Raw genomic sequence first — 144179 nt, 5'->3', positions numbered from 1 at the left:
TTTGGTGTTTTGTTGACAACGGAGATAATCTCCTCCTCCTTGTGTACACTAGAGTCAGTGTGTGCTGCTGGTTCCAGCCAGGGAGGCAGTAAGTAGTCTGGCATAGCCAGGCCTTCTAACAGCTCTGCCCACTCCGCTTGAGAGAGAGTTCGTCAGGCAAGAGAGTAGGCAGAGCTGTGGAGCGACTGGCTATGCGAGACGAGGGAGGGAGGCGAGTTGCGGGTTGTGTTTTTTGGGGGGCTTGCTTTAAAAGCCCCCAATCTTTAAAAATTCGGTGGCTTGTTTTGAAAATCTAACAAGCCAACATTTCTTTGATGTATATACTATAATTATACTATAAATACCCATAGGTTTGGGGGAGTGTGAATCACATTGTATGTTGAGTCACAGAATTGGTCTGGTGTCTCAAGTTTATTAAGCCCTGGCTATTGGTATGTGTGCAATAGTATAATAAATGACAAACATTCATTATTATAGACACACATAGTATTTATCCTTTTTTTAAGGAAATATGGCCATTCCCATATTATTGTTTTGGCTTGTTTTTCGAGAGATTTGGCTTATTTCTCTCAAGAGTCTGCTCGTTTTTGGCTTATTTCTCTCACGAGAGTTGGCAACCCTGGTGGCTCAGGACACAAAGCGACCATCTGGGAATCGGTAGGTCCCGGGGTTGATCCCAGGCTCCATGTCAAGGTGTCCCTGAGCCAAACACCGAACCCCAAATAGTTCCATCCCTGTGCGTTTAACCCATGCCTTTTTGTGATGGTGTTGGTTAAATCCCGAGAAGTAATTCCCCATGTTGTCGTCAGCTGAGCTAGTGAAGATGATCCACACAGGCACACACTATCGCCAAAGGGACAGATCTGTATCTGCTAGTAGTCAGTGGCTCCGTCGTCCACTTGAGTTCTACAACGGATTACGGTCGAGTGCACCCATAAAAGCCTGGAGGGACGTAACGTACCCCTCGGAGTGCAAGATAAAGATGGCCAGGTGTGTTTAACTGCTCCTATGCCGTCTATCTCCTCCAACCATCCATCAGGGATCTGCCAGCTCCCTAATGTAGGCGTGTCAACGCTCCACGCACGGGGTGGGGTGGGGGGGTGTTATTTAGAGCTTAAAATAATGGCAGTGCCCGCCTCCGGCCTTTGTGTTTCCTCGCTGATCATTGAGGACAATGAACCCCTCACAGTGCATGGACTAATGAATAAGCCCTCTCAGTCACACAGGAAGGAGGCCCTTGATGAAAGGAAGTGAAGGAAGAGCTGTGCTGATGGCAGGGCTTTAGCACACAGACAGCCCCCCCCCACCACATTTAGGAGGGGATGTTTGGCTCAATGTTCTATTGGGGTGCCGTTGAGGTGTCTCTGTAGAGCGACGGCGCTTGACTCCGATTGAGCTTGTGTTCCTTTTCGGAGGGATCGTGTCATCGACCTGTCCCCCTTTCCCTCGCCGCCATACTTTGTCCTGTGGTCCGTCCAGAAACGGATGATAACTGCATTATAGAGGGCAGGCCGACCTCGGGTTTGATATCACTGCTTCCAAAGTCTGCAAGACTCGAGTCGATAACCAGAGCCTGCATGCACTCGCCAGCACCACGATGATGCAATTCGTCGTCGGCGTGAGCAATGGAGAAAATATTTCTCTCTCTCTCTGTCTCTATCTCTCTGTGTCTGAGCTGAGTTTCGCCTCACTCAACCCCATCGGTAGCTAAATTCCTGACGCTCTCCTGAGCGCTGGGCACCCGGTTAAACAGTTAATCATTGGCCCAGGTGACATAAGCCGAGTCAGGCAGGCCAGCGCATGTGGCACAGTGCCCTGCTTTCCCACTGTGTCATTACATAAGGGGAGACTGAGGGAAGGAGGAGGACAGCGAGGTCATCTCGACTCTTTGGCTCACCTCGGCATAGCGCACGCTCTCTCTCTCTCTCCCCCACACACACACGTCCCACACCCAGCCGACTGGCGGAGAGCGGTGACTCATGCCTTGCCTTCCCCCCTCCAGCAAATAGCCACACACGTCCTGGCCAAGTTTTCAGCTCCGGGAGCTAAACATAATACCCCAGTCAGCACTGTACAGTTACAGTACAGTGTTGTTGTTGTTTGTCATCTTCACGCTCATGTGGTCAAACTGCAAAAGTGGCTAGTTTGCTTTTTTGTTTGTTCAAAAAGAAATCTGTTGTATCTGTGACATTGTCCGTTTTTGAATGAGAGCTGCGATGCATGCAACTGGGCCTGTTGATGTTAAAAACAATGTTTTTCTGTCTTGCCATTAGCTGTCACAATTCTATGGCTTAAGTTATTACACGGTAGACCTTATTGCTATGCTCTAGCCCGCTTTTTAAGAACGCTAGTAGCCAACGATGTCAATGTTTGGTACTATCCAATAATAGCTTCTATCTTTGTGTAGTAAAATGAGGACTGAGCTACTACTGTTAAGTATCCACATCCTGTTCGTACATTGACGCTAAAGGGGGGCAACAGTCAGTCACAGGAGTTCACAGCTTCCTGATGACTTAATGGTTATCGGCTTTGTTTCCTTTTACAGTTTCCTGCAATTCCGAGTCTCGGATCAAAGAAAGATTGTCAGTGTTTCGTCTCTCTCTCAGAAAACGGGCTGTACTTGCTATACACACAGACGGACCTGTATTTCGTGTACACCCCATGCCACTGGCTAGCTAGCTCACTGACTCTAACCTCTGCAGATGGTGGGAAATAAATGATATTCTCATTAATATATTTCCCATCCCAAAGGTGTTTTTAGGGTGGTGTTTCAGATGGTTTCAGAGTAGGGGTCCTTGCCATGTTGGCTTGTGGTGGACATTTCTGTCAACATATTTATTTTGCCACGGACAATCGGACATACAAAATAAGATATAAATAATATTACCAGAAACATAACTGGATATCCCTGAATAACAGGTCTGTAACTCTGAGAGTGTTGACCCCTACGGGTCCGTTTGGTTCCATTTGAACACTCAGAGTTAACCCCTTTTGGTGTTTAAAGCATTATGTAATGCTTTAGCTATTGAAAAATAGCAGATCTACAAGCTCATAGCGCGCCACCGAGTGGCGCGCTATGAGCTTGTAGGTCTGCTATTTTAGAAAAATCGTGAAAACTGGAGGATTTAGAAGATTTTATTTATTTATTTTGAGGTCAGGCCTAAATGGGTTAAGGGGGTCTTTGCAAATAAAACATTTGAGAACCACTACTACTAGTTGGACTCCTAATATGCCATAGTGTCATAATGAATAAATTGCCATACATATTCTGAAGAAAACCTGGAGATTTGTCCGTGTACGGACATGTTGGTGACCGACCCCTGTAATGTTTCAGAGTACTGGGAATGCCGTGACACAGATTAGCTAGAGCACACTCGAACGATTGTCTCTTGGTGGCAAATTTAACTTTTCCTTATCTAGCCTAAGAGTTGGATAATCTAATTGGACACATGGCCATGTGAGAAGTCAGAAGGCTAGAATTGTTAACCTCTGAATTGGTCAGAACCTGAATTTCTGAAGTCACCTGATTGGATTATGACTATGAGGATACTGTTCATGAAATGTGACATCATTAATTGTCATACAAATTATTGTGATTAATGATTCAATTTTTTTTTTGGCATTTCACATTGGATCGTGTGTGTGTGTGTGTGGTACCTAACCTCAGTCTTAACGGGCCACGTAGGTCGGACTTATGGGCAGTCAGTGACAAATAATAACCTTTGGCCAAAACAGGCCATATCCTTTCAAAATGTTTCAAAATTAGCAAACATTGCTCACACCGTGTCCCGATCTGCCATTTCCACTATGATGAACAATTTGATTAGGGTTTTTTTTGTCCTAAATGCCCCAAATCACGATGCCGCTGCCAGGTTGAAAGTGGTTAAAAGAGCACGCATTGAAAATGATGTGGCAATAATGACGGAAATCATCCACTCGTTTTGTATACAGAAATTAACAGAATGGATATGATTATGAAAAATATTTGGGGTTTATGTCAAATAATTGTGACATGCCAAATATCACATGTATAATAATTGTGACATATGCCTAGTTTCTGCGTGATTTATACGAGTTGATCACCAGTACTAGTAGCACCGACATGTGCAAAACTGGATCAGATCAAGCCTCGCATTATGATGGCAATTTTTGCAAAGGAAATGTGCGCGTGATGTAAAGAAGAGATGCGATTATTGAGAGGGGGGAGGGTTGACCCAGATTTTGATGAATTCATTCTCAGGAGATGAGTATTTTTAGGGTCCCATACAGAGATGCCTGGTGAGTGCTGGTGGTGAATGGTGATAGGGCTGCATCCATTTGTCATGTCAGCATGCAAACTGAAACAAAAACAACCGCTGTATCCTTTTGTTGCAGAAGCACCTGTCATTGCTTATCTAAAACTAGGACCTAGCTAGAACCCAAGTCTCGGCTAAACACACACACACACACATGCATCCTATAATGTAGTTCTGCCTCCAAAACATCTATTGGTAGGGTCTCTCTCAGGCAGAATGGCAACACAAATTCTCAGCCCATGCTGCTTTGGAATGGGGTTCTGGTATGTGCAGCGGAATGTGTGTGACTGTGTGTGTGTGTGTGTGTGTTTCGCTGCCTGTGGTTTGGCTGTTGCAAGGCAGTTGGGGGTAGTGGTGGTTTTGAGTGACGCTGGCGCTGACACTGTCGCAGATCCGTGGGAGTAAAACGTCACACTGAGAGACAATGATGCCCACTGTAGTGTAAATACCAAGCTGTCGGTGCCCGTCCCAGTTTTTCCCACAGCAAGATGAAAAACCTTGCCAATATAATTGTATTGTCATTGGTCAAAGGGTATCATGGTATGCATGGCATGACGTCACAACAAAGTATTGATGTAGCTCCTTGACCCCTCTGTTCCCCCCCCCCCGTAATTGTCAAAGATCGTGAGACTTTAACATTTATTGAAAATATCGGGTCAAAGGCCTGATAAGGCCATGAAAGGTCATCTACCACTCATGCCCTGTTCGAGGAGTGTTTGTTAGTCCGACCTACGTGGCCGGTTAAGACTGAGGTTAGGGTCAGCGGCCTATGTGGCTGGTTAAGACTGAGGTTAGGGTTGGCGACCTATGTGGCCGGTTAAGACTGAGGTTAGGGTTGGCGACCTATGTGGCCGGTTAAGACTGAGGTTAGGGTTAGCGACCTACGTGGCCGGTTAAGACTGAGGTTCGGGTTAGTGACCTACGTGGCCGGTTAAGATGGAGGTTTAGGTTATTGAGAGGTCGGAATAATGACATGGCACCCTGTGTTCTGTGTAAAAGTATTGGAAATACTCCAGTAAAGTAAAAGTACATCAAAATGTTACACGAGTACAGTACTTGAGTAAATGTACTTATGTACTTTAAACCACTGGCCTTCACACCCACAGAGTTTGTCATAGTACGTTTTGTTTTTATCTTGCGTCCCGTCATCTTTCTGGGCTTCAACAGGCATGGCAGTAAGTAACCTAGCAAACAGAACTTGAAGGTGGCCTCCACTTTGTTTTAAGGCGGTTATAAATCCTGTAACAATACCTTTTTACTGACATTTCCTCTGAAACACTCACAAATGATGGCATTGTACTGTATGCTTAACTTAGAATGAAGGCACAGGTGCTACTACCTCCAGTAGCGACCGTATAGTGGACACTTTTCATGATTGGCTGCCTCGTCTCTCTCTAGGCTGCTTCTAAGCCAATGGGAAATGTACCCATAAAACCCATAGTCTGAGCGGCATAAAAGCCATACTCTGAACGGCACAACGTGAAGCCGTGAGCCGAGACCGAGGCTGTGGCACACACACACTGATTATACTGTTAGGTGTTCATAAACGAGAGCTTTCTGCACCTGGCAGTTTTGACTGAGTCATTCTTGTTTTTTTCTTTTCTTTTGCAAGGCTATCTTATGAATTACCAGCCAACGCCACTTGCACAACATGCAGGGGTATGTTTAGTCTTTGTGAAATGTGCTGCAGCTTGGGATACATACGCAGATTAGACACACCAATGGACCGACATGCGGAAACGACTGTCTAACATGTTGCTCCGTGCTTGCGGTTAGGTCAGGGTTTTAGGCAGGTTGTCAGGTCTAATCGATCGATTTCAAAATTCTCTTAACATATTTAAGGCATCACACGGGCTGGCTCCACTTTACACGTCCGAACTATACTGTATGCAAAGCCAAACATGAGATCTCTCAGGTCCTCTGATAAAGGCCTTCTGACTATTCCGGCAACTAAACTTAAAACTAAAGGGGACCGTGCATTATTTTGCAGTCGTTGCTCCCACTTTGTGGAACGACCTGCCCTTTGAGCTAAAAAAATGCAGAGTCTGTCGACGGTTAGAACTTATTTCGTAAGCACTTTATTTTATGATGTATTTTTACTTGTATGTTTTGCTTTCTATTGTTGTTTTTTGCCCTTGTTTTAATATGATTGTTTTGCCTTGTTGACCACTGACTGTACAGCACTTTGTAACATTGTTTCGAAAGGTCCTTTATAAATACGATTTGCTTACTACTAATGACAGTCGGACCAATAGTATGTCTAAACTAAAGCCCGTACACCTGCAGCTTCCTAAACCTCGCTTGTGTTTGTGGTTGAATTAATTTCTAAGAACCCCCACATTCAGAGTACTAGTAGAAATACATAAAGAATTGGACATGCATCATGTTTGTGTGTTTTCAAGGCTAGCCTAATTTCTCAAAAGCTAAACACACAAGCGTGCCGTGTATCGATGTCGCAACTTAAGAGCACTTGGCTTCTGATTGTTAGCCTAGGATTGTGCAAACCCTGAGCTGCCCTTGTTGGAACATGTCAGACATTAGGGATGTGTGTGGGATTGCTATCCAGTGGTGGAAAGTAAACAAGTACATTAACGTTTACTTATTAAGTCTTCTGTTATTTTCTAGTGATGCACCGAATATTCGGCCGAAATATTTGGCTGAAAATGGCTAGTAAAAATGCATTTTCGGCTTCGGTTTATAGGCCGAAAGAATATCTCTGAATAGTCAACTCAAAACGCAATGTTACCTACGTAACCAAATGTTTTGTTGTGATGACGTGATCAAAATGCGGCTACAAGCACACATGCCTGGCTGGCAAAACACGTATCAACATTTCAACCACGTTGTAGGTTGATTACCGGCACCGCCAACATGTCAGTCTTCTGCGGACTGCGGCTTGGAAATATTTCCAAATATCAGAGATATTGTTACAATGTTTCAGCAGTCAGTCTGGAATGAATCTATGCAATGGTACACAAACTGTTAAAAAAAACCCAGATATAATATTAATCATATTTGGCTATTCGGTTTTCGACCAACTGTTAATTCTATATCGGCCAACAATTTCCCTTTCGGTGCATGCCTATTATTTTCCAGAAACGATTACTTCACAAAAGGTCTGTCGTTCAGAAGAAATAGTGTTTGTTCATGAGCGGTTTACTGAGCTCTCCAGTGCATTCCACCAAACTTCCGGGTCTAGCTTGGCTCCCATGGTGCGACAAATCTGCCGTCTGGAATTGCATGAGGTAACCTTTGCATATACCTTGGTTTTCGGCCCGACAAACTTCCTTATTTTCACTGAATCTACGCTGCCTCCGCACAGAATGATCATAACGCCAATGTTCTGTCCTAATTTCTGACTTCGTCATGCATCTCGGTTAGAATATTAAACGCTTCTAAAAGAGAGTTCTACACTGGCAATGTAGTAATGGAAGACTTCAAAGGTTTTTGAGGTTTTGAAAACGATTTAGATTATTATTATTATACAAAACACACTAACCGGCTAACAGAAAAGATATTTAATAATACACTTCTTTAAAAAAAACTTTTGGTACTTTCTTTTAAGTATATTTTTATACCAATACTTTAGTTTAACCTTTCATCACGTCTCTGTGTCCTCTCCAGCTGTGTCCAGGTGGAGGAGCACCATGCCGTTGACATTGACGTCTACCACTGTCCCAACTGTGACGTGGCACACGGACCCTCCCTGAGTGAGTACCACGTCTCTCTCTCTCTCTTTAATTACTTCTTAAGTCTAAATTAGTAGCTTAATGAGTAGTATTAAAATGTTATTGTCTTTTTTTTATGTTCAATTTATTTAGTTTATAAAGTTAACATGACTACAATTAAATGCCGTTGAAATTAAATAAAAATGTTCCTTTAAGGTTTCCAATTGAAAAATAGCAACAGGATTTCAATTCAAATAATAGCATAAATTGTGACGTCATATATTGGCATTATCGGCTTTGTTGTTGCATGTGGAAAATGGTCCCACAATTGGGCTTATATCAGGAACACTCACTCACTCATACACAGTATACACATACAAGCGCAATGAGTTGAGTGGTGAATTTATTAATATTATGAAGACTGGTGGTGATACGCATCATTTACTGATTTCCATGGGGGGGAAACTGCAATGTTGACATCATGGAAAGCTAATATATGCTATCTGGTACAGTGAAAAGGAAACTTTAATATTGTTGTCAGTGGCTGAATGCTAATATATGCTATCTGGTACAGTGAAAAGGCGCAACAACTGGCACAGGCACGACTACACGGAGCCGGACGATGGAACCAAGCCAGTGCAGGCTGGCACTCAAGTATTCATCAAGCAGCTTCAGAGCAGGACGTTTGCCAGGTGCGTGTCAAGTGTGTCACACACGCACCCACACTAACTCGCATGCACACCTGCCATGTTGTTAACTAACCCAACCCAAAGGCTGTTGCCTCTTTGAGGACCTTCCAGGTATGCCCAGGTGGAGATATCTCGTCTTGAGTCACAAACTATTCTTCTTCTTACTTCTTACACACGCAAGGCGACACGTTGTGCACTTGGAAGATCTGCAATTTTCACTAGTTTGCGTCCCGGGGCCTTCATATGACCTGTAGCTGTGCTGTGTGTTTTGTTTTTCTTATTCCAGCGCGGAGGAGATCCTGGCGCGCATGCAGGGCCAGCTGGTGACCCCCAGGTACCTGGAGAGACATGGCTTCAACCACCCCATCGCGGTCACCCAGATGGAAGGACTGGGGCTCAAGATACCGCCTCCGACGTTCTCCGTCAAGGATGTGGAGCAGTATGTGGGTAAGGACAACATGCTAATGCAAGTACATATTTTATATATATATATATATATATATATATATATATAGCCCAATTTCCACTGCCATGGCCTAACAACCAGTCCACTCCCACACCACCTCATCTACATTACAGTGTATGGTTAGGCAAGAAACAATGGCCTCCACCTATGTCAGTGCATTACAAAGGGAGAGTTGATTCCCTCCAGGAGGGGAGGGGGGTGGGGGGGGTACTGCGAGGGGGTACTTTATTTGAATGGAAACGGATATTTTGACGCGGTGTGGTGTGGTGTGGTGCTAAAGCTGCAGTCGAAATCCAACTTCTAGGAAGTAAGCGTGTACTTCGCCTGCCTGCAGTCCCAGCTTTTGCCAGTAGGTTGGGGTGGCTTCAACGTTTCCGAGCCGCTCTGGGGGCTATAACATACATACATACATACAATCATACATACACTATTGAAGGTTGGCCAACCCTTCTGTCTCTGGAATCATACGGCGGATGCAATGATTTCTGCCCAGAGAAACGGAGCGATCAGCAGCTAAATGAAACCACCCAGCAGTAAGTGTCCATGGCTGAGCAGGCTGCCATCTGTGTGTCAATATGAACAGGTTGCCAGGTTCATGGGGTTTTAACCCACTTATCAGGCATCAGACGACGGCTGAGTGAGCCCTAAAGGAGACGCGGTCTAAGCTTTCACTGCTCTCACCGTGACCACCGGGCTTCCTTAATGAAAGGCACTGGCGCTTCCAGGTCTCCTGTTACAAGTCCATTACCATGCCCTTCTGGCATTCCCCCCCCCCCTTTATCATTAAGTTCAGATTACCGACTCATTCTCTCTCTCACTCTGGCTTCCTCTCCCATGCCCTATTGAGCAGTAAGCCGCTCTACTTTGACAAGGCACAGGTGTTTTGACCGGGCGCCGTATAGGGTTACGCCTCTTACAGTGGGAAGACAATGGGACAACGGGGGCGGATGGCACGGTCTCCTGGGTCTTTGAGGCTTCTTCTCTAAGCCCAAGCCCACCTTAAGCCACCCGGTGGTGACCTTAAATTGCCCCCTGGATCATGACCGACTGACCGATGTCAGAAGTTGGACGGCGTCATTATTGAATCTATAGATATATACAGGAATGCTTGCGGTGGGGTAGAAATTAGAATATTGTATCTGCCTCCATTGCCAACAAAGGCCTCCAATGCTGTGAAGAGCTGACGTGTTGCGTCAGTACTGCACATTTTGAGTTAATCACTCCCAACACCGAGTTGCTTTCTTCACGACACAGTTTTACAGAATTAACATAACAACGGTAGCTTCCATTGTAAAAAAATCTATCTATTGTTTACAAATGTGACCCAAATGGACCATTTGTGTCTGCTGTTACTGCTTTGGCTACGTATGGTTTGAAACGGTAGGATGTGAATCCCTGCTCATCCCTGATAAGCACATCGTCAAAACCGTAATGGTGACGATAAACTTTAGTGCTGCTCCTTGTCTCAGTGGATTTCCCCGCAACCGTGCTCTATAAACATCATTCATTTATTAGTGGCAGTTGATTTAAAATGTTATGGTAAGTTTAATTGATCATATCTATAGAAAATGTAATGGTGTCTCTTTAGCAGGCGATTCGACCAGATATGGTGGCCATTGTCTTGGATCATGCGTCCAATGTTATAAGGACATTCCTATCTCTGAGTCTATAATTAGCAAATGTGGCGTTCATGCATGGCAACAAGGAATCTGTAACAATATGGCACCTACTTTTGAAGTTACTATTCTGTTTAAGCGTCTGATTTAGAAAACCTGTGCTATGTCAGTATTACCAGCTGGGTGGAAATCTGTGTTTTCCTCAGGTTTGCCCCCCAGCTAAGACACGCTGACGCCGCGACACATATCTATTGTTGTACTTGGGCTGTACTGTGGCACAGAGCCTTTTGCCTGAAGAGAAAAAAAGCCTAATATCTCTGCTCAAGCGGGATTCACCTTTTAGGCTTGTGATTAAGAGGTTTGGCTTTAGTGTCTCTTCCCGCGCGGGAGACCCAGGCTTTTAAATTTCCAAACTAAAGATCCTGGCACATCCACAGTGCTTAGTATCTAATCTTTTATGATAGTACAGTATGAACTAAGGACAATCTAAAAGCCTTCTGTTTGGGTTGCATTGGCTAGTCAGTTTGTGGTTTGCAGGAGGCTTTGTCTTCTCTGTGTGACTGACTGCCTGCTTTTACTCCAGCTGTTCTGTGTCATCAGATGCTGGCCAGCTGGGCCCTCAGAGCTGTGTTTGTGTAGGGGAGGTGATATATAAAAAAAGAAAGGTGTGTGTGTGTGTGTGTGTGTGTGTGTGTGTGGGAGGGGGCTTAGAAAACGCAAGCTAGCCAGCTGTCTTTCTACACACACTGTACTGCACCCTTAGCCCTGCATCCGGTCCTTAGCTGTTGGTTCGGTCCTGCCACAGTATGATTTGTAGCCTCCCAACTGTACGCCGGTCGAGTTGCAGGCCGTCTTTGACTGCTTCTTTCCCATTCTTATGTCCGTCTTTTCACATAGACGCAACACCCACGGCCTCTTTATCCCACGTCCATGTGCATATTTATTTATTTCCCTCGCTTGCATCATTTCTCTATCCGTCGCTTTCTCTCTCGCGCATGAGGCAGAAGCACACACTAGGCATTAAAGCGCTGACCCTCTCTCACCTCCGCCCACTACTCCTCTGGGATTGTTGGGTCTGTCTGTACGGACTGGCAGATTGCCTACCTCGCGTATGTCCCGTCCACCTTCCCTAAGCGCACTGCCACAGAGTCGAGAGTTTCCCCCGAGGCCCAGTTGTTTAAGACGCATGGAAATGCCAGCAGGCTTACGACTCAGTGATTCCCCCCCCCCCCCCTCGCCCACTCCCCCCCCCCCCACTCGCCTATTCACATTGTATAATTGCTACACTAGTTAGTTGTCGTTACTTTCCACGGAGTGAGCGATAAAACGAGCCTATATTTCATTTTCACTGAGACCTGCGTCTTTTGCTCGGAGCAGTTGCGGTGCGACAACGCAAGCATATTTACGTGAGCGCGGCCCCGTGAATTTGTTGCGCGCGTGCTCGTAACTCACCAGACCTGGATTCTGTTTAGCTTTTCTTTTTTTTTTACGTTTGCGTTGTTGCACCCCTCTTCAACAGACCTGGAGGAGACCTGTGTTGATCCAGGCAACAACGCCTGCGTTCCTCACTTCACGTTTGCAAGGCCCTTTAAGTGCTGGTGGTTGGTTGTCTTATTATCCCGTGTTTGTGCCTCACACAGGTGGTGAGAAAATCATCGATGTCATAGACGTGGCGCGGCAGGCGGACAGCAAAATGAAGCTCAGCGAGTTCATCAAGTATTACTGTAAGCCCCATCGGCCTAAAGTCCTCAACCTCATCAGCCTGGAGTTCTCCGACACCAAGTAAGTGACTTTGATTCACCTTGACACACTTGACTCATTGCCCACCACCGAAACCTCCGGCGCTGTTGCCATACCGCCACCATATACAGCGATCTGTTTTACTTGGAAAACCTCTTCCGTTTCCCATCCCCAAAAATCTGTTAGTGAAAAATCGACTATAGAGAGTATGCACTTGCATGGTTTTCCCATCAGGACACGCCCCCCTCATCTAGACTGAGTGGCAAAACATTGAGCAGCATGGAGTGTTGGATTTTGGAAGCGCTCGTTGGAAATCACTCAACCGTCCTGCGTACCACCTGTTTCTAAATGTCACATATAATGCAGGAAAATGTTGTGTTATTGAAAACAAGCAATTCCAAACTCTGACACTAACCCTAACCCTAAAAATAATCAAATACAGGGCATTTCTTGACAGAAAGTAGCTCATAACGTTTCTATGGTGGATTTTTTTAAACACAAACTTTGCATATAGAGGATAATTCAAGCTTTTCGGACAGCTGCAATATTGGTGAGTTTAACATTGCTTAATCCAATCAGACAGGACTTTTCTGTTTGGATGAAGTCAAGGCTAGAAAGTAGTTTTTTGCCACTCAGTGGGCGTTCCCGCATAACTTCCAGGTACGATGATGTCACGTGCATACCCTCTATAGCTAATGTGAGTCTTCAGAAGCATTCATATTTTAACCGCGCGGCAGCAACGATTTAGTATTGAGACCCTAACATCGTCAATCCACCTCAATCTGAGCCTCATCCCGAGAGAAACGTCTGTAAAGATCGGCGCTCCCATAGCATTGTACGGGTACAGGCAAAACGCAGCGAACTGAGCGTTGCCTAGCGACCGGGAGCCCTGCTTTACTATAAATACAGGTATTAGTGAGACTATTAGGAATTCATAAAAAGCCCCGTGGGCCTTCAAAATAAGGATTTTCACTGAAAAACACTGGCAGTGACAGAATAATTTATTAAAGGACCACTTCACCACTTTTCAACCTATCTTCATATACTAGGTCCTCACTAATAATCATGAAAAAATGGCGCAATTATTTTCTACTCAGTCTGTCTCATAGGAGGGCTGTGGGCAGTTCAGAAACCGTCTTCCAGTGACATCATCGGATGGGGAATACAAGCTAATAGAAACTGCAGGCTGAAAAGTTGCAATATGAAAATGGAAGCCATCTATCTCATGTTATTGAAAATCTAAACATTTTTGTAAAAAGATCTTGTTTAAAAAAAAAAAAAATCTGCCTAATGATGATGTCACTGGAAGACTGCCAACAGCCCTCCCGTCCTATGAGACATAGACTGAGTAGAAAAGAATTGTGCCATTTTATCATGATTATTAGTGAGGACCTATTATATGAAGATAGGTTGTGAAGTGGTCCTTAAATAGCTGTGTTAACCTCCATTCTTTTTAATTCGCTTATTGTTTTTATTCCTTTATTCGGTTGTTACTTATTCCTTCTGTTTAGCACTATGACGTACATTTGTGGGAAGAAAGTGCTATTTAAGTGGGAATTCCACTGCAAAACAATATAGACACATATAGAAATAGACACATTTGCCGGATTTAGAGATCCGCTAAACTTTCCCAACTTGAATGGCCAAAGCCGTTTCTGCACAGAAATTTGAGGAAGTGGTCGAGGTAAACAACATAGTGACGCATTATGTCTATGACTAAATTCTCAACCATAAGTTGGTTGGTTGTATTAGAAGAACATTGTTTTATTTAATCATTATTTATAATGATCTTCATCTGATTATAAGTACATTATAGACACGTGATATCTTTGTCTTCTCTCCTCACCCCCTGCAGAATGTCGGAGTTGGTCGTAGTGCCTGACGTGGCCCAGAAGATGTCCTGGGTGGAGAACTACTGGCCGGACGATTCCTTCTTCCCCAAACCCTTTGTCCAGAAGTATTGTCTGATGGGAGTCAAGGACTGCTACACAGACTTTCACATAGACTTTGGAGGCACCTCCGTCTGGTATCACGTCCTCTGGGTAAGTGTGTGTGTGTGTGTGTGAAACCTCCCTGTGTGTGGGCACTTGTAAATCTGTGTCCCTGTAATGGACACAAGACCCATGATACGTTGGTGCAGTCAGTAGCGTTGTCGCCTCACAGATGGAAGGTCCTGGGTTCGATTCCTGCTGTGGGCGCTGGGGACGTGTTCTCTCCTCCGTGTCACCAGTGCCCATACCCTAGGTGGGGTTGGCGAAAAGGGCCTTTCTGTGTGGAGTTCTCCCCGTGTCTCCCTGGCGCCACCTGACCCAGCCTGGTGCCTGATGGAGGGGAAAGGAACTGGTTGGAATAACGTGTTCCTTCCACGCGCTACGTCCAACCAGGGAACCCCCCCCCCCGTCAGTTGAAAAGAAGCAGCTTGGACTCCTCATGCATAGAAGGAAGTATGGGGTCAGTCCGTTGCTCTCGCCAGGTTGGCAGAGGAAGTGTAGTGCCCAGGATTACATTAGATAATTGACACTGGGTGAAAAAATGGGTTGCAAAATTGTGGGATAAAAATTATATATATAAAAAAATACATTGTCTCAAATGTTGTTTACATTTTTTTTGCTAGCCCCTCTTGTTTTTAGTTCAATGTTTTTTTTTAAACGCCATTGACAATGAAGGGAAAATTTACGTCATCTTGTCCGTAACACAAACATTAAATCCCATTAACAGTTTGACTCCATAAAACGCGTTACCCACTATTTAATCAAATATTCGACGCTGCCGATATTGTTTTATTACCTTTTAGAGCATACACTGAAGTATTTGCAGCTTTCAACGACAAAAATCCTCCAAACAAACCCCCCGTCCACTTACATTGAGCTCAATTTCCCAGAAGCCCTAGCAGCCCAGATGATGACTTGATTTCTGGTTTTGTCATCATAACGTGACGGCCTCGTCATCAGGTCCCGGATAAATCCGCCGTATTTATATTAACGGCGAATTAAACGCATTAAACAAATGTCGGGTATAGCGTTTTACCTTAAACAAACATTATTTTGTGTCGGACTCGGGCTTATTATGCTTTAGCAGGACCGGGCTGGACTCAGATTTCGATAATAATAATAATAAGAAGAAGAAGAATAGCAATAATAATCTCAACCTGCCATCCAGTTGTGGATCTTTATATAACATAATCCTCTTTCTACTTGACCATGCAGGGTGAAAAGGTGTTCTACTTGATCAAGCCCACTCCGGAAAACCTTGCACTATACGAGGCGTGGAGTTCCTCACCCAATCAGAGCGAGGTGTTCTTCGGGGACAAGGTGGACAAGTGTTACAAGTGCGTCGTGCCCCAAGGAACCACCCTGCTCCTCCCCACAGGTAAGGAACCACCCTGCTCCTCCCCACAGGTACGAACCCAAGGAACCACCCTGCTCCTCCCCACAGGTAAGGAACCACCCTGCTCCTCCCCACAGGTACGAAGGGAGTCTTTTTGCCCTGCTTTGCAGCGGTGCACGGCAGGGTTTCTGTCTGTCTGTCTGTCTGTCTGAACAAAGCTAATCAAAAGCCTTGGCTAGATGTTCATGAAACTTGGTGGGAAATGGCTGCCCGAAGAGATGGTTAAACTTTGGGGTCAAGGACAATCAAGGCAAAAGTAATTAATTTAGAAGAAATATCTGAATACTGTGATTGTCAGGCAGAAACCTCTGTATCTCTGTATTTCAATTTAATTTAATATATATATATATTCTTGTAAATGAATGGCCTACTTTGTCGTTTGACATTGTTGTTCAAGAGTAGTGAAAACATGCTGCAATGCGACACAGGATTGAGATTGTAGATCTGCTATTTCGACCCTTTTGGTAATGTCAGATTTGGCTCAAACAGCTCTGTGTGCGAATGTGACACGGTGATAGTCAAGTGAATTTACCAAATTATGTCAGCTAACCAGCAAACCAGTTAAAACTAACCACGGTCTGTGCCTGTTTTGAGTCTGTGACACTGTTACCGCTTATAGCCCGGGTCCCTAAAGGAACTCCATCCACCACAGCTTTCTCACAGCCCTGGACAGTTGTCCCCAAGCACGTTGAATTATCACAGACCTGTGTGTGTGTGTGTGTGTGTCACCACCACAGACATTATATCATCACAGAGTCGAGGCCAGGCTGACTTTTTAAGACCGAACCCCACGCATGAGAAGAGTCGGAATCATCTTTATTGTCACATCACGGTTTTACAAGTTACAAAAAAAAGTCTGTGAAATTTGTTTTTTTGCATAGTTCCCATCGTGTTGTTTTTCCAAGATAAGGGAAGAAGAGATTGGTTGGGTAAGGAGATCAAGGCAGGAAAGGAAATTTAGGAGCTTGTTCCACAAACGGCACACTCGTAGGGTCTCTCTTAGCTTATTTACAAACGGTGTGTGTGTGTGTGTGTGTGTGTGTGTGTGTCTGTGTGTGTGTGGTATATGTATATGTACTGTATATGTATGGTGCATGAGCATGGCACGCTGTGTACTGTGCTTTATATATATATACACACACACACACACACACACACAGGTGGAGGTCGTTATACACATACACATACACACACACACACACACACACACACACACACACACACACATGAGGGAAGGAGTACAAATAAAACTTCCCATGGTTCCTGCCAGGAAAATGGCAGGCTTCTTCTTGGAGGACCTGCTCTCATTGCCAGGAGGGAAATGCATAGAGCGTGATGATGTCTTGCCAAGCAACACGCTCAACACAACAGCGCTAAATGGCTATAATTACTATGGAAAGGTTTTCAGAGAGAGAGAGAGAGAGGGGTCTTAATTTGTACGATGAGACGTTAGCAGAGCTTATGGCTTCAGTGTCTGCCAGACCTGCTGTCTCTGCATGCGATAGTGCCTGGGTCGAGCTGCATTCCAATGCAGGGATGTGATTAGGTAGTTTAGACTAGACTAGAGGAGTGGTGTGTGCTTGCAATCACAGTGGCCGACTGTCAACAAAACGGATATACCCCCAACATAAAATATGTAAAATGTAAATGAAAAGATGTGTGTTAGTGTATAGAGAGATTTCTTGACTTTTGGGGGATTTAGCTTATTTTCTCTTATTCCCGACTTCAACCCTAGTTATCATATCTCTATTCTCAACTGAACATTTATTAAAATGTACAGTTTTATAGGAGGAAGAAGGGGTGAAGCGATGGGCTGCCCGTTGGACTATATCCGATGTGTGAAATAGTTAGGGGACTCTCCGTCCATACATCAATTTCCCAGTGGAATTATCAAGCATGAGGAATTCCACTGAGCTCCCAGACAGACGAAGGCCAGTTCAGGTTGTCCTCCTTTTCCAGAGGCTTGGAGCTTGGTTGTCAAAGAAAGGCTCTCAGTGTGGAGAGGTATGATTTAAAGAGGTGTCAGAGAGGCACAGCAGTGGTAACCTCGCCCACCAGGCTTTCCGACACCTCGGAGGAAAGCCTGGTCTACTCTGTTTCATTTCGGTATATGATCCGCTCGGGAGCGGATGATATACCGTTACGTCATGTTGTAGTATTATTTTGTAGTCGACGGGCAGGAACGACAAACACGAACTTCCTCTTTCCTCAAACCGGAAGAATAACGATAAAAGCTCTCGTAGCCTGCAGCGTTTATTGAGAAAAATCGGTTTGAGGGAAAAGGAAGATCGGGTTTGTTGTTCCTGCCTGTCGACTACAACATGACGTAACGATATCATCCGCTCCCGCCCGGATCATAAACCGAAATGAAATGGTGCCCACTGCCCAGGCTACAGCAGTTGTGGAAAGTAACTAGTACATTTACTTGTGTACTAAAATGTTGAGGTATTTGTACTGTACTTGGGTGATTCTAATTTCCAATACTTTTACTTCTACTCCACTACATCTCAGAGGCAAATATAGATTTATTTCTTTATTTTTTTTACTCCTCTACAATTATTTGGAAACTTTAGTTACTAGTTACTTTGTAGATTTGGATTATTATTTCAAAACATACATTAACCACTTCAGCTATTGAAAATAGCTGATCTACAGACCTTGTAGATTTGCTGTTTTCAAAAGATTATTATAATACATTTGAAAACTTTAAATGGGACGTTCTGCACAATGAGTACCTCTACTTTTGGTACTTTTAAGTCCATTTTGAAACCAATACTTTTGTACCTTTTTTACTCAAGTACATTTTTGAATGACAGACTTTTACTTGTAAGAGTATTTCTGTATTGCTGCATTGATACTTTTACTTAAAGATCTTTTCTTATTTTTTGCTATTTTATCATGAACATTAGTGAAAGTCACACACAGGTCCTGGTTCCTCAGGCACTGTTGTAGAGGAGGTTGTACTTACTGTTAAAAAAGTATCATATTGACGATCTGCTTCTTTGCTCTATAGAGCAGTGGTTCCCAAAGTGGGGTCCGAGGGAGTTCCAGGGGGTCCCCAGCTAAATGATAGTTGGGAACCAAATGGGTCTGTAACTCTGAGAGTGTACACACATGGAACCAAATGAACGGTTCCATTTCTACACTCTCAGAGTGAAATTAAATGGGGGGGTCCGTAGACTAATGCACGTCAAACCTGGGGGTCCTTGAAATTAAACGGGTTGAGAATCACTGCTAGAGCCGTACAAATCTTCTCTTATGGGGGTCCCTGGCATGTCTTTTTCAAATGGGGGTCCGCGGGGCTAATTAGTGTCAATGTGGCAGTCCTTGACATGAGAACGTTTGGGAACCACTGTTATAGAGGGTATATGCGCGTGACATCATTATCATCATACCTGGAAGTTATGCAGGATTGCCTACTCCTACTGGAGTGGGGAAAAAACTACTTTCTAGCATTGACAGCCCATACATCCAAACAGAAATGTCCTATTTGATGGCATTAAATTGCTTTAAACAACATTACATTCACTTTGTCACTCACTTTGCCACTCAATTTGCTATACTCGAGCTGCCATTCACTTTATGCATGTGCACAACCCTCTATTTCCAAACAGTTTAGAACGCGCTCCGCTTCAGGATTGCACTGGCATTTTATATTTCACGTCATAGTGAGGTCACATGACATGGTTCAAATGAGGTGAAATGTGACGTAAAGATATTCTACAGTGGATGTGAGGTCTTCTGATCCTTCTGTACAGTACAGTACAGTACAGGCTCTTAGCCCATTTAGACCTCGGAGCAGATTCTATAGAATGTCTAATAAATCATGACCGTTTTCTGAAAACCCTATGTTTCGATATCGGTGGTTGTCAAACTATTATCATGTCAAGGACCCTAAAATGTATTATGTAATATAGTCATTTCTAATATTTCCCATTTCCAACATTTTTACTCCACTACAATTATTTGAAAACTTTAGTTACTAGTTACTTTGATTATTATTACAAATTAAAACCTACATTAACCACTTCAGCCCTATATACATTTTGTCCATTTGAAAATAGCAGTGTGTGTGACTTGTGTCATGTGGCGCCCCCTGCAGGTTGGATCCATGCCGTTCTCACCTCTCAGGATTGCATGGCGTTCGGAGGGAACTTCCTTCACAACCTCAACATTGGCATGCAGCTCAGGTAAGGCCTCACAGGAAAGCAACACCCCATGTCTTCACTGCGATACGACAATGCAGACGCTCTTAACCCATTTAGACCCCAGTTAAAAACATTCACTTTGAAAGAATATATTGAATATAACTGAATAATCTAGATTACCAAACCATGACCCCCCCCCCCTCTCTCTCTCTCTCTTTATTCTTCATTCCTGAACTGTTATTGTAACCCAGCGTTTGTTTCTTTTCCAAGGTGTTATGAAATGGAGCGTCGTCTGAAAACCCCAGACCTCTTCAAGTTCCCGTACTTTGAGGCCATCTGTTGGTACGTGGCCAAGAACCTCCTGGAGACCCTAAAAGGTGAGTCTCAGTCTCATATGGCCTCTCGCGTTGCCAGACTGTTGCCTCTCGCGTTGCCAGACTGTTGCCTCTCGCGTTGCCAGACTGTTGCCTCTCGCGTTGCCAGACTGTGGCCTCTCGCGTTGCCAGACTGTTGCCTCTCGAAATTTCCAAATGCTTCCGTCATACAGCCTGGAGAAACGGAGGCTCTGATCATGAGTAAAATATAAAGCGGAAGTGAAGCCTCCTCCCCACTTCCGTTTAGTTTTTACAGTCGCACAAATGTATCCTAATATAAATTATCTGTTTTACAAGTAAAGCCACATATTACACATACATTCTGAAGTTTATTACATCCACAGAGAAATGTATATACAGTAAGAACAGTGGCTCTATGACGTCCCTAGCAGATTATGGAAACAAAGATAAGAACAGAATGAACAGGAACAAGCGTGCATCTCATAACATTTCGCACATACAGCCAGTCCCTCTGATAGTAGTCACAGTAGTGGACAGTCAACATATCACGGTTATCAATATACTTATGCAGATAAGTGTTTCGCCACTGAGTCGTGCAGATAAGTAAGTTCATAATATCATGACACGGAGTATGAGCAAAATGGCCACCATGTGCGCCAGACAATGTAACTTTCTTTTAAACCTATTGCACTCCACTATATACGGCTCACTTGTAGTGCCGTTATAGCAGTGCAAAAATGAAAAAGAACTTCAGGTGGCATATAATGATGCTTTCCGAATTTTGCTGAAACTCAAGATGGACCAGTGCAAGTGAAATGTCTGTGGCTAATAATGTACACCAGCTTTCATGCTGCATCGATTAATTCTATGTTTAGATTCATGTGTAGACTGAATGAGTCAAAGAATGTATTAATCATGGCCTTAATGGGGGATCACACGGAGTGAGACAATCTTTTCCTCTAGCTTCTGAAAACACCAGAAGGCAATGTTTGTGTTTTTAATTGATATAGTATCTTATGGAGTGAAAATAGTCTGTTACATACGGTAGGCTATCTCTGTGTTCTTATTGTCCGTCTTGTTTCTTTGTTTTGTATATGGACTCACTGTGTCTGAAATAAAGTTTCTCTCTCTCTCTCTCTCTCTCTCACTCACACACACACACACACACACACACACACACAGAGCTGCGAGAGGACAACTGTCAACCCCCTGACTACCTGGTGGAGGGAGTCAAGGCTATCATCAGTGCACTGAAGACCTGGCTGAAACGAGAGGTGAGTGTCCAGTTCACCCTCTGCATGCCTTCACATTAGACTATGGTCCTCCTTGAATGGCCTCTGATGAATATCTAGTCTTGAGTGGTTATCTCCATAGCCAAGTTCCTGTTGGGTGGGGTGGGGGTGGGGGTTTATGACCGTTTCGCCCGTATTCTCTGGCTGTGGGCCAACTACTGACAACAGGAGTAGTTGTTCGTTCTTCCACTCAGTGTCTTGTTGTCTCTCTGTGTCCAGGTGACTGAACCCACCAGCGAGGTACCGGATCATATCAGGCCCAACCATCTCATCAAAGAGCTGACCAAGGAAATACGCTATCTGGAGGTAAGGTTAAGAATATGGTAGAGTAATAATAAAAAAAAGTTGTTAAAGGGGGGAAAAAAGGGTTATATGGACTGGCCACAAAGACGAACGTAACCTCACACTAATCTAACACTGTGGTCGGACTGTTGAGACATTGGACTTGTTTTATTTTATTTTTTTATTTAACCTTTTATAAAACCAGTAAAATTCCACATTGAGACTGAAGTCTCTTTTACAAGTATGAACTGGCCAAGACGAGAGGCAAAATAAGTGTCACAGCTCTGCCAGTAACAAAAAAATACACAACGAAAAACAGGACAGACATACAATAACATGACCAATAAGGACTAATAAATAAAAACTAAGCAACAGACTAATGTAGTAGCTCCTAAACCTAAGCACTACAAGCAAAACCGCCACATTTGTTCCAGAGAAAACCAAAGGCTTTGACAGGACAGAAAACTGTGGTTAACTAATTTATTGCCATCTAGTGGCTGGAAAAGGGACTCACAGATTGCCACCTGATCACTTCAACAGACTGTGCATTAAGGGTTGGGAGAGGGTTAAGGTTAGGTTTAGGTGTGCTGCCCCGTGGGAGGTGAGGGTTTGAGATGGGTTGTAGGACTAATGACTGGTCATTCTGGACCAGAAGGCGTCAAAATGCGATCTCTGCAGTAAATGAGCTAAAACTACAACAGAGGCAAATGAAAGATTTCTGATTTTTATTGAAGGGACAGCCCCTTGAGATGCAGCATCTCATTTACAAGAGGGTCCCATAAACAAACAAAATACAGAAAAGCATACTGTACACAAATACACAACACATGCAGTACAAGAGAACCGCATGTGAATGCATTTAGTTTATTAATGGTTCTGGCAACAGAACCAGTGTGTGGACACACTGCTGTTGCTTCTGTTGATATTTATTGATAAGATACGTCTACAAATCGGCAAGATTTAAGTTTTGTAATAAATATTCATATTCAAGGCCAACAATGTATACTTCTATTTTAAGATGTTCTTTATTTCCCCCAGAAATTGCACTATAAATACAGTGTAGTGTGGAGTCGCCAAAGAATTTCCCCCATAAAATGGGGTTGTGGTATAAAAATGTTGGGAAGCCCCTGCTTTGGTTTTACGAGGAACAGTGGAAATAGGCGATCCTGCTACTTTTGTTGAAATCCTTTTAGAATAAACATGTTCGTCTATAATGAGCTGAATAGGGACGCCAGACCATTTACGACTGCTCTGATGTGGTCGTTTGTGACGTTTGCATGGATTAGAGTTCAAAGTCGCCACACACGGCCGCGACTGATTTCAGCCATTTGGATTCCATCGAAGCCAGCGCTGCTTCTGTGAAAGCGTGCTGCGTGTCGGAAATAGCCGATCTATACAAGCGCACAACACGTCTCGCTTGGCGTGTTGTGAGCTTTTATGTTATTTTTGAAACATCGTGAAAATGCGGCACAAATCTTTGGATATATATATTCTTTCGGGAGACTTTATTTTATTTTATTTCGACGTCGGGCCTAAATGGGTTAAAAACAAATGTAGGAAACCCAAAACAAATCAAGGGACCCGTGAAAATGTATCCGCGGCCCCACAAATGGGTCCCGACCCAGTGTTTGGGGTAAACGGTGTCAATCATCATCATCACATAATCCACGAGATTGTATTTTTTGCTTCATTCCAACGCGTCTTTTCATCCGCAGGAGGAGTCGACGGGCAGCGGCGGTGTCGTCAAACCAGTGAAATCTCAGGGAATCGTAGCTGGTACCGCGGCGGAGCAGCCGGCGCCACCCACGGCGGCGGCGGGGGGGTGCCTGGTCACGCGCTCCTCCTCGCTGGACAAGCTGTGCCAGGCACGGCGGGCGCGGCGGGCGGCGCGGCGGCTGAGGGAGCAGGAGGAGGAGCAGCAACAGACGGGCCCCTCCAACCTGGACATACTGGAGCAGCACACCAGAGAGGTGCTGAAGAGGCTGGAGGTGGGCCCTCTGGATGAGGTGAGCATTTTTATTCTTTTTCTTTTCGTTTTTTTTTTTTACCCATTTAGGTTTGAGTTAAAAAAAAACGTTCGCTCTGAAAGAATATATATCTAAACATTTGCGCCACATTTTCACGATTAAAAAAAAAAATAGCAGACCTACAAGCTCGTAGCGCCACTCAGTGGCGCGCTATGAGCTTGTAGATCTGCTATTTCTCAATAGCTAAATTATAACATAATGTTTAAAACACCAGCGTCGGAAGCTGTCTGGGTTGTTACCCAGCCTGACGGCGTGTTGTGGGTTCGAGTCCCGATCCTGACGACCTTTACCAAGTGACACCCCTCCACTGTACAAAATAATGTACTACTAATTAGGGCTTTCACTTCTAGTGAGTTTTACTAGTTTACTAGTTGCCTATTTTTACTAGTCGACTAGTTGTTTAACTACCTATAATGTAAAAATCACACCCGTGTGAACTGAGTGGTGCAACTCCCCCCTCCCCCCCTCCCTCTCTCTCTCTCATTAGCAGGCAACGGTACAGCACTATCTCTCTCTCTCTGTTTCTGGCACAACAGCGCCCCTACTGGTACTAATAGTCATACTTGTGCTCATTAACGTCACATACATAGGCGGACACATAGGTGAACAACACGGACATTGCTGTTCCTTGGAGTGGTTGCGCCACTCAAAAAAAAGAACTTTTATTTGTACATGTAAAAACTGTGTACATTGGTGACTATAATCTAGCATTCTAGCTGATCTTGAGGCCTACAAAAACGGGGGGACGACGACGCCATTTATTTTCTTTTTTCTTATCAACTAGTCAACTAGTACCAACACGGTCGACTAGTGGATTTACTAGTCGAATAGTCGACTAGTTGCTTAAAGCCCTACTACTAATATAACACAAACTAATCACTCACAGCCACCTTCTGCCCTTCCCTCCGTCCCACTCAGGACCCAGCGTTCTGTGCCAAGGTCCACGGGAAGCTCAACAAGGTGTCCACAGCGTCTGCCGCTGCCGCAGAGAGCCAGGACGACAATCACCTGCGCTTACTGCTGGTCAACGGCAGAATCATCCGGTGAGAGTGACACACACACACACACACACACACACACACACACATATACACACACTAGAGTTCTGCAAAGCACCTGGAAATTATAGGTCCGGCCCTACTGGGCAGGCCAGAGGCTCGGTCCAAACAATTACCATACCTTTTAGGCCCAAAAAGGTCTTCATGCGCTTAACCCATTTAGACCTGTGAAAAGATTCTACAAATGTCTTCTTCCCGCCCAGAATGGGTTAAGGTCCGGCCCTAACTGGGCCCTACTGGGCAGGCCAGAGGCTCGGTCCAAACAATTACCATACCTTTTAGGCCCCAAAAAGTCTTTATGTCCTCAAAGTCATGTATCCAAACAAGCTAGCTTTGAACTGGGCTGATTGGACCTAAAGTTCCAGAGATGATGACCAAATGATGATTAAAAGAAATCATTGAACCCGACCTGACCCGAAAACGTCCGGTCAACTAGGGGTAGGTTTGGGCTGAATTTGAGAACTCTTAACCCATTTTGGGCTTTTAAGCATTATGTTATACTTTAGCTGTTGAAAAATGGCAGATCTACAAGCTCATAGCGCAGCACCGAAATGTGGCACATTTTAAACTCAAATCTTTGCTTCTGGGAGGTCCCTGGAACTACATATTTTCAGATGGGGGGGGTCGGCGGCCAAATACATATATTTTTGGGGGTCCTTGACATGAAAATTTACAAGACATTTGTAGAATCGTCTCGGGTCTAAATGGGTCAACACACACACTCTTACAGTATAATAATAACCTGTGTGTATGTGTGCAGAGATGTTCGTCAGCCCAGCACGGGCAGCAGTCCGGTGAAGACGGAGGGTGAAAGGCCATCGGAAGGTCATAGGCTAGCGACGAGTGGCGAGGAGATGAAGACGGAGGGGTCCCAGCCCTGCCGGGAGCAGCGCAACACGGGAGGGGAGAAGCCCACACACCTCAGTGAGTCAACACTGGCCTACAGTATATGGCCGTATATAGAGAGTATGGCCCTCATTTATCAATCGAGTGTAAAATCTGCCACAGATTCGAGTGCAGGTTTCGTAGTACACCCACGTCGCCACGGCATTTATAAAGTGATCGCAAACAGCTGATCCTTCCTTAATTTCGTCCTGACGTTAATAAATGTGACGGCTGAAATCTATCTGGCACGCCCTATGAAATCAAGCCTCGCCCTCGTTTTTGCGACTGAACACATGTTTACGACCTGTGGGAACCATGGAAACCATGGAAAAAAGGTTTCTCCCGTGCCTTGCCCGCCTCACGCACCTCTCTCTCACACACACACACACACACACACACACACACACACACACACACACGCAGAAGCACACGCAACTTGCAAGCCCACTGGTGTCTTGTTAAATAAAGAACGAACACCTGCATGAATTAAATAAAGTTGTAGGCCTACCCTGTCTGTTTTCCTCTCACCTCGCTTGCTTTGCTGTCATGTCCACGCATGCACGCATATACATGACACATCGACATCGCATCGCCATGAATGGAATTAGTTTGTAGGCTGGCCTATATTAATTTTACCCATTCGTGCGCAGTGCACGGCGAAGGCGTGATACTGCGCACTGCTGTGATATTAAAGTCCTGTGGGTGACATGCCTGCATGAGAGATAGGCTATCATGTCGTCAAGGCAGCTCACAATCAACGTTTATGTAGTGATTTGATCATTGATGAACGAATCATAAACATATGGATGAAGGCTTGCCGCTTGCGCTGGTATGTGTTGGCGACGCACGCCGCGGTCCCGTCCTCCCGACCCCCGAAAATGATCTCGCTTTTATCTGAACTGTCAAAACTGTCTAAGCACTTATAAATGGTGAATGATTAAGCCCCTTACGCCTATAGCCTGCTAGTACTTACTACAAATAGGCAAGCTGTATTGTATGCTTGTCATTGTCACTTGGAAATAAAGGCGTGCAGTCCATTCATGCCTTTAAAAAAATAATAATATCATAATCGCATATGCCGCATCACCGCGTCCACATGCGCTCCAAAATCATCTCACAAGTGCGCTCGCATAACAAGTGTTTGATTAAGCACAAACTAATACATTGTAAACATGTTATATTGTTTTTAATTGCTCGATTTTAATTACTTGTAAAGTTGGAAATCTCTCTTTTGTTTTTTACATACACATACCGTTTTATATTAACATTTTAGGAGTGAAAACATATGTTTTGATGCCTGTGACAGTGTCAGCAGTTCAGACAATGCTGCTCCGCTTGTGTAAGACAGAAAAAAAATGCGTACGCCAGCTGAGGAGCTACCGTGGATTTTCAACGTTGTCACGTTCAATTTCAAGCGTTGGCGGAAATGGTAAATGTCAAAAATGTCGGCAATTTCGGCGTGCACCCATATTTTGGCGTACGCACGGTTGATAAATGAGGGCCTATATGCACATGCATGCTTTTCCAATCAGGACACGCCCCCCTCACCTAGACTGAGTGGCAAAACATTGAGCAGCATGTGAGTGTTGGCGTTTGGAAGCGCTCGTTGGAAATCACTCAACCGTCCTGCGTCCCACCTGTTTCTAAATGTCACAGTGACATAATGCAGGAGGCAGCGACATGTTGTTATTGAAAACAAGCACTTCCAAACTCTGACATACCCTGCAATTATCAATTGCAGGGCATTTCTTAATAGAAAGTAGCTCATAACATTTCTATGGTGGATTTTCATGAAACGAAAACTTTGCAGATAGAGAGGATAATTCAAGCTTTTCGTACAGCCTGCAATGTTGGTGAGTTTAACATTGTTTAATGCAATCAGACAGGACTTTTGGATGAATGGGCTGGCAAGGCCAGAAAGTAGTTTTTTGCCACTCAGTGGGCGTTCCCGCATAACTTCCAGGTACGATGATGTCACGCGCATACATACCCTCTATTCTGGAAAAGAATCTGAGAAACAACGTTGTGTTTATTTATTTGTCATAGACATCACAATCACATTGCACAATTTGTAGATGCATTGCTTGCAGTGTATTAGCACGAGTGCTTTCAGTGTGCGAGTGTTTTCAAAACAAGAGGAGGCATAATCATTCAGGTAACCAGTCAGAAACTATACATACAGTACATGTGAGCACAGTTGATTTGATTTCAACCATATTTTGAGACCTCTATAGAACACATTACCATCCGTCTCGTGGAACCGTAGGCAAAGAGTTCCAGAGGTTTCCCCCCCACATATGAGGGCATTTACAGACTTTCTATTACAGCTGTTCATCTGCAATAGACAAAGTAGTCAGAGTTGCAACATAAATCAAGTTAGCTTCCCCAATAAGGCATGCAGGCCTAGGCTAGAATAGACATTATGCATTCAACAGTGAGCATCATTAGGGTTGTCACACTTATTACATAATCGTCTAATCGTCGTCTAACAAAACCTAAAAGGCAAAAGGAAATGTAATTTCTATTCATATTAAATGTTGTTATTTCCATCGCCAAAAACACAATTAAATCGTTAATTGCAATTATGTGTGTGACAATTACTTCACCTTGAATGTGTAATCGTGACAGCCCTGAGCGTCATATCTAGAGTGTGTGGCTCACGGTGTCCCGTGTGTCTTTTCTCAGGGGGTCTGGTGGACAGAGTGAAGATTGAACTCAGGGAAGAAGTCTCTGGACACTCCAGTGTGTCCGACGGGGAGTCTTCAGACAGTGATTCTCACGTAGAGGTAACCGTCCGCTGTTCTCGTATGACGTATGGGATTGTTAAAGGCTCATACATAGTCTGGATTTTCGGTGGTTAGGTGACCACCGAACTACAACATGACGTCACGAGCCGCGGTGAAGAGCAAACCACCGCCACCGCTCCAGCCCTTCTCTCTGTTTTTACTCGCCACCGCTCAACGTTATTTCAGCTCCGGTGGTCAGCTCACCACCGAAGCGGTGGTCACCTCACCACCGAAGATCCAGACTATGAATAGGCCTTTAGGCAGTGAACACTGATGAACACATCACCTACTGTGCTGTAACACCATCACAAATAATAGTTCCCAGATGTATTTTCTCCTGTGAAGCCGTATTAAAAAATTTTCAGAACATTTTTATTTAGTCTTTTGAATAACACACAATTTAGTCTTAGTCCTATTTAGTCTTCTGAAAAACCTTAAGTCTTTGTCTTAGTCAACAAACGTAACACTGCGTAACATTGCACCAATCTCTTTGTATCATCATCATCACCCTCTCCTTTCCCCTTTCCACTCTCATGATCCGTCTTCAACTCTTTTCCCCCCCAACATTACTCCTTTCAACCTTTGCCAACATAGCGGAAAGCATCGTCTTTGTCGTCGTCGTCTTCGTCGTCGTCGTCGTCATCATCATCTTCCTCTTCGGAGGAGGATTCGGGGAGCTCCCAGGAAGAGGAGGAGAAGTCCCCAAAGAGAGGCTCGAGCCACACCATAGAGCTGGACCCGTCTGGCCAGAACCTCAGGCACACCAACAAACCACTCAAACGGTAAAAATGCAGAACATCATACAGTTATAGACAAAAGGTATCCTTCCTCCAAGTTGCACTGCTTGTCAAAGTGTGAATTGCAGACTTGAAAAGAAAATAATCCAAGGCACTCCGTCTTTGGTGAAAAATTAAATAGTTTATTTGAAGATGAGCAAGGCAAATAAATAACAGGACCTACACGTTTCGACCAAAAGGTCTTCGTCAGGGTCTATCTGCCAGCTTGGCTGATTAGTCACCCTTAAGTACAACCAGGTGGTGCGTGTGATCCAATCATGTCATTACATCGTTATTATTTCATTGGCATATAAATTATTTCATTTTAGTTACATTATTTCGTTGTATAGATATCATGTTGATTACACATCAACATGCCCAGAAGCAAAGATTTTAGTTAAAAGAAATATATATACCGGTATTCCAAATTTGTGCCACATTTTCACGGGTTTTTCAAAAATGGCAGACCTACGTACAAGCTCGTAACGCGCCACTCGGTGGCGCACTATGAGCTTGTAGATATGCTATTTTTCAAACCCCTTTTCCAAAAGGGGTTCCCGCCCCAAAATGGTTTAAAGAATATTATTATTTTGGGAAAAAAAGCCTGAATTTGAAAAAAGCAATGCTTCTTTATTGCAAAACTAGGGATGCACCGTTATTGAAATGTTGGCTCATATCCCAACATAAACAGCTTGAATATAGTATTTATTTTTTTAAATGTTCCAACTATTGACTCTTTGCAGCCTTCATCATCGCACAAGGCTGGAACCCCCAATTATAAAATTAAATATCTGCTGAATCCAATATATTATTTTACCGATACGGATGAATTGGTTTAAGGCCAATATCGGCCGATACCGATGTGTTTGCAGATTAATCTCCCATCACTAATACCGATTATTGAATTACAAGTGAAGCATCACTCTTAGCTTATTTAAAAAAAAAAATGTGTTAAGTCCAGAAATTGCAATGCTGTTAAGGCAACTGCACAGCAGGAAGTGAGCATGTTTCCCCCTTCCGTGCTCCTCCGCAGAGAACGTCCTACCTCACCCACCACAGAAGAGGCCATTCAGGGGATGCTGTCTATGGCCGGCCTGCTGTGCCCCTCCAAGCCTGAAGAGGGCGCCGCCACGCAGGAGCCCTGGTGGTCCAGCAGCCCGGGCCAGCGCTTGGAGCCGTCGGAGGAGGAGGAGAGGCCGCAGGCGCAGCAGCAGCAGCAGCACCCGAACCCGCGGCGGCTCCAGGGGGACAAGAGCCCCATGGACAGCCAAGGGAACAGCAGCAGCGAGGCCTGGGACAATCAGGGACTCTGCCTCGGGGCCCCCAGCCCGCTGAGCCAATGCCACGACGCCAGCCCAGAGACCGTGGACTACCAGTACTGTGACCCATCCATATCTCCTCCACTGCACCCCTCGAAGAGGCATTCCCCCAACCCCCCTCCCATCAGCAATCAGGCCACGAAAGGTTTGAAACACCCGCATTTTTCTTGTTTCCTCTCATCAAATGTTTGCTCCGTTTCTTTTTAGTCTTTCTAATAATGAATTGCATTTTATGTCGCTTTTCTATGCACTACGTGCCTACTCAAAGCGCTTACAATGGTTCGTTCATTCATTCATACATTGGGAGGTGAAGCGGCGAACAGTCGACGCCAGCGTCCTCACTTCCCACCCCCAATCCAACCCTTGATGCTGAGTGTCAAGCAGGGAGGCACTGGGTCCCATTATTTAGAGTCTTTGGTATGACCCGGCCGGGGCTCGAATCCCGACCTCCCAGTCTCAGGGCGGACACTCTAACCACAAGGCCACTGAGCTGGTTTCTATAGTCTCCTTAGCAGTAACCTGTTGATGTCACAGCCGTTGATATTATTTCTTTGTTTGTTTCAGGCAAGCGGCCCAAAAAAGGGATGGCCACGGCAAAGCAGAGACTGGGGAAGATCCTGAAACTCAACAGACACAGTCGGGTCTTTGTGTAGCACAGGTCAGATGTGGGGATCCAACAAATATGGATAAACATCTGTACAATTTGTTTCTAGACACTTTTTTTGTGCTGTAGAAAGGAAAAAACTAAGAAAATAAAATACTGCCTGGTGATGTCCCCCAAATGACAAACTCGGGACACGCGGAAAAAGAAGACTCACTGTGGATACAGGGTATTGGATTCACATTAAGCAAAGTGCACGGCTTCACTACAAGCACACTAAAAATAAAGACACGAAACAAAAAAGGGAACTCGATGAAACAACAGACGAAAGAATTCTGCTGCAGGGAAATGCAGAGTAAAGCATAATCGATGCTTTGTTGTACGCAGCGCGTCGCATGTCAAAAATTAACTTATTTCAAAGTGATGAATGCAACAAGTTTGCTTTCAACGTGTGACACCATCATGTGACAAAGCATGGATTAGGCTCACAGCTCCGCCGGGCATTCTAATGGGTTAAGGAAATGTAGCAGGAAGTGCGAGATGGTAACATTGCTCGCTCGCTTCCACTGGCAAAACCGCAAAAGACCACCTGCCGCTTTTTGATGCCAAAAAAAACCGCATCAGTTTTCGTCAACTCATTTAAAGCTTTTTTTTTTCTCCTTCCCAACCGACTCCTCCCTCCGTGACCGTCTGTGGCAAAACCGAATTACGCTGGATCAGCAAGTCAAACGAGGTAGGCTTCCAATAGGTTGAGACACTGTCAATGAAACAACTGGCTCTTTTTGGGGCTGGTGTCTGTTTCTCTCTAGCGGGGTCCTCCTCTGGGCCCTTGGAGGGGGAAGAGGTAAAAAAAAACCTGTAAGGTGCTAAGGAAGTGGAAATGAACTGAGATTTCATAATGGTGCTTACTGTTTGTATGTTCACCACTCATACCCGGTCCTCTCTCTCTCCTCCCCCTTTGTTTATCTCAATCACACCAGCAATAATGGCTTTGAGAAGAAAAAGCGGGAGGCAGCACTTTAGTGCTTTTTCCCCCCCTTAATTTTTATTATATTTAATCAGTTAAAGGCCCCAATCCATGTTGTTTTGAACATTATAAATTAGGGTTATAGTTATAGTAACATAACAATCCTAGGGTTTCATTTATCGATGGAAAGTATGCTATTTGGAACTTTACTATGCCATAATAAATTAAACTCTAGGTTTGTTTACAAACCATACCAATGTGAACAAATCTATTACGGGCCAAAAGTATAGAAAATGTATCTGTCCATAGTGTCAATTCTACTGAGTGAATCAACTAGACTCGAGATAAAAACGTTTTTCTTTTTTGGGGGGGGGGGGGGGGGGGGCACTATCCATTTGTACACTTTGTTTGGATCGCTGGAGAGTTGTATTCAAAAGTATTATGCATTTCTTCAGTCGACTTCATAAAAATAATTTACCTTTAAACATTTACACAAGTTAAATGTCAGTAACAGTATATGATATCGGAGAGGGGTCTATCTGGCTAAAGGGAATCCAACACTGAAAGTGCTGCCTCTCAGTAAAATGTTTATAATAAGAAAATGAGTCTTACATAATATGGTCTAAAAACTGATGTTGAGGAACGACTCATAACCTGCTTAATTTATTTCTTATTTTATCTTGTGACTTTTTCCTAAATGTTATTTTTTATTCTGAATGATGTATTTATTAATTGAAAGAGAATGATTTTATTATATTTTGACCCTAGAACTCAGCTATTCTGGGTATTTTCCTTCATAGGGGCTTGTTTGTGTTCTTTTTAATCTCTATTCTCATAATTATTGTACATGTGGATATGTTTTAGATATCATGTGACCATGATGTATCGTGCAGCAATTTGCCTACAAATATTTTCCTTCTGTTCTGTCACGACTCTTTTCTCCCCCACCCCACAGTCGAGTAGATTCTGTGTTTACTTCTCCTCTTTTCTGGGTTTCCTCCTTTCTTGGTAGCCAGAGGTTTGGGGCTATTTTCTGACAGGGAATAGATTTTGTTGTGCTTTTTTTTTAATTCAGAGAAATGTCAACATACATATCTATGCCTGAGCTCTTTCAGCTAGTGCCACTTTTTCATTTAGCAAACAAACAAAAGAAAACAGAGGGTGCTTTGAGCCACTGTGGTCTATCCAAAGTAGTCGTCGTATTCTGAGGGGAGAAATTTAAATTGAGACGTTTCAGTGGGATGATTGAGTATTTTTTTAATGATTCCAATGATGTGGTGCTGATGTGAGATGTGTGTGTGTGTGTGTGTGTGTATAGCTTGGGATGTGCAGTTCTTCACTCTCAGGGAATGATGCCATGGACATGACCTTTTTGATTAACTACCAGCCGCATCATGGACACGGGCAGCATGTTCTTCCAACTTAACATTCATATCACATTTTATAGTCTCTTATTAGCTCCTTTCCAATCAGTCAAGAAGGTATTTTAGTAATTGTGGTCTTTAAGCTGATCAAGTTTGTAGGATAAGCTGTAATTACCAAGTTAATTTATCAATTTGTAAATGTCACTGTTTACACAATTTGGCATACCCCACACAGAATAACACTTCCAAATTCTTCAGCTCTGTGTCACACGCTCACTTCTACAAGACAATTCACCCAAGTGAGTGACACCTGCTGTTGCCAAGTAGCTTTATATCACCGTTTGAACAGTGTCTGACTTCCAAAGCTTTGCTCATGTCATGTGGTGCACATGACCTGAGTTAGGCCTGTCACGATTACAAATTGCCATTCGGTTTTTTGCATTGAACATTGGAACGTTACAATTTGTATTTGTTTGCCTTCAGGCTATGTAATCACAAATTGCACTGGGCAAATGACTTAAGTATAAAGAAATCATTGACACGTTTTAATATTTGAAATTGTATGGACATTTTCCAACATGGAAACAATTGGCAATTGCTAAAGTATTGACAGGCCTAACCTGTGATCCCTAATAAGGCATTTCACTTAATCCTGACTCAAAGAACCCACTATTAGTATTAATGCACCATTCCACACTTGCACACCTTCCAATTCTTTGCATGTCCAGTCATTGAAAACACAGGAGCTAGCCTGCAGGCAGGGTTTACGTTGTAGTGTTCATTGTACAGGATCTGGTCCCTGACTGTTGCTTTTATATGGAGATCTCTTGGCATTTTGTGTTGTGTGCCGATTCTTGGAATGGTTTGTTTTCAGATTTAGAAAGCTTATGATTTAAGTATACAAACACTGGCTAACTGTGACACTGTTACTTAATGCATTGCATATTGTTTCTGCATTTAAAAAAAATGCCTGTAAATAAAATGTATGAACTATTTATTAGTAGACTTTATTTATGGTTAAATAAGTAAGTACCGGTAACCTTGCTGCTTGCCTGGCTCGTCACATTTTAGAATTATGATTGTGCAATTTTTGTACAGTGGTGATTACACATGGAGACAGATTAGAATAAACACAATTTTATTGGTCTATGTATGTACAACAACGCCTTTCAGTGGCTTCTGATGAATTCCAGAAAGGCTGATCCTCAGCACCCTGGAACCCAGACTGATCTGTAAATAACAAACTGATTAGATTTAATGCATCATCATAAGAGTAAAATATCTATTGTGCAAGACTAGTGCAGTGCATGCTCGATCAACTACAAATGATTTAATTAAAACCCTTGTTAAAATTAATACAGAAATAGATTATTCTGGTAGCTTGAATTTAACCCATCAACACTAAACCCCACCCCAAAAGTAACTGTCCAATGCCAATCCAAATAGTTTAGCAATAGCAACCGTTGCTAAGGATGGCAAGCTTTCGTCACTTCACAGCTGCCCGTCAGTGTTATTTTGCATGTGGCTGTGTTGTTGAACACACGTCGGGCAAGTTATAAGACAGCCACCCACGTGATGGCAATAACACTAGTCTTACCGTGCATTATATTGGATGGTGGTTAAAGTTGATTGAGTTGGATACTTTCTCCCTCTAACATTTCCTTGCATTTCTAATTAATTGAAATAATGCACTGCAGGCATGGTTGACTAGATTTAGTAGATATTTTGAAGTTCTTGGTACTGAAATAACCGTTGCTAACGTGCCTATTGGACAAGGATGGGTTGGGGTCTTAGCGAAGGGCTAATTCCTTTGTATAATCTAACTGTGTATTAACGAAAATACATGTTAAGAAACTTTAGATGTCTAAAGGGAGGAACGGCCGGGTCACCTTCTGGAATTTTACTCGTCTTCCTCATCATCTGGTGGGATCCCTAGTTCTTCATCTGTCCATTTGGAGGCATTGGGCCATGGAAAGTGACCCTGGGAAGGAAATGACAGTGGGTAAGTATGTGTGAGCTTCATTTACAAACATAGGGAAGGAAAGTCTGTCAATGCAGACTTACAACTCTGTAAGTCACAAGATCTGTAACTTAATACAGGCATTACATGTTAGAAAACGTTTAAGTTCTGTAAAACGAGCGATCCCCAGAGGCTACTAGGCCTAAACAACACAGGTAATGCTGGTGTACTGTAAAACACAGCAAAAGAAGGACTTAAAATAATTGTGGCATCACATTCAAATTTGACAATGTCAAATTTGAATGTTTTTAGACAGCTGGTGGATGGAAAAGCAGCTCCACCTCCGCGCCCGACTGACACGGAGGAGAGCGTGTCCGGGAAGCTGTACGTCGCGTCAGTCGGGCACGGAGGTGGAACTTCTTTTCCATCCACCAGCTGTCTAAAAACTGCGCAGCCGAAAACGTGTGCGACAGTCTGCCTCCGCTGACACACACACCCGATAGTGTGGGAGGGAGCTTTCACATCGCATGCGATGTGCAGGCCTATTCACAGCTGCCTACTAAAAATCATACTGGTCATGATTGTGTGCGCCCCCCCAACACAATGCATATAGCCAGGTAAACAACACTGGCACAATATATATCTAGAGTCTAGACGTAACAGTGCACTCACCAGCACAGCGTCGGGATCATGAAAGCAGTGCCAGAGGATCCAGAACCACATGGCACCACTAAGGATTTCTGACTGGATCTGCTGGTGCTTGGTCAATTGCGGATATTGCCTGTACTGGGCCTCTATGTGTGGTCCACCACCAGCCCTGGCATAAAACAGAACATATTTTACAATACGAAATGTGACTGTAGTGGAGTGGGTTACAACAACCAGTGGTCCTTGGGGGGGGTTCCAGGTGGTCCCCAGCTAAATGATTGAGAGTTGGTAACCAAATGGACCCTTATTAGATCTTCAAATCTAAATCTAAAAAAAGAGTAACATGAAACCCATTTGGTTTCATGTCACACGCAAGGGAACATTGTTGTTAAACATCTGTTAATCTACAAGATGTCTACACAATGAGAATGTAGAAGAATTGTTATTTTGAAGTGATCAACGTTCTCTCCTATGGTACCAACATCATTGAATTATTATTATGTATTAACAGATTGGATAATTACAGTACATTTCAAGCACAACTCAATACAAAACTGTTAAACACCATAAAGCATTACACTTGTTTGCAATAGGGTCCACCATGTTCAATTCATCATAACATTTAGATACGTACAAATATACACCCCTATAGCCAAAAGCAATAAGTAATGGACCAGACCTTATATGGGTTAACAGGGTTGAAAGCCACAGTGCTGTAGTACATTTGCTCCATAAGAATAATGATCATTTGTTAACTACCGGTATGTATTTTATGTACGAGTCTTAATCTTAGCAGCCTTGTTTGACTGATGTAATAAATTAAGTTATATTATTGCTGTGAGCTGTAAGATCACAGCATGCTAGCATGCTAAATTAAGCTAGATAGCTTTAATGGAAACACTTACCTTCTAGTTACTATTTTTTGTGGCCCACGTCGGAAGAGTTGCGTCCCAGCTCGAAGGACTCCCATGGCCCTTCCTAAAGACGCCATGGTGGTGGTGTTTTTTTAGGGAACGATATTCTTCTTACAAACGTTATTGTAAAAACGAGAAGAGAACCGTCCTAATGTCACCTTCCCCTTGTCAATAAATGCCCCCCGATGCAACCAGAACTATGATTGGTCAAATAACAAGGACTGGCCAGTGTCTTCTGTTCCGATTGGCCGTGGTTGTGACGTCCAGGAGCTATTTAGAGACGTAAAAAAAAAGAAATCGGTAAGTTGAACTACGCCCTCGTGTGGTCAGTTTAGAGATTTATTTTTTGTTCCCCCCCCCCCCCAGCCAATGATCATATAATATTACAAAGCAATCCACAAATAGCATCGGTTTGACTAGGCTAGACTCCAAACATTTTAATAATAACGTTTGGCTCATAGATGGGAATAGGTGCCTTTCCATTTGGTTGCACTCTGCAATAATAATAGTAAAAGCTGTGGAATGTGCGAATATATACTTGCCATACTAATTGCCATGGTTTGAGTTGCCACGCGTGGCAACTCAAACCTATGAATACATTGCGTTGTTATAGATATGAAATACTGTCATTAAATATTGTTTATTAGTTATATAACTAATTAAATTGTTCTCCCCACTTCGTCCTCTAGAGGGGGTCAAAGGCCAAGTTGTAAATTCTTATGAACGGGGATTTTAAGGGGCCATTTGATTGGTTGTGTTCTTGACTTTAGTTTAGTTTAGTTTATAACATGCTTTTAATGTTATTACGCCCTTTTAGGGGAAACACTGACATTCCAATGGAACTGTGGCAGTGAGAATTCAAGTGCTTATGCTACTATAGTAGAATGGGAATCACTGAATTGACAAGTGAAACAAAACGACAGAGTGTTGTTTTAATAACTTAAGAACATCTTCAGAATGTGTGTGTGTACAGTACACTGTACACATTATAGAAATTCCCAGTGAAAGGATAGCTTAAGATAAGCATTGATCAGCACCAAGTTTAAAAAAGACAAAAAAAAAAAAGAAGGAAAGTCTTCATTTGTCTGTTTAACTGCTTGAAAAAATGTACACACAAAAAATAAGCGATACTTTTCAGTCAATCGAGCCAGGAAAGGAAACGCGCTGCTAGAGATAAGACTGTGTCGGTGGCGCGCCGACGGCGCTGCCCACGGACGCGCGCTTGCCTTGGTGTGTCCGTTGTTGCCATGTCTGCGTATTATAAGCAACTTTGGACTTGTTTTTCTGTAAAGTTGCTTGTACATATTGGTAGTTGCTGTTTTTATATTGTGTTTGTTGTGTGTCAACCTTTTTTCCACGATTTACTGTTGTTAAAAATATCATCTAAGCTTGTAGAAGTCGGTTGTTTTGGGCTTAATTGTTTTCATAGACCTGGCCGCTTATTTCAATTCAATTCAAAGGAGTTTTGTTGGCATGATTAAACGTACATTTGTCATTTACATTGCCAAAGCAGAAGTGGAACAAGACAATTAAAACAACACAATGTATTTACAAATAAATATTGGGATATAAATAGGAATTAAATAAAGGTGTAAACAGTGTTACATTAACACTTTGGGTAATACTATCTTGTGAAACTATAAAAAGATTGTTCATTTTTGTCAGAGATATATGATGCATCCATATAGGAGACGTTAGATTTATTTCTCTCACACAATCTGGCAACACTGGGTGGCGTACCACTGTTGATTTCGACGCCATCTTCTACCCGACTGCTACACTGTTAAATTTCATTAAAAAAAAACGCAATGATGTTGCTTTTTATGAGGTTGAAAGGGGGAGGGGGAGCAGGGAAATAATCTCACATAATAAAGAGAACAATCGTCGTGTTGGTATAGCCTGACAAATTGAAAGTATGGTTTACCTTTTTCACCATGAAATGTGCGCAAATGTTAATGTAACTACACTGTTCTAATGGCGTCTCTCTCTCTGAGCTGAGCTGCGTGCGTTGCTCCACAGACAGTCAGATCTCCGGTTGCGCCCCTCTCCCCTCGCAGCTCAGAACCCGCCCACAAATTCTATCCAAATGATGTCATCAGAAGTCAACCATTTCTAAAAAAGAAAACGTAGGCTATGACTATGTAATGTACATAGCCTACGGCAGAACGACTACACATACATTGATATATTCACCCACCATTGCATCCCATTATAATAAACCGAGACCAGAATAAAGTCGGCTGATGATCACCAACAAGTTAACAACAAAAAAGAAAGAAAGACTTGGTTGTAATATCACCACCACGCACGCACCATGGTCATATCCTCTGGACCTGTGAATGAAAAATGATGCCTTTCCGTGGTCTTTATATGATCATTGTTGCCGTTGTTGCTAATCTTGCTATGTGCGAACGAACTGAACTGAAGGATAAGGTGGCCTGTGTTCTGAGCCTCTGACTCTGTCCATCTAATCTCCGTCCAAAAAACCTTTAAAACCTGACGGCAAAAACCAACACACAGCGGTGTAGGGTAGAGGTTGAAGGTGCGCATGCGCGAGGGGATGCGGTTTAGAGACAGGATCAGCGTCTGTGGGTGCGAGCGCGTGTCTGTGTGTGTGGGGGGGGGGAGGCGTGTGGGGGAGGGTCAGCCCAAACGGAACAAGTGATGTGAATAGAGCGCCTCTCTCACACGCGCGCGCGCACACACACACACACACACACACACACACACACACACGCACACTTCAGCAGATGATGTCAAAAGGGATTTCGCTTATATGCAGCGGGCGGCAGTCGGCGCTCGGCGGTGCGCACTCGGCAGATGATTTATTTTAAACTAAGTAAAACAAACCTGCAGCTTTGTTTGAAGTAATTGTTTCAATGTCAAATATTTTGAAATAGTTTCAGCCATCACCACCCACCCAGGCTTGTTTGGTTTAATTGTTGGTTTAATTATGTTGTGTACATATGGATTTGTACTTTGTACAGTTCAAGCATGCATGCATGACCACACCAGTGATGTGGTGCAGATTTCTGCCTAGCCTACCGGTATCTTCAGTTCTGCTCGTCCGTATTTTATCCCATGATTTCTCTTGTTAGGCGGTGTTTTATAGACTGACTGCCCCCTTCAAAACAGTCCGTTCAATAACACTGCCTCTCTTGTGTAAGGGGTTACATAAGAGCTTACTACCTAGTAGTACCGAATAGGCTATTGTTTACTTTAGGTAGGCTACCCGGTACTCATTTTCATCCCTGGCAACCCTGAGGTGGATTCAAAATGTATGTTGTCCAAAAATACACAACATATTCATTTTGATAATCAAAAACACTATACACTACAAAATGCCCTGCGTGCAGGTGTGGGGGACAGTCCATGCAGTCACTACAGAGAATTTTCACAAAACAGAACTGCACAAACTAAAAAAGTTAGTTTTGCTGACTACCCGATTTTTTCTTGTTGTAAGCCACTTCACAAGGACACTGGTTTATTTTAACTTAATTGTTGCACACAAAGGTGTGGTTTTACAATTCCCCCAAAACAACAAAACTGTAGCCTACTGAAATTAAGACACTTGTGTCTTGTGTATCGGCATGATAATTATGACATCACAAAACTTAGATAGCACCCACCCTTTCTTACTCTTTCTTACTATTTCTGGTGTTATTTATTATATGTTGATGAATTGGATATAGGACCAAATGGAAACAAGGACTTTTTTGGTGTTCCTTTTAGACTATTTAATGTTTGACTTTGACTTGTACTGTTTAGCATTTCTGTCTAATAAAATATTAAATCAATCAATCAATCATTTGTAAATAGACAACAGGGACTGCCTGGTATAATTTGCTGTGCGACGGTAGTGCCGAAAATAGCCGATCTACATACAAGCGCAGTTCTGAGCTTACAGGTTTCATTGATTGAACATTTTATTCACAGTAGTCTATGTAGAATGGGTATATTTCAACGAAAATACAGGTCAATACAAAAACAACCAGAAAAAAGCACTAAAGGCTACATTTAATGATGTATGCTTACTATGCTATATACACTTCTAAAAAATAAATAAATCATCATATATATAGTCCATACAGTAGGCTATGTATGGAAAAAAGTGAGCGGGAGTGGGGGACTACGGGCAGCCGCCTGTAAGTGGCTACTCTTTGAGAGTGGTTTTGAAGGAGTCTAGGGATTAACATTTCTTAACGACTGTTGGTAGGGCCTTCCACATTTTAGTGGCATAGTTCGGCTATGTTCGGCTATTTTCGGCTCGACGCCGTCCTACGACCGAGCATAAAACCCAGAAGTCGGGCATCATGACATGAACGTGAACACGCATCATCCATCCATCCATCCCTTAGAGTATATATACTCTAAGATCCATCCCCTTTAACATGGACGAACCACGGCCGGCGCCCCTGTAAAAGTCGGCCCGGTAACCCCGTAGCATGTGGAGGCGGGGACTGCGATCGGTGGCCGGGGAGGGAGGAGGGGGGCTCGTGCAGGAGGCGGAGTTCGGCAGTCCTGCCAGGGCCGCCATTTTTGCAAAGGGGAAAAGAGACTGGGTTAGAGAGAGGGGATCTAATTTCCAACAGTCGGCGTAGCTAAGGTAGGGCACAATTTTAAACGGTTCGGAATTGACTCGCAAAAAAGTCCCAGCTGGAAACCCCGTCAACGCCGGAGAATTGATTTTGACAGGAGAGGTATCTTTGACGGGACAAGAACTAAGCCCCCCCCCCCGAACGTTTTAAAACGTTGTTGGTGATCCGCAGTGTGTGGACAGAAGTATTGTTTTGGTTGTGGAGGCTGTGGAAAAGCGACGGGGGTCTCACCCAGCTCCCCCTAATTCTTCATTAAACTTTTCAACAGTGGACATAAACGGTGAGTAGCCCTCCAGTTGGACGTTAATTACATCTAAATGCAAGCTACTTTGGCTTAGTTGTTACTTGGTCAAGCAGATCATGTTGATGCTGCTGGCTAGTCTCAGGACACACAACATTAGCCGGTCTGATAAGAGAGCTGCTGGGAGTTTAATACCACCAACCAGAATCGACTATAAATGATAAATGAACATGTAATAACAAACCCACTGCTAGTGGTTGTTGTTTGGGGTATGGTTGGCTCTAACGTGATGCGACCAGAACAGTGCTGGCTGGCTAGCTAGCGCATGCTACTAGCTAGCTGCCATTAGCCTGACATAAAGTGAATAAGGGCTGAGTGTGTTGCATTACATTAGACGTCACACGTTAGCAATCATCAGAGATGGCTTAAGAGAGAAGTATTTGGGCTCTGCAATAGTTCATATAAAACAAAACTCGCCTGCGAGCATAGCTAAACAATACATCCGGCTGTTAATTTAACTCCCTAGTTTCAAGGAATGGACCCCCATGTCCATTTTACACTCCGTGTTAAAGCAGCAATCTGTATTTTTTGTGAGTGTAAAGCAAATGTTATGTGAATGAACAAATGTGCTCAATTTGGGTTCAGTTATCTGGCTGCTATGTAATGAAAGGGGCAGTTTCATTCCTCTGCCATGATCAACACAGTGAGTGGACTTAACAGTAGATGTGCCCTAAGACGTTATGTTCCCCTTGTTTGGATGCTGTTTCAAATACCACAGGGTGCATTTCAGGTTTAAATTATCCAGTATGTTTGACGTGGTGGCATTCATGGCCATTATAGCGCTCGAATTTCAAATGTTTTGTTGTAGTCGTTGTGTTGAAAACATCTCGCTTGTCAGCTAAACTAACTAGCTTTATTTTCCAGCCAATTAATCGGCGTAAGTTCTTTTTGTGTGTATACATAGCCTACACCCAGCCCCGTGCAAACCACAGCTGCTAAACACTCAAAACAAGCATGTTTATGATAATGGTACACCAGCACCTTGGCGTGAAAACATGACATCTCGGTTAGATATGATCATATGCCCCAGTCAGACCCCCCCTTGTTCTGCTCACCACGAACATAGTGCATTATTTCCGTTCAGAGTAGACACATTTATTTTCAGACAATGCCACTGACTGTACGTTACAACGCAGGAGGACAACGAGCTGTGTAATAGCCTTAATGTAAACAAAATGGTTGTTTAAATCTGCTCCGAGTTAGATGACCAGCACTGTGTCTTCTTAACCATTTGTCTACACTGTACTAGGGAGAACATTGTAGTCTTAAATGCTTTGCATGAAATCGCCATAATGTCCACAAATATGTACAGGTTAGACCTGCTGCCACGTATTAACACATTTAACAGCTCGCCGTGAAACTCGACCGTACCCGTTTTGTTTTGTTATAAACAAGACTGACGTTTCGCGATTACTTAATTTAGATTCAGGCTGTATGTGTGCGGTTCAAATGCTGCAAACGTGGGGGAGGGGATCTCCTCAATTTGGGCACAGGCAGCTATCTCACCCCTCTGTCTCCCCTGCCCAATCCATGCCGACTCGTCGTAACTTCAACTTTAGTGAATGAAATATACAGCCCCGTCGGCTTAACGGCGAGACAACGCGTTATTTAAATCCGCAAAGACGGTGTTTTGATACATTGAAGAAGAAGGCTTTGGGTTGTTGTTGTTGCGCGCATTGACCTCACTGCACCGAACGACGTTGTTGTGTGACGAACCAACTAAACGTACTGAACTGAAGTAGTGGCCGCTCGTAGCTTCTTTAGCTAACGTTAAAGCTTGGTTTTATATTTTTTGTCGTACGGCGGTGTCGAAGGCAGCCGATCTACAAGCTCACAACGCGTCGCGCCCGCGACGCGTTGTGAGCTTGTAGATCGGCTTTTATTTCCCAGCAGCGACACCGCCCCACGACGGAGCACAACTTCAGCTAATAGCCCTACCATACCACGCATTATGGCGTTAGCTCCCACTGTGGCTACCTGTTAGCTTCATACTTCTTCTACCAGTGGCAGGCCCAAAGAAAGATAGTCCCATCCGAATCATACGTCTACTAACGGACGTCGGCTAAAATTACAATACTTTTGTATATTCATCTGATCTTCGCGTTCGGCTTCTTATATATCCGACTATGACCCGAATGAATGGCGTATTTTTGTTTAGCATGCGCTGCGTCTTCATGAGAGAGAGGCCATCCCCGACCATAATTATTGCTAGCAACGTTAGCTTAACTGGTCTTTTCCGTTCGACGACGGAGTGGCACATCAAATTATAACGGCAACAACACATAAGACGGTACCGGCAGAATGATACCTATAGGGAAGAATGTGTGAAAGAGGCCATTGATAGCTTTTCTCGGGGGGTATTTTCTTCCCGTGGCGATTGGCGAGGCTCCCCTGGCTAGTACACGATTTGGGTTCGTTGTCCTTAGAAAAAGCGCTATGAAAATGGCGACGGACCAGAGTGTTGTGGTAACATAATAGCAACGTTCTGCTGCCCTCCACACCCCTACTGGTAGAGAGCTGACTGCAGCGCCGACACACTCACTGGAAAGCAACTACACAACAACACACAAATTTATGTCAGTCCTGATCAAATACAATCATTAACCACCACAAACGCAGACAATAAATCATTTATTGTTTTAAATAGCACTGAGTCTATGCTCATAGTTATTTCAGACCGAGAGGATTATTGCCGACAGTCCCTTTTATCAGAATGTGTTGGATAGCCTACTGTAGTAGTAGCCCTCCATAACTTGCGTCACGACATAAGCCATTGCTACTTGACTTCTATATCGGCTGATGATGTCATATTATTGTTAACGCAGTTTACTAACAAACGGAAAATAATACCTGTTTTGTTTGGTTGTTAACATACAATTTACCACCACCAGTAGAAGAAAGCCTTTGAGTTACATAAAGGAATGCAAATATAGAAAAATGTTAAGAGTGCTGCTCATTGATCTGCTTAAGTTGGCCATGACTGCTATGGACACTGTCCTCTCATATACATGGTTTATACATGTAAAGGCCATATGATGGTTTTAAGAACAAACTGTGTGTAAAAGTCAGGAAGAGAGCATTATTGACTACAGTACGTTTTCTTATACTCAAATGTAAGCTGTAACCTTAACTCTGGGTGACTGATTTGCCCCGCGGGATAATAAAGTGGATGAGAATCATGCTCACAAACAACTAAACATGAACCACTTCGATCTTTCCTTTCATGCTTCTTAATGACTATTAACTCGCAACCTGCCGCCCTAAGCATAAGAAACTTCCCCAGGGTGTTTTTGTGGGAAACTAAACCTTTATTTTGTGAATCAGCACAGAGTTGTCATAAAATGTTGCACCATGATCAGTGCATGATCGTGGTACTGTACCTGTAGCCATCCTACTTTGGGGTTGGGGCCTTCAGGGTCAATTTGTTGAAACAACAGCTGTGACTGTCCACCGACATTGACAAAGACCCCCTACTCTCTGTGAGCCCCTCCCCCTTGATCTTTGCCACAAGCCAAACACAAATGCCTGTCTTTAAAACGGGGACTTTTGTCTGCTTGTATCCAAAAATCAGGGCAGGGGTCACACCACAGCCGTGTGTTTTAATAATAACTGAAATGAGAATAATGTGTTGCGCTTATACTTTGAACAAACGTGTACTGCTCTCCTTTTTCCTTGTGCTGTTGTCAGTCTCTTTGATGCCAGGAAATGCCAGTGCAGCACAGTAGTCGCAGCATGAGAAGAACATGAAAACAAAACACATAGGAAATCAAATTGAGGCCAGGTCTCAGCCGAGCATAGCCAAGTCCTCTGGGCTTTCACTGCTCTCTGATGGTGTGAAACAGTCCTGTCCTCTGCTCCTAGTCGGTCCGTGAGACGAGCTGGAGAGAGAGAGAGAGCCATGGTGCAAACATTGGCACTCTCTGCTGCTCAAATGCCTGTTATGAGACTGTTGCCAAGTATGCCTTTTTTCCTGTCCCTCTCGAGTCCTCCCTGTATTGTACTCGAGTGGAGGGAAAATACATTTTGGTTAATTGTTAACGGTGATGTCAGAATTCTGGCTAACCTTTCAACACCAGAGCTGATTTTCATAAAACGTAAGCAGTGCAGCTGTTCCGTGAAGTTGTTTCACTATCTATCACCACACCGCTGACTGACATTCTGAGACTGTGATCATGCTCTCGTTTACTTAAAGTTCTGATCGAAAAAGAAATGCCTAGAATGCTAAATTGTGCTTAGCATGGGATTCGCCTCTTTCCTGTTGTGGATCCAATGCAAGAGTCACCTAGACCCAGTGACGTTTGTGATATTAATGATATAGCCCCAAACTCTGAACATCCTTAGTCCAACACACTGTATTGTGGGGGCCTTTGAGGCTGCAGATTCTCTCAGGAAGTGGTTTAGAATCGGTATAGAATTGGTCCATTGTCAGAGCAAGTGTTGACAGGAACTGTGTGATAAGAAAGGCTGCCTGTTTATTATGGCCGCCCGTGGCTTATGTAGTAACGGCAGAATGGCTCTCCTGCCTGTATATGGCAAAGGGTCTCCATCTTGTGCGGACGGGTTATGAATACTAGATGAGTGAGGGCCCTACTGTGCCTAATCAGAAGCTGCTATATAATACACAAAATCCCCTGCCACCTCGTTCGTCCTCTTAAAGAGACAGAGGCCTGATGGTGCTTTTATTTTGGTTGCATATTATAACATTCATAATATGAATCTTGAATTGTATGCGTCCTGTCCATATCCACATTATGTCATTTCTCTCATCCCATCTCACTTTGCATCTCACTTACCTATTCTCTATCTGCTGGACAATTACAGCTCAGAGTTGTAAATACCTGATGGGCTTCGTGTGTACATGGTTGTATTGAGCTTCAAAGAGAATGTTTGCAGAGTTGCTGTATTGACAGAGACAGACTGTGAAGAGAAGAGACCCCCTCCTCTCGGGAACAGAGCAGTGCACACAGCAGGTGTCTGGGAGACACAGCATGGTCTCAGGTGACATACCTTTCCTTTAACCTTGACCTCGAGTCAGACACATGCACACCTATGTGGAAACCTCATTCGACTCGTGCAAGATTATGGTATAATGGTAATGGTATTTTATGGTATATAAACAGTAGCAATCTGCTATTGCTGATGTAACACTGCAGAGACGGACAAAGCACACTGAGGTCGTCGTAAGCCTAATTTACACTTTATTTACAACCATGTATAGCTCAGGCTTTTAAGCCTGGCTGTCACTATTTACCTCGGTCTCCTCGTGCTTTGAATGGCACCCTGTGTTTTCACATTCTTCCTGCCCCAGACCTGAAACGCTAACATCTTTGTGAGGATACCCTGTACACGTCTACGGCGTGTGGCTGCTGTACCTGGTGTGTACCTGCTACCTGGTAACCGTTGGCCTGTCTGATGAGGCCCATGGGCGCAGCGGCCCTGGCCCCGAGGCCCTAGCACAGTCACGTGAGGTCCCAACCGGGAGGAGAGAGAAGCCCGGGCTCAGGTGACCTGTTTTTGTGCTGCTAGCTGGGCCGTAACGGATCCCTCTTTAATGGGCCTTTTTTTACCTAGCGAGCTGCCTCCCTGACAGGTGGCCTAGGGGCTGAGGCTGCTGCAGCCCTGGTGCTGCTGCTACCCCTTCACCTGCTTGTTGTTGCTGCTATGCTACGGAAGGGCTTACTGGTTGTGATGCGTGGCAGACTGGGAGTTCACACGGGCAAGGGATAAAAAAGGATCCTTGCGTTGGTGATGCCGGTGATGATGATGACGACGTAACACTGTTGTGAACCAGGCGTGAAATTGATCATGAAATGGTGCCATGATCATGTGGGCCTGAGTGGCTCTTACTGTTATTTAGCCCTGTTGAGGATAATGACCATTCCCTCCCTATTTTCTATACACACAGTCACACACACAGCTCACATTTTACTTTGCTTGCACACAATGCATTCCCCAAATGCTGTAATTAGCGTCCAGCTACATTTGCGTCCGCCTGTCACACTCCAGTGATCATCAGGGTAGCTCTCCACTCCAGATCCAAGGCATCATTATATGAGCCCTCACAGGGCTCAGTAACACAGAGACGAAAACAGACCGACAAGGAGTTCGATGTTAGTTTGTTTGCCGTCAGTCAGCCCCATCTAATTTAAAAAAAAAGTTGTGTGTTGCTGTCCCCACACACGGGCATACTGTGATACACGGAGAGAAGGAGGAGACGGAGAGAGATGCTCTCCCCCCAGGGATTCTCCTCAACAGGCATTACTCATACTACAGGAGGGCTACCCCAGCCCTGCTGTCAGACCCTTCCTTGTCTCACAGAATCTGTGGCTACATGAAGCACAAAAGCGCTTGCTTGGGCTTCTAGTTCTCCTCCCGGGTTTGTTTCTTTTCATGCGTTCACATCATGGGTCCCATGCTTTTCATTTTAGTGATCTAATTATGCAGACAGACTACAGGCACATAAGCTGCATACACATCCAAGTGTTTTTCTTTTTATCTTGATAGAAGTGTGGCACGGTGCGATTTAAAAGTTTGGCGTGAGTAATAGGTTTTTGAGAATAGAGTATTTTGAGAGACAGCTCTGCTCCATGTCACGTGTGTGTGTGTGTGTGTTTTGGGCAACATGGCGTAGCCTTGAGGCCTGCATGGCTCTCCTCTCCTGTCAGCTGGCTGTGCTGCTGGCCATCGGCCATTATTGTCTACTGGCTTCTGCTGAGGGACTTCTGCAGAATGGGAACATGGATGCATGAATTAATTGGATCTACATATGGACCTTAACCATTAAGCTATTTGTTAGAGACTGACATTCCACTTCCTCTTTCTTCCTCCTTTCTCTGCTTTAACAACCCACAGGTGTTGCTCACATGATGCACATGTTCACTGATATTGGTGCTCCGATCAGGGTTTTTTTCCACCGATTGTCGTCCTCACGACCGGCCGATAACGATCTTGTGCGTAAGGGGAAAAGTGTGTGTGTGTGTGTGTGTGGTGTGGAAGGGGAGAATGTTTAGGCCTGTCACAACAAAGGTGCAAAACTATATTATACTCCAGATCAGGTGAATTGCCGATCACTGTTCGACTCATTTGGAGTGAAAATCGGCAGCAGATCGATCGGAGCACCTCTAATTCATATCCCATGTTTTATTGCGGTATAATGACTTCACCTTCAGCGTTGGAGCACAGAGGGAGAGCTGGCAGGGCATGCCTGGGCAGGGCACAGTGATTTCTAAAGGACGGGGCAGATGCAGTGTGTCCCCACAGTGGGCATTGTGAAAAAGAGGGCCAGGCCTACATTCCATCTGGGTCGCTCTTCCTGTGTATACGCGAATGATCGTGTTTTATGTGTATTCATGGGCTGAGTCATCGCAGCCAGTGGCGAGGATGGTGCGACGTCACATCCGCCAACCCTTGCCATCTTTCCGTCGTTCTTCCAGAGTCCTGGAACCAAAACGTCTGAAAGCTGTCTGGCTGTGAAGACAAAAATGAGAACTTTTAAGCAGCAGTTAGACTTGGGTACACGGTACGGTGTGCAACCAAGTGTAACTCAGGCATTTGGAGGTGTGTGTGTGTGTGTGTGTGTGTCAGTATGGATTTTCCCTTACCGAATTCTGTGTGGTTCTGTCTTAAAAGGAGAGAGTTATTCCTCGACACAATGATGTGACTGTGTCCCCTTGCTCCTGAGGGGAGGGATGGAGGAAGGGAGTAAAACGCCGGGGAGGCTGGGTTAAGCTGCGTGCTCCACTCTGCCACCCTGAGTCCCTCCCTGGTCCACACAGGCTGCGTAGCGTCACCGGCAGACAGACCCTGCATAGTACACACCTCCCCCCACCCTTCAGCCTTCTGAATTGAGGGGGAGTTGGGATGATTTCTAAAGCGCCCTACAGTGCAAGAAAATCTTTTCCGATACAGATGAAAAGACGGAGCGTAGATGGATAAAGAGAGCTGGAGAGGAAGAACAGGAGGGCTACAGTAAACCTCCACCTCCTCCCCGTGGCTTGCATTTGATCCGTTTCGGCTGCTCATTGTGTCTCTCTCTGTATCTCTGCCCCATTTCCCTTTACATATTCCTCCATCCACCCCCCCCCCCCCCCCCCATCTCACTCGTTTCCATAACAGCAGTGGATGTGGCCAAAGGTGGCTTTAAATGGCCTCTCCCAGCCTCCTTGTAATTAGGAGCCATGCCTACGACACTGCCCTTCCCCTCTGCTCTGCCTCGCGCTGCTCCCAGGTTTATTTAGGAAGTGTACAGAGGAGGGAGAGAAATCCGGCTGGGCGGGGTGACTGGGCACAGGGGAGGGAGGGAGGGAGGGGGGTGGGGGGGGTCTTTTCTCTCTCTTTGCTTTTCTTTTTCTCTTTCTGGCAGCGTTTCTCTGGCATGATGGACATCGGTGCTAAAGGAAGTGGGAGGAGCCGGCAGCGGCAGTCACAGAGCAGCTCAGATTTAGTCAGGAATGCTGCTGTACTGTACTTGTTTTTCTTTTTTTCCCCCCCAACAACCTCCCCCCCCCCCCCCCCCCCTTTGTCAGCCTTCACTGTGTCTGGCTGCGGTGCAGTGTGTTTGCAGTGTTATTTGCACGACGCTGTCGATCTCTCTGTGAGAGCCTTCTTGTAAAAGAATGTTTGTAAGGATGGGGCAGAGGGGCTTTATCTGTTTGGTGTCTATCTGTGGTTGGGGGCTATGTGTGAATATGAGCTTGTGTGTGTGTACATTCCTTAGCAGTGACAAGCAGGATTCCCTGGCGAGTGCAGAGATCGACCTATTGGACGTGGCAACATTTTCTGAAGGAAGCGCACCGCACTAGTACAACATGCTAACCTTTTCAGATAATACAAAAGGGTGGATCTGTCATGTTGGTGTTGTTGGCCCACTGCCACCCCCTCCTTCTTTAAGGAAAGAGTCGGATTCCTTTGTCAAGTGGTTTGGCTTGTGATAAAACCCCGCTGTTTAAAGAGGGTATACAAATGTTCCTGCTTAAAGTGGTAGTAGGCCTTGTAAAATTCCACTTGATTATTGCTCAAAGATTTGCTCAAAGATTTTAGGCAAGAGTTGTGGCTCTAATGAGGCCACATTCACACACTTGGAGATGTGGGGCAGGGAGACCCAGTCAGGGTGGGGTTTCCCACCCCTGTGACTCTGTGAGTGTTCATTCTTTCAGAATATTTTGATTTTGTCTTTTGAATAACACAGCATTTAGTCTTAGTCCTATTTAGTCTTCTGAAAAACCTTAGTCTTAAGATGGTTAGAGCGGGCGATTACATAACAAAGTTAATGCAAAGACGAGAAGTTGGCGAACGGGCACTGTGTGACCTGGCACGGCACAAACGGGGCGAACCGAGCTAATATATATCTCCAGGTCTGAACGCAGCTTTAGTCAACAAATTGAACACTGCTCTGAGCATAACATGAGAGCGAAATGGCCTCCCCAACCCGTGTGAATATGGCCAATTGTCCGGACGGTCAACCTTGATGACAACATTGAAACACAAACACACTGTGGTCTTCTCCCTCCCATTAATTAGGCCTGGAGCTGACAGCTGTTCCCTGTCCCTCCCTGGACAGGACCCAACTGTGGTGGTTCATTCCTCACATCACTTGGTTTGCTCTGACTGGTGCCCAACAAGTAATAACTCAGAGAAACCACCCCATTGTTTTCCCAATGCGAGTTCGTCGTTATTAATTTGCCAGTCCTGTATCAGACTAGAGCTCAGGTGTACTGCAGTGAGTTTTGGCTGAATAATAGCCGTTTTATCATTCAAAAGAGGTGATATTTATGGAAGCTACAAAGAGTTCCGTTACAAGCAGTGTGACCAGTTTGTCCTGCGATTGCACCTTTCCTAGACTACAGAGACTAGAGAACACTTCAGAAGACATGGACATGCCATAAAACAGTCATACCTCATAGGCAGATCTCGTGTTATTATGCGTTACTGCTTCCTCTGGGAGTATAAATTATGGCACCGTCTTTACATAAAATTAATCCCTGAACTCAACTGTTAGCCTTATTAGTCTTCCATCGATCTGAGTCTTTTGTTTTGTCCCAGTGTGCACACGGGAACTACGGGAAGGCGGAGGTGTGACAGACCTCCAGCCTATTTTGTCTCAGCATCTGTCCCTCCCACTAATCCCGCTTATCAACAGAGCTCTCTGTATATCAGGGGCTAGCAGCCACACACACACTGGCACATATGCTGCTGTCTGGACCCACACACACAGTGGACACAAATAATACATGGCTTAATATACACACTTGTGTGGGTGTGTGGTAGGCCCATACCTGTATTGTTTACCTGCCTATTGCTAGTCAATGGCTTGCTGCTCATGCCTAATACAGCTACAGTGTTGGTACCTCCTGGGCAGTAAGCCCGAGTGGAAACTATAGTACATCCATTGCCTGATATTCATGTAAAGTATTTAATTATTGAAGACTCCCACTCTTTCTGTGCATCTCATCCATCTACATTGCTAGAGAGAGACGAAGACGGTTGTCGATATGGATATATGAGTCACTTTTGAAATGACAAATTGTGCGGGTCTCTAATTTTGTGTGTGTGTGTGTGTGTGTGTGTGTGTGTGTGTGTGTGTTCTGAATAGAACAGCCCTCTTTGGTGGACAGTCAGGGGGGGGGGTATGGCTTCTGTGTGTCTCTTTGCAATGCTCTCTCTCTCCTCTCATGGCGGCAGGCTGCTCTGTGTTCTCTTGCTCCCCCCTGTGGGGACACTCGGGCACCGCAGCTCTCTGCATCGCCAGACGGGATTCTCAGAGGTCACGTTTGCACAGTTCGGAGCCAACCGGCAGCCCTGTTCTCAGTGGCTTCACCTTACAACGTCTTCCTCTCTCATCAGTCAATATCTCAGCCGGCTGAAGGCCGACTTAGCTGTGCCACGCTAGGGAATTTCCTGTCAGAGATACTTGGGTTTAAATTCACTGGTGTGAAAGTGAATTGTGTAATTAAGACCTGTCAGGCATTGACACACAAGGGTGGCCCACCTGCCCCTGGCAGGTAAATAACACTTTCGTGCAGGTGAAGTTTGCTTACAGTTTGCCCGACCGGGCAACCTGAAGGCAAAGCAAGTGCTCAGTTTTGAGAGGGGACGCAACTGTCTATAAACGCAACACGAGATATCTGTCTAAAGACCTGAAGTCAGAGCGCTCTGTCTTCTGGTCTGTGGAATGTAACATGTACCTAATGATGTGATTTTTGCAGTGCACTGTTGCTACACTTAAAAATATAAAATGAGTTTGAACGCATAGTCTGACTCCTATTCAAGTGCCTCTGAGACCTTAGTGTCAACCCCTGCCTGTGGAAATGCCTACTGTCTGCTAACTGCGTTAATTGTAATGACTCACTCTTGAATGCAGGCACATATTTGTCACACATCGTAAAGGGCTTTGTTCGCGGCATGAAACAATGAGTGACACATTATCAAACGTGTCGTCTTATCCATTTGTTGCACAATGTTAACAACAAACTCACTTTCTCTCTCATACCTTTTCCTCTTCTCTTCTGTCCTCACTATCTCCGTCTGTGTTTTCAGGCCTTGTGGATGCACTTAGATGTCTGCAATGAGTGCTGCGGCTGGCATGCCTCAGTGTTTTGGACTCCTATGCTCTGGACTCAGTAGGACGAGAACTGATCAGAGAACGTCATGAGCATAGGCATCCCAGTAGGGGTGGACAGAGCAGACACCTCATACCTGGACATGGCTGCAGGCTCAGAGTGAGTACACACACACACACACACACACACACACACAGAGTTAGCGTCAAAGTGTCCTTGAGCAAGATTCTGAACCCCAATGTGCAGGTTTAGTGCCTTGCATGGTTTCCTCTGCCATTGGTGTATGAACGTGTGTGAATGGGTCAATGTGTGCATGTAATGGATGTAATTGGATAATGGCGCTATACAAATGCACCATTTTACCACACACACACACACACACACACACACACACACACCTTATCACCTCCACTTATTTCATTTCCACCATGGATTAAAGTTCTGTCACCACGACTGATTTCAGTCATTTGGATTCCATAGAAGCCAAGCATGTCTTCTGTGAAAGCATGCTGCGCACTGAAAATTACCGATCTACAAGCTCGCAACACGTCACGCTGTGACATGTTGTGAGCTTGGAGTTCGGCAATTTTCGTACTGGCAATAGAACTTTTTTGGGGGTTTGTTTTTCAGCTTTTATGTAGAACAGCAGCAACACTAGGTTTAGAAACATCATTTCATGTTCAGTCTTGAGATTTTATTTTGCTTTATTCCATGACTTTCTCTCTCTCTCTCTCTCTCTCTCTCTCTCTCTCTTTCACTCACACACACACACACACACACACACACACACACACACACACACCCCCAACGTTCATTCTCACTTTCAGTCATTCTTCTCTCTCAATAGTTCCATTCCTCCCTGGTCTCGCAACTTTCCAATTTTATTTTTGTCGACAAACTCAATCTCACCCGCACACTTTAATTCATTGTAATTTAATTCTTTGCCCCAACATGCCCTCTGTTCTCCGCGAGGCGGCCCTCCCATCCCTCTCCCGGGTGACTCCCCCCCATCTCTCTTTCTGCGTAGCGCTGTGCTACATTGATCTCCTCCTCCTTCTCCCACTTATAGATGATAACTGTTAATGGGCAGGGAGTTTGTGGTCGATCATGGAGGCAGGGCCTTCGCAACACACTGGCTCCATAGCACTGGGTGTCTGCTCTAATGGACAGGTCCACTCTGCCATTGATTACACTCAGACACACACACACACACACACTCACTCGCCCATCCCTCATCGCACAGACATTCTCAATACGCAGCTATTAACTACAACTGCCCGCTCACGCGAAGCTGGCAGTCGGCCCGGAACATATACGATTGATATGTTGCCTGTCCGTTCAGATCATTGCCTGTGTGCAATAAAGAAGAATATAATCCCCCCCCCTCCCTCCCCAATCTCCCTCCTCCGATAGAAAAGAGGGTGTAAATATTCACACGCGTTTTTGTGGTGCGTTCGTTTTGACAAAGTCGTTCGGTGAACAGTAGACGAGCCACCCCTCAGTGTTGTTGATTGGCAGCAACATTTTATTTAGTTATAGTCATATCTGAAATGTTTTACCTTTTAGTCTAGTTTTAGTCGACTAAACGTCATGTAAATCTTGTCAAGTAAAACTGCAGTTGATTTAGTGGCCCAGCATGCAACCATGTGTAAAATCAGTAACCAGTAATCATAATGCCTGATTTTACAAGTGGTTGCATGCTGAAAATAGCCTACAATACAAGCTCACTCTGCGTTGTGACTTGTGAGCTTGTAGATCTGCTATTTTCCAGAGTGCAACCAAAAATAAAGTTGTCTTTTAGTTCTGCTCGATCTCTTCTCCACTAGTCCCTTCCTAACATTTTAGTCTAGTTTTTAATTTTTTAAGAAATTGTCAGTATATTTAGTCATAGTTTTAGGCATCATAGCTTGGTTTTACATTTTTAATTAATCTTTTTATCTCATTTTCGTCAGAAAATAAAATGGTCATAATCTCAGTCTATGAAATCAACAGTGCTTTGCCCCTCCTCACACGTGTTCTCGCAGGCTCGTCAAGGACACTGTGCTGTGGCGTTTTCTTATCAAAAATAAGCGAAACAAGAGGTTCTCCCACGACGGAAGAATAACACAAATACGTCATCGGCGCATAAAGGGACTCCTGCCTCTTAAAAAACAAAAAAAAACAACCGGGTGAACACTGCCCTCCCCTCTGCCTTCATCAGAGTGTTACCATGGTATCTTCCCTCCAACCCCTCCCTGTCTGTGTTCCTTCCGCACTGCGCAGGGCCTGTTGGTTGCCATGGCCACTGGTGTGAGTGACAGGTGGCCCTCAAAAACTGTTCTGGCGTCTTAAATGGTCCCACTGCGCCCCAGTCCCACTCACTTTGTCTCCCCCCTCTCTTTCTGTCCCTGCCTGGCCGGCGTCTGTTCTGTTGGCTCGCTGCAGGTTTATTTAAAAGAAGTTAACAAGCTTGAAGAGGGCCTCCTCCACCTGCTGAGGAGGAGCTAACCAGAAAGAGACACACACACACACACACACACACAGTATTATTTTAGGCTAGTCTCGTTGATGACGTCGGCAGAGGGATATTCTTAATTTATACTCCTTATAGTTGTACGAGTTCACACTGCGATGCGCTGTGAGCTTGTAGATTGCCTAATTTCCGTGCGCGACAACGGCATGAGACGAATTATAAATCAAGCTAGCGGCTCTACTCACCAGAGGAGCGGCGTCACATCCTGTACACATCTCCTGGAGCCAGGAGCAGCCGGGCCAGCTGTTGATGGCGCGCGCGCGCGCGTGTGTGTGTGTGTGTGTGTGCGTGCGTGCGTGAGCATGTGTGTGTGTGTGTGCGACACAGTGGCACACACTCAGCCTAGCGCGCACACGCTGACGGAACACGCAGCGTTGCCATGGCAGCAAGTAGGAGCCCTTTGGAAGAGAAGGCGTTGCCTCTGACCGTGCAGTGTTGCTCAGTTTTTTCTCTTTCTTTCCCTCCTATAATCTCTCCATCCTCTCCACTCTGCTACTTCACTCGTTTTATTTCCCTCAGCAGGTGTGAGCGTGTTGCGTGCGCATGCCTGTTGAGTGACTCGTGTTGCCCGTTTAAGTACTCTGGAGCGGTGCGAGCTATGATTAGCACATGCCTATCTAGCTGTCATTTTAATTGAAGCCTCCATTCCAGTCTCTTTCTCTCGTCTTTGCAGGGCATGTTGTTGCAGCTCTTTTATGTCGGCGTTCGGTTGTGATAGGCTCCGACATCGCTTGCCCCCTCCCCTCTCCCCACCCCCTCTGTGTAATGTGTTCTATGTATCCTGGATCTGTGTTGTCTCCCTTCCGCTAACTGGCAGCGAGGACATGACTATACTAGAGTCCCTCCTCCTACGATACATGGATGATGCAGACAGATCAAATGCGCTCGTTGCTAGTAACCAACCACCCAAACAACCCTCACTCACTGGTAACAGGATAACTCGCCCCCCTTTCCGTTTTCTTCCCGGAATTTTCCACAGTGAGGGGTGGGAGAGGCTGACTGATGGACTTTGAATTTCTCTTAACTATAAACTTTCCCGACAGCAGACGGCCTAAGTACAAATATAATTCATGAAAAGGCTTCTACAGTGAAGTGTGGGGATTATCTGACGAGAGTGTGGAAAAACCTTTATACTAAATTATACTAAAGTGTTTATAGGGTCAATATAAGTAAAAAGATATAGCCTTTCCATAGGAGTATATTTTTATATTTTCCCAAAAATAATACAAACCGCCAATAGCATATTACAAGTTATTCCCCCCACTGGGAAAAATTCCCCGGGAGCAAAAACGGGCAAGCACCGGGGTGAGTTGTCCAGTAATCCACTCACTCACCAGCTTGTCACTGACTGGACGATTCTTCCCTTGTGTGCATCTGTCTGTCTGTTTGCCTGTCTGTCTTTCACTCAGTGTTGCATCTTTCTGTCTGTTTGCCTGTCTGTCTTTTACACTAAGTGTCCTTGACCAAGACTCTGAACCCCTAATTGCTCCCGATGTGCAGTTTGGTGCCTTGCATGGTTCCCTCTGGCATCGGTGTACGACTGCGTGTGTGTGAAGTTGTGAACGAGTGAATGCAATTCACAATCTATGTACAGCGCTTTGAATAAAAGCGCTATATAAATGCACCATTTACCTGTGTGACTGTGAGTATATTGCTCCAACATAAAGAGTCTCACACACAGACACACGCGGGCAGAAACAACTTCTCTCAGGAGTCAGGACCGCCTCCTCCACACCTCATGCATGTACTTGCATTTTCACTTTGACTGACTGTAGAATACTTGAGCGGCAATCCACACTGTACGAGGAAGTGTTTCACACAGTGCTTTCTGTAGGCATGCAGCACGATCCATAGGGCTGAAGAAGTGCTGCTTCTACAGGTACAGTACCAAAAAAAACCTAGCCTTTGATTGATACAGTTTTGTCAGCGGGAGGGCTGGGAAGAAAGGGAAGGAAGGAAGGAAAGGTAGGGCGGGTATTTTGTTTTGGTTGGACAAGCGTTTGTCTTTGTGTGCAACGTGTAGTCTCGCCGCGCACACAAGTTTATTAGTACCGGTACGGTACTTAACTTTCACTTCTACAAAACTTAACTTCGGCATGTTGTGTGGCCGTGCTCTTAGTTTGTACACGCTGTCCTCTGTGCTGTGCTTTTAAAATGTGCCTCGGTGGAAGGAGAGAAGTCAGACAATAGTTATCCAAACAGAAATGCTGCCGAGCCAGTTCACTAGTTCACACACACCCACCCACAGTCCCACACACACACACAGGGTCTTTTTGTAACGCACCTCTTTGTCCCTGTACGTACACGTACGTCGTACATACGTGTGGTATTCTACGTACCTGGGAGGCTGTCCAGTGCACTTTGTGAACTCTTTATGTCGTTGACCACTGGAAGTTGTTGGTCGAGCTGTTGGCCGCCCTCATGGAGCTTTGAATTGGTGAGGTAGTCACTGCCAAGGTGTGTGTGTGTGTGTGTGTGTGGGTGTGTGTGTGTGTGTGTGTGGGTGTGTGTGTGTGTGGGTGTGTGTATGAATAAGCTGGTCGCACGCGTACTGTACACAACCTGAGGGTGTTGTCTCTCTCTCTCTCTCTGTCATGTTGACCTTGGAGCACTTGTCTTGGACGAGAATACGAGATGAGATGTGGAGGATTTGATATTTCCACTGATTCCTAGATGTCTGACTGTGTCTGACCATCAAGGCACGCCCCCCCGTCCCCCCCATCTCTGCTCTGTGTGTCAGCCGGCCCACCAGGCAGCCTGTTTTCTTCCTCAGAGCCCCTCTTTCTTTGCATCCCTCCCTTCTTTTGTCTTTAATCCCTCACTGTCTTGTCTCTCTCTGCCATCCATTTTTTTATTTATCTTTTGCCAGACCCCGGCCACTTCCCTATTTTTTCTATGGCCGCCGCCCCCTTTCCCTCCGCCACTGACGAAAACATTAATCTACTAACAATAACGTTGGGTCGGTTTGTAGACAGCCAAGAGTGGATTTACCGGTTTGGCATAAACAAGGGGTGTGTGAGAGAGATAGTCTGTCACACCTAGATATGTGACACTAAACGGTCTTAATTGCAGAGTAGAATAATAGTCTTCATTCTAATACTTTCCTGGCTATCAGGCCTGTGCAGTCCACCTGTGTGAATGCGTTTGAATGCCCTGGACTGCACACACACTTGCAATCTCTCTTACTTTTATTATTTTACTTTTAATAGTGTTGCCATTTTTTCTTGTCTGTAAGTTCTCGCTGTATGACTTTCTGACTCTCTGCTGTGTGTTTGTTTGTCTTTGTTTTTGTTTTTTTTGCTGCCCAGCAGACCAGAATCGGTGGAGGCCAGCCCTGTAGTGGTGGAAAAGTCCAGCTACCCCCACCAGATCTACAGCAGTAGCTCCCACCACAGCCACAGCTACATTGGCCTGCCTTATGCTGTGAGTGCACACACACACACACACACACACACACACACACACACACGCTCACCCTCTTTTACCTGACCTACATACTGTACCTTGAGCCCTCCCTCCTGCTCTGTTAATCATCTTCCCAGTTAGCGAGCTAGTTGCCGGTTCCCGTTCGGGGCTGAAATAGAACATTGACCCGGCCCGCGACAGACTTGGCCTTTTCTCTTTGCATACAGGAGATGTCCTGTTTTATCAGTGTTGTTTTTTACAGCAAATCTTAGATTTTTAGCTTTAGTCATAGTCTTTTGAATAGTTTGGAATGTTTCAGTGTTACTCTAGTTTTGGTCTACTGAATATCATCAGATTTTAGTAGACTAAATCTACAGTTGATTTAGTCGACTAACATGTATTTTGGCAGGCCTTGATGCCGTTGTAATGACTGATTTTTCACATGCTGAAAATATGCCGATCTACAAGCTCACAACGCGTTGCGCGCATGCAACAAGGATCTATTGTCCACTAGTCCCTCCTTGACATTTTAGTCTAGTTTTATTTGTTGACGAAATTGTCAGTATATTTAGTCATAGTTTTAGTCATCATGTCGTAGTTTTTATTTCGTTTTTCTCCATGTAAAACGGTAGTCGACGGACATTTTCGTCACAGCCTTAGTCGACAAAAACAACACTGTTTGTTTACAACACCATTTTAAACTATGTAATCTATGCATGATCACATAATAACTTATTACTTTTATTGGCTCATTGAACTCCTCTATAGAGAAGTTCTGTGGTCTGTTCCCACATTAGATTACCGTTACAGATTCAGCACATAATGCCCACTCTAGAGGTGTCTAAAAGCATGCGAGACCGACTCGTGACTAACACCGTTCCATCACCACACTGGTGACAATAAAATATGTATTTGGGACGAACAGAAATCCTCTCTGGGATGCAGTCGTGTGGTCTCTTTAATTGTTTTCCCCCGCATTTGGAAAATATCGACTGAGCCAGCTGTGAGTGTCAAACGCTGTCACTGGCAAACGGTGTGCTTCTCCTGAGTACTAAATGCCAACAAAACAAAATGTTTCATTTTTGTTGCGCCGACGTCGTTCCTGTGAAGTAGAGATTATAAATCGTATCTATGTCCGTAGAGACGAGCCTATTCTATTCTTTGTTTATTCAAGCGGTTTATTGTCGGTGTCTGGTCATGACCTGTACACGGAACACGACATACTGTAAACCAGTGTTTCCAGAACTGTACTTCCATAATGTAACCAAAGCCAAGCCAGCTGAACTGTCGAGAGAGTGAGTAGGGCTGTGTCAACGATTACAAAATGTAAGTTGAAAGCGATACACCATTTAAGTGGTATAAATGTCAAGCAGATATATAGTATAACATCATTTTGCATCTTTGCGACAGGCCTAAACATTCTCCCCATCCTCCACACACACACAGAAACAGTTTTGACATGGGTTTTGACATGTAATAATTTTGAAAATATTCAAATTTTCCCCTTACGCACAAGATCGAGGTTCAAGGTTCAAGGTTATTTTATTAGTGTCCCCGAAGGGCAAATGGTTTTACAGCAGGTCATAAGGCATTGAAACATGTGAATACATCAGTCAAACCAAAATTATTGCTGCTGGTCGCAAGCATGAGCTGCCATCGGCCGATCATGAAAAAAACAATTGGTGAAAACCTGATCAGAGCATCCCTAGCACAGACCAATATGACTACAAAGAAATTACTGACATATTCATAATTCTTATTCTTAGAAAGGTTAAAAAGAACAAAAAAGCGGAAATAGCTGATCTGATCTACAAGCTTACAACGCGTCACAAAGTCACTCGTAAACTTGTAGATCTGCTGTTTCAGCAGATATAGACATTATAAACATTTGTTCAACATGGAAACGACTATGACGATTTATGATTAAAAAATCTTTTGATCTCAAATAGTTACGATTAGACAACTATTAGATTATCGTGTAATAGATGGTGACGGGCCTAAAGCGCTTTGAGTGTGAGCCTGTTCTTGGGGATGCTCTTATCAGGTTTCTTTGGGGCCGATACCGTTCAACGATTGTTTCTCTCATGACCGGCCGATACCGATATGTCCGATACTGATCTTGTGAAATGTTGCACATTTTTATAAGTTATTACATGTCAAAACCAACGTCAAAACTGTTCCTGCGTGTGGGTAGAAAGGGGAGAAATGTTTTCAAATTGCCGATCACAGATAGGGAAAATGCCGATATTCAGAGTGAATATTGGCCGATCACTGGCCGATTTATCGGAGCATCTCTGAACGGCACATCTTCTCTTTCTCCTTTCCGTCCGTCCATCCCATCCCATCCAGGACCACAACTATGGGGCGAGGCCCCCGCCCACACCGCCAGCCTCCCCTCCCCCGTCCATGCTGATGGGGCGTCCGGGCGAGGCGGGGCTGTTTGTACCGGGCAGCCTCCTGGACGAGGCGTCCAGGGGCACCACGCTCAGCACCTCCGAGGACGGCAGCTACGCCGCCGACATCACCCGCTGCATCTGCGGCTTCACGCACGACGACGGCTACATGATCTGCTGCGACAAGTGCAGGTATAGAGAGACCGGGCTTTCAAACATGGGGCTAAATATGTATTTCTGTACAAAATAATATAGCGATTCCTTTTTTTTATTATTTACTTTAGTCCTACTAAGAAATTACATCTGGCCACAAAAGATCACGGGATCTACTGAATGTGTCAAACTGACATATTGAGCCTATAACACAGTGTGGCTTCCCCCCAGTAGGCTACCTTCACATTCAGTGAATAGCACATCTACAAGCATTTAGATCATACCTAAATTTGCTATTTACATTTGCTTTGTGGCGTCAACTTTTACCTTAAGTTGTAATGCTGCGTTCACAATGGCAGACGCAAAGATACAGTCTACCATTCATGTTCGATGGAAGCCGGCGACATGAAGATACAAAGATACATCCGCTGTTTGGTTTGTAGCTAACTGCTGCAAAAGATACAACGGCTACACAAAAGTTGAGCCGGTTTCAACTTCAGCTACAAAGAGATCCAAAGCTACAAATATGCTGTGTAGCTTTGTATCTTTGTATCTTTTGCATCTGCCCGTGTGAACGCAACATAATGCATTCAAGGAAGTGCTGCACGATTCTTGCTCAAGTATGAATTCTCCTCCTCTTGAAATCACGATTCAAAATAGTTGCCCTGATTTTAAGTGTCATCTGGTGAAGTTCAATCATGAACAGTGCCAAGAGATGAAATGATTGAACTTCACCAGATCTTGTATTCTTTGCAAGTGTATTTCATTGTTATTCAAATCGTTTTTAACCCATTTTGGGCGGGAACCCCTTTTGGTGTTAGCATTAACTTTAGCTATTGAAAAATAGCAGCTCTACAAGCTCAGCGAGTGGCGCGCTACGAGTTTGTAGGTCTGCTATTTTTGAAAGATCGAAGAACGACTGACATAGAAACATGGCTTTTTCTGAGAAAACTGTCAGGATGAAGAAGACATTTTTAGAATCTGATCTCAGGTCAAAATGGGTATGGGTTTTTTTTATTTTATGAAATGAATGTCATTTGCTGAAACCTGCAGTCATCCTGACATTGCGTGGCACAATTTCAGCCAACACACAGCTTCAAGTAAACTCCTGTGCCCGCTATTGAATGGAACGGATTACTAAAAAATCTCTTGGCCTCCATGTTTCAGTGCTTGGCAGCATATCGACTGCATGGGCATCGACAGGCAGAACATTCCTGAGACCTACCTGTGTGAGCGCTGCCAACCACGGCACCTGGACCGAGAGAGAGCCATCCTGCTGCAGACCAGGAAGAGAGAATGCTTGTCTGGTAAGGAGTAGTCTCACGTAGCCACAGACACCAACCATTCCACCATCTCTGAATGCTTTCTATAGAGTTTGGAACTATACACACCTCCCGAAGGAAGCTGCCATTTCCGTTCACGGAAATATATTTTGAAATGTATTTTTAGAGCTTATTTTTTTTTATTTCCTTTTCTGCTAAGCAACAAGCTATCTATGCTTAGATGTTTTATTTATTTATATTAGGATAAATGTGCCGCGACTGTGAAGACGAAACGGAAGTTTCGTCTTTTACAGGCTCCACTTCCGCTTTATATTTTACTCATGATGGCTCTTCCGTTGCACCAGACTGTATGACGGAAGCATTTGAAAATTGCGAGAGGCAACAGTCTGGCGACACGACACTAGGTAAGGAGGGATGCTTTTGATTTCGTTTTAGTCATAGCCCTTTTGAGTAAAATGTTAGTCACCTGAATTGTTTTAGTTTCAGTCTAGTTTTAGTCGGCTAAGAGTTTAGCGGTGGCGTCGTAACTGGATGATTTTACACTTGGTTGCATGCTGAAAATAGCCGATCTACAAGCTCACGAGGTGAAAATAGCCGATTTACAAGCTCACAACGTCACAACGTCACGACGCCTTGTCGATCTCCTGTTTTACACTCAAGTGCAACCAAACATAAAATTATCTCTTCTCCACCAGTCGTCCCCCGTCCCCCCCCCCTAGCATTTTAGTCTAGTTTTGTATTTGTTGACGAAATGGGCACTATATTTTGTTATAGTTTTTATCAGTGATAAAAGGTATTCGACGAACACATTTCGTCATAGTCGACGAAATCAAATCAACACTGCTGGTAAGGAGTGCACATGGAGGCGGTTATGTAACCCACTGTGCTGAACCATATTATGCGGTTTACATAGTATTGGCATTAATAATTCAGTAGTAGAATCAATCTCAATGAAGCTAGGGGAAAAAAATGGGGAAAAAAAACAAGATGACGTAAGATTTCAAATGTAATGTCAGAATGAAGTCCTGCGAGCCTTATGAGCTAATCAAGGGATTTGTGCCGGCTAGTCTCATTCAAGGCCATTGATACGTCACACATTGAACGGTGTTCTTTGCTGCAGTAAATGGCCATCTTGTTAGTCAGTGGAGCAGGACATAGGCTGTGTCAAGTCTGCAACCACCTCCCCCTGCAGACATGCTGACACCTGCTGGGCAAGTGACTTCACTGCGTCTTTCATGGAATTGAGAGATGGGCTCTCTGCACACAGTCCTGTGTGCAGGGCGACTGTGGCTCAGGAGGTAGAGCAGGTCGTCCAATGATCCATGGGTCGGCGGTTCGAATCACGGCTCCTCCTGTCTACATGTCGAAGTGTCCTTGGGGCAAGACACTGAACCCCAAATTGCTCCCGATGTGCTGGTTGGTACCTTGCATGGCTTCCGCCGCAATCGGTGTATGAATGTGTGTGTGTGAATGGGTGAATGTAATGCACAATCTATGTAAAGCGCCTTGGATAAAGGCGCTATATAAATGCACCATTTATCATTTCAGATTTTCTTTTCTTATTGAAGGGATTAGATGCAGCATCAAATTTTCAACGGAGACCCATGGAACGCGTGCAAGATGCATAAAACATACAGTACACAGACACAGATGATATTATATACATACATATACACAGACCCTATCCCAGCCACCCCACCAGCAACCACGTCATCAGCTGTTAAACAACAGAGGAAAGAAGGGCACAGTGCAAATACATCCGTGAATGTGCCATTGCTGGTCAGTTCAGAAGCATAAACGAGGCGAATCAAAGATGTGAACGTAGGGAAGTCCTAAAGCGACCGAAGGATGAAAGCGATCTAAGAGATAGATGAAGGTTATTCCAATCAAATGGGGTTTTGTAGCAGGTGTTACCGATGATACTAATTAAGGCTTTGTTCCATTTAGTGTACAGTTGTGTTCTCAAACCTTTTTTAATTTCAAGGACCCTCATGAGAGTGCAACCATTTGTACACTCTTCAGAGTTGCACAGCACCGGTGCGACGCCATTTGGAACCCACTGGTGTAGCAGAGTGTCTCCAGTGAGCCGACGTGCACGGTAGCGGGTGCACGACGTGCTAACAGTCCTACAGTCATGAGTCCGACCGACACCCTACCAAAAAACCCAACCCTAATTCTAACCTCACAGGAAGCCACGGGTTACTTTTAACCTGCCACTGGTTAGTTGTAACCAGCAGCGCATGTCGGGAGCGACGGCCTTGTCGAACTAATGCCTGTCGGACTGTTGGTATGTCTAACCAAAATATGCACCCCCCCACAATAGCAGCACCCTGACTCTGTACGACCAGAATGGAACGGAGCCTTCATTAGGGTCAATAGTCCTTCTTCCTTTGATATATATTAGTGGCATTTTAGTTATCAGCGGTTATACAATGATTCAGGCTGGTAAATATCCACTGTGTTTGTCTTATGGCTTGTCACCAAGACGGGGACACCAGTGCCACGGAGAGCGGCGATGAGGTCCCCCTGGAGCTGTACTCTGCCTTCCAGCACACGCCCACCACCATCACCCTGACCACCGGACGCCTGCATGGTGGCAACAAGCTGGTGGAGAAGAAGAGGAAGAGGAGCGGCGACAAAGACAGCCCCGCCGCCTCCGCCCGAGCCAAAAAGGTCTGCGCCGTGTGTCTTATTAACCCATTCTGACCTGAGATCAGATTCATACGAGGTTTCCACTGGACACACACTGGTCTGATTAACCCATTCTGACCTGAGATCAGATTCTAAAAATGTCTTAAATCCTGACAGTTTAAAAAAATAGCAGACCTACAAGCTCGTAGCTCGCCACTCGGTGGCGCGCTATGAGTTTGTAGATCTGCTATTTTTCAATAGCTAAAGCATAACATAATGCTAACGCCAAAATGGGTTAACTCATTTAGAGACCTGAGGACGATTCTACAAATGCCTTCTGAATCCTGATAGTTTTCTGAAAAACCCTGTTTCTATGTCTGTGGTTCTCAAGGTTTTTCCATATCAAGCACCCCAAAATATTATATGGAATTGGCCTCCGACCCCCATCTGAAAAACAATTGTTCCACGGACCTCCCCAGAAGCAAAGATTTGAGTTAAATTGTGCGCTCTGAAATAATATATATTCAACGATTTGTGCCACATTTTCACGATAAAAAAAAATAGCAGATCTACAAGCTCATAGCGTGCCACCGAGTGGTGCGCTACGAGCTTGTAGGTCTGCTATTTTTATGCTAAAGTATAACATAATGCTTAAAACACCAAGAGGAGTTCCTGTCCAGAATGGGTTAATTTAACCACGTGATCCTTTTTTCTCTAGGCATTTCATGAATAAATGGACAAAAATAGCTGTTCTACAGGCGGTCAAGTTGTTGTTGTGTATTGCAACTTTAGATGCCAGATGTTAAAAATGGCATCTAAGAGTTGCTTGTGGCTAAGCCTACTGATACATTAAAATAGCATCAGAGAACCAATTGAAAGTCATGTGGGTGGTATTAATAATAAACGTTATTGTCCCGAAGGGTATTCGTCTTCCCATCTCTTATGGGATTGGTTTTCAAAGCAGTGGGCGTCGTGTTTATTACCACTGGTTTTCTCCGGCATCCAAGCCCCATTCATTGAAATGAGGTTTTTCCCCAGACGCATCAGTAGGCGAAGATCAGACTGTTATTAAATATGAACAGTTGTTAAATTGATGAGCATTGCCAACATATTCAAGTTTCTGTCCCATCTTTTTTTTCGCAGGCCTTCCGCGAGGGCTCCAGGAAATCCTCCAGAGTAAAGGTGGGCTCACGAAACACACACAAGGCACACGAGCAGCATCGGTGTCATCCTGTTAAATATTAAAAACCTTTTTAACCTTTTCAGCCGCTCTGTCCCCTCCTCCCTCCCTGTCCTCTGTCCCCTTGGCAGGGCGCGGCGCCGGAGCAGGAGCTGGCGGAGCACCCGTCCCTCTGGGAGAACAAGATGAAGACGTGGATGGAGCGCTACGAGGAGGCCAGCAGCAACCAGTACAGCGAGGACGTGCAGATCCTGCTGCGCGTCAAAGAGCAGGGCGACGGCAAGAGTCTGGCCTACAACACGCACCCGGCCTCCTTCAAACCACCCGTGGAGGTAAAGCACACACACACACACACACACACATGTGTGTATATCCCATTTTTTTTCCTGACAGTTTTCTGAAAAAGCTATGTTTCTATGTCAGTCGTTCTTTCGATTTTTCAAAAATAGCAGACCTACAAGCTCGTAGCGTGCCACTCGGTGGCGTGCTATAAGCTTGTAGATCTGCTATTTTTCAATAGCTAAAGCATAACGTAATGCTAACACCAAAAGGGCCCGACCTTCCAGAATGGGATATACAATATACATACACTTTATATAACACATTCCCCGCCATTGGTGTAAATCTACGTCAAATGGTCCTTTTTTTTATAGTGGTTATGACCAATCGTTTAGTAATGTAATGTAATCGATCTGAATTTTCATTTAATTTCACTTCATTAGGACATATTTATTTAATCGTAGCGATTCAGGGCTGGAGGCTAGTAATGCACTTTAAACAAGCCCAAATTGATTAAATCAATTAATTACCAGCTGCATTATTATTATCTGTGGGTCTGCTGCTGACGTTATGCCACTTTTTAGCTGCGCTCCGCTGTTATGCTCAAATTTGTGACCCTAAATAATTCTGAGGCAACATGGCTGGAGACGAGGCAGCCAATCAGAACTGCTCGACTAGCCATGCCGTGCAGACGATGGGATGTTATGGCACTTATGGGTTGTTGCCAGTGGTTGCAACTGTCGTGACAGAAATAAGCTAAGCAGCCTCCAAAAACCAAACCAGGCAAGCAACTGTGAATGAATCCACGTTAGGCTGGAAATATGCAGGCTTGGCAACCAGTAGCAGAAAATGATCTCCAGTGTGTACTACCCGGTCGGAACTATGGCAAGCTAATATTGACCAGCTTGCAGCTGGTAAAAATGTCCATTTTGATCGGCGTGCGCATCCACACGCCACTGTTTCTTTGGAAATACCGTTCAATAGGCGACCTGTTGACTCATGTCCTGTTGTCTCTCTCTCTCTCTCTCTCTCTGTCCTCTGCAGAGTCAGGTCCAGAAGAACAAGAAGATCCTCAAGGCTGTGAGAGACCTGCCTTCGGACGCTCTCATCATCGAGTACAGGGGGAAGTTCATGCTTCGACAGCAGTTCGAGGCCAACGGATACTTCTTCAAAAGGTCAGGACCGTGAGTCAGGATAAGATGCCTTATTACTGTAGCTAAACGGGACTCGCCATGCATTTGAGTTTGTTTTTGTTTTTAATTAAATGTAATTTAACCGCTGCATTTCACACCTTTCCTTCCCGTGTTTTGCTTTCCCAGGCCCTACCCATTTGTATTGTTTTACTCTAAATTTGACGGGCTGGAGATGTGCGTGGACGCTCGTAGCTTCGGCAACGAAGCTCGTTTCATCCGACGTTCCTGCACCCCAAATTCTGAGGTGAGCATTGTTTTTAAACCAGTAAAAAAACACATTGAGACTAAAGTCTATTTTACAAGTGTGAACTGGCCAAGAGACGAGGCAAAATGAGCAACACAGCTCTGCCAGTAGCAATAAATACAAGACAATAACAGGACTGACATGTGACATTCAGAATCACAATACCCACTAACGAAGAAGCTCAAAGGAAGAACGGGAACGTCTAATAACGCAACCAATGAAGGCTAATATATATAAACTAAGCAAAGGAATTTGCTAATAAACAAAAGGGCAAGAGAAGCAACAATTGCTATATGTCAAAGCAAGAACATTGTTTGGGAAGTGTGCCCATGGCAATCCTTTTAAAGCTCACTAGGGGAATCACAGAAGCCAGTTTGAGTCTGGTCTGTAGGTCATTCCATGACCAGGGTCCGAAAAAAGCAAGGTTTTTTCTTTCTCTCCTAGATTCAGATTTTGTTGGGGGGCACGACATAGCGCAGCAAAGCATTTGATCTGAGGTTAAGAGAGTTTTGGACAAGTTCAAATTTAGTAGGAGATTACCAAGAATGGCTGTGAGAATATACCAATGTAGCAACCTTTTTTGCGAGAAGCAGTGGAAAAGCAGGACTTCATTCTATAGAAGAAACTCAGAGTGAACTTTAGCTTTTTTTTGCTAAGGCATCGATGTGGTGTTTGAAGTTTAACTTATTGTCAGAGTGGTGATGTTTGAGGGGACATTGACATTGAGGCTATTTGGAGAAAATGGCATGGCCTTGGTTTTATGACCATTTAATAGCAGTTTGCAAAATGGCGTAATTGTAGAGTTTGCTCAGGAATACAGGTATTTTCTTTCCACAACCTCTACTAAACTTGTCATTATTACTATTATGTACTCACATTGATCATGAGTTTGACCTCAACAGGCAGGAATAGTGATACCAAATTGTGATGGCGATGAACCAAATACAGATCTTATTTGGTTGTCAACCAAAGACAATCAATCCTAGACGTACTTTTCAGTCTGTGCATGCTACCTGTAGACCAGGGGTTTTCAACTGATTATGAACCGGGGACCACCACCCTGACTGAGAATCAACCTGGGGACCATGTTGCTATTGTAACTTACTGTATGTATGAGCGAGCAGACTCATGCAATTCATTATGGGCACAGCCACATTTCCTTATAATGGTGACTCAACCAGGCAATCCAGTACAGTTTCGTCCCTTTTCTGTGGAAGTTCTTGACGCCCGACTTCCCAGTAACTGACAACATCGACACGTCATCATATGTCACCACGTCATTTACTGCATTGTTTCTCAACTTGTGGTCAATACAATAAATTAAAAGTCTTCACTTTCCTACATTACTAAATGCATGGTCAGGGACTACATGGTATTGACCTTCACGGACCACCATGTTGAAAACCCATGCTTTGGGGGATACTATCAGGAGACATGTTGGACCACATGTCTGACATGGCACAAAGACACTGCACTTTATCTAGTGTGTTTATTTTGACTTCAACTTTAACTTTTTTTTGTTAATTTGAGATTCCCCCCCTACCTCAGTACCTTCAAAAACCGCACTGAAAACCCACCTGTTTAGACTAGCCCTCTCAAGCTTTGACTAACAAAGTTGTAACTGTTTTATTGGTTTTAATTCTTATCTTTTACTTGTTTTTCCTAATGAAGCTGTCCTCTTCTTATGTTCACTCCCCTGGCCCCCACACATGTGAAGCATCTTTGAGTACTATGAAAAGTGCTATACAAGTCCCAGATATTATTATTATTATTATTTAGTTTATTCCTTTTTCCCGAGTATTTAGATGATACCCAGTGTTCTAATGTAAAGTGCGTTATACATTTTAGCTTTATACTATATGATAAGTATGTTACAGTATAAACCCATTGATGTTTTTCTTCATACTCCCTCAGGTGCGTCACGTCATTGAGGATGGTATGCTGCACTTATACATCTACTCATTGAGGCCTATCATCAAAGGCACAGAGATTACCATTGGCTTTGATTTTGACTATGGCAGCTGGTAAGTTGTATGGAACTCAAAAAGCACGTTGATTATTATTATTAAAGGCTATAGAGCGTCGCAGTCCCGCCCCCTTTCCTGACAACGCCAGGCCCGGGAAATAGTTTCCAATGCATTTTTCCCATAGACATTTCAAAACGTATTTATTTAAAGACCTTATAAGCGTCATAAAGCCAACTCTTGTCGTGACAAATCATGACGACAAACAATATTTTGGACCAAACAAATAATTACCAAAAAAACCTGCCGGTTTCTTCTTCTTTCTAATTATTTGTTCAGCCCGAAAAATTGTTTGTTGTCATGATTTGTCACGACAAGAGTTGGCTTTGTCTGCGGCTTAAACTTCTTTAAATAAATACTTTCTGAAAAGTCTATGAGGAAAATGAACAGGGATTTCTTTTCCGGGTCTCTCGAGGGGGCGCGACTGCGACACTATAGTTTTGCCAAGAACCTCTTGTCTACCGCCCTTTCTCTGTGTAACTCTTCGTTTTCCTCCTCCTCGTTCTTTTAGTAAATACAAGGTGGACTGTGCCTGTTTAAAGGCCAACCCAGAGTGCCCGGTGCTCAAACACAACTCTGAACCCACGGAGAACCTGGGCTCCCTGAGCCGGCGCCGAGGGAGCCGCAAGGACAAGGAGATGCTGCCGCACGACGTCGACGACCAGGGCCACGACCAGAACATGGACCTGGACGGCGAGGGCAAAGCCAAGGCCATGATGATCGACGGCAAGCAAAGGAAACTCTCTCCACTGCGCCTTTCCATCTCCAACAACCAGGTATGACTGCACCCCCCCCCCCCCCCCCCGCCACCTAGCTTGAAAAGTATTACTGTACCCATCAAATTCATCACCCCTTATTTTACCAATGTCTGTTTAGAACGCTTTGCCACAATTCACATTTACCTGTGCTATGCATGGCATTCTAGTTACCTGACCTTGGTGAAGTATTCTGTTCTTTCACTTCTTTGCATGTATTTTCCATGGTTAGACAGTAGACTTTTTTCTTTTCTTTTTTTTTTTACATACTTTTCAGTTCCCTGTTTTCCGTGTCCAGAAAGCACCATTTGCAAGAGGATGGCATGGCACCTGTCTGGCTGTTGTTGCATTATATTCCTCTGCTTTTGAACAAATATGCCTCATTGCGCAAAATGCAGTGGAATCTGTTTATGTAGACTCAGAGGTATCTCTTATGTGACTTGTTAATACAGAGTTTTTTTTATTTGTAATCTAAAGCGGGATTTAAAGGACCTCTTAATGATCATGATACAATTGCACCAGTTTGGTTTTTTATACTCTGTTTGTGTCACATAGGAGGGCTGTGGGCAGTTCAGAAACCCGTCCACAAGTGTCAACATTGTTGGGGAATCCAAGCTAATAGAAACGGCAGGCTTTCTATTCCTGAAAAGTTGCAATGCGAAAATAGAAGCCATCGTTCTCACTAATAGCCAATAGACCTCCAATGAGACACAGAACGAGTAGAAAACAATGGTAGTATTTTATCATGAACATTAGTGAGGGCCTATTATATGAAGATAGTTTTGAAAAGTGGTGAAGTGGTCCTTAAAAGCAGGATTATGCGGAAACCATAGTGTAGTGTGCAAATGTGAAACACATTTAGTCTTGTTTGTTTGGCCTAGTAGAAACCAGGCCATGCTAATTGCTTCAGCAATGGAGATGGGGAAGTGGAGATGTGATTTAGGCAGCTAGACAGTTGAGTTGAGTTGACTGTTTCGTGCCGACACTGTGGTACAACAAGAAAGGTGAAGCAAGAAGATGTCCCTGGAGAGATTTCATCACTACCACACATTCTCACTCAAAGGGCATTGCACAATAGGGAAGACAGCATTGGCCCAAAGTCGCATTGGAATATTCTTAAAAAACAAAACAAACATATACTGTAAGTTTGACGGAAATTAACAGTACATGTCATGTCAAGCATTTGTCTGACCAACTTCCGGTCTGTAGTGTGGTCCTCAAAATGTAATTATTACATATTATTTTTGTTATTGTTGTACAATTCGTTTAGCTGTCTCAAGTATCGTATGGCAGCCCCCCCCCCCCATGCACATTGTACGCCCGCTGCCCACATCAATCAGTCTGTGAATGTAGGATATGGCAAAGTTGGAACGGATACCTCGAGAATCACAGGTCTCCTCCTAGAAAAACAAGGAGCACATCTCATTTTTCTTTAGCTCAGCTGATGTGCTTGTGTATGAAAAGGCGAGCTCTGAGCAGGTGTCTGTGTGCGAGCGCACACAACAGTTCCTCAGCAGTCTCTTTAGACTACCCCTCTACTACTGCTACTACTGCTACTACTGCTACTACTACTACTACTACTACTACTACTACTACTCCTCTTGACTAACGCCCTCTAGTCTGTAGACTGACTGATTGAGCAGCAGCCATGATAAAGCGCCACCCCCCCTCCTCCCCTCTTCCCCCTCCTCTTACAGGATCCTGACTTATTTGAGGATCTAGATGAAGACCACCAAAGGTTGGTTAGCAATGAAGTAGAGATGGAGTCAGAGGAGCAGATTGCGGCAGAGAGGAGGAGGAAACTGGTAAGTGTTGCCATAAAGCTTAGAGAGGGGCCTCCAGCTTCTGTTATACGCTGCTATACACGCTAGCGGACCCACCACCCCCCACCCCCCATGTCTAAAAGTGAAACTGAGCTGCCCCGCCCCCATTACGCTGCGCCCCTGTTGCTCGAGGTTTGGACTCCCCTGTCTGTCTGTCTGTCTGTCTGTCAGTCGGGCGCTGGTGTGTAGACAAGGGGCAGGTGTCCTCACTCTATTGATTGCCTCTTCCTTACCTACCTGCCACCCCACCAGTACCCCCAGTCCATCACGTGATGCTGCTGTGCTGTCAAAGCCCCCCGTTTGCTTTATTTCATTTCTTTTTTTTTAATCTGTTTTTCTCCTCGCTCATCAGTCCGTCCTGCTTTACTCCTCTGGAGTAGTAGTTTCATCCGTGTTTGTCATCGTTCACGTGTCATTTGCATAGTTTCCCCCCCCCCCCCCCCCCTTACCACAACACACACGCACGCTCACACAACACGACACAGAATGTTTAAATGATAACGGGCCTCCAGTCCATACATACATGGACCCCTCCCACCCTCATGAGTGGGAACGAAACAAGAGCTCGCAGGGACTCGTTCATACTGGAATGCCCCAGTGTGCATTATTATAGTTTTCAATATAGCGCTCACCGGGCAGTGGTACAGGTTTTGAACCGGCCAATTACTGGTTCATCCTCTCTGTGTCCCTGCCAACAAAACCCTGTGTCCCTGAGATATGGGGTCACAAACACACGCTTGCGTTAGCACACTACACTCTCTCTCTCCCTCTCTCTCACACACACACACACACACACACACTCTGGAAATTACCCTGCAGTCAGCTCCATTTCACACGATAGACCCAAAGTGTAAAGTGCTGACTCATCCTTGGCCAACGTACAGCCCTGCTAATTGGCCAGAGAGCAATGGATGGAGTGAGGGGGAGAGAGAGAGATGGAGCCACGGCCATAGTGATGGAGGGAGCTCCAATACTCTCGAGCGTTAACTTGGAAAGCAACACCTGTGTGTGTGTGTGTGTGTGTGTGTGTGTGTGTGTGTGTGTAATGGTGTGTGCTTGGCACGATATCTCAACTACTTGTACATAACAAAAGCCACTTTTGGTTGTAAAAGGGTAGAGAGAGTGTTGCGACTGTCTAATCCCCCACTCCCCCTAACACAATGTATCCCTTTGTAGTCGTCTTCAACATCTGTTTGGGTCACTGGTGACGGAAAGAATGTCAATTGCTTAATCATTAGTGTTTTTTCTTTCTTCTGGGCGGGAACCCCTTTTGGTGTTTTAACTAAGCATTATGTAATACTTTAGCTATTGAAAAATAGCAGATCTACAAGCTCGTAGCACGAGCTTGTACTGTAGATCTGCTATTTTTGAAAAATCGTGAAAATGCGGCACAAATCTTTGAATATATATATTCTTTCAGAAGACTTTATTATTTTATTACGACGTCAGGCCTAAATGGCCAGCATAAAATGTTTTTACTGGTTTAAATAAAAAAATAAAATTGCATAAAGACTGATGACATTTGAAGAGTGGTTACCTAACAGATGGTTGTTTTGAAAACCTGTGGTAGGGTTAACCCTAAACCTAAGGGAAAGGGGGTGACATTTTATAAGTGTCACCTAGTTGCAACCTAGTTCGTTCCGAGGTAGTCACCAGCCCGGTTTGCTGCTAGCTAGGCCTATAGTCCTGTCGAACTCCTGCCCCCACTCCCCCCCCCCCCCCCCCCCGGTCCCAAATGTTCTTGTGTTGAGTGTTGCCGGAAGGCCGCGTGTCTTCTAAACTGGTCTGTCTTATTTCATTGAACCCATTTCAGGCCAACCCAGCGGAGCAGTCCCATCTGCCTGTCGGCGGGGCCTCCAGCTGGAAGGGATTGAGGCATAAGGAGGTAAACTTGACCCACACGTAGCAGCCTGCCACCCCCCATGGATTATTGTTCTCAATCGACCACGACTGATTGAAGTCACTTGATTGACTGCAGACCACCGCAATGGAATCACCTTGTGCACCGAAAATAGCCAATCTATAAGCTTATAGATTTGCCATTTTCGGTTATTAGTTATAGTTCGGATGAAAGAGTAATTGTAGTGTTCAAACCTAGCAATAGAATAGATTCAATTCACGAGTATTGAAATGAAATGGTAAAGCTAGCTATGGAATGACTGTTCAGAAGCATCTTCCAATAACCCTAATGATCTCGGATATTTCATGAATTAAAAACTTCAATCTGAAATTTCTTCGACTGGGAATGTTTAGCATAGCTAACTATTGTGCTAATTGTTGCGGAAACGGTTTAACAAATTACACAATTGGGACTTTGGCCCAACAATGGATTTCAGTAATGAGATTTAACTATATTTTATGTTATAATTTAGCTATTGAAAAATAGCAGATCTACAAGCTCGCTACACTTTTACAGAGCCACATCTTCAAACCTGACCGCTGCGGTGACATTGGCCGTGTCTCCGTATGGCTTAATTACTTTTTAATGGTGTTGTGATTTGGTGCTCTTTTTTTCTTTCTTCTGGTTAACGCAAGTAATCCCCTTAAGAAAAAAAAAGTGTATTTTTGGCACAGACATGCACATAATTGATAATATAGACACACCACGCATTATAGTTGATAAACGCAGTACTACAACATAAAGCTATTCATGTTGGTGACCTTGTTTGCCCATTCTGCCGTTCTTTTTAGCTTATATTATGCGAGGCCTATTAAGCGGTTGTAATCCCTACACCTGTGACCGAGTGAGAGTTGTAGAGCTCCGTTAACGCACCTGTTCTCGTGTCTCATCTTCTCCCTCTCTCCTCCTGGACATCTGCAGACGCGGGAAGAAAGGAAGATGGAGGCCATCCTCCAAGCCTTCGCCCGCATGGAGAAGAGGGAGAAGCGGAGAGAGCAAGCCCTGGAGAGGATCGGCACCAATAAGTCCGAGCCTGGGACCACCCAGATCAAGGAGGAGCCTCCCACCACCCCTGAGATGGCGGACTCCCCAGCTGCCGTACAGGTAAACCAACAGCCAGTTTATTTGCTCAATGCACCCATCTTGTTTTCATTTTTTTATGTCAATCATTTGCAGTATTTCATGGCACGATAATATTGTGACAGACCCTACTAATTAATCATATTGGCAGTCCTGTTTATCTTATGAAGGACATACGCTATTTCTTATCCCTCAGCCACTTCTGGAAGTGAAAGAGGAGCCGGGGCTGAAGCCGGCCAAGGTCAAAGGCTCGAGGAATAGGAAGAGTTTCTCCCGGAACCGAACGCACATTGGCCAGCAGCGGCGGCGAGCTCGCACCATCAGCACCTGTTCGGACTTGCCCCCCGGCTCTCCGGGGGAGTGTGGTGTCGAGCCCCTGGCAAACGAAATGCTGGAAGGAGAGACTCTCAGAGACGCTCCGGAGCCTGAAGCGATCCCCTCTCAAGCCGAAGACACCAGCCCTCCACATAGCAGCAGCTCGCCTGCACCAGACAGAAACCGCTCCGGGCAGAAGAACTTCAAAACTAAAAAGGTACAAACTCCCCCCCCCCCCCCCCCCCCCCCCTCCATTTCTCCCTGTACACCTCGGACTAATGATATGACTACTAATTGGTCATCGGTTTAGTTAATTAACACAATTTATGCCCAGGACGTCTGTGGACGTTAGCTACAGTCCTAGTTCTGACTTTTACAACAACATCCCTCTCTACCGTCCTGTCTTTCTGCAGCAGCACTATGTGAGCGACTGGATGGGGGAAAAGCATCAGGAGGTGCGCGTGGCGGTGCGGACCCCCGAACCTGTCCCCGAGAGGCCTTTGAGAATAAGCAGTGACCCTGAAGTACTCGCCACCCAGCTCAACGCCTTGCCCGGCATGGTCTGCACGCCGCCGGTCTACAGCACGCCCAAACACTACGTCCGCTTCTCCTCGCCTTTCCTGGCCAACCGGAGCCCCACCACGCCCGGGGTGCCCACAGGCCGACGGCGGTCCCGGGAGCTGCCCGAGACGCCGCAGACCACCGGCAGTTGTAAAAAGGTACATACATTACTTTGGCTTTACTAAGCGCTTGGGGATTCGTTTTTCACAAGACTTGCATGTTTACACTTAAGAACTTGTTGTGGAATGGGCTGCTATAAATTCCACCCGCCCACCGAGATAAAAAGAAGCGGTTGGTAGTATCAACAGAGCCCAGGTCTACTCTCGGATTCAGGTGCTTTGAAATAAAGTGTTGGAATTTCTCACTAGAGTGTGGTGCTCTTTGCGTAAATCTTCTCTCTCTCTCTCTCTCTCCCTCCAGCGATGGCTGAAGCAGGCCCTGGAGGAGGAGGGCTCCACTAGTCCAGCCAGACAGCCCAGGCTGATCATGCCCACTAGTGAAGGCCCTCTCAGCCCTCAGATCAATGGAGACTCTGACAGTCCGCTGCCCTACAATGGCAGCTGCTCGCTACCAGGTGAGCGATATGATTCCACTTTATTGTCCGCACGGAAGTGGGATAGTTGTCTTTGGTGCACATGGCATTAAACCACCACCAATACTGAAATCTATGAAAAGAATAAGAGCATATAAAAGATAAGGATACAAAGAAATAAGAAAAACCTAACTAGAGGACAGCGGATTTTGAATTTAAAATAGTGCTTTAAACAAATAAAGACCTTTTGGAAAAAACGTGAGTTCATCATGTCAAACTGAGCGAATAAAGGATGAGAAACGACACGAAGAACGCTCAAGGATTTGTCAGTGATGTCACTGTTAAGTTATGCAGCACGGAAGTAGCACAGACTCGAAGCTGTTCACGAACGAGGGGCTAGCTTCCTGCTTGTGAGCCACAGAGACCTGACATCACTGTGGAATCCTTGTTTTTTTTTTCACGTCAACTTAGAAGGTTAAAAGTTTCTATTCAGGTATTATATAACTGAAATCCCGGCCACCTCGTGGACTGTTTTAGAGCATCTCAAACTTTATTTATAAAGCATATATTACAACGACCAATGGACGAACAAAGTGCTGTACAGGTTTTAAAAGAGCAACAGATCAACACCAACACAATTTTGAAGGAAAAATATATAAAAATAAAAGGAGCTAAAAAGAAACTATTACAAAGCTACACAGAATATACAATCAAGCGGTGTCAAAGGCCACAGTGAGTCTTTAGTAGGGATTTAAAGGCCTCTAATGAGGGGGCAGAGCCAACATGGAAGGTTTGGCCGTTCCAGAGTCTGGGGCCGGCCACCGCAAAGTACAGAGCAGTACAAAGTTGTGACACTGCCGTGTCCCTGTTCCTTTCCAGAGTTGCCCACGCCTCTGAAAAAGCGACGGCTGAGTCCTCTGGACGCCTGCATGTCGGAGGGCTCCACGCCCTACGGCTCGCCTTGTGCTACGCCCACCAGGGCCGACCAATCGGAGGTGCCTCCTGCGATGCTCCTTCTGGCCACGCCGCCGCGACCCCGCATCGAGGAGTCCAACACGACGGAAGCCCTGCCTAGTACCCCAACGCACACACTTAGTGCCCCTCAGGAGGTAAGAAGCCCTGCCTAGTACCCCAACGCACACACTTAGTGCCCCTCAGGAGGTAAGAAGCCCTGCCTAGTACCCCAACGCACACACTTGGTGCCCCTCAGGAGGTAAGAAGCCCTGCCTAGTACCCCAACGCACACACTTAGTGCCCCTCAGGAGGTAAGAAGCCCTGCCTAGTACCCCAACGCACACACTTAGTGCCCCTCAGGAGGTAAGAAGCCCTGCCTAGTACCCCAACGCACACACTTGGTGCCCCTCAGGAGGTAAGAAGCCCTGCCTAGTACCCCAACGCACACACTTAGTGCCCCTCAGGAGGTAAGAAGCCCTGCCTAGTACCCCAACGCACACACTTAGTGCCCCTCAGGAGGTAAGAAGCCCTGTCTAGTACCCCAACGCACACACTTGGTGCCCCTCAGGAGGTAAGAAGCCCTGCCTAGTACCCCAATGCACACACTTAGTGCCCCTCAGGAGGTAAGAAGCCCTGCCTAGTACCCCAACGCACACACTTAGTGCCCCTCAGGAGGTAAGAAGCCCTGCCTAGTACCCCAACGCACACACTTAGTGCCCCTCAGGAGGTAAGAAGCCCTGCCTAGTACCCCAACGCACACACTTAGTGCCCCTCAGGAGGTAAGAAGCCCTGCCTAGTACCCCAATGCACACACTTAGTGCCCCTCAGGAGGTAAGAAGCCCTGTCTAGTACCCCAATGCACACACTTAGTGCCCCTCAGGAGGTAAGAAGCCCTGCCTAGTACCCCAACGCACACACTTAGTGCCCCTCAGGATGTGAGCCTTCTTCTAGAGCGAAATAAAAAAATCTCACACATCTGAAGTGAGGGCCGCTCTTATCCTCATACATCAGCCAATCAAATCGTCACATTCCGTGCTACAAACTCATTCCATACTCTTACACACAAACACGCAAAGCTGTCCATAGGAGGGCTTAGCCAGCAATGGGAAAACCGAATGTGGTATTTACATGGGTCCTTGTGTTCACAGAGTGAATCTTCAATGGACAGCTCCCCAGAGGGCAGTCGCAGACCCAGCACCCAGGAGGTAGTGAAAATGACAGAAAAATAATAGTGATATACATAATAATGCATTTAATTAGTATAGTACTCAAATGTTTCTCTCCTTTTCTCAGCCTGAGCGTCCTCCCTCGCTGCTGTCCTCCCCCTGCACGAGGCCCCCCAGTGCAGATGGGCCCTTGACGGAGGCCAAGGTGGTTTCGGTGCCCCAGAGTCCCCAGCCCTCCACCGCCGAGTCCACCACAGACTGTGGCGGAGGAGGAGAGGACAAGGACCGGGGCGACGCTGGCGCCGCCGTGACAGACGTCAGCGGCGAGGCCTCTCCGAGCACAGAGCCGCCGGCCTCCTCGTCCTCCTTCCCTGGCTGGATAAAGAGCCCCGAGAGAGTCCCGGCGTCGGGGCCGACCGGCCTCAACTTCTCTCCGATCGTCTCCAACCTGAGGGACCTCACCCCCTCGCACACCCTGGAGCCCCTGGTCCCGCCTCCCTTCAGGCCCGACGGGGCTGCAGCGGGGCCATTGGTCCTGGTCCCGCCTCCCTTCAGGCCCGACGGAGCTGCAGCGGGGCCCTTGGTCCTGGTCCCACCTCCCTTCAGGCCCGAGGCCGCAGCTGGGCCCCTGGTCCTGGTCCCGCCTCCCTTCAGGCCCGAGGCCGCAGCGGGGCTCCTGGTCGTCCCGTCTCCCTTCAGGCCCGAGGCTGCAGCCGGGCCCCTGGTCCTGGTCCCGCCTCCCTTCAGGCCCGAGGCTGCAGCTGGGCCTGCAGCAGCAGGGACCGCAGCCATCGTTCCGTTGGTGGTGGTGGTGGCTGGAGGCGGGAGCAGCAGCGTCACGGCTCCTCCCTTCGTGGAGGCCCAGGGCCAGCTCTTCTACCCGTGCTCCGAGGAGCAGGCCTCCCTGGGCTTCTCCCGCTCGCTCAGCGCAGACAGCGCAGGAGAGGCGGGCGGTTCCGCACAGAATCCCCCGCAGAAGAAAAAGGTGAGCTATTGTAGCATTCGCCCACTGGTTCTTTGGTTTGAATCCAGTGGTTTTTCATATCGAGGTCCAATATTTAGGAGAGATGACAGGCAAATGTTGATCAAAATCCTTCTACGTTCTCTAATTAGCCTGTCGCTAAGTCCCACCCAAGCCCGTTGTTGGCCAATACCACGTTAGCAACGGTTACTAGGTTAGGGTCCTGGTCAAGCTTGCAATGCTGGTCAAAATGGTTAAGCAGTGTCAATACATATATTTGCTGTACAGCATCTGTGGACCTCAGAAAGAGGGTTTGTTTTCTTACCCGTTATGAGCAAACTAGTCCATTCCATGAATTATTTAGCTCCGTTGTGCAGTTTAATAGTATATATAAAAATAGGCTCTCATTGACTTCTCCTAAAGCATCTCCCTCAAACACGTCCAAAATTGTGTATGGTGTTTGCGACAAGTGGACGAGATCAAATAAATTTGTTTACATCCAACGGTCTGGATGGTAAGCCTGGGACCGAGGCTACTTCAGGAGTGCGTGTACAGATTTGGACCAATAATACTGCATGAGATTTCCTGATGCCACTCATAAATGGTCAGAATCAGCTTAGTGTTCTAAAAGAGTGACTTTGAGAGTTGTTTCCCCGTTACAATGGAAGTCAATGAGAGCCTATTTTTATTTCTAATACTACTAAACTGCACAACGGAGCGAAATAATTCATGGAATGGACTAGTTTGCTCATAACAAAGTAAGAAAACAAACCCTCTTTCTGAGGTCCACACATGCTGTACAGCAAATATATGTATTGACACTGCAAAACCATTTTGACCAGCATTGCAAGCTTGACCAGGATCCTAACCTAGTAACCGTTGCTAACGTGATATTGGCCAACAACGGGCTTGGGTGGGACTTAGCGACAGGCTAATTGTGAAGACTTCTTTTAAATGAAGTAATGCAGATGTTTGGTTTAATTTTACACTCTCAAAGAGTTAAAGATCTATACGGGTACATTTGGTTACCAACTCTCCATCATTTAGCATGGGGACCACCTGGAACCCCCTCACGGACCACTGGTGGTCCCCCGGAACCACTGGTTGAAAACCACTGTTTTTAATCTTAAGCTAATATATTTCTGATGTCATGCCATTCTTATCCAGCAAGAAAAAAAGGAAAGCAAATGCTGCCCCCTGCTGGTCATAGGTGGGACCATGCATGCGTAACCTTGAATGACATCGCCGTTTCTGTTTCTGTTCCGTTCCCAGGTGTCCCTGCTAGAGTACAGGAAGCGTCAGCGCGAGGCTCGCCGCAGCGGCTCCAAGAACGAGTGCAGCTCTCCCGTGCAGTCTACCGTGCCGCCTTTGACCGTGGACGCCTTCCCTGTCGCCGCCGCCGCCGAGGTGACCCCGGAACCCCCACCGCCTCCGCCGGCACCACCGGCGGCCCCCGTCAACACCGCCCCCAAGGAGGCGCCCCCGGCCAGCGAGGAGCTGGAGAACCCTGCAGGAGAGAAAGGAGAGAGGGAGGGAGGAGAGGGACAGTGGTATGCACTACTACTTATACAAGAAAAAAAGTGAAATGTGAAATTTACATCAACACGTTGTGAGCTTGTAGATCTGCTATTTGAACTATATTTTTCAAAATGGTAAAAAAAAAAAAGGCAAAGAAGTTTAGGCATAAGATTTTTGGACAGAATCTGGAGGAGTAATATAAAAAAAATGTTTTTGCATCCTGGTAGCGCTATAACATGCCATTCTGGAAAGAGGTTCATCGTTGTGGCATCGACCGGGTTAACGGTGCCGGAGATTAGTTGGTAACAGACGGACGGACACACACACACACACACACACATGGACGGAGTGCAAAACATGCTCTCTCCACATGCCTTCGGCCTGGTGGAGACAATAAAAAGTTCATGAACTAGTGCCCTCTACTGATATTGATCAGACTTTGATGCTCTATTACGCAAATCATAGTCATTTATTCCCCGTGTTAAACACGTACACATCCAGGAATTTATGAATGAAAAGCTTCATAAAATTCAGCTCAAGTAAAGCCTAATCTGGCTTCTATAGGCAGGCAGATTTTGAATGACGGTAACGCAGAAGGCAGCTACCTAAACCCAGTGACTTGCAGACATAATTCATGCTCTACTGAAAATAAAGTTCTAATGGCATTTTTTATTTCTTCTCCCCCCTCAGGACTTCATCTAATTCTGTGGAACAGGCCCGAGAACGTGGCTACCACAGAGCTCTGCTGCTCAGCAAAGACAAAGACGCAGGTGGGCTAACTGAGACAAACGTCTGGACCATTGTTGGTTTTTCATCATGTTTCATGTCATTGATTTCCGACGTGGTTTTGTTCTCCAGATGGCGACGCGGAGGGAGGCGATTCCACAGCAGGGGCAGAATGTCCATCACCGGGTCTTCAGAAAACCCCGACGAAAGAGGTAAGCCATCGGATGCACGTTTACTTATTTAGGATCAATTGTCACATTAATAATTGCAATTAAACGATTTTAACACTTTGCCCGGGGTTATTTAATCCATTACATTATAGCGCCCATTCGATTTATAAACACGGACCCCTTTTACCCGCGGACCGGATGTTGTTGTGAATGTGTGTGTAGCAGCTAACAATAGCCACACCACTCTAGAGTCGATCGACAACAACGGGAGGTAAGAATAAATCTATCGCGACTAGCGACTGGACCACAGCATCTTTTTTCATAATTAGACGGGATGATTTAGATGAATGTTTTAAGATATTCGTTTTCATCAGCTAAACAGGGGAGGGAGTTTTTCGATGACGTCTCACTCTTACGCAACACCGAGGATTGCCCAACAGGCGCTCCCAGGTTGTGGAGCCATGCGATCCGTTCTCATATCAATAAACTTCGTCTTTTGGACAATACTTCGTCCTGGGCGTCGGGTGTTACTAATAGAAAGGACAAAGAACTTCGTCCTGGGCGTTGGGAGTGTTAATTCTGGTTATTTTGCATTGAACATTGGAACGTTAACAATGTGTATTTCCGTTTGCCTTTTAGGCTTCGTAATCAGTTAATCACTAATTGGGCAGAAATGACAAATAACTTAAATATACAAGGAAATAAATAACGGATATGACTTAAATATGCAAATAAATAACCGACACATCTAATCATTTAAAACATGGGAAACGATTGACTATGCAAAAAAACTTAGCATTGCGATTATGTACTGACTGTGACAGGCCTGTACATATTGCAGATCACCTTCATGTATTCAACATTTGGAACAACGCTGTATCCTCTCTCCTCCCTCCTCCAGCCATGTTCTCCTGGCTCCGCCGGCCCGGCCCAGCCCTCCGCTCGGCCGGCCAAGGAGGAAGACGGCGGCGACGGTCAGCCTCGGACGCCCAACCCGAGCGGCCAGATGCCGAGCAAGCCCGCCGGCGGCCCCAAGCCGCTGGCCCCCCTGACCCCCACCAAGCTGCTCCCCTCCTCCTCGCCGGTCCAGTACCCCGGCTCCTCCTCCTCCTCGCTCCTCCACTCCCCCAAGCCCCCCCAGGCCGCCGGGTCGCCCTTTCGCGGGCAGAGAGCGCTGTTCTCCTCCCAGTCTCCGGTCCTCCTCGTACCCCAGCAGGCCCAGCTGGCCGCGGCGCCGCCGGGCCCGCCGCCGGCTCCGTTCCTTCCGCAGTACAACGCCCAGGGCGCTCCGCCCCCGCCACCCCCTCCCCCGCCGGCGCCGCCGCAGGCCTCCGCGGCGTATTTCCCTGTTGGACAAACGGCCCCCTCGGCCTTCTCCGGGTTCAAGTCGGCCGTGCCCTCGCCCTACCCCCCGCCAGCGGCGGCGGCGGCCCTGATGCAGACTCTGCCGCACAGCTTGCACTACCAGAGCGCCGGAACCCCGCCCCCACCTCCCCCTCCCCCGCCACACCCCCCGCAGCAGCACGCCACCCCCATCCAGCAGCACCAGCTCCTGCTGGTGGCGGGCTCGCCCCCTCCGCCCCCTCCCCCGCAGGCCCAGCTCGTCCCCCAGCAGCAGCTGGCTCCGAGCGGGTCACTGACTCCTCCCCCGCCGCCTCCGCCCCCTCCTCCCCCTGCCCCTTCAACGCAGGCGCCACCCCCCCACCACTTCCAGAACTTAGGGGCCTTCCAGCCGGCCCTGTCGGTGCCCCCTCCCTCCGCCTACCCGCCACCCCCCCATCAGCAGACGGGACTGCCTCCCCCTCCGCCTCCCCCGCCCCAGCAGGCTCTGCCGGGCCCAGGCCAGGCCCCACCGGCGTCCTCCCAGATTCCCAGCGGGTCTCGTGGGGCTCCTCCTGCCCCCTCTGCCCCCTTCCATAGCTCCGGGTACCTGGGTACAGGGTGGCACTGACCTCCCCCCCGCTGGCAGGGCCCGGCCTATACCTATGCCCCTATGAACTCTGCCTGAGAGGGGCCCTCCTCCCCAACAGCGTATGTATTATAAGCTGTAGATATGTTTTCTATGTACCTGAACACACAACATGGCCAATGGAAAAACAGCTGGAGAACGCGGGATACAAGGGTACTTTTTAAAACGAAGCGAAAAGAAGATGGAATTTGGAAGTTGCAACAATCTTTTGAGAGACAAAAAAATCTACTTTGTGTAAACTGAAGATGGACTAATCCCCCGGTGCTCATAACCCTGTCTCTGGCCTCCCTTATAGTTTGATATAATCCTCTCCTACTGCGACAGAGAGACAAGCTCTCTGTCCAGTTGTCTTGTTTTGGACTCCTATTGTAAGGCCCCCGCACTTTGTATCAAATGGACATTCCAGCCTATAGCCCTTTTCCTTCATTTGTCTCTTAGTCCTTTTCACCTCGCTGTTCCTTCCTATCCTTCCTGTCGTCTGCTCTCAGTCTACACCCATGTACTTGTTTTATCTAGCAAGCTTATTATAGCAGAAAGAAAAGCTTTTTGTATAGAGAACGAACAATAATTATTTTTTTTATTCCTCTCTGTGTAACAACAAATATTCTGTGCACCGCTGCAGAGATTTCAGAAAAAGGCCCCTTCTGGGAGACTGCTTCTCTGCCCTAGGAGGCTGCACTCACACTCTGCGTGTGTGTGTGTGACTGTGTGTGTGTGTGTGTGTGTGTGTGTGTGCGAAACTGTACGTTTGTGTGTGAGTGAGTGTATGGAGGTCACGTGCCTTTCTGTGTTTTTGTCACGTGTCACATGGAGTGTCGCATATAGCGAAAAGGAGAACGCGTGAACGTGAAAGCGAGGAGAGTGTGTGCTGTAGTCTTCTTCGGTAGACAGAGTGAGGTGTCACCCGTAGGCAGGATGTCGGCGGTTTATTTTTGAATATCAATGGTTCTTTGTAGAAAGTGTAATTTAATGTATAGGTGGTTACTCCAGCTTTCACCAGGAAAACAGGTTGTAAATATTAGCTTTTTCTTTTTTTTCTATGCTTGTACAATTCGCTCCCATCCCATTTTCTTTTCTTTCTTTTTTTTTTTTCTCTTTTTTGAATATGGTTGTAAATACGAGCGCTCTGTTGGCAAAGCTGAATGTTTTCTGTGACAGTAGCATTATTTTTTTTATTTTTTTTCCTTCAAAGTTCTGGACTCTTCAACTTTGTCTCTTTTTTTATTATTATTATTTGTGTGTGTGAGTGTATGTTAGTTCGGAGGGGAGAAAAGACTCACAGAACACCGCACTGGTTGGCTATTTTCATGGTTCATTATAATAAATCACTGTAATGACAGTTTTATACCACTTGTCGTATCCTGTGTCTCTGTCTCGTCTAGGACCGAGGAAATATCCATCAGCAGAGGACCACAAGCAGCTGTGTGTGAGAAATCACTTTATTTATTTTTCCTTCCCTTAGCCAATGTAAAATTAACCAAGGGACATTTAGATCACTTTTTGGGTGGCACAGGAAATGATGATTCTTACTTATATTGTGTGTTAATACATGGTTTTCAACCAGTGGTCCTTTGTGGGGGGACGGGTCCACATGGTCCTTAGCTAAATGATGGAGAGTTGGTATCCAAATGGACCCCTGTTTAGCTCTTGGTGTCATTGTACGCTCTCAACAGTTAAATTATTGTTAAACATCCGCATTACTTAATTTACAAGAAGTCTACACAATTAGAGAATGTAGAAGAATTGTTAATTTGATCGTTTGCCTGTTGTCTCTCCTAATGGTACCAACATCAATACAGTGCGGAATTGTGGACGAAATCTTATCCAACGCACAACAAAAATCTCATGTGGTCCGTGGCGCAAATGCTAAATAAACAATGGGCCTTGATAGGAAAGGGGTTGAAAACCACTGACACTGATGTGGGGTGCACCGGGAGCGCACTCGCCTATTAGTTTGCACTCAGTGCGCTATTTCCGAACGCGCCCAGAGAATTTGAATATCGATCACCGCTGTATTGACGACGACTGGCGCAACTGGAGCTTTGTGCACTTTAACACTGTAGTGTTTGCGTTTCCATCTCTTCTCGGGGGTCGTCACATGAGCACATGGGCTTGCACGTATTCTCTTTGAGCACACTTTTATCCTGAAGCTATGTGCATATCAAGGGTGATGTCTTCTTCAATCCCGCTCTACTCTACCACCCTCCATTGACAGCCCATTCATCCAAATAGAAAAGTACGATCTTGTATTAAACAAGGTTTTAACTCGCCAACATTGCAGCTGTAAGGCAAGCTTGAATTATTCCTTTCAATCTGCAAAGCATTTGACTCATAAGAATCCACCATAGACATGTTATGAGCTACATTCTGTCAAGAAATTCAAGTGTTGGGGCCCCAACACTTGAATTTCAATTGTTTCTAATTGAATGAAAACGAGTGCTTCCAAACCCCAACAGTTGGGGTTTGGAAGCGCTCACACTGGGCCATGCGGTAGCCATGAGTGTCCTCCTACCTACATGTTTCACTAAACAGTGGGCAGTGGCTCAGGGGTAGAGTGACCGGATGGAAACCGCAAGGTTCCCAGTTCGAACCCGGGCTCACCCAGAGTTTGTGTCGAAGTGTCCTGACCCATAATTGCTCCCGATATGCAGGTTGGTGCCTTGCATGGTTTCCTCCAGCTTCTGTGTGTGAATGTAATGCCCAATCTCTATAAAGCACCTTGGATAAAGGCGCTATATAAATGCACCATTTACCATTTAAATGGAACAAATATGGCATCACAAATACCCCTCAGCATGTGTAGAGGGTCTCTTCTGACTTTCAATAGTCTCAAACAAGGAGGCTGAAAATGAAAGGTGAGTCCCTGAATTTGTTCACAACAATGATTCTTTGGACACATTTTTATGGTCCGTGAAGGTATTGCATGATGTGGTCCCTGACCCTGACCATGCATTTAGTAATGTAGGAAATTGCTGATTCGTTTTTATCGACCAGGGGTTGAAAAATGACCTGGTGATGTATGATGACACATCAATGTTGTCAGTTACTGAGAAGTCGGATGTCAAGAACTTCCACAGAAAAGGGTGTCCTGTAAAGGACAACCAAGGTTCATGTTTTAGGTTATTAGAGAAAGTAAAAGATGAGTGTTAATCTTTGTTCATTTAGGCCTACTGCTTGCTTTCGTTTTAGCGATTTTAACTATTTTTGACAGGGGGGCGGGGGCATTTGAACATGGGGCTAAATGTGTCATCTTTTACAAAATTTCATGGAGATTTATTTATTATTATTTACTATAGTCCTACTAGATCCCAGGAAATTACATCTAGCCACAAAAGATCATGGTAACTACTGAATGTGAAGAGGGGGTACTAGGGGATGTCATACTGTGTGTAGGCTCTATTTTGTCACCGCCCCCTTCACATTCAATAGGTCTCGTGAACTTTTGTGGGCAGATGACATTTTATGAACTATAGTAAATAATAAAAAATAAATTGCTGTAAAATGTTGCCCCTGCCCCCCTCCCCCCGTCAAAAATAGATAAAATCGCTAAAACTAAAGAAAACAGAAAATGAAAAAATAAAATAAATAAATAACACTCATCTTTTAACTTTCTCTAATACCAACCTAAAACATGAACGTTGGTTGGGAAAAAAACTAAAGTTGTCCTTTAATATGGAATAAGGGCAACCATGGGAAAGGAATTGATTAGTGGTTCTCAATCTTTTTTGAGCTCTGGACAATTAGCATGTGAGTTAAATAATGACTGATTTGGGCTTGATTTAATTCACCTTAAATGAACACATTAAATGAAGCCCTTAACAGTCAATATTTCATTTCAAGCGTTTCCCCCCCACACCACAACAGTGGTCGTTGATTCTTATTCAGGGTGCCTGTTTCATTATCAGTTGAATTTGAAAACCCCTGGCCTAGTAGTCTAAATTTATAAAATAGGGTATTCCAACAGTGGTCTGGGGTGCTCAGTTACTAGAGAGTACTTCTAAATTGCAGTATTTATTGAAACCTTTACTTAAGTAAAAAAAAAATAGTACTTTTCCCACCACTGTCCAGTGTCCACATGTGCCTGCGTGATGTTTGGAGCTACATGCTCCTCACCAGACACAGTTAATAATGAGAGGGCCCTCCTTTACTTACAAGTCACGTATTCAACTGGAGCCCAATTGTGTGCAAGCCGTTTTCTTCCTTTTGAAAGTAGACAGACCATTCAGCTCACTGCTTTAAAAGCCGATTTGCCCGTCCATTTGTCCAAATATTATTTTAATAAGACAGTGAAGAATAACGGGGGAACAAAGAAAAACACAACAGTATTGCACGGGCCAGGTTTAAAATCTGTTCAGTGTCCTGGTATGTGACTGATGGATTTGGGCCACTGTTAACTGCACCAGTGTGCCCTCTGTATTCTACAACATTGTCCGTTCACAAAGTATGGCACTCACTATAATGGACCCACAGCTTGAAAACACTATCATCATCATCATCTTCAGTACACTTCAAAGTCAAGACAAAATACACGGACATATCCAACATGTAGATAAGATATACATAGAATAATAGATTTCATATACATTTGACATCTCCTGTTCAGTACACTTCACCAATTAAGCCTGATTATTATTTGTTTACATTTTCACACAAACAAAATAGCCGATCTACAAACTCACACAGCATCACAATGTTTTGTGAGATTGTAGGTGAGCGAATTTCGAAAAGCTTTTGAAAAAGCCTCTACTATCACGACTCAAATTAGTGGTTAATATCTTATTTCTTGCTGTGCCATGTGTCACTAGAGAAACTTAATCTCTTTTTGATCATGTCACATCAAACATTTGCTAACTATACATTGCACATTCCGTTTGCTCTGCTCTCTCTACATCATCCAGCAGAGGTTGTCGCCGTGGGACCCACACCCAACAGAGTGTTTCCAGTGAGCCAACATGCACAGCAGCAGCACCCTGACTGTTTGACCAGAATGGAACAGAGCCTTCATTAGTATCATCGGTAACACCTGTGAAGGAAGTAGGAAGAGCTATTCTGTGTACATGGAGCCTATAGTAGTAGCATAGTGCATGGAGCCTGTCAGTGATCGCATAATGTCAAAATCCAAACCTTGGCGGCTCTCTGCATCGACATAATGTTCATGGTATGTTCACAACAATGTTTATGGTATAATACACTGCTCTGTGACAATTCACCAACAATCTGAAGGTATGATTTGAATTGGCTGCAGTCATCCTTCCGTGCTCTTAAATCCTCCTGGAGTCCTTGAGCCTAATTTCAACATGCAGAGAGACCATCTTTTATTAACGGCCTAATTAATTAAACTTGTGCGCCACGACTTTCAAAACACATCAATGAACGTTTTCAAGATGAAAGATGGTTTCATGATGCTTGCAACTGCGTTTACACTGAATAATTTAAAGATGCGTCTTGATGTTGCGACGGGCGGTGATAATCCAAAACAAAGTGATGGAGATGCTTATAAGGATGCTATTTTACAGGGTTCCTTTCTGACGGGATGAGAGACGACGGCGGCGGCGGTGGGGTCCGGGTCCTCGCTTCAATGGAGGTTTTTAGGTCTCTGAATCCTCCTTCCTTTTGATCTGCTCCCTCCACCCCGCTTGGCCCAGCTACACGATGGATGGACCAACCAGGACTTCTGCAGCTGCGTCCTCCTGAAGTAATATCACGTCTATAGGTACCGGAACCTGGAGAAACCGGGAGCACGGCGAGAACACGGTAAGGGAGACGCTCTGAATGAACCGTTCAATGAGACCTGAGGCCAGATTCTATACAAAATGTCTTCCAAATCATGACAGTTCTATGAAAAACGTATGTTTCTATGTCAGTGGTTCTCAAACTTTCATGTCAAGGACCCCCAGAATTATATATGTATTTGGCTGCAGACCTCCCCCCCCCCCCCCCCCCCCATCTCAAAATATTTAGTTCTAGGGACCTCCCAGAAGCAAAGATGTGAGTTAAAAGTGTTTGCTGTGAAAGAATATACATTCAAAGATTTGCACAGGTTTTCAAGATATACAAGCGCGGCACTCGGTGCCACTTGAGCTTATGTATATCTGCTGTTTTTCAACAGCTAAAGTTTAAAATAATGGTTAAAAGCTAAGGTGACACAGATGCCTTTCCGGCCTCCGAGTTAATGCGGCTTCAAATCTGAGGAGTGAGTGAAAATCAAATATTCTCTCTGCTGCAGGTTACATCAAGCTTGACAAACTATAATTAGGGAATTAATCTAAAATTCACACATGACTGCGAATAATATTGATTGAAACTGTGCTACTTCGCAGATCACTTACCTGTGTGCGTGTGTGTGACACCATTGGCAGACATTATATGGCATTATTCCCTGTTTCTGTGGGAAGAAAGAAACCAGTTTACAATGAAGATTAAATGGCTGTTGTGGTTACACATAACCAATAGATGGCAGTGTTGTAAAACGTATAGATGACACAAGTGACTATTTGAGGTCAATGAGTCATGCAAAACTACCTGAGACATAAACAGTGGTGTAAAGTAACTTTAAAAACGTTCGTATAAAGAATATATTGTGTTACATTTTCACGGTTTTTCAAATATAGCAGATCTGCTATTTTTGAAAAATCGTGAAAATGTGGCACTAAAAATCGTAAAAACCGTAGGCCTATATATAATTGGCCGCCAACCCCCATCTGAAAATATGTTGTTCCAGGGACCCTATTTTAACAGCTTAAGTATAACATAATGCTTAAAACACCAAAAGGGGTTCCTCAAGTACTGTACTTAAGAATAACATTTTAGGTACTCTTACTTTACTGGAGTATTTCCAAATCTCTGTACTAATACTCAACAACATCTCAGTTTTCTCTGACATTTGAAGCATCCCTCATATTTCACCGTCATTGTCATGTAAAAAGATCTGCATGTCTGTCTGCCTCTCTCTCTCTCTCTCTCTCTCTCTCTCTCTCTCTCTCTCTCTCTCTCTCTGTTCTATCCTGTTGTTCTCACCTCTCCCTCTCACTCCTTCGCTCTTCTTTTTTGGTAGATAATGGCGGCTAGCTTCCACCTTCCCGTTAAGTGTTCATTTTTTTATAATTTTTTTAGTCGTAGGCTTTTGAATGAAATTTGATTTAGTTTTAGTCATATTTTAGTCACCTGAAATGTGTTAGTGTTAGTCTAGGTTTAGTAGACAAAATTTCATTTCATTTCTTTTCTCTTAATTCTTTTTCACCCAGTGTCAATTATCTAATGTAATCCTGGGCACTATACACTTCCTCTACGCATATATCTTTTCTACGTCCGAGCATAGACATGGTAACGCCCTGCGCGCCTTTGATTGGCCTACCGACACTGCCAGCCTTACCAGAGCTTCCTCCGAGGTGGAAGATACATGCTGCGAGGTTACTCCGTGGTGGGAAATAAATAAAATAATAATACAAGTACAATATTCTACAAGAGAATGACAGCTTGGCACGCGCAACAGTAAATTAAAGTTACAAATTACTGTTGCGTGTTGCCACTCTCTTGTACTTGTATTATTTCCCACCACGGAGTACCCTTGCATCTCGGAGGACAGGCAAGACGGGCAGTGTCGGTAGGCCAATCAGAGGCAGGCGGGGCTATGCTCTATGCTCGGACGTAGAATAGATATACGCTTCCTCTACCAACCTGGGGAGGGCAGCAGACTGACCTCATGCTTCCTTCAATGCATGAGGAGTCCAAGCTGCTTCTTTTCACCTTACAGGGGGGACGTAGCGCGTGCCCGCCAAAAATGCTCACAACGTGCCGCGCTGCGATGCCATTTTCAGAGCGCAACACCTGAGTGCAACCAAAATAAAACCATCTCTTCTCCACTACTCCCTCCCTTTTTAGTCTAGTTTTTATTTGTTGACGAAAATGTCAATATATTTAGTTATACTTTTTTTTTGTCATCTTGGCAATCTTTTTTTAGTTTTCATATTGTTTTCGTCAGTGAAAAAAAGTTAGTTGACGAACACATCCAAATCAAATCATGCGAATACGTGTTCAATCAATCATGCAATCAAAGCAAACGGCATAAACAATATTAGTTTGCCTCTTCTACAAAAATAAAAGTTACAAGTTACTGTCGCGCGTGCCGCGCCCCACCACGGAGTAACCTTGCGTCTCCGAGGACAGTCTGGCAAGACGGGCAGTGTCGGTCGGCCATTGGCAACTGTGGCTCAGCTGATAGCGATGCTGTGATTAATTTAGACCTGGCTGGCTGCCAGCTGTGTAAACAGCCATCAGTAATTCATGACTCTGTCCCGTTATCCCCAGGATTCAATTAAGCCTCGCTAGCTCGACATTCTTTCCCTGTGTGTCTCTCTCTCTTTCTCCTCATCCCCTCGTTTTCCTTTCACCTCTACCTTCCTTCTGTTCCTCCTCGCCTTTAGTCATTCCCTTTGAATATAAATGCAGGTCGACGTTTCTTTTTCTTTCTTTCTTTGTTTCTTTTGTCTCCATCGCATCTTTCCTCTCCCTCGCTAGTGGTATTCTCTCTAAAACAAATCCTAATGATCCCTAATCAGTGGTGGGAAAAAGTTAGTTATTAAGTGGAAAAGAGTATTTGAAGTGATCAAACTAGCAATAGAATACAAGTTTTAGAAGCAGTGATTCAAATAGCCTGTATCCTGACATCCTTAGACTCACTAGATTGAGAAAGGATGCAATCACGTCATCCTCCTGGGGGTCCTGGGATGCAATTCTGTACTGTCGTTGAAGTAGGACTCTACTTCCCTGGCACCCATCTAAAAGACCGCCCCTGGGCCCCAGGACCCAGTAGGCCCTACATTGAAAACCTATTTACATCACTGCAGAAGCATCTTCCAGAAAGCATGAATGGTCTCAGAAATGTCCTAAAAGCAAAGAGGTTAATGCCTCAAATCTGTGATTTCTTCAACTGGTTGGCTTTTATGTGGAACAGCAGCAACAGTATAGGTTTAGAATGATCATACCGGGGCTAAAACATCATCGTCATTACATTTTTACAGTCTTGGATATTTTTAAATGGTGAAAATATTTATTTCAGAAAACTGGAGGATTTAAAAGATTTTTTTTTTTTTTATCTTGAGGTCAGGCCTAAATGGGTTCAATTCATTCCATGCTTACTGTCTCCCAGCAGCTCGTCGTCGGCCATCAGTCCGTCCTGGCGGTTTCCCAGAACGAAGGCCAGGAAGGCCAGGATGAGGGCGTCCATGATGCCCATCACCGCCAGGATGTAGGCCCAGCGCACCGAGCACGCGCCCAGCGTGTACTTGTCCGTCCGCTCGCCGCACATCCTCTTCACCTCGTCGCTGTCCCAGCCGTCCGGGTAGATCATGCAGCCCAGTATGAGACAGGTACCTGGCGGGGGGGGGAGACAGTTAGCCTCTCAGACCCAAAACTTTGAATATTGATCCTGTATCGATGTTGGTGTGGAGTATTAGTCTACTGGAAGCCCACATGAGTCCCATATTAGACCCAGAAATGTTGGTTAGTATAAACTTTTATGATTCAAATGTCATCTATAGGCTTAGCAGATGAAAAGGGGGTGAAGTGTCCCTTTAATAACGTTTTCAATCAATGAATCAACCTATGTGCCAAGCCTTTATAGTGCACAGGCTTTGATTTTGAGAAAATCGGTATAATATAAATATGCATTTCAATGTGTGGGTCCCTGTATGGGTCCCTGGCATGAAAGCGTCTTTGTGAGTAGTTGGGGCAGGCTGACATGCATGGTGACGTGTTTCCATGTTTGTATGAATGAAAGGTTTTTGTTTATATTTGAGTACCTGGCTGATAAAGGGCAGGTTCTTATGACGTGTTTCATGAACCATTGGTTGAGGGTTAGTTAGGGCATCATGACATTCAGCCCGGGACACTATTGAGTGATTGGATGAATCACACAACCGTGTAAAAGAGAGATGAGACGGAGAATTCTTTCTTTGGTGTGATGGACAAAATCCACTCAAAACCCAGAAATAGAGCTACAAAACCAAAGGGCATGTAATGGACGAACTGCACTCAAAACTCATCTTGTATTCTTTTATGTTGATTCGCGACTGAAAATGTAGCAATGCAGTTTTGGTTCAGGTAAAACGGTAATCTAGGTATATATTTGTACTTGTGCAAGCAGAGCGTGCAAGTATTGTGGCCGTGCTGGCTTTTTTATGTGTATGCTCGGATACTAGACGTTATTGGTGACATAATTACGATATATTATCAATATATTATCAATATATCAATATTTGTTGGGTAACAAGTAACGTAAGTATACATACTTTAGTATTTCATTTCAATGTTTTACAGAGAGGCTGAGATTTGAAAGTTTGTAGCGGTCGACTAACTGGAGGTTACGCAGTAACCGTGGTTATATTAGGGATATGAGTGAAGCGATTCACTATGGGAGCGCTCCCTCTGAGCGCGAGACACAGAATAATTATTAATAAACTCACATTCTACTAGTCGAATGGGCCTTTGCGACATGCCGTATTCCGTCACCTCCCCGGGTATAACCGGCGAAATACGCGCATGCGCACTAATTCGGTGAACATTTTCCTTCTGCCGTAACAAGCTAGAAGGGTATCTTGGTGAATCGCTTCACTCATATCCCTAATATAACCACGGTTACTGCGTAACCTCCAGTTATATAGCGGAATATTCGCTTCAGCGATTCACTATGGGAGACTTCATAAACTCCCTTCACCATATCACTGACGTGACACACCCATCCGACAGGTATACCTCCGTGGCCACCTGCGTCCCTGACACAGTGACCACAACCAGGATTCGGGAAGACAGGCAGACGAAGGCCACCCGGGTCACCGACCCGCTGGCCATGTCCCTACCTAGTGAGGCGCAGACAGCCCAAAGGCCGTCTAGAGCACCTCAGGGCTAACTGGGCTGATGGTCTCGGACCACCTCATGGCTCCAGGGCCTAAACCTATGCCCCAGGCTCTGGGCTAACCTAAGTTACCTGAACCAGGGCCTACCTATGCGAACCGCCGCGTGCAGACGCGACACCAAGGACAGCATGAGCCAGAGCCGGCTCTGCTACGTCCAGGTTATAAAACCTCGCAAACGTCGACGGGGACGACCAGCTCGCCGCCGTACAGACGTCCTGTATCGAGACACCCTTGAACAACGCCCAGGATGCCGCCACACCCCTCGTGGAGTGTGCCCTCAGGCCATCCGGCGGGGGTGTACCCGTACTAGCATAGGCCAGTTGAATGGCTTCCACAATCCACCGGGAAAGCCGCACCTTCGTGACAGGTTTACCTATCGCCCCAGCGCCCCATGCCACAAACAGCTGGCTACCCTGCCTCAAGGGAGCTGTTTTCTGCATGTATATCCGTAACGCCCTCACTGGGCATAAAGAGTGTAACTTCCTATCCTCCTCCCCCGCATGAGGAGGTGGATGGAACGACCCCAGATCAACAGGAACACTCCGAGCGAGAAAATTCTTAGGCACAAAGGCTGGGTTCGGTTTCACCGTCACCCTAAGTCCATCTACACTGAAGAACATGCAGTCCGCACTCACAGATAAGGCATGCATGTCACTAACCCGCTTAGCGGTCGTCAGCGCGATCAACAGAGCGGTCTTGAGCGATAGGAACTTTAGCCCCACCAACTCCAGAGGTTCAAACGGCGCCCCCATAAGAGCGTCCAGAACCAGAGATATGTCCCATGGCGGAGCCATAGACCGAGAGACCGGACGTGCCCTGTTCGCGCCCTTCATGAAGCGACGTACTAGGGGGTATTCACCCAAGGTCTTCCCCTCAATACCTATGTGACAGGACGAAATGGCTGCCAGATTGACCTTCACTGTGGAGAAGGATTTCCCGTCGTCCAAGAACTCCTGAAGGAAGGTCAGAACTTCCTTCACCGAGGCCAGGTACGGGACTACTTGCCCAGGCCTCTTCAAACACCACCGTTCGAAGACCCGCCAGGCTACATCGTACTGTTTTCTGGTCGACTGGGCCCTAGCTCCCTGAATAGTCGCTATGACGTTAGGAGGTAGGCCCTCATCCTGCAGATTCAACCTCTCACGGGCCAGGCCCACAGGTCCAGCGCGTGCGGTTGGGGATGGAATATTTCGTGTCTCACTTGAGTGAGCAGGTCCGCCCGCAGCGGGAGCTGCCAAGGGCGGTCGTACAGGAGCGGAGTTATCTCCGACCTCCACGACCCCCATGACGGAGCGATCAGGATCAAGGTCAGGCCCTGAGTCCTCACCCTGTTTAGCGTGGGAAGGATCAGGGACAGTGGGGGGAACGCATATAGCAGAGACCGAGGCCACCCGTGAGCTAGAGCATCCAAGCCCAGAGGTGCCTCCCCCCCGATAGAGAAGAACAGGGGACATTTCGTGTCCTCTGTTGAGGCGAACAAGTCCACCTCGGGAGTCCCGAACCTGTCCCAAACCTGAGCCGCTACCGCGGGATGTAGAGACCAGTTCGCATACCTGAGCGGACCCCTGGATAACAGGTCGGCCCCTGCATTCAGGAGACCTGGGACGTGACATGCCCTGATCGAGAGGAGGTGCTCGTCGCACCACAAAATCAGCTGGCGTGCTAGCATGTGCAGCTGGCGTGACCTGAGTCCGCCCTGTTTGTTGATGTAGTACATCGTCGTAGTGTTGTCCGTGCGTATCAGCACGTGGCAACCACGTAGAAACCGCTTGAAACGGTGTAGAGCTAGTAGAACCGCCATTAACTCCAAATAGTTTATGTGGGCGGTTCGGAGGCCGGCGTCCCATGTCCCCCTGGCCGTCCTCCCATCGAGGGTGGCACCCCACCCCGATAGACTCGCGTCCGTAGTGACCACCTTTCTGGAGAGGACTATCCCCATGGGGACGCCCTCTGTTAGGACATTTTGACCATTCCACCATTTCAGAGCCAGCACACATTCCGCTGTCACTAGGACCCGTCTGTGTCGCTGACTGCTGGGGATCCGCAGAGATCTCAGCCATGCCTGAAACGGTCTCATATATAACCTGCCTAGGCGTACCAGGGAGATGGCCGAGGCCATGAGGCCCGCCATCCTCAGACAAGTTCCAAACGCAACCTTGTGACCTGTTCTGAAAAGAGTCAAACATGCACGGAATGACTCGACTCTCTCTTGACTCAGCCTGGCCGTGAAAGAGAGAGAGTTCAGTGTTATGCCTATATAGTCTATTATCCGTGCAGGCACTAAAATGCTTTTCACGTGATTTATGCTGAAACCCAGAGAAGATAGGAGACTCACCACTAGTTGAGTGTGGGACAGCGTCTCCGGTGGTGAGCTCGCGCAGATCAGCCAATCGTCTATGTAGGTTGCGATGCGGACCCCCCGCCGTCTCAGTGGAGCGATGGCGGCTTGTGTGCATTTCACGAAAACCCTGGGAGAGAGGGACATCCCGAACGGCAGCACCATGTACTCGTATAGCTTCCCCTCGAAACCGAAGCGCAGAAACTTCCTGTGCGGTGGATAGATAGGGATGTGAAAATAGGCGTCTTTTAAATCCACGCTGGTGTACCAGTCGCCCTGGCGCAGAGAACGCACTAGCGAGTCCGCTGTCAGCATCTTGAAGCGGAAAGTTTTCATGTGTCGATTGAGAGCACGGAGGTCTAGGATAGGCCTTAGCCCCCCCCCCTTTTTTGGTACGAGAAAGTATCTTGAATAAAAACCCATCTTGCTCTCGTTCGTGGGAATCTCCCTGATGGCTCTCTTGTTTACCAAAGAGACTATCTCCGATCGTAGTACATCCGCCGCCTGACCACTCGCGTGTGACATAACAATCTTCTCGAACACGGGTGGTCTCATTGCAAACTGTAGCTTGTATCCGCGGGCGATGGTGCGCAGCACCCACGGAGATGCACCAATCTGTTTCCACTGTTCTAAATGTAGAGCTAGTGGATTCTCTATAACTACTGGAGAATTTTTCTGTGGTACTATGCTGCCCCCTGTTGGACAGGGGCTGGCAGCGGCCTGACTCACCTTGTGAGATGACACAGAATTCTCCGCCACCGGCCTGGCGCTCATTGATGGTGCAATGGCGCCCTCTGGTGGCGGGGGCGACCAATCCTGGAAAATTTGGCCGTGACGGTGCCAGCAAGTGACAGGTCTGAGGCTGTGACCTGTCACTTTGTTGACACGTCCCCCCACACTTCCCGAGAGCCGCAGTGGCTCTCTTGAAGGTGGGTTCATGACCCTCTGGGTTCGGGTTTGTATTTGGGTTTTTTGTTTGTTTTTTATTTTGCAATATTTTATTACAGAAAAAACATCCACAGAACATTTTGCAATATGACATTCTTGTACATTTACAGAATATTTCACAGTGTGGAAATTGTGTACACTCTGAACACCAACGTCGTCTACTGCGATCCGGTGTGAGCACAATTTTAACCTCTTTGGAGGTGGTCCGCCGGCGAGGTCCGAGACCACTCCCGACGGATTCAAACCCAGAACCAGGGGTGCTGGGGGGCTGGTCCTCTGCGGCCCCCCGAGGCAGGGCCAGGCCTGCTATTTATTGCGGCCACGCCCGCGTCCACGTCCCCTGAATCCGCCTCTGCGTGATGGGGAGTTCTGGCGGCGGCGGTCGTCTCCACGAGGCGTTCGCTGTCTTCCACGGGTCTGGTTGAATGCACGTGACCCCTCCCCTCTCCCCGTGAAGGGGGGGGGGCGGGAGGACGGACGCTCATTGCGGACTCTCCAGGCCTGACGGCTGTGCCTCTCGGCAGGCTGGCGAGCAGGAGGAGGCGGGGCTGACTGAGCAGGTCTACCCGGGCGGGGGAGGTGGCTCCCCGCTTCGGCTTGCCGTTTCTGCTCCTCTCCGGAGGCGATGAGCTTGTTTAGAGCGTCGTGGAACAGGCCCTCATGGGTAATGGACCCTCTAAGCATTACAGAGCGGACGTCACCTGGGTTTGGAATTGGAAACACGTCCAGCCATCTCACTCTTTCTTGTTGGACTGCGTTGGCCATGCCTCGTCCAACAGCCTCCGTGACGGCCAGCGTGAGCTCTATGATCTCATCGACGAGGCGTTGGGCCTCGGCCAGTTGGTCCGGAGTGGGAGCTGCACCCGCCTCGGCCAAGAGCATCGATAGGGAGCCCTGCAGTAGGGCCCCTGCGTTGGCTGACTTGGCAATGGTCACCATGTTGTCGTAGAGGCGGTTGAGAGCTAGCGAGGCGTCCTTGTCTTTCTTGTCAGGGAAAACCGGGTCCCTATCCATGGGGAAGTAGTGAGGGCTGTGAGGGTTCACCAGGTACCCTGCGGTGGCCCTGTCTATTTTTGGGAGTCCTAGCAAGCCCACCTCGTTGGCGAGCTCGGTGTCTAGGGCCAGCCCCCGACGGCGTTGTTTCTTGGCGTCAGAGGCAGGTTCGGCCCAGGTGTGGGTCAGTACACTTTTAAAACCTCCGGCGAGCGGCAGCGAGTCTTTAGGTGGAGGCTCGGTCCGCACGACTCTGCGGCATTGCCAGCCGTCCTCTGGCGGCAGGCCAGGGTCCTCTTTGGGCCAGTCTCGCCCGCACCTGACCGCTGCTGTTCTGTATAGATCCAGCAGCTCGGTCTCTCGCTTACGCAGCTCGGCTGTAGGTGGATTGGCCTCTGGTGGTGCGATGGCGCCCTGCACGGGCGCCACTTCCTGTCCAGCAGGGGCTGCCTGTTCGGCCGCCATAGCAGCTGCTTGGGCGTCGACGGCCGGAGGGTCCTCGGCCCGCTGCTCTCCGTCCACATCAACATATTCCTCCTCAACAATGACGTCGTCGTCGTCGTCGTAGTCGGAGTCGTGGACCTGGTCCAGCACTCTATAGTGTTGGTAGGAGGGAAGGCCGGTCTCCATGTCGTCGCCTTCGTCCCCGTCTCCGTCCCATTCATGGTCGGTACGTGGGCCGTGGGTCAAGGGCGGGAAGTCCTTGTCCATGTCAAAGACTGGGGGGGTCTTGGCCATCGCTACTGGGGCCCCCTGGGACTCAGAGGGTCTAGACGTGGAGGCCACTTCGTCTGGTGGAGGCCTACTTACCGTGGCCGACGCAGTGGAGCGGGGCCTGGCGCCTTGCCTGATGAAAACATCTTTCTGGTCATTATTATTATAATCAGCAGAGGGTAAGGGGATCCCTGAGCTCATTGGTACACACGAGGGACTATGGCTAGGCCGTGTGTTATTTACCGTGGCGGGGCCTGCACGGCATCCATCTTGTGAGTCTTCGAGCAGACGTTCCTCGAAGTCATCATAGTTTTCCTCGTTGTCGCGCTCGGGGGACTCGTATAACTTCCGTACACGGGTCAAACGGCGCCAAAGGTTGCGTTTGTCCATGTTCGCGCACTTAAGACATTTATCCGGAAAATCTAGGGCCTCTTCTGCGTGGTCGAGGCCCAGACAGTAGGCGCACAAGTTGTGCTGGTCCCATCCGGACATGGAGTTGCCGCAAGAGCGGTTCTTACATGTCTTTTGTTGCATCGGGTACTTGTCGCCTTGATAGCGGCGGGCTGAAGCTCTAGAACAACTCCGTTCAGACATGCTGCTGTGGTTACAGTACACTAGCAGCTAATAGGTACAGCAACGGAGATAAACGACACGGCTTGTGCAGCACGAGACAGTGTATGGCTTATACAGCAACCCGAACAAAAAGGCTAGAAGCTATCGCTTATGCAGCGGGGCTAACTAGTTAACAAAGGCTAGGCTTATACAGCAGCTAACAGGCTAGAAGCTATCGCTTTCACAGCGGGGCTAACTAGCTAACAAAGGCTATGCTTGTACAGCAGCTAACAGGCTAGAAGCTATGCTTTCACAGCGGGGCTAACTAGCTAACAAAGGCTTATACAGCAGCTAACAGGCTAAGCAGTTTTAGCTTACACAGCGAGTACTTACTTAGCGATAGAAGTCTTAAATTCGTGAGCTTATATCACCGAGGTGAGATCACCGATAAAGGAACCTCGCGGTACAGGTCGAATTGCAGACCCGTCCTTATTGAGATTAATTGTTTTATTTAACCAATATCGGAAAAAGGATCTCAGTGATATGAAAGCTTGTGTCTCACGAGCAGAAGAAAATCGAATTAGTGCGCATGCGCGTATTTCGCCGGTTATACCCGGGGAGGTGACGGAATACGGCATGTCGCAAAGGCCCATTCGACTAGTAGAATGTGAGTTTATTAATAATTATTCTGTGTCTCGCGCTCAGAGGGAGCGCTCCCATAGTGAATCGCTGAAGCGAATATTCCGCTATATAACTTGCGTGCTCTGCTTGCGCACTAGTAGGCCATTTATGGCCGTGGCCAGACTGTTGCCGCTCTCAATTTTCAAATGCTTCTGTGATACAGTCTGGAGCAACGGAAGCTCTCATGACTAAAATATAAAGCGGAGTTAAGTGGAGCCTCCTCCCCACTTCTGTTTCATCTTTTGAGTCACTCAAATTTATCCCAATATAAATATAAATCATCGAAGCATAAATATAGCTTGCTGCTTAGCTGCAATGGAAATACAAAATAAGCTCTGAAGATATTTTAAAATATATTTTTGTGAACCGAAATGACAAACGGATTAATCATATTTCGGGAGGTGTAGTTCCAGACTCTATATAGCATTTGGAGATTGTGGAATAGTTGTCTGGCTACGTGAAGCTACTCTGTCGATAATAAACAACAACAACTAGTATAACCCGGAACCACCACCACACAGGTACCATAGGAGAGATGGCGGGCAAACGTTGATCAAAACAGAGTAACATGAAACCATGGTTTCATTTTACGCTCTCAAGAGTTAAAGATCTATAAGGGTAAGTTGGTTACCAACTCTATAATATTTAGCTGGGGACCACACGGAACCCCCTCATGGAACCACTGTGGGGTCACTGGACCACTGGTTGAGAACCCCTGTCTGCAAACGTTGCGACGTGAACTTGTAGGCTAGATTGACAATCGTCACCCCACGACTCCATCGTATGACATACATTATTACCTTGTCTTCAGAAATATGTTCACAAAATTAGAGTGGCTATTTTGCATGGATGTGGTTTGCCTTCACATTTTGACTTGACCTGTGCCTCCTTGTGCCCACATTTTGACTTGACCTGTGCCTCCTTAATTGGGCCCACATTTTGACTTGACCTGTGCCTCCTTAATTGGGCCCACATTTTGACTTGACCTGTGCCTACTTAATTGGGCCCACATTTTGACTTGACCTGTGCCTCCTTAATTGGGCCCACATTTTGAAAACGACTGCAGTATTTTCTCATCCGTCTGTGTGTAGGAAAGGAAGCAAGCATGATTGCGTTAAAGATAAGACCTGTCACAGGGAATAGAACATATGAAGTCTGGGAATTGAGAAGGCAGTTAGAGAGAGAGAGAGAGAGAGTGTGTGTCACTGTGCTGCCCAGCCAACATGACCCTGCCTTCATTAGCTCTCTGCAGAGTGGATGACAATGACAGACTGGCCTACTGTAAGTACAACCGTCTAATAACACTACTGCTGTCGGTAGTGTGTGTGTGTGTGTGTGTGCGTGTGTGTGTCAGAGGAACTGAAGAAAGAGAAAAGGGAGGGAGGGCAGACAGGAAGGCAGACAGCAGTGTCTTAGATAGGTGGTTGGCTCTCTCACTAAAAGACAAGCAGACATGATTACTCAGATGGATAATCTCCGGAAGAGAGAGAGAGATTATGCTTGTGTTGGTTAAAAATTGAACCAATGAAAAGTATTAACAAGTGCTTCGGAGAAAACCTCTTAACTCCATTGAACCCTCAAAATGTCTGCTAAAGCAGCTAACTCCACCACCTCTCCTACTCTCATGCAAGTAAGCTAAATTGACAAAATCGATTAATGTTTTGCTGTGGCGGAAATTAAACTAAAGGCTTCAAATAGCGTGTGATCTTAACTTCCATGCAATGACTTCTCCCTCTCATCGAATCCAGCGCCATGCCCCTCAACATGAATAATACATGAAATTAAAACATTGTGAACATTTCAGATGAAGAAACAGTTTTCAGATAAGTGATGTGTAATATTTCTAGATTTGAGGAGGGGGGAAAAAAACAGCAGGTGCTATGTACTTTTGGAACGGTGGCGTTCGATATTCACACTTGACTTCATATGATTTTCAGTTGAATGTAAAAATGGAACACACAAGCTGTTTAAAAGAGGAACTATGCGCAGAACTCGTCCTTGAAGGAACTTCCGAAACAGGGGTGGGGTTAGGATGGGAGTGGGGGGATCGTAGTAGGGGGGCTACATGCATTACTACTCTCTCCTTGTACACAATAGAAGCAGGGAGCATATTACTTGACTCCTTGGAAAAAACGTTTCCCCTTTTTCATGTCTATAAGAAGACTATTGTCATTTTAACCACTTCTTTCACCCTGGCCTCCCTAAAATATAAGTAGAGCCTTGTTCAGTAGACCAGGATAGGCGAAGGAAAAAAAACCATCTCATGGATGCACCTGGGACGTATCCTCAGTGATGCATCCCAAGGTCATCTGGGTTTTGGGTCTCCCAACATCATACCGCTCACTCGGGTGACCAGACTTACGTCCCAGTAGCTACCCACAATCATACAACAAAGTGTATATATAGGTGTCCTTTGTGAAGGACACGTTTGCACCGCCTCACAATGCCTTTGTTAATATGTATTCTCTTTCAGTCCACCACACATTGGCGTAATAGACTGTTATGAAGGGCAAAGGGGTCGGCTCATTTGAAGGATGAGCGTGTAGTGTGTGCGTGTGTGCATTTCACAGGCGCATCAGGCTTCTATTCTCTGCTCGATTCATGCTCCTTTAATAGATGTGTGTGTGTGCGTGCGTGCGTGCGTGCGTGCACTGGGAGTCATCTCAGGGCTTTGTTCACACCCGCGTACTGCTGCTGTCTCTCTGTCATGCAGCGCAGCCAGCCAGTCATGTGGGTTGGCGAAGCCGTAGACTTCTGCGATATCAAAAGAATCCCTACTTTATCTCTCTCCATATTTTATTTCTTTCTCAGCAGGGGGGGTCTTCCTTTCTGCTACATTAACAAATCATTATAGGATGGTCTGTAGCTTTATCTTAGCCTTGACATACACACACACACGCACTACTAGCGGCTATTAAATTAATTTCGCTCCTATGCCACTAAAATGTGGAACGCCCTACCAACAGCCATTAAGAAATGTGAATCCCCACACACACACACACACACACACACACACACACACACACACACACATCAAAGGCCCATCATCATCATGCCACAATTCACAGGCACAGCAGGCTTCTATTCTCTGCCCGATTCACGCTCCTTTAAAAGATGTGTGTGTGTGAGTATGTGTGTGTCCGTGTGTACGTGTGTGCGTGCGCGTGCATTTTCACTTTTGAGCCGAAAGATAATGAGTGCATGCTAGGAGACTATGAATCCTGTGCAGCCTTGTTCCACTTCCTCATTAACACCTGTGTCGTCAGCCCCTCATTAACACCTGTGTGGTCAGCCCCACTGATATAAGTCACACTGTGTCTCCCTGCATGTCTGTCCACCACTGGCCTGCCCCAGCAAGCGATTACGCTCCACGCGTCCCAAACTCTTCTCCCTTCTAGCTCCAAAACTATATGGAACGCACTTCCCATTGTAATCAGAACCACAGACTCACTCCCAATCTCCGCCGCCGTGGTCTGCAAACCCACCTCTTCAGACTCCATCTTAGCCCGTAGCACTTTCCGTAGCCTCGACAAAGGCTCATAAATTATGTATGGCATTTTATGTAGACATAGCACTCTGTATAGTGTATACACATACAGTAGTTTCATTATACAGATATTCCACTGTTTTGTTAGGTTCTTAGCTTACGATTCTTGATTACTATTTTCTAATTATATTCTTTATGTATTTGATGTATTTACCATGTGTTGTTCTTGCGCTCTGGATTCAGAGCGTCTGCTAAATGCCTAAATTGTATATTGATTCACCAGGTAACGATTCGATTCTACGATGCATCACACGTTTCTATAGGACTACACAACCTTTTAATCAGTCAATAGAAGCAGTCAGATATACTGAACAACATATTTTGTTAACCCTAAGAACCCTAACCCTTAAAGCGGGACTGACACGCCCCTCGGGAAGCTATTAAGGCTATTAACGCTAGCATCTAGATTGTGACGTACGTAAGTGCCAGCTCAATTTGACCAATAAAATTGATCTTGTATCTGGTCTAAATGTCAGAGCGGCTCTGGGCTCTGCGAGTTAGCGTTCCTGGTGGCTATCAACTCATGCTAGTGGTTTTGAGGTCACTTTTAGCTTCATAGCTGGGTAAAAGTTTGGTGGAAAAAATGATTATTTTTTTCCAAAATCCTCGCCAGAATGACACCGAGTTGACGTCTAAGTTTTAGGGAAAACTGTTGCATAATCGCAATTCCGCGCGACGGGTTCCATCGTACCCATCTTGTCTATCTGTCTCCCCCCCGCTGACACGCCCTCAGCCGGCTAAGTGCTGAACAGGGCTCACGGAGCCCTGGAGCTTCACGTAACGTTACCAAAGCCTGTGATACTCTAGCAAAACTGCGCCGGCCGGCTCTCTCTCTCTCTCTCACACACACACACACACACACACACACACACACACACACACACACACACACACACACACACACACACACACACTCTCTCTCTCTCTCTCTCTCTCTCTCTCTCTCTCTCTCTCTCTCTCTCTCTCTCTCTCTCTCTCTCTCTCTCTCTCTCTCTCTCTCTCTCTCTCTCTCTCTCTCTCTCACACTCACACACACCGATATAGGGGCGGTCTCTCTCTCTCTCTCGCACACACGGGGGACTTCGCAGCCGGTGTGTGGTGGGCTTCAGACGGACTAGTCACGCGAAATTGCGATTATGCAACAGCTCAGTTCAGTTCAGTGCAACAACTCAATGTCATTGTAAGGAAGATTTCCGAGAAATAAAATAATTTTTTTTATTAGACTTTCACCTAGTATGACGCAAAAGGTTACCTCAAAACCACTAGCCTTTAGTTCGCTAGCCACTCAGCTCGGCTAGATGCTAGGTCACGTCAGAGCCTGAGATATAGTCACGTGTCGTTTGAAACTGTTTTCATTCAGACCACGTGATGTACCTTATCAGCAATGTTAATCTCGGGCTGTGACATTCCCCCTTTAATATATAATTATATTTAGGCTTCGATCAGCGGTTATCGATTATGTCACATTGCTGCATGGCCAAATTGCGATGCATTGCCGAATCGATTAGTTTTGACACCACTGATGGAATTATGGCGCCTTCCAATTGCCTATTTGCTATAAGAGTACATTGTTACTCTCACTTAAATTTCATTTAATTAAAAAAATGATCTAAGCTATACTTCTTTCACCACAGCTGTCTATAGTCTTGCATTTCTCATGGGGAGTTGTCCATGCATGTATAGCGACTTAGCGAGATAGCCAAAAGAGTGGGAGATCCTGTTGACCGATGCATGGCTGCATTGGACTATCTCATTCTCCACTTCACCTTACAGTATTGTCAAACAATGCCCTGTGCCCTGTCCTTCCCAACTGCTCCGTATGCAGGCCACAAGCCAGACGCTTATAAAAGGCCATTTGCATGCTCCTTTTTCTTCTCTTCCGTCCGCAATACACTGAGCGCTTCTCTTGTCATTATGGCTGGTAAGAATTTTAAACACGGAGAGAGAAGGGGGGGGGGGGGGGGGGGGGGTTAGGAGCCAGAGGTTGAGATGTGTGTGTGTGTGTGTGTGTGTGGGAGGGGGGGTGTTAAGGTGGGATGAGAATGAAAAAAGAAGGCTGGGGGAGATGAAGAGTCAAACGAGTGGGAGAGAGACGGAGACAGAGAGACGGGCACAGAGACAGAGACGGTGCCACAGAGAAAGGAGCAGAGACGGACAGAGAGACAGTGCCACAGAGACAGGAGCAGAGACGGGCACAGAGACAGAGAGACAGGAGCAGAGACAGGACAAAGGAGACACTAGTGTGTTCATGTCATATTAAGCTAAGATGCTTAAACTGGCAGAGAAACAACGTGATGTTAGGAATGACAATGAGCTTATTAGATTGATTGGGTATATAGCAGGTCAGAATCGTGTGTGTGTGTGTGTGTGTGTGTGTGTGTGTGCGTGCGTGCGCGTGCTCGCGCAGTTTTACAATTTCAATTCAATTCAATTCAATTCAATTTTTCAATTCAAAGGGCTTTATTGGCATGAGAAAACATACGTTTACATTGCCAAAGTTTTACACTGTGTGAGCTTGCAGATCAACTATTTTGGTTGAGCCACATTATTTATGCGCAACTACAGTGTGAATCAGGCTTGATGGGCTTGAGGGATATTCATGAGAGGTTACAAGACTGGAAGCCCAATGGAGCTGCAGGATCATGAAGTATTTAAGATGGCACCGTTTGTTTCTAGAGCCTGGAGTAGGAACCAATCTCAACTCTTCGAGTAGGTCCATGTCCGGTCTCTTGTTACAGGCCCCGATTTCTGACAGTAAAATCTGCTTGACACTCTAGTCTAGCGCCTTTATTCTGAAAAATTCCCCGGCAAAAGTGTTAATATGAAAAACACACTTCAAAGACATGGCAGAGACTTCTGTCAAGCCAGGGCAAAGCCGGCTAATCCACTGCTTATTGTACTCCTCACGACTGACTATTGACTGCTCTGATGATGTGCCTTTGAAAGAAACATAAACAATTTCACATTGTCCCTAAGATAGAAGACGCTTTGAGGTCGGTCCCTTGCTTACCATGAAATTGATTGGCGCCATAATTTACAGTCCAATAACTGGCCCTGCTGAAGCAGCCTTATAAGCATCCAGACCAGGCCCCTATCTATCACACACAGGCCAGAGAGTTACAGCCTTATTCACAGGGGTGGAAACTGGAAAGTAGCCTGAGCTAATGTGTTAGGTTTCTGGTCTAGCCCATTTTGACCTGAGATCAGATTCTAAAAATGTCTGTTTGAAAATGACAGTTTTCTGAAAAAGCTATGTTTCTATGTCAGTCGTTCTCGATTTTTCAAAAATAGAAGACCTACAAGCTCAAATATAACACAACGGCATATACATAACTAATCCCTCCATGTTCATTGCAGGCATAAGTGAATGCAGTTGATCTGCAAGTGTAATGACAATTTGCGCACCGTGCATAATCTTTGCTCACGACCACTTCATAATCTTTACACATAATCTTCGCCGAGGCGACATTATGTTAAAAGGCTTCAAATAGCCTATTTACTGAACCATTCCAACAAGGGAAATAGTTCCGCATATAAATTATTATTATGGTAATCCTCGTGGGCAGGGGAATTGTCTTGCATTTTTACTAGATCTCTTCTCTCGTGAAAGAAGACCCCTGCTTGACTATAAGGCTTCGTTCACACGGGTACTTTTATAAACGTATCTTTTTAGTTTTCTTTATTATTATTATTTTTAATCTCGGCATCCACACTGCCTCGTTTACAAAAATATCTCCATACACACGACATCGTAGCCGAGCCTATTGGGGACATTCTCCACAATTAGTACCTTTACTTTTGTGGTACTTTAAGTACATTTGGAAGCCAATACTTTTGTTCACCCTTATACGGGTCCATTTGGTTCCATTTGTACACTCTCAGAGTTATGGGGGTCCTTGAAATAAATACAAAAGTTTGAGAACCACTGCAGTGCACACTAAATGAAACAAAGCCTTAATTAGTATCATCGGAAAATTCCTGAAGGAAGTAGGGAAGCGGCCCGCAAGAAGGAAGAGTTATTTCCAAAATGGCTGCTCTGCAGTGCATATACCAGTACTGGTCCGTGTTCGGAGGAGGAAGGCAGGCAAGGAGGGTGACATGTGTCACTGCAAACTCCTACGGGCTGGGGCCGTATAGAGGCAGGCGGCAGGAATAGGACGCAGGTTGTTGCATCCTTACGGTGGGGGCTCCTCGATCCTGAGCCAGTAGGATACAACAGCAGTGACAACACACGGAAATGTGCATGGCGAGGAATTAATTGGCATAAGGACTAAGTTGGCTGCTCTAAATAAGAAAGAAAAACTGAAATCTCTTCCAAGTTCATTATCTACCTTTAGATGTTCTATCTGAGCAGAGCACGTCTTTCCATTTGCCCCAAACCTCAAAGGAACATCAACTCACAAATTATATATGAAACTTCGTAACCAAGCGCTGGTGCGTGGTGTGTGTGTGTGTGTGTGTGCGTGCGTGTGGTGTGTGTGTGTGGTGTGTGTGTGTGTGGGGTCACTGGGGTGTGGCAGAAGCCGGGATTTGGAACAGGTGTTCTGATTAATTACTGCCTTCCCACCAGCAAACCTGTAGACTATAATGTAGCTTCTGCCAAGTGAGGATCGGCAGGGCTGTAATGAGTGGAGAGAGCTGCCTCTCACAAACAGAAATATCACATGTGTTAAGCCTCATGCACTCACTGTCAGCAACGCTCAAATCGGCCCTACTGTAATTATATTTTTGAAGCACTTCCATGACCAGGATAAGCCTATTTGGATGGACATAGGCCTACTACGATCTGACCATATGGGGTGAGTGGCATATGATGGGAAAGCCGTTTTATTTTCTCAGTAAAATAGAATAAAAAAGCCTCAGGGTGAAAACTTCTTTACATCAATTAGATCAGTAAATGTTATGCTGCTAGTTAGCTTGGTTGTGGTTGATTGAACACCACAGACTGAGGCCGGGTTTACTGTACTTATAGCTGAATTGTACAGTGTACACTTCATCTAAAATGCTTCCCTTTTACTCTATTTATTATCTCTCAACCTCCTCATTTGCTGTTGTGACAGTCTTCTGGGAGTGGCAAGCAAGCAGCTTCTGGCAGTTCTTTTGAATGTCTTAGAGTTTTACAATTATTATCTTCTCTGGAAATCATTCACCGTTCCAAGTTTAAAGCTGATGAGATTGTTCCATTTCTCAGCTCAGTGGTCGGGAAGAAGAGGGCTCACAAAGTGTATGAACTTGGCGCCATATTTGCTCATTTTCAGTGGCATGCGATCTCTGGCGTGCTGCTCTGCTGTTATGCTTGATTTGTCAAAGTCAGCTGGTGGCAGCAGCGAGTTCCTCCTCCTGCTCCCATCTGGTCCCTCTCGGGCAGAGACGATGTACTCCGAGCCATTTCTGACCGGAGAGATATGCGGCCGTATGTGGCCACTAGAGGCGGGGACCAACGCGATACTGATGACGTATTGAAGCGCTGCCACAGTGCAAATGTAAACACAACCTAAGAGGACTACAACTCAAAATTATTATGGAGACAGGAGATATCATACTTTTTGTCCCGCTGCTTCCGGTTTTTCGTTTCTGCTTGAGATAGCCCAGATGCAGGCAGGAGGAGGGAACTTGTGAACTCAATACTGCCGCAATCTGGCAGAGTCAGGTTACCACGATGAGCCTACAAGTAATATCTGTGCGACACCATAAATAAATCACAAATCAGGTTTCATCCTAGCAGGCTGCTCTCCCTAATCGTGTCACTACTCGGCCTGTCGCGATTGAACCGTCGGCTGGATGGAGGGAGTCCAGCTCGTTGCCAATTGCCACGGAGACTCCTTCAACTCCACCGCGTTGCGTTGATTCCCTCAATGCATGATGTGATTTTTTGGTTCGTTTTTTGGTTCACAAAATTTGGAATTGTGAATTTCGGTAATTAATTGAAACCAAAGATATGGCACTGGTAGGCACACTAAGCAACAAAGACGTTAGAAAAATTACAACACAGACATTTTTTTGCCACCAAACATCTATCAATAACTGTGATTAATAATCCTTAATAGAATTTTAAGCAAGTCGTAATTGTCTTTTTGTGCCGTAAACATACAGCGCTGCCACTGACTGTTCATGTCATCAGAGAGAGAGAGAGAGAGAGAGATCTGCCAGCAGTGTCGTTTCCATAGAAACCCCAACTATTTCCCTCACTGGGACTGTTGTTAGCATACATACACACACACACACACACACATACAGAGAAGTACATGGCATAATAGAAGAGCACATATTATGTGCTCTCATGTCTTCCCAGTTCCTGGTTTGCTGTGACGTACTGTACCCCCATGTACGGTATGCCAATTAAGATGTGATGCAAATGTGCAATCCCTGTCCTCAGCTGTTTGCAAATTTGTTAAACAGAATATAGAGAAAAAATATATATAGAAAATAACAATAAAATGCCTCCCTTTTTAATGCCCAAAAATGCCCCCCTTTTTGACAAAGATATAAATTTGCAATCTGAGAGCTGCTAGGCAAATGTAGTGGTCCTATTTGTCAATGATATGGTTAGCCAGTGGCATCTGGTGTGTCAAAATAATCAGCCCCTTTTTCTGGAAAATATATATATTTTCTATTTCACTCATGTGTTTAGAAAATGTTAATAAAAAAAGCAAGCCGAAACTCGGACCGCATTTGTATTCCATGTATAATGCATGTCTTTTTTTCCATATACCGTCCCTCCATTAATCATGTTTTATTTATTTCACACTGCATGGTGCACTTCCTCGTTTCCAGCTCGATGCCTCATGCCACATGTGGCCCCCACCTTCACTTAATGCGGCTTGCATGTTAATATCAGAACACTGATAGATATTGTATTGATTTCAGCTGTTACAATTCTAAACCCGCTTTGATTACTTCACGACTAGTATTAAATGGCTAGTACTTAATGACTAGTATTACAATGCTATTGTCTTTTTGTGTCCAATGTAGTTATGTTAACAGTTCATAAAGTTAACATAACTATAACTAAAATGCATTTGAAATTCAATAAAAAGGTTACTTTTCAGGATTCCAATTCAAAAATAGCAAAAAAATGATTCATGTTTTCAATTCAAATATAGCAAAAAATAGCTGATCTACAAGCCCGATCTACAAGCCCATCGTCAAAGTTGCCCACCCCTGCCCTAGATGGATGATCTGCTAATTAATGCCTCTTAACTTAGAACAGTGCTACTCAACCCGCGGTCCCTGATTAATGTATCTGTGGTCCGTCATGGTCATACCAATACAAATATTATTTGTTATTTTCATTGTTTTGAACCAGATTGTAGGTATAGTATTGCTTGTTCCAAGAGAAAGTGATATGGCCTGATCAGCATTGATGAGTCGATGTGTTTCCTCCAACTGCACCTTGGTCTGCCCCTGGGGTCTCCACTCTCCCAGTGGGACGTGCCTCGAGGACCTCCCTAGGGAGACGCCCGAGAGGCATCCTGATGCAACCAGATGCACAAACCACCTAAGCTGGCTCCTTTCCAGGCGAAGAAGCAGCGACTCTACTCCGAGTCTCTCTCATGTGACTGAACTTCTCACCCTAACTCTAAGGGAGATGCCAGCCACCTATTCGCAACCTTATTCTTTCAGTCATGACCATAGGTGAGAGTAGGAGTGAAGATTGCTCGGTAGACAGAGAGCTTTGCCTTCTGGCTCAACTATTTTCATCGCAACAGTGCGGTACTGTTGTGACAGAAATGTTGCGGTACGGAAATGGTAAATGCACTCCATTTATGGTGTCAGTATTGCAATGTTCTTCCTAGGCAGTTTGTCCAGCTCTTGGACTATGCAAGAGGGCAATATTTTCGGGAAGTCATGTCTGTATATGACTGTTAATGGCCTGCAAGTCTAGCGCTAGTCAAATAGTCCGGTCCCATAATGGAGATATTGATCGATGCCAGGGTGGAGATGAAAGGGCATCACATTTACAACCTGCTGAGAAAGCTTTTCAAGTGGAAAGTAGATTATTGTCTCTCCTTTCGAGGCACGGAGGCATGATGAAATAGGGTTAGAACCACGGTTATGGGCCAGACCTGCACAGTGATTTGCAGCCAGACGATATACAGGTCGATTTACAAGCAATATAAATGGATAGATTGAGAGAGAGAATATACAGTGACCCTAGGTCAAGCTTGTGAGTTGACTTGTGCGTGGACTGAAAAGGCTGTTGCGGAGGTCAGTGACAAAATCGCCAAGCTCACAATGTTATTTTCTTTCTCTGATACACCTTAAAACCTATGATGGTGACACTAAAGATGGTTCTTTATTGATTTAAGTATAAATCAGGCTTAAGAGCACCATCTCATGTCTCATGTTGGAGAGGGGTTTGAGGGATTTTATAGTGACTGCTGCATGCTATAGAAATGTTGATGGTCAAATATGTATAACATTAAGAGCCACTTTCCCAGACATGGATTATAATAAGCCTAGTTCTAGACTGACAATGTTATGAAGATCTCCAGTCCATTGAAACAAGTTTTTAGTCTAGGAGACTAGGGATATGGCCAGTTGTGGGTAACTGAGCATTTTTTGTCTCTTTCTTTTGTGTACGGTCATTGATAATGAAGGTTTAGAGCTGTTTTTCAGACACGTGGGGTAACCTTAAAAGGTTGATTACCCCTGAAGGTTACCCCACGTGTCTGAAAAACATCTTGTTAATTGCTCACTCACCATGAATCAATAAAAATCATACGAGTGTGATATATGATGACTAAATCCACGGGATAACGTGAGTGAATCTCCTTCATTGCGGGCAGACAACATCACTCATTAACACGAATGCTCACACACATTGACGAAGCATCAACCGATCGATCTCATGCACGCACGCACACACACCCTTTGTGGCTCCGCACGCTGCTCATTTTCGAATGGGGCACAGTCGTGCCCTTGCCCACCCGCCTCCTCCCTCGAGAAGAGAGAATAAATCAAGCCAGCTGTCTTCCTCACTCCGGCCCGCTGATCAAGAGGATGAAATCTATAAAGCCTACAGCTCCTCTGTCTGGACTCTCAGATGTGTGAAGGCTGGCGAGATAGAGAGATGTTGATTTTTTGGTTTTGTAAATCACGGGGGTCCATAGACTTGGCTGCTACGTGACGAGGTGGCAGAATATGGACTTTTTTTATGTTTGTTTTAAGTATGCCCCACGCAATACGGCATACTTGGGCGGCATACTTGTTTTTGTGGGGGGCATGCTGATTTTTAGAATGAATAAGGCAAACATGAAAAAACAGAAGTTGCTTCTGTGCTCTGCTTTTTCCACATTGGTTACAGTTTCTTTCCTTTTTCAATTCTGACTGCGTTCTTCTATGAATTCTCCAGTTCAATTCACTGTTTCTTGTGAAGCTTCTTCCACATTGGTTAGAGTTGTACCGTTTCTTTCCTTTATCCATCCTGGCTTGTTTCCTGTATGAAACAAAATCACACCTGTGTGATTCAAGTACACATCAGTTACCATATTGCTTCACCGATAAGGAACTATGTGGCAAGTAGTAGCCTAGTATTGTTTGTATTTTTTATCGTTCATGAAAACATAGCTTGTTGATATTTAGTTTCCTGTTTTTTTTTGGGCTGGAATTAATTATGCAGAGACATGCACCCTTTTACCCTCCCGTCCTAATTAGGCACAGTTCAACTTGCCTCCTCTCTTAATTATGAAGGCAGGAAGAGAAGATCTTGTTCAAGAAGATGGCGATAAAATTTTTACTGCAGTTTCATATTCCGTTTCATAATGGGAAAGTCACAATAGCCATTGCAGTTATTCCCTGATTACAATCCAAACAGGGTTTTCCTTTATAAGTGATCATTAGATTCCTGATTCCTGTAGAGAATGATACATTCAAATCATCCTCATAGGCTTTCAAGTCTAAATGAATGTGATAAACCATGCACTTATTGTGCCCAACGCGCCCCCACCCGTCTTAGGCCAAGCAAAATAAATGATTGGTCTCCGATTGGCTGTCATTTTTAACACTTCTAAAGAGACGAGGTATAGCGCAAGGTAGTAATGGAACATTACACCCCCCGGTTTTGGGGAGTGAAATGGAAGGTGGGGCTTTTCAGTGTAAAATCTCCCTCATCCACTGGGCACTCTAGCGCCTTCAATTTGTAAAATTCTGAATATCTATTCAATATTCACCACAGTGAGCGCTTTCTCTGCTCAGATCTAAAGGCCCAGGATAGTCTGTATCTGTGTCTCATGCTGTGTATACCACTACTATGGACACCTGTAACATCTTCAACATTGGTCATGCTCCCTAATTATATTCACTCTATAGTCACATTCCATCAAACTCAAGCCCTTTCCTGCAGTGTTGTTTTCGTCGACTAAAACTAAGACGAAAAATGTTCATCGACTACCTATTTTCACTGACAAAAACAAATGGAAACTAAATGAAAACTAAGCTACGATGACTAAAACTAAGACTAAATATACTGACAATTTCGTCGACAAAAATTTTAGGAAGGGACTAGTGGACAAGAGATCCAGTACAAGTCATTTTACACTTGGTTGCAAAATAGCCGATCTACAAGCTCACAACACGTCGCGTTGCGACGCGTTGTGAGCTTTTAGATCAGCTATTTTCAGCAAGTGTAAAAACACTCATTACGACGGCATCAAGACCCGCCAAAATACATTTTAGTAAAAGACTAACACTAAGACATTCCAGGTGACTAAAATGTGACTAAAACTAAATGAAGTTTCAGTCCAAAGACTATGGCTAAACTAAAATAGAAATTTGCTGCCAAAAACAACACTGCTTTCCTGTTGATAGCGCTTGCTGTTTCAGACTTGTACAGACTCCAGTCGTTGGCTGACATAAGGAGACATTGGCCAGCGATGCCTGGCGTTAGCTGGCGGAGGATTAAGTTGTTGATATGGTCGGTCTCTTTAAAGTGCACGAGGGGATAAGAGAGAGAGCAGCCACATGCCAGGTCAGCAGGGCAGGGATACGATAAGGCTCACCTCCCCCATCGTCGCATCCTTCACCCCACAACACTGTAATTGCATTTATTCTGGGGAGGTGCAGGGCTGGTCAAAACTTAACGAGCTGTGGAAAACGTCAGCATTTTTTTCCCCTGACGTGACGTGCACCTGCCACTAGAGGGAGTGTGATCCACCCACCCACCCGCCTGGAGTGGAGCTCTGTGGTCGTATTGTTGTAACCAGTGGTGGAAAAACGTGCACATTTTTATTTATTTAAGTAAAAGTATCAATACTGTGATTGTAGAAATACTCAAGTACAAGTAGAAGTCTGGAATTAAAAATGGACTGATTCTGCACTCATTGTGCAGAATGTACTGCTCTTATCCTTTGAAAATAGCAGATCTACTGTATATGCGATGTGACCTATTGAGTAAAAGTACAATAGTTGGATCCGAGATGGTGTGGAGTAGAAGTAAAAGTATTGGATAAGATGAGAACTAGAGTGAGATGATTCTGAGCCTATAGGGTTATGTACTCTATATGTCTCCACCAAACATTCTCTGAATAGTGGTCCTTTGCAGATGATCTACTACATTACAGTATGTGGTAGATTTTAGGCTGTTAGGCTGTGACCCAAAAGAGACACTTGATGTCTCCCCGCGACCCAAACTATAGTGAAAATAATATTAATTGCGACCGAAGGTCGCAGTGAACTATGGAATTGTGCATTTTTCGGCACTCAAAATCCCCATACATGCATGGGGAAAGCCCCCATATATTGTGCCCAGGTCTCGTGACATCACTATGACATCATCATCCCCATACATGGGGAAAGCCCCCATCATTGAATTAGATTTTTTTTGATTAATGAAAATGTTAGCTTTTTTTGGGAATTTTTTTTTTTCAATATTTTTTTCAATAATAATAATTACAAATCACACCCGTGTGAAGTGAGGGGCTCTAACATAGTAAAGTCTAACTTATGTTGATTAGGTGATAAGTAATGGTCTCTCTCTAGGTCGTCCTCAGACGAGCCCTCCATCGTCGTTTCCAGTCATCTCGGTTCTCCATACATCCGGCCAGTTCGTTGGTACTTTGCACTCCTGCATCGCTCTTGAGTATATCCACGTATGTTAGCACGGGGCGTCCTCGTGATCGATGGCCGTGTGTTGGTTCCCAGAGCACCAGTTTGCTGGCTGGCAGTTCTTGATGTCTTTGGCAGTGTCCTGCTAGTCTCATTCTCCTGGCTGCTATTTTCTGGCTCACCCTCGGTAGTCCCTCATACAGAGTCATGTTAGTGACATGTACAGTCTTGCTGATGTTAAGTACTGCACGCAGCATTCTGGTGTAGCACCCGTCAAGGGACTTCTCCAGGGTTGGCTTCAGGGTCCAGCATTCACTGCCGTATAGGAGAACAGACTCCACTGTTGCGTAGAAGAAGCTGAGTTTGATTTGTCGGGGGAGATTGGAGTTCCAAACACTGTTCATGCCATTTAGGGACCTCCATGCAAGTGCCTTCCTCACTTTCAGATCTTGCTCGGTTGAGTTGACCCATGAGCCCAGGTACTTGAAGTCTTTGACTTCCTTCAGCACCGTGCCTCCTGCTGTTGTGAGAGGTGGATGTTCCGGTGAGATGTTGTAGGTGATAACCTCAGTTTTCTTGGCATTTAGCCTAAGGCCAACTTTGGCACACTCCAGCTCCACACTGTTCAGGAGTTCCTGAGCTTGTTCCACGCTGTCGGAGAGCAGGCCGATGTCATCCGCATAGTCCAGATCTGTCAGGACTACCTTGGGATGTCGTCTTGACCTCCTTGGGGTTAGGGTGAAGCCAAGATCCTGCTCTCGTCCACTGATAGCTTTCCTGAGCGCATAGTCCAGGACTATGATGATTACCAATGGTGATGTAAAACAAACGGTGCCAACACAAACATTAAATGCCATTAACAATAAAGAGACAATATGACGTAATGAGGGACAATATGACGTAAATTGTCCCTTCATTGTCAATGGCGTTTTTAAAACAAACATTGAACTAAAAACAAACATTAAACCTGTATATAGGAGGGGCTAGCGCCCCTCAAAAACAAAATGTAGGAAACAAAAAATAGGGACCCATAAAAATGACCCACAAGTGGGTCCTGGGCCGCCCCAGTGGGCTGGAACCAGTGATTACTACATGGGAAACTTAAGGGTAAGCGACTCTTAAAAACTTAACGTTAAGTATTACCCGCAAGAGCAAAAAAATAAAAAAGGCTGACAATAGATAGACAGACAGCATTTTGTTATCCTCTGAGACGAGCTTATGCTCGTTGAGATTAGCACTTTCCCCCCGCTGGGGGATTTGTCACTGATCCGTTGTGCGGCGCATGGGGAGCTGTTTAGTGACACATATATTCATGCATAACACAACAGGATAATAGAACAGCAGAGTATAAGAAGAGGATTTCCTTCCTTAAAAATTGACTGATTCTGCACTCATTGTGCAGAATGTCCCATAACCCAGAAATAAAAAATAACGGCTGCATTGATGTACACAGTTTCATAACCGTACTCTGTTGGCAGGTGAACACACCTACGATAGCCCCTTGTCTCCGTCTCTCTCGTGTGACTCCTCGCGCCCATCCCCCACCCGACACCCCCACCACGGCTTTAGCCCTCTCCCACAGCACACGATTAAGCAGTGCCATTGAGCACTATACCGTAGTGTAGCATAGCGGCCGACGCAGTGAGGCACAGACACCTTGTTATCTTCCCATCAGCCACGCCGGTCCGGTGCGCCACGCTCTTATCAGACGTCAAGCCATAATCCCATCATCCCACCAATTTAAAGGCCAGCAGCATTTGGAGAATGCCAGCAGACTTCCAGAAACCCTACCCCCACCCCCAGCCTCAACTCCACAAGTAAAAGTACTACAATACTACGATATAGGCATACTCTGTCACTTGAGTAAAAGTACAAATGTATTGGCATCAAAAAAGTACAGGGAATTTCCCATTTCAACTTATCAAATGTATTTTTTTTAAATCACACCTGTGTGTATTGTCAACTCACAATTTATGTTAGCGGTCATTTGACATTGCTACATAAGGTACATAAGGTGGTCCCTTATTGGCCAAGCGGCAAGCGCTCCCACCAACCTGTGATTGGTTAGCCGATTTGCTCGTTTACATAATCGTAAGTTTTCTCTTCAATGTCAATAGCATTTAGACTGAGTGGCAAAACATTGAGCAGCATGGAGTGTTGGAGTTTGGAAGAGCTCGTTGGAAATCACTCAACCGTCCTGCGTACCACCTGTTTCTAAATGTCACATAATGCAGGAGGCAGCAACATGTTGTGTTATTGAAAACAAGCACTTCCAAATTCTGACACTGACACTCAAATGCAAGACATTTCTTGACATAAAGTAGCTCATAACGTTTCTATGGTGGATTTTTATGAAACAAAAACTTTGCAGATAGAGGATAATTCAAGCTTTTCGTGTCTGCAATGTTGGAGAAAGTAGTTATATGCCACTCAGTGGGCGTTCCCGCATAACTTCCAGGTACGACGATGTCACGCACATACCCTCTATTCCAGCAGTCACGCGTTGCCAGACTGTTGCCTCTCGCAATTTTCAAATACTTCTACAGTCTGGAGCACGGAAGCTCTGATCATGAGTAAAATCTACTGGGGTAAAGCGGAAGTGAAGCCTCCTCCCCACTTCCGTTTTGTCTTTACAGTCGCGCACATTTATCCTACTATAAATAGAAATCATCTAAGCATTATAGCTTGCTGCTTTAGTAGAAATGTAAATAAAAACAATAAAAATAAATCGGTGAAGGGAAATACCAGCTTCCTTACTCCGATTTCGGGAGGTGTAGTTCCCGACTCTATATAGCCTTCTGAGATAAGATTGTGGAATAGTTGTCTGGCTACGCGAGACTACTATTCCAGTCACTCTTTGGGTCGATGCCACAATATCATCATTTAAAAGCTTACCATACCATTTATTGAGCATCATCTCTTGTTCAGTTCTTGGGCGATTTATTCTTAAGTAGTATCAATCTTTGTGGAACATAATAAGACTCCCAGAGCACTCTATTCTAAAGAACCGTCTGAATCGTCGGGAGTGTTTGACAGCTCTGCTAGCCTCTTCTACTTTTCTTATCTAATCTCCATCTCTCTCCTCATTCCAGCACCTAACTAAACCGCAATCATAACCGTCAGTCACACTCAAAGTGTCTAAATACCACGTGACTCCGCAATCGGGCACGCCACTCTCGCTTCACCTCAAACACACCTGAGGCCGACCCCACCGTCGCGTCTGTCCGTCATGCTTTAGTTCAATTTCTGAGCCACTTTGGCTTGAGAAATTGAGAAACCGATTTATTATAGCCACGGGCCGACAAGTTATTTTTTAAGCATCATTAACATGCCCTTGACAAATCATCACGCGCAACGGAATCACTCGTTCATTTAGATTTTAGAGTATCTTATTATAACACAAGTCGAGGTGTACACACAGTAACAATATAATATAAACCATACAAGACACAAGTCATTCATGGAGGTACAGGAGGCACACCTCTTCCTCAGGGTGATTTGTGGGCAGCTGACAAGCACATGACTCCCTCTCTGCACTGCCTGAGGCCTGTGTAGACCGGGTACCCAGAGTGCCGCGCTACGAGCGTGTAGATCTGCTATTTTTTTTTAATCATGTAAATCTTTGAATATATTCTTTCAGAGCGAACGTTTTTTAACTCAAATCCTTCCTTTCCGATGGGGTCCCTGGAACAACACATTTTCCATTTCATTAAATTACATATCATTTTTGGGGTCCTTGACATGAAAAAGTTTGAGAAACACTGATATAGAAACATTGTTTTTTCAGAAAACTATCTGATTTTGAAACCATTTCTTTTAGCATCGTCCTCAGGTCTAAATGGGTTAACCTTGCGCGCTCACATCTTTATTCTGTTGGAAGTGACTGGGGACCACATCCCATAAAACACTGTAGGCCTTTTGAGACACCTCCTCTCTCTCTCACACACACACACAGTCTCACGCACAAATGCACACACGCAGTAACCAGCTGAGCATTTTACTGAATGAAGAGTAGGAAATGATAAATGAATGATGATTAACTTTGTGTGTGTGTGTGTGTGTGTGTGTGTGCACCTACATCTTTGCACCCAAGAGGTCATGTTACATCACTTTAAGACTCTTCCTGTCTGAGAGGATAAGGGCTGATTGATGTGGTTTTGAAACGGCCCCCGCAGAGCTGAGCGTGTTAAACAGATAAGAGTCGATGACAGTTTATCCACTCTGTCTCTGATTCGGCCATGTCATTATAAATAGGTGACAATCTCTGAACACATTCTTTAAACAATTCAAAACAATGCTAACTTTTCACAATTTTCAAAAACAGCAGATCTATAGGCCTCATGAATTCATCATGACAAAGTATATTGGATGATATATTGGTTGAATTGGTTGACCAACAACAGGGAATTAATACATTCTTGGTGATCAGGGATTGCTGTCTTTTCATAAATTACCGTACATATTTTTGATTTTCAATGACCAAACTTAGCAGATCAGAACAAAGTCTCAACTGTCATGTTGCAAAATCAAGCAACTTCACAATTTATTGGCCTATAACTTCTGATCCGCACGCAGGTGGTACAATCAAGATTGTAATGTGCATAGCCATAGACCATGCCCAATGTCCATCTATAAGATTTCTACTCCGATTAATCTAATTAATTTCATTGTTCATATTTCTTTATTTCGTTTAATTTTATATTTGTTGTTTTTTTTATATTTTCCATAAAAGAAAGAAAGGAGCAGGAAGAAGATAAATATTATTAATACCTGCTCCTATCTATCATTAACAATAATCACATAATTGATGCAAGCTGCTACCAGCCATTACGTGACTTCACCATGATTATCTAAATAATGAGAGAGAACAAGATATATAAGAGCTCAAAAACAAGAGAACAAAAACCCCAAAAAGTTTCATCTGAATCTTTTAGTACCTTCAAGCGTCTATTTGGATCATTTGTTGCCCCAATGGAAACTCTTATTTCATAATTAAGCTAAATAAACTTTACACGAGCCGAATGTAAACAAAAATAAAAGCCTGGCTACCGAAGCTACACATAGTTTACTTATTACATGTGGTTATGACTAATTAAAGTGGTGGTGGTTAACAAATTCCCTTATTATGTTCAAAACTTCATAAATAAAAAATAAAAATAAAAAAAATAAAAAAACGTTCAGGTCATGTGGGTTCATGTGAGATAAATCTGTACACTGGTACCACTTTGTCCAATCTCAAAGTTCAGGCTGGGCATTCTTGCAACTTTTACCAAAAGAATAATGTGACCAATATGTCTTAAGAGATTCATGGCAACACCATTATTAGACCCATGTTGTATTTATTTGTTTGTATCTACATGTCTGCTATTCCCCAGTCTTGACGGAATGCAACGTCAATCAACCCCACCGTTCTCTTTTCCCTCATTACAATTCAATGGTGATAAGAGTGGCTCCACTTGCCAGTTCTCTGAAGAGGTGTGAAATTGAATAGCGCACACAATGCGCTCAGCGCTCACATGGGATTCATTTATCATCCTTCACAGACACAGACTCTACATCAAATCATGTTGTCATGCACAGCAAACATAAGGACGTGAGACGATGGACTGAAATTTTGAGATGAGTCATGTGATATCAAGCAGGCCATTGTGGCACGTGCGCACACACACACGCACACACACCTGCAGATAAACATTTATACACACCCCCCCCCCCCCCATTACAAACAGTGCTGTCAGTGAGGAAAGGCCAAACACTGGCTGTGGCTGTCCCCATTTCGTTGTTAGAGGTTTATCGATCCATTTGTATCTCCGGAACAACATGGGCCAATAGCTCTAATGGGCTCTTTTTTTTAAAAGGCTAATGCCTGCCTCACCCTCCAGAGGCCCATTTAGTTGGAACTGCAGTGCGAGTGCGAGGTTAGCCATCTTTTTACTTTACTTGAGTATTTCCAATTTTCCAGTACTTCTACTCCACTACATCTCGAGGCAGATATTGTATTTTTTTTACTCCACTATAATTATTTCTTTGAAAACTTTAGTCACTAGTTGCTTTGTAGATGTTGATTACCGGTACTACAAAACACACAGTCAGTAACCAGTGCCACTTCAGCCCTAAATAGTAAATGCATTGTGTAATTTGCGGCCATTTGAAAATGGCCGATCTACAAGCTCACAATGCGTCGACGCACGGCCATCGCATTGCTAGGTGATTGTGTGCGGGTGCACTCGCTCGGATTCATCAGCCTCGCTCGTGGCACGTCTCGTGGGACTCGAGCCTGCTTCTGTCGCTGTGTCTGCCTCGTTGAGTTGACATGGTCCACATGGTTTAATTACTGTGCACTGCTGCGTCCTGCAAAACCATGCTCATCTGGGCAAAAGAAAATGTAATCCCCATCATCTCATTCCTATTGCAATGACACTGACAGCTGCCTTTGCTGCCACCTGGTTTTCAATGGCCAAGTATTATCATCATTGATCTTGCATTCTATTTACCTATAGGGCCCTCGGTTGTGGCAACGGACCCTCAGAGGTGGACTGAGAAGTTATGGCTGCAGTGGTTCTCAAACCTTTTCATGTCAAGGACCCCCACATTGACAGTCATTAGCCTGTGGACCCCCATTAGAAACGATATGCCAGGGACCCCTATAAGAGAAGATTTTCACGGCTCTAGCAGTGATTCTTAACCATTTTCATTTCACGGACTCCAGGTTTGACCTGAATTAGGTTACGGTCCCCCATGTAATGGCATTTCTATCTCTGGGACCCCAATGTATATTGTAAAATCAACGTAAATTTAACTCAGAGTGTACAAAATTACAAATGGAACCAAATCCATTTGGTTCCTAATTATCATTTAGCTGGGGACCCCCTGGAACTCCATCAAGGACCCCTAGGGGTCCCTGGACCCCACTTTGGGAACCACTGTCTTAGTGAAGGGTTCAGCCAGAGATAGCTACAGCGACAGAGGAAAGAAGGTAGAGAGATGCTCTGATAATCGGCCAGCGATCGATGATCGGCCATATCGGCCGATATTCACTCGATGATCATGAGAAAAACATGAACATCAGTATCGGTCCCAAAAAACCTGATCGGAGCATCCCTATAAGATTTACCGGTTGCTGATGCTGCCATGTTGGTGATTTGTGCCTACTGAAAGCTACTGAAGATGAGCACTTTAGCCCAAAGTAAAGAAAAACGATGAGCTGGGTCTAATAATTGAGTGGCTCCCATGCATATAGAGCTACATTATCTTTTAGTTACATTTCGCCCCGGCTTTTCAATGAAGGTTGCTCACCCAGCGCATACATCCCTATAGGGACACCCTATTTCCGATTTGATATTTGATATATTCAAGATAGTTAAAAAAGAGCAGTACAGAATTGTCAGTATTGCACAAAAAGTCAAAGACTTAATTCCGTCCAAATAAATAAATAAATACAGCATATGGTATAGGAAGAACATGCGTTGACTAAAATCACAATAATGGATATTACAACGACACCATCATAGATCACTAAACAAAACAATAAATACATAATAAATAGATAAATACAGCCCTATTCTAGCTTGCCCATCAGCCAGCTTTTCAACATATTTTTAAAAATGTTCAAGGACTGGGCAAATTAAATTTCCCTTAGGATTGTGTTCCAGTCCTCCACCCCCGTATATTTAAATGAGCTTCTGCCTATACCTTATCTTTTAGGTTTGGTAGGTTATTCATCACGTCACTGAGGTCATAACCGCATACACTTTATTCAAGTGGCCTTTATGCATCTAAGACCAATGAACTGGTGAGATTAAAGTTGCGTTACATTTTCATGTTTAGAAAATTTATTTGACACAATTGTGTCTACATCTTGTGTTTATTCACCTGTGGATTCCTCTTTCATCACACCGCATATTCGGCCTATACCTTGCTAAAAAGGAAAGAAATAAGGTTTGCCTCCGGGCCATGTGTGCAGTCTTTGCTGGCACAGTGGTCAATATAGCACCGACCCTGAATCTGATGTCCTAACCTAAAGCCTCAGGGAGGATCCGGATCACATTTGGATTTCAAACTGCTTAGGCAGAGAAAACACCTTGATATTGCCAATTACAGCTCCCCTGGCATCTGTTGATGGCCAATTTCACAGTGCTCGACACACTACGGCAATTTTGGTAGAGGGTGAGCTGGAGGAGAGAGCTGCAGTGACAGAGAAGAAAGCGGGTCAGATTGAGGAATAGATTTGAATCGCACCAACGGGCGGAGCGAGCGGGTGAATGATCTCGTGCCCGCACACTATAAGGACGGCTCAGCGATGATCAATAACAGCTCAGCAGTCAACTCTGTCATCGCCTGTACTGCTGACATTCACAAGATATGGTGAAGATGAAGATATAACCCTCAGCGTTTCAAAATGACACGCTTCACCTCACCCGACTCCTCCTGCATACATTTTCATATCCGTTTCCCCCTTGATGGTGAGAAAATTGGGGAAGGCGAACATGTGACTGAGGAATACGAGGCAGGCTTTGAACAGGAGGGGGTGTTAAAGATGCAAACCATCTAAGGCTCAGGCTGTGCTGCTCATTAGATGGGCTTGTGATATGGCTCAGCCTAACAGTACTCAAGATATAATCCATCTCCTCACAGCTGCTTGCTATAGGCCAGGGTTTGAGCTGTGGGGTCAATGTGTAGCAATGTGTGTGTGAATCCTTAATGGAGTGTATAGAGGTGTCACTCACATCTGGCCCATCGCACTACTGACCTCGATCGGACACATTGAGGGCTGTGGTGGAGCCAGACCATGCAGCGTTCAAACGTAAAAGCATGCAGGGCTACTCAACTGCAAGCCGGAAATATCTGTGTTATTTTGAAACGTTTACAAATGTATTTTGCAACAGATATATACACAACTAGTCTGAAAATTAAGAAAACACAGAGTAAAAAGCCACATTTCCAGCTACAAGGCCAAACCCCATTCACAAATACATTGTGATTAATGATGAAGTTACAAAATGAGGCTTCATTCACAAAATGTGCAAGAGAATATAATGAACAGATTATCACTGGTGAATAAATAAGTGGTTAATACTCATCTGACATCAGGGCATATCACTTTATCTTGGAACAAACCATATAATATTACAATCTTGTTCAAAACCAATGAAACTTGTCACTTGCTTTGGCAATAGGCCTATATGTTTTCTCATCATGCCAAGCTCAAAGCTCATTTGAATTGAATTGATAAAGTATTCAATCAATCAATCATCTGTCAGATCTGTATACAATCTCCAAACTGTTGACTGCATAATATAACCTGTTGGGCAGAGAGTTGTGAATGTGTGAAAGTGAACGTGCAGGTGAGCTCCACAGGCAACAAACAAACACCGGCGGGGAGAGAGAGAGAGAGAGAGAGAGAGAGGCAGGCAGACAGACAGACAGACAGACAGACAGACAGACAGACAGACAGACGCTTTACCTGCAGCCAGCTGCATCCACCCGCAGATCTTGTACACCGTGCCGGTGCCGCAGAAGAAGAACAGCGTGAAGCAGCCGATGCAGCCGATCACCAGCGCCATGGACATGGCGATGAAGAAGGACGCGGCTTTGAAGGCGCCCGAGGGGATGCTGGCGAACTCGGTGAAGCTGCCCTGGCACGTCAGCTCCCGCGACAGCCCGTTCCCGATGCAGTAGTGGAACAGGCCGAAGTAGCCCGCCTGCGGCGTGTCCACGCCGTCTCCGATCCAGTAGGGCTGGATGAAGCACACCACGTTGACGATGGCGAAGAGGATGGTGAATATGGCCCACAGGACGCCTATGGCACGGGAGTTGCGCACGTAGTTGGTCTGGTAGATCTTGGCAGCCTCCGACGCCGGCAGCATGGTCGTGGGAGCTCCGGGCACCATAGTTTATAATATATAGTCTATATCTATATAATAGGCCTACAAATGGTTTTATTTATATATCTAAACTGAAAGATGTCGGGGCTCGGGGGTAGAAGAAAAAATAAACACGATACGGTCGGTGACGGTGTCGATTCAAATCCTATAAAATGCCGTTGCACTTACAGTTAGTTATGCCTTTGAAAATCTCTGCTTTTTACTGATGTCCAGCCAATGTGGTCCATGGTCCCAGCTGCTGCTGCCACACCAATCATCACACCATCACTGCACTCTCGCATCTAAACGGCAGCGTCTGATGTTATCCTCCTCTGGCTCTCTGTATATAGGCTATACTACTGTGTGTGTGCGACCATCCATACATACACCCCTGGCTATACTACTATTACAATACAACACGCGCTCGTCAAGAAGAACACAACGCAGCCTCTATGAGATGAGCCCGCATATTCTGCCGTCTCCATTCATAACACCGATGCATTCATAACACCGATGCATTACTAGTAACAACCCACCGCTCCGTAGAAATCTAACCACCGTTAGATTTAGGCAGTCAAAACCGAAGTCGAAGGATGCTCAGTTGAGGGTGTAGTGTGGCACAGCTGTTTGTCTCGCAGAGCGTGTCCAGACTCCAGACTCCAGATTGCCTTACTAGCCTACACACGTATTTACACCTGCTCCTTGCGGACTGAGTGAGCACCGAAAATAACCCCGTACAGAATCTGAGTTGCAGCCGAGGTTGTTGTAGCCTTGGCACAGTTGGCAGGGGGATTTTAGCAGCCCCATAATCCTCCTCCGTCCGACTCACGTGTTAGCGCGAAAGCTTGAATACATACAATTAAGTCTCACTACTATAGTCTCATCATAAACGCATTGTAGGACAGACGGACTGTTGCGTGAAACGAATATGTCCCGCATTCATCTTCCTTGGCTCGGCTCTCTGTCACTGTCAGAGAGTCTCTGATTGTGTGTGTGTGTGTGTGAGAGAGAAATAAACCCATTTAGAAACAAGGGGGATGAACCCCCATCCAGAGACTACATTACCCATAACTCTTTCCTCATTGGTGATTGGCTCTCCGCGGGAACGGTTTTCTGACGTAATATGAGAGCGCGCGCGAAACTGTCGGCACTGACAGCACCGCAGTACGTAGGCTAATGTTAGCGCTTAGCAGTGTGACACTGACAACAACAATAACAACAACTCTAACTCATGGATGGTTGTCTTTCAGCTGTATGGTAGACTCGGGGAAACGGGACATTACATTTCGGTGAACAGCAAAGAGAAGCATGTCTGGACTTCTTAAGCATTCGGGCTGCTATGAGGAGGGCAGGTTGCTTCGTGTTGCAGAGAAGTTGCCTTGCAGAGACATCCAAGCAGGCATGCTGCTCTCACTGTTGGGAGAGGTTCGTGTTATATCTGCCTGCAACAACACACTGTCCAATAACTAGTGTGCTGTATTTACATTCAAATGTACCCTTTACTGGTTTACTGGTGGTCCATTTGGTAAGGCCTCAAGAGTTACATTGTTGTTAAATAGCTGCATTAATAAGCCTACTTAATTTACAAGAAGTCTACACACAATTAGAGAATGTACCATATTTTGATCGACGTTCGCCACATCAATACAGCATCGAATTGTGGACAAAATCGTATCTGACAATAACCCCCAAAAAGTCTCTTGGTTCTAAGAGGCTAAATCTCATCAAATGGTGGCCGGACCACCTAGAATACTGAATTAATGATGGGCCTTGAATTGATATGAAAAAGGTTGAAAGCCACTGTGATAGGAGGAGGAACTAATGTCGTCATGTATCCGTCTGCACAGCCGGGGCAGTACAGCTTCTCCTCTATCTTCATCTATGGGCATCGTGCCACAGGGAAGAGCCACGTGATGCAGACCTTGTTGACAGAGCTGGAGGTAAGCGACAATGCCGTGCTGATGATCAATGACTATCTTATAGTATTCCTGTCTCATGATTGAAGTTTGAAGTTTGAGACCCGAGTTCGAATCCTGGGCGTTACGATGGTGCCGTGACCTGGATCGGGTTTTCCCCGTGGGAAGGGGTCCGAGTGTAGCAGAGTGGCTCACAACTTCAGCATGATGGCCTAAAAGTCAAAAATCTCCCCCGAATCACAGGGATATATATCCCTTTGGTCTAGTGGTAAAGATGTTGGAGTTCGGCTACTGCCATCGGTTAATCTTAGTTTTATTTATTTGCCGATACTGCTATTGACCGATAACCCAATACCGATGTGGGCGATAATCTGTGCATCCCTAGAGCACATCTACAAGCTTGACACATTGTGTCAAGCAACTAGTCGACTATTCAACTAGTCTAAGTCGACTAGTAAATCCACTAGTCGACCTTGTTGGTACTAGTTGATTACCCCCCTTCTTGTAGGCCTCAAGATCAGCTAGAATGCTAGATTATAGACACCAATGTATGTACACCGTTTTTAAATATACAAATGTTACCCCAAAAAATATATTATTAGTTTTTACATAATGGTAGTTAAACAACTAGTCGACTAGTAAACTAGTAAAAGTCACTAGAAGTGAAAGCCCTAGTGTGAACTTCCTTGGAGATGTGATATTTTTGAAACAATTTGGCATTGCATTAGGACATAGGCAAACGATATCTGAGCATTTGTGAAAAACATTGGTTAAAAAATAAGTTGTTAAATCAGGTGCTCCTTTCTTTTCGTCCCCCCTGCAGTTGCCCCATGCCACAGTCAGCTGTGTGGAATGTGTCTCTGTGGCTCTGCTGTTTGAACAAGTGCTGCTGTCCCTGTTCGGCTCGGAAGCCGCCTCCTTGCTTCCCCGCAGTCCTTCCCTGTCTGACTTTGTTCGTGTCTACAGGCAACAATGTTCCTTGTGCCCCGCTGAGCAGACACGATACATTGTGAGTACACATGATCCTCACCTGGATATTCCGCCCCTGTCATGCGTATTGTAATAACCACACATAGCAAAGCAAACATCCTGACTGTATGTGATCTTCAGCCAGCACAACAGAGCCTTTATTGAAATAGTTCACATTGATAGTTTTAAAATAAGCTCACGTCGCATCTGAACATCACCGTGTGTGTCATATCACTGTATGAATAGTGGAAGTGGATTATACTTGTCCTCCTAACCTAAGCCAATTTCACATTGAATTTAACTGTGCACTTCACAGGTTATGGAAAAGGCAGAGCTTCTGAGAGACATGGATGCCAACCTCCTACCCACCTTTCTGCGCTTTCAAGAATTGGTGAGACTGGGCTATATTAATTAACTATATTTTAATTACTGGTATAGTATTAATTTTACATTGGGTAGCAGATTATATTTTAAGACGTGCCGTCCAATAACACAATAATATCTGGTTAACACAAATGACAAACACACACACTGCTTAGACATCCAATCAAAAAGTATAATGGCCAAAAATTAATGTACAATTTCCAGCGGTCACATAATGACCTAAACGTCACAGCATTCAACAAATCTTTCCAAGACATGCTCAGATGATGGACTTGATTTACTAGGATTAGTTTAGTATTATAGTCAAAATAATAATCCTAAAATTCCTCCAAAGAATTTCCCCGTAATCACTCAAACGTCTTACTGCCACTGGTTCCTCTTTTATTAGATAGCTCTTTCTCTTGGTGGGAGATAATATAGTGCTATAAGAGCTCCCTTGATAATGAGTGACCTTGAACAGGAGTGCTTTGAGGAGGCCTTCCATTGTCTTTAATGAGATCATGGCATTCGCTCACTGCATTTTAATTACAAGCACCAGAGGCGGACTTTCTTATTTATTTATTAATTTCCTACTGCGGAAGCGAATTGTTGGAAGTGTGGGTGAATCTCTGGATCGCACAGGTGTTAAAGCATTCAGTGTCAGAACTGAGGCCTGTGAAGTGATAATGAGGTGGCAGATTTAGGTTAGGGTTAGGGTGTGTGTGGGTCAAGTCAACAATACATCAAACAGAACACAACAAAACAACAAGGTTCCACTAATTAATGACATGTGCATTGTGCACTGTGCAGCAGTAATAAAATGGTGCATTTATTTATATAGCGCTTTTATCCAAAGCACTTTGCATAGATTGTGCATTACATTCAGCCATTCACATAGTACGCATTCATATACCGATGGTGGAGGAAACCATGCAAGGTACCAAGCTGCACATAGGGAGCAATTAGGCGTTCAGTGTCTTGCTCAAGGACACTCTGGGGGATCCCGGGATTGAACTGGGAACCTCGTGGTTCCCATCTGGCCGCTCTACCGGCCACTCTACCCCAGAGCCACTGCCGCCCCTAATAACATTACCGTAGTTTTGTTTCTAATAATATGAACCATAACACTAACAGTTAAAGGTCTGGTAACATAAAAAATGTTTTCTAAGCTCAATTGCACCCAAAAAACCTTGAACCTTGAACATTCAGTAGATCTTCTGTGGTCTGGTGTTTTCAGAATATACAAGTGCTCTGATTTGCCTGTGGACTGTTAGTTATGTATGCCAATTTGCCGGCAGATGTCACTGTTGAGGGATTTTGCCATCATTGCCGCTCTTAAGGCTTCAGAACACAGAGAAAACCCCAGACCACAGAAAATCCATTGAATGTTCAAAGTTCAGGTTGTTTGGGTGTAATTGAGGTCAGAACCTGAAATAAATCAAAATGAATGTCATGAAACTTTTAATTTACACTTGTTTTGTTTTGTTGTATTTATAGGTCGACGACAACGTGACCGTGATTCTGCTGAGTGAAATTGTCTGGGACAAGTTCAGACCCAACACTGGCTGCTTCGAGCCCCTACAGCTCCATTTCCCTGACTACAGTAAAGGTACCATTAATCCTAGCATATATCACTCAACCTCACGAGTCACAACCACACTTACAGAACAGATGCGGCGTGAGATGGCAAATGTACTTGTGAATTTAACACTTTTAATGCACACTCTGTGTGGAGGAACATTGCATTCCAAGCCAACCGCTGTGTGAATTACACCTGTGTCTGTGACCGAGACAAAAAACAGCGTCTGGATCACTTTGAAGGAACATGTTTGTTTTGTGTAGAATATGTACCGTATGAGTTCTTCTGACTGATGACTGCTTTTAAAAGCCTCGCATGTCGACATTTTTTTGTGGCTTTTTTTCCGTCAGCTGAGCTTCAGCAGATCCTGTCCCAGGACAGCCATCCATCCTATTCCCCGGATTTGTACGCATCCTACATCAACATTCTGCTGGGCGTCTTCTATACTGTGTGCAGAGACCTGCGAGAACTCCGTCATCTGGTCAGCACGCACGCACACACACACACACACACACACACACACACACACACACACACACACACAGTGTCACTCACACACACACACAATTAGATGCGTGTTTGATGTCCTGTTGATCATATTTTATATTTCTGCCCCATTAGGCAGCTCTTAACTTCTCAAAGTTCTGTGAGCCCTTGGAGGAAGGAAAGGGTAAGAGTTGGATCGTAAGACGGTTCCATTTTGTCCATTTGTAATCCTACACAGCCTTTAAATCATTCTGCTATATTGTGCTGACCAGAGAAATGGTGACATGGCCATTTAAACACGGCTGCAAGCCTGTAACACTGTATATGTGTGCATTTCTGTGGAATTACGTGGTTTTGGTGCGACATGCCAGACCCCTGAACAATGGCCCACAGCGTTTAGCCCGTTTATTTTCCTGAATGGGTTAGAGCAGATAATATTATATTTAACAGCCCATATATTTATATGCAATAGAGCGTCACAGTCCCTCCCCCTCAAGAGACCCGGAAAATAAATCCCCGTTCATTTTCCTCATTTTTAGAAAGTATTTATTTTAAATCGTTTACGCCACGGACAAAGCCAACTCTTGTCGTGACAAATCATGACAACAAACACAATTTTTCGGGCTGAACAAATGATTAGAAAGAAGGAGAAAAAGGCATTTTTCGTTGTTTTTCTTCTTTGTAATTATTTGTTTGATCCAAAATAGTGTGCTTGTTCTCATGATTTGTCACGACAAGAGTTGGCTATGTACGACGCTTATAAGGTCTTTAAATAAATACGTTTTGAAATGTCTATGGGAAAAATGCATTGGAAACTATTTCCTGGGCCTGGCGTCGTCATGAAAGGGTGCGGGACTGCGACGCTCTATACTCATTGCACACATATCGTTCTTTGTACTTTCCCCTGCTTTTTTCTGGTCCTCCTTATCTTGGCAACAGGCTGCATGTGTATATTAATCTTGTGGTTACCTTAATGGTTATCAATTTCCTGTGTTCAGTGAAAGAGAGCGACACGCCCAAGCTTTGGAGAAACATTGAGCCTCATCTGAAAAAGGCCATGCAGACTGTGTACCTTCGGGAAGTGTCCAGGTCTGTATGTCGCCCATCTTTCATGAATTTACTTGAGACTATGTGATCAAACTCGCCGATAGTTCGTCGAGCACTGAGTGAGGACAGCCTTTTGGTACCATTTGCCAGCACTGCCATTGCAATTATTGTCTTAAATTGCAAAACATTGGGAGCACATCACGTTGGGAATACATCACACACCTTTTTTTTTTAAACGCCTGCTAACACTTCACTTGTGATGTGATAATGACATTGAAGTTGAATGTGGTGCAGTAGATCACAGTACTCTTGGCTCACTCAGGCATAACATGGCGGCCTGTTTCTTTGTCTGACCATGTTGTCCTATCCCCCGTTCAGTGTTCAATGGGAGAAACTTCAGCAAACGGAGGAGAAGGAGACTGGAGTAATGCGAGGTATCTGATGAACATTACACAGCAAGACTCCTTCAGCTTGTCCGCACTGTATCCGCACTTAAGCCTGAAACATTCCATGCAAGTGCGCAAATGACAATGCCTGACTCGGTTGGCGCAAACATACTGTACTCTTAAGTGTGCTCTGCTCTGGTGGTGGTAGTAAACCCACATACAGTAGTTACATTTGAAACTAAAGCCTGCTATAGAACAGAAGAGAACACAAATCCAAGAAGACTCCTTCATTCTGTTCTAGACTTGTATAAGAAAAATAGCACATGGTGACACATTTCAGAACACGCCTCTTGTGTAGCTTCAAGGATTGTGTGGAGTGTGTTTTAGGCTTTAGTCTTGATGTTGCCTGCATCCCATAATAAAAGTGTTGCAGTTGTGGCAACTTCCTATTACAGCTTTAACTATAGATTAGGTGCCACCTGAGTATACATCATAAAAAAGGGATTTGCTATTATTGGGACACTTGGTATTGTTTTTACAGTGTCTCTTGTCTTTACATTGCGCGCATGGTGTTGTGTACGGGAATGTGTGTATTCAATTCATGACATGCATTCTTATTTTTTTTTGCCTATCAAGGCCTTTCTGCTCACGCTCACGTGGAGCTCCCATATTATTCTAAGTTCCTGTTGATTGCTGCTTACCTGGCGTCCTACAACCCTGCCCGCACGGACAAGCGCTTCTTCGTCAAGGTAGCGGACAAACCTCCTCGAGTCCAGGGCTGTCACGTTTACACATTTAAGTTGGCGATCAATTGTCACAAATAATGTAACGATTATGTAAGAATTGTGACAGGCCTACCAATCTCTCTGTAAAGACGTGTTTCTTATTCTTGGTATACCGGTACATTATTTCTTGACTTCACTCTTCCCTTTGAATCTCTTCAACAGCACCACGGGAAAATAAAGAAAACAAAAACGTTTTTGAAGAAACATGAAAAGGTGACTCCTTTAATTTTTCTACATCATCACACAACCGTTTCGGCAAAGTGTCAACTGAAAAAGTTGTATTGTCAAGTGACACTCGCTCCTTGTGAAAATACGTTATATTTGTTGTGTAAAAAACTTGCCAAATTGGCCAACCGTAAATATAAATTGGCATTCATAGTCATAGAGCATTTTTTCTGTTCACAAGGTTGAGATTGCATAATTGATGTTCCTGTACAACAACCCTTTTTAACGTGGTCATCCCGTGTCTTTTAGACCAGTAACCACCTGCTAGGGCCCAAGCCCTTCCCTCTGGACCGTCTCTTGGCCATCTTTTACAGCGTGGTGGACAGTCGAGTGGCTCCGTCTGCCAGCATCTTCTCCCAGGTTCGATCTGTTCAGTCACCCCCTCCTTTTCTTTTGGTTTGCTATCATGGAAGCTCAGCAGACACTTTTAAGGTCTGTGTTCAGTGATGGAAGAAGTACTCACATTCTTTACTTAAAAGGATCCCTGGCTAATAAGACAAATGTGCCTTAAAACATTATACTTGCTTGACTTGATGTCATATGCCCATTATGGTCTAGCCCTATGGAATGCATATGCTAATAAGAACAACTTAATACCAGTCCTAAGGTTAATGAGCATCAAAGCAATATTGTAAATGCTTTTTATTAGCACGTGCATTCCATATATTCCATAGGGCTGGACCACACATTGACATATGACATCATCAACTTGCGACGGGAGCAGTTCCTATTGAGTGAAAGATTCTTTATTTATGAAAGAAATAAAATATTTAAGGCGTTTTTTTTTGTTTTTTTGTTATAGAGGGCAAGTATAATGTTTTAAGACTTAAGTCTTATTAGCCAGGGACTACTAAAAAGTATCAATACTGCAATATAGAAATACTCTGTTACAAGTAAAGGTCCAGAATTAAATAAAAAAATGTACAAAAGTATTTTCGGCATCAAAATGTACTTTAAGTACCCAAAGTAAAAGTACTCATTGTACAGAATGTCCTATTTCAATTTTTCAAATATATATATTTTCTTTAGAAAATAGCAGATCTACAAGCTCACAATGCGTTGCATCGCGACGCATTAGGATGTTCACTGTTAACCCAGTAGGACAGTGAGTAATGGTTTTCCTTGGTATCCTTCCAGATCTCCGCTCTGGTGACCCTCCAGCTGCTGACCCAGGTGGGCCACGATGACCAGCTGGATGCACCCAAGTATAAATGTGCCGTCTGTCTGGACTTCGTCAGGGCCATATCCAGGTGTCTTGTTTTGTGTTCTGCATAATACATGGCTGGAAGCATATTTCACATGGATACATTTGCAACTCTCTGGCGCTGAACATTTATTTTATTTCTCTTATGGTTTTATTCATTACAGAACGGTGAATTTCGACATTGTGAAGTACCTGTATGACTTTCTGTGAGTCCGTCGTGGATAAAGGGAACGATAACACGGTGGGATTTGTACTGAAGAAGACCTGTGGATGTTGCCATTGAGGCAAAGGTGAGGAGACGCTCTGGGGTGGACTACTAGAAGGCACATGCTGGTTACCTAATGCTGCCCCCTTGTGGGTGACCAGTAATGCTGTTTTTGTGGAGAACCTGCACAGAAATAATTGGTGAATTAATGTAGAGTAGACAATGTATATATATAATAAAATAATGTGTTAAACTTGAATGTATTCTTTGGCATATTGTATGGCATTTGGGAAAAAATAAGAGAAATCCACAGATAATCAGATTTGTTATAGGAATAGCATAATTGTATAATAGCATAAGCTCCAGTTGCAGAATTATCTGCCTTTGAACAATAGAATGGATGATGACTTTGTTTAAACACATGAATAGTAGCGTCCATAATATTCTGGGGCAAATTAAATAGCCGCTCTACAACGAGATCATTTTTGGATTACAGGGGAAAAGGAGGCGACCAAGTATAGAACTCTGGGGGACCCCACAGTAGTTAGGCCTGAGATGTGCACCATCATTTTAATTGGAGTACTGTGCATAATTGTTTCATATGACTCATCAATATAACGGGATTATTTCAACTTTTTCCTCAGTTAAGATTAATGGATATGTATTATGTATCATATTATTTTATTGCTTTATATATATATATATACAGAGAATACAATGCATTGAGACAGAGCACGTTGTGCGTGCCTGAGTGACGTCACATGATGACGATGATGATACATTATTGTCCATTCACAAGAAAACATTGTATCACATGCTCCAACATCAATGAAAATCTAAGAAAAGCATAACTATGAAAAATAAATAAAACATACTAGGTTAGTATACCGCAGTAAAGAAAAATATATTAAGGTTATACTTTAGGACAAATACATGACATGACAGATAGATACATTGTTGCATCCTTCATTGTTGATTTATTTATACTCTGTCGTCTCCATCTTGCGGCAGGGGCCCTTTTTCCTTAATATGGGAATATGGGGATTTAGTATTGTGTGAGAGGTGTGGCCCCGTAAAATATGTTATCTTGTGCCACAGCATAAGTCCCTAAAACACCTCCATTACCCCTTACATTATGCATAGGAGTGGTTTGGGCGTTACAAAGATCAAACCAATCACTGCCACCTGCCATTGCCTTTAAGAGACCCATTTTCCATTTAACATTATGCCCAGTGATTTACACTATGGCCCAACATGGCCATGGAAGAGCGACACACGTTGCTGCGTTGAAATATAGCCTATTTATATTTGATACATATAGGCCATATTGGCAATACATCATATAGGCCGGGTTGTTTTGTGTCCAGTAGCTCCAACACAGCCTCACTCGTGCAAATCTAATAACTTCTTTGACTCGACAATTAAACACAATAAGCACAAGGAATTGACACTGCTGATTATAACAAGCTCACATATCACATTGTGACACATTGTGGGATTGTAGATCTGCTATTTACAAATAGACAATGTATATAGGGGTTGTTATTAAAACTGATCAGTTTAACCGTTAAGTTTTTTTCCCCCAAGTTCGTATATATACGTACGTCGACGCTATAGGTGGCGTCATATCCCAGGTCTGTATATACACGTACCCTAACGTATACTCTGTCTATATAATGGTTGATGCCTATATGGAAGCCTTTAACATTGGTCCGGTTCCCATAGCAACGCCCCAACGTTCCAACTATGGGATTGCAAACATATTCACAGTGCAAAGCAGTTGAAAAGATTTTCAAACCGCCATAAGTGGGATTCTTGTATCCCACATATGGCGGTTGATTTAATTTGTGCCTTTATGTGCCTTGTAAACGCTTCTGACGCGAGATAGAGAGACGAGAGTGTGTGCGTGTTCCAATGATACTAGAGTGTGTGGAGGGCGGGCAAACTCAGACTTTTTAAAGTGTATGCGTATGCTGGCCCCTGGAACTGGGTTTTATGCTAACAGCTAGCGGTAGAGATAGTTAAACTGATTTAACTAATTTAGCTGGGGACCCCCTGCGGAACCCGCCTCAAGGACCCCCTGGGGGTCCCGGACCACACATTTGAGAAGCTCTGGTTTTAAGAACGAGGTTTGACCATAGCATAAGTCACCTCATCACCATCATCATGTGTCTGGGCCCCTCCCCCCCGCACCGCAGCCCTCGTCTGATTGGTGTGGACGACAGAGGCGTAGGTCAGACCGTCATCAGAGTCGTTATGATCGGCCGACGAAGCGGCTCCGCTCGCTGCTGCTGCGCTCTGATTGGTCGAGGCCAGGGGAACGACGACGGGGGTGGGCGTGTTCTTCCTCTTGACCAGGAAGAAGATGACCAGCGCTGTTGCCATGGCTACTGCGGCCACGCCCACCACAACGATCACCGCTGTTGGCAGGCTTGCGGAGCCAGTGGTAGAGTCGGATGGACGAGGCCTGGTCGTTTGGGTCGGTGAGGTGGTGGAGGTCGTAGCAGCAGGTGGTGGTCTGGTCGTAGCTGGAGGCCTGGTCGGTTGGGTCGGGGTCTTCACCAAGTCGATGGATGTTATCAGCTCTCTGTTGTCCATCGTAACCTGACATGTAAACTGCTTGGTCTGGTCGTGTCTGTCGATGGTCCGAGTGCTAGTACATACGGTATCCTGAGTGTGTTCTACCAGGGTAGTGCTGTCCTTTATCCATCTCACAGTGAGACCTTCACATCTTCTCTCGTATTCATGCAGATGACATTTCTGTTGTGTCCCACTGTTTATTGTAGTGACGTCCAGTACAAACAGCTGACTCCGTTGATCTCGATATTGCTGTCCGGTTTGAAATTTTTGGCAGGCATATAAACCAAAATCATCAGCCGTGACATCTTTAACAGTCAGAGAGCAGTCAGACTCCAATATCAGTCTGTCTGTCATTTTAATCGCACCATGCTCAGCCACAATAACACTCCCGGACGGTTTTGAGTGAAGCCACGTAGTTGACAAACAGCCAGGCTCTCCATGTAACGGGCATGGCAGGTTGGTGGTGGTTCCAGAACTTGTGTAGATAGCAGTGTCCTGTAGAGAGTTGTCCACTCTCAGCAGAATGAAAACCACTTGAATCCATTTGATCCAAGACATTCTGATCAGAACTTTGTATCGGTTTTGGTCTCTCTGTCTCTGTCTGAGCGGTCTCTCTGTCAGTGTCAGTGAGGCTGACTGGAAACCAGGCAGCAGTGTTGTGGTTGAGGTCAGTTCCTCAATCAGTAATGCAGTGTTTCCTGTGAAAGGGTTCAGTTCCCATGCTCAATACATTGAGAGACTTATTTGTTTACTTTGTTTTTATTCCTTTTTACAGGTCAATACAGACAGGCGATTCAGTCAAAACTGTTCATTTTTCTTCTTTCTTTTTTCCCCCTCTCCCCTGTACCCCACCCCCCTCCCCCCATCCAGAGACAGCAGACAGATGCAAGGATAGAGTATATATGCACAAAGTGTATTTTTTAACAGTGAGAATACATTTACAATCTCACAAGACACTATTCTTGTACACCACCATAGTATTGTATAGTATAATGCAGGGTTAAGTATAGACAAATTGTCAAAAAATGCAAATGTTTTGTTATTGTCCCGTTCATGGCGACATTTGCTTCATTCTCACTGTACAGATAATTTTGAAGTAGATTTGTTACAAAAAAAACCTTTTTCATGTGAACTTCCAAATTGAGTTTGTTTCCTTTGAAATGTTTCTTTTTTTGGAGTGAGGAGGGGTTGCCATAGAAATCATTCATAGTTGCTATGGAAACCATGATGTGGGTTCGTGGCTTACCTCCATATCTTTGGTGACACTGACACAGTAGTTATATGTACTATCATGGGTAATACTAACTAAAACACACTGGAAATGATTGTTGTTCAACGATCCTGCCTTTTCCACTAGGGAGGGCATCATCTACAGACAGTTCTTGTCTAGTCTGTCTATCAGACAGACAAAAATATTATTTTGCAATTCATGATGAGAATTATTTCCATAAACTTAAAAAACAAATAATATAATTTGCATGTTCTGCTTACATTTCTGGGCCTTACGGAATGCAATCATGAACTACACCTTTTGGGTGGGGTTAAGGAATTCCACGCTTGGAATTTACCAATGTTTATTTTAAAGAAGGGTGGTACCAGATCGTTGTCGCAGGTAGTGAGGGCAAAGCCGCATTTACTATTTTGAATGTCAATCCCATTTCAATTGCTTAACCCTGTCTTCTACCTGGAGCCAACCAAGCGAAGGGGGCTGGGGAAAAAGGTGGGTCATGGGGGCCCAGGCTGAGAAGTAGTCAAATTAGTTTGTTTTTAGAGGTTTGAAGCTTAGCTTTTTTAGTGACATGACTTGTGTTAACTTGGAATTCCATTATATTTAAATGGAGAATGTCAGAGACATATCTAATCAGTGTGTTAACCCATTTTAGACGGGAAACCCTTTTGGTGTTTTAAACATAATTTAGCTATTGAAAAATGGCAGATCTACAAGCACATAGCGGGCCACCGAGTGTTGCACTACGAGCTTCTGACATTTTTACTAGATAGTAACATCAGATGGTGATTTGAAATCAGGGTAAGAAAATCAAGAGGCCTTCAGTCGATCAAAACTCGTAAACATCAAATCAAATCAATGTATTTTGAATAGATTTATATTGCATGATTAGACGGCACAGAAAACACTTCAAGGCATCCTCTTGCTCATGCATTACGATTCTCACGGCCCCCTGTAATTGAAGCTGACAGGGCTACTAAGTATAGATGCTTGCAGTGCAGATAAATACTGGTCCAGTGTGTCCATCCTGTGTGTCTCTCTTCTTCATTTAAGCCAGAGTTCATTAAAACGGATTCAAGGCTTAAATTGGATTGTGAGCCAGTTACTGGCAGGCAGCCACACAAGTACCGCAGTTTGAATAGGCTATATGCAAATCATTGTTAAATCTGTTAAATTAAGCCACGGGGCGAGGGGCACCTGCTGGCAGAGTGGTCCAGGTGCATACCAGGGGCTCTAATGCCGTGTGTCGCGGGTTTGAATCCCGGTGACCTTTGCTGTGTGTATACCAGATCCGAACTGTTCATTTGAGGGACAGAAGTATTTCTTGTGTGAAACAAGTGGCCGGGGGATGGAATGGGGTTTATCATATCGACGCATTACTTAAGTTGCTATTAAATGCCTTGATGTCATATTTGACCATAGGCCTAATATTGCCTGTCATTTAGTTATTAAGCCCTGCTGATGTCTCACATTTTGTTTTAAAATGCTAATTTTGGTCATTGGTGGTATGGCTTGGTACTGTAGCCTAGGGGTGCTGTAGCCTAGGGGATATTACTCATGTTATTTTAACAGTCTTAAAAAACACATCATGGAGGAAAAGAGACAATGAGAGAGCATTACAGTAGAAAGCCAACTATTTGGGCATTTGAACACTGATGCCTGCCACTCACAATGTGGAACAGGGTCTCAATCTGTGGGACACCTGAAAAGTCTTGGAAATGAGGGACTGTCCCATGCAAAGGGGGACTTCTGATCACCCTGTGTGTACTATCATTAAAGGCAGAAAAGCCTGAAAAATATCTTTAAAGAAATATATAATAATGAAGCCCCGGGCTGAACAAGTTCAAGAGCCTTTGCCATGTGCTCTTCTGATAGAGCCAGCTGTGACAAACTAGAGATTTAAATTGATTGCTGTTAAATTATTAACAGGAAGGTTTGTTTACCTACCTAAAAATCAATGTATCACCACCTCACAGGGGCTCTCTGTGAGAAACTGTTTGTCTTGCACTTAAGTCTTGGACACTGCAGTGGACTTGTGACGGGTGAATACTAGACAAAACTGCTATGTCCCATCCTGTGTATGTGGTGTTTAACTTTGTAAAGAGTCACAGAAAACAAAGAAATGCATATATGAAAAACATTTCTAGATTACTTTATTTAGATAGCATAGTCAAACAATGACAATGAAGGCTTGAGTCATTGAGAGACTTAATGCATAATTCTAACAAACGCACAGTAACATGATCTCAATGATAATATAAGAAACGCATAGAACATTTATATTTGGTGTGATTTAAAAAAGAATCACACCTGTGTGAAGTGAGGGGCGCTCTTATCATACGTTATCATACATCATCGCATTCTGGCCAATCACAATTTTGTCTTCAATGTTTGTGTTTACACACTTTTGTCTTCAATGTTTGTTTACACAGACCCTCAAAGCGGGACATAGGAGGGGCTAGCCGCTAGCGCCTCTCACGTCCACTTTATTCATATCGGCCACAACTTCATTTAGTGTCCTAAACAAACATTAACGTCCATATAGACTTGGCTGCCATAGTGCCATATGATACAAATCTTCAAAAGCCATGCATTGGAGGGGCTCCTCCTTTTGGTGTCCTGGTCTCCGGTCCTAAGTTGAAAAGGCCTAGCGCCCCTCAAAAACAATTTCACGGTGTGAAAGCCAGTTGCTGAGGGTGATCCCTGCATGAATGACTCCTGAAGATTGGTTGGAGCACCTGTTGTTCAGCAGGGAGCAGAAGTGGGATTGTGTTCCTCTGCATTATGCCCTTGTGATGAAACTCCTCACATAACGTAGACATGTGGTCATCTACTCTACACACCCTCCGTCAGGCTGGTCCCGGTCCAGAGACGGAGGGATTGGCATGATGACTTAAAATGGGAAAAACGTGCAGGCCACTTTGCAACATGTTTCGAGTATCAGACTCTTCCTCAGGCAGCATGTGGAATCCTGTCAAATACAGGAAGGGTTCAACTTCATCATGATGCATAAGAGGTTTCATTCGTGATTCAAATATGGACATATAGTATAATAATACAAACATAAAACATGACAGTCCTTTATGCATACAAAAATAACATTATAGCACTTTCAGTACTTGGAACAGACTGTGGCGTACCACTTACAAATGTACAGTAGGCCTATGTACCGTAGCCTGAATATAATAATGAATGGAAACAATTT

The 144179-nt window shown here is 44.9% G+C and overlaps 4 protein-coding genes across 11 annotated transcripts in view; 3 read left to right on the top strand and 1 right to left on the bottom strand.

The window, feature by feature from the left end:
- The window catches only part of kdm7aa (lysine (K)-specific demethylase 7Aa), a 39477-nt gene extending 4550 nt beyond the window's left edge, over positions 1-34927 (top strand). The window contains exons 2-18 of the mRNA XM_080757203.1: positions 7920-8005; positions 8538-8655; positions 8939-9099; positions 12375-12516; positions 14330-14516; positions 15681-15843; positions 19964-20051; positions 20280-20386; positions 21527-21618; positions 21856-21942; positions 23634-23924; positions 24864-24988; positions 25764-25927; positions 28574-28674; positions 29269-29456; positions 30484-30914; positions 31334-34927. Of these exons, the coding sequence (XP_080613329.1) occupies positions 7920-8005; positions 8538-8655; positions 8939-9099; positions 12375-12516; positions 14330-14516; positions 15681-15843; positions 19964-20051; positions 20280-20386; positions 21527-21618; positions 21856-21942; positions 23634-23924; positions 24864-24988; positions 25764-25927; positions 28574-28674; positions 29269-29456; positions 30484-30914; positions 31334-31422 (2620 nt within the window). The 3' untranslated portion in view covers positions 31423-34927. The remainder of the gene's footprint in view (positions 1-7919; positions 8006-8537; positions 8656-8938; positions 9100-12374; positions 12517-14329; positions 14517-15680; positions 15844-19963; positions 20052-20279; positions 20387-21526; positions 21619-21855; positions 21943-23633; positions 23925-24863; positions 24989-25763; positions 25928-28573; positions 28675-29268; positions 29457-30483; positions 30915-31333) is intronic.
- A 6837-nt stretch (positions 34928-41764) lies between these two features.
- On the top strand, positions 41765-86759 carry kmt2e (lysine (K)-specific methyltransferase 2E). Of its 8 annotated transcripts, none has more exons than XM_080757202.1 (25): positions 41765-42101; positions 53658-53839; positions 59504-59615; positions 61947-62182; positions 63311-63450; positions 65912-66099; positions 67201-67239; positions 67369-67569; positions 68561-68691; positions 68836-68953; positions 70868-70977; positions 71489-71753; positions 73430-73537; positions 75369-75440; positions 76377-76559; positions 76732-77067; positions 77264-77569; positions 77832-77985; positions 78823-79052; positions 80046-80102; positions 80191-81048; positions 82297-82574; positions 83233-83312; positions 83401-83480; positions 84340-86759. In XM_080757202.1, exons 2-25 carry the CDS (start codon positions 53769-53771, stop codon positions 85387-85389), a joined length of 5403 nt encoding a protein of 1800 aa, XP_080613328.1. In that variant the 5' UTR covers positions 41765-42101; positions 53658-53768; the 3' UTR covers positions 85390-86759. The 8 variants fall into 8 exon arrangements, with proteins under 8 accessions (XP_080613328.1, XP_080613325.1, XP_080613322.1 ...); XM_080757199.1 differs by having other exon boundaries at positions 76687-77067; XM_080757196.1 differs by having other exon boundaries at positions 67324-67569; positions 68561-68700; positions 76687-77067.
- A 7766-nt stretch (positions 86760-94525) lies between these two features.
- On the bottom strand, positions 94526-128028 carry lhfpl3 (LHFPL tetraspan subfamily member 3; the record flags this gene model as incomplete). The annotated part of the gene is made up of 2 exons (XM_080757474.1): positions 94526-94779; positions 127602-128028. The coding sequence occupies 2 exons, from the start codon at positions 128026-128028 to the stop codon at positions 94526-94528; spliced, it is 681 nt and encodes a 226-aa protein (XP_080613600.1).
- A 1150-nt stretch (positions 128029-129178) lies between these two features.
- Positions 129179-137731, top strand: orc5 (origin recognition complex, subunit 5). The gene is made up of 14 exons (XM_080756875.1): positions 129179-129426; positions 129849-129941; positions 130741-130926; positions 131203-131277; positions 132747-132858; positions 133179-133309; positions 133450-133498; positions 134313-134403; positions 134740-134795; positions 135384-135496; positions 135695-135745; positions 136007-136117; positions 136895-137007; positions 137126-137731. Exons 1-14 carry the CDS (start codon positions 129310-129312, stop codon positions 137169-137171), a joined length of 1344 nt encoding a protein of 447 aa, XP_080613001.1. The 5' UTR covers positions 129179-129309; the 3' UTR covers positions 137172-137731.
- The last annotated feature ends 6448 nt before the right edge of the window (positions 137732-144179 follow it).

This window comes from Protomyctophum bolini, assembly GCF_963924005.1.
Source record: "Protomyctophum bolini genome assembly, chromosome: 23".
NCBI classification, from domain to species: domain Eukaryota; kingdom Metazoa; phylum Chordata; class Actinopteri; order Myctophiformes; family Myctophidae; genus Protomyctophum; species Protomyctophum bolini.
The sequence above is the reverse complement of the archived record's forward strand: the minus strand, read 5'-3'. Positions and strand labels throughout refer to the sequence as shown.

What these genes read in the sequence shown, in the direction of transcription:
- kmt2e (XM_080757195.1), top strand. Translation starts at nt 53,769, where the DNA reads ATGAGCATAGGCATCCCAGTAGGGGTGGACAGAGCAGACACCTCATAC. An exon ending in ACTCCCCAGCTGCCGTACAG is followed by an intron (nt 76,560 to 76,686) that starts GTAAACCAACAG and finishes TCATATTGGCAG; the next exon opens with TCCTGTTTATCTTATGAAGG. An exon ending in CCACCGGCAGTTGTAAAAAG is followed by an intron (nt 77,570 to 77,831) that starts GTACATACATTA and finishes CTCTCCCTCCAG; the next exon opens with CGATGGCTGAAGCAGGCCCT.
- orc5 (XM_080756875.1), top strand. Translation starts at nt 129,310, where the DNA reads ATGTCTGGACTTCTTAAGCATTCGGGCTGCTATGAGGAGGGCAGGTTG. An exon ending in GGAGACTGGAGTAATGCGAG is followed by an intron (nt 134,796 to 135,383) that starts GTATCTGATGAA and finishes TTGCCTATCAAG; the next exon opens with GCCTTTCTGCTCACGCTCAC. An exon ending in CTGCCAGCATCTTCTCCCAG is followed by an intron (nt 136,118 to 136,894) that starts GTTCGATCTGTT and finishes GTATCCTTCCAG; the next exon opens with ATCTCCGCTCTGGTGACCCT.